This window comes from Carcharhinus amblyrhynchos, chromosome 29 (assembly GCF_965287045.1).
Source record: "Carcharhinus amblyrhynchos chromosome 29, sCarAmb.v2.hapA, whole genome shotgun sequence".
NCBI classification, from domain to species: domain Eukaryota; kingdom Metazoa; phylum Chordata; class Chondrichthyes; order Carcharhiniformes; family Carcharhinidae; genus Carcharhinus; species Carcharhinus amblyrhynchos.
In genome coordinates, this window is record NC_137352.1 from 5,750,425 (window position 1) to 5,892,071 (window position 141,647).

General features: G+C 44.8%; 3 protein-coding genes across 4 annotated transcripts; 2 read left to right on the top strand and 1 right to left on the bottom strand.

Moving 5' to 3' along the window:
• Positions 1-1,448: 1,448 nt before the first annotated feature.
• Positions 1,449-58,008, bottom strand: LOC145359930 (transmembrane protease serine 13-like). The gene is made up of 13 exons (XM_080214800.1): positions 57,780-58,008; positions 29,328-29,556; positions 23,018-23,125; positions 21,151-21,261; positions 20,903-21,032; positions 18,105-18,203; positions 16,989-17,032; positions 13,991-14,156; positions 13,320-13,498; positions 10,065-10,163; positions 8,031-8,173; positions 6,412-6,564; positions 1,449-2,890 (listed from the first exon to the last, which is right to left on the bottom strand). Exons 1-13 carry the CDS (start codon positions 57,792-57,794, stop codon positions 2,876-2,878), a joined length of 1,491 nt encoding a protein of 496 aa, XP_080070926.1. The 5' UTR covers positions 57,795-58,008; the 3' UTR covers positions 1,449-2,875.
• Positions 58,009-87,681: 29,673 nt separating this feature from the next.
• LOC145359878 (uncharacterized) lies at positions 87,682-95,650 on the top strand. The gene has a single exon (XM_080214703.1). The coding sequence runs from the start codon at positions 87,682-87,684 to the stop codon at positions 92,467-92,469; it is 4,788 nt and encodes a 1,595-aa protein (XP_080070829.1). The 3' UTR covers positions 92,470-95,650.
• Positions 95,651-102,399: 6,749 nt separating this feature from the next.
• Positions 102,400-136,225, top strand: LOC145359859 (marginal zone B- and B1-cell-specific protein-like). 2 transcript variants are annotated; one of them, XM_080214681.1, is made up of 6 exons: positions 102,400-102,590; positions 102,922-103,041; positions 124,420-124,800; positions 127,988-128,109; positions 130,238-130,342; positions 134,423-136,225. In XM_080214681.1, the coding sequence occupies exons 3-6, from the start codon at positions 124,576-124,578 to the stop codon at positions 134,586-134,588; spliced, it is 618 nt and encodes a 205-aa protein (XP_080070807.1). In that variant the 5' UTR covers positions 102,400-102,590; positions 102,922-103,041; positions 124,420-124,575; the 3' UTR covers positions 134,589-136,225. The 2 variants fall into 2 exon arrangements, with proteins under 2 accessions (XP_080070807.1, XP_080070808.1); XM_080214682.1 differs by lacking the exon at positions 102,400-102,590 and having other exon boundaries at positions 102,759-103,041.
• Positions 136,226-141,647: the final 5,422 nt, after the last annotated feature.

Genomic DNA, 141,647 nt, shown 5'->3' on the forward strand with positions numbered 1-141,647 from the left:
GTCACTGTCTGTGTGGACTGTGCACATTCTCCCCATGTCTGCATGGGTTTCCTCCAGATACTCCAGTTTCCTCCCACAGTCTGAAAGACATGCTGGTTAGGTGCATCGACCATGCTAAGTTCTCCCTAAGCGTACCCAAACAGACACTGGAGGATGGCGACTAAGGGATTTTCACAGTAACTTCGTTGCAGTGTGAATGTTAGCCTACTTGTGACACTAATAAATAAACTTTTTACTTTATTTTAGCTCTAAGCACTACCGACATTCTTATAATGTTCGGCTGACTTTGGGAGCATGGATTGAAATCAGAACCAACCATCCTTCACACAAAGGGTGGCAGAAGTATAGATTCACAATTCAGTTGATCATTTTGAAGATGGAATTAATGGATTTTCACTGTTCCGAAGGGTTGTGTAGTCAAGATGGGTAAATGGGGTTAGGATGCAGATCAGATAGAATCTCACTGAATGGCAGAATGGTTTTGAGGGGTAGAATGGCCTTCTTCTGTTCCTCTGATTCCATCCTCGCCCAGTGTAGCCTCTTCACACACAGGGTGGTGAAAATCTGGAATTTCTTTCCTTAAGCTACTGGCGGGGTGGGAGGAGGGGAGAGTGGGTGTTGCTGGAGTGTGGAGTGAGGGGTAGGGCAGTGTGGTGGGGGGTGTGGGGGGGGGGCAGTGTGGTGGGGAGGGTGTGGGGGGGGCAGTGTGGCGGGGAGGGTGTGGGGGGGGCAGTGTGGTGGGGAGGGTGTGTGGGGGGGGCAGTGTGGCGGGGAGGGTGTGGGGGGGGGCAGTGTGGTGGGGAGGGTGTGGGGGGGGGCAGTGTGGCGGGGAGGGTGTTGGGGGGGAGCAGTGTGGCGGGGAGGGTGTTGGGGGGGAGCAGTGTGGTGGGGAGGGTGTGGGGGGGGGCAGTGTGGCGGGGAGGGTGTTGGGGGGGAGCAGTGTGGTGGGGAGGGTGTGGGGGGGGGGCAGTGTGGTGGGGAGGGTGTGGGGGGGGGCAGTGTGGCGGGGAGGGTGTTGGGGGGGAGCAGTGTGGTGGGGAGGGTGTGGGGGGGGCAGTGTGGTGGGGAGGGTGTGGGGGGGGGGCAGTGTGGTGGGGAGGATGGGGACAGTGGGATGTGGTGTGAAATTGTTAAAACCGAGATTGATAGATTTCTATTTATTTCAGTAAGGAATCTGGAGTTAATGCTGGCAGGGTAACTCACCCAGAGTATTGTCGAATTCAAAATACAGACTGAGTTTCCATGGGATTAACTAACACTACACCGCGAGCAACCAGTTTCCAGCCTCCCCAAGATCAGAAAATCCCGTCCAAGGTCAACGGACCTTTGTATGGCCCAGCCCCCTCTCCCTCCCCTACCACCGCCCCTGCCAACCCCTCCCACACCCCCTCCCCACCCCCTCCCGCTATGATTCCCATAGCGGACGAAACGCGAAAGCTCCGCCCCAGAAGCCTGCCCCACCCACAAAGTTAGATCGAATTAGTCACCATGGGTGACCACAGTGGCTCAGTGGTTAGCACTGCTGCCTCACAGCTACAAGGACCCGGGTTCAATTCCGGCCTCGGGTGACTGTTTGTCTGTGCGGAGTTTGCACATTCTCCCCGTGTCCGTGTGGGTTTTGTCCGGGTGCTCCGGTTTCCTCCCACAGCCCAAAGGTGTGCGGGTTATGGGGATTGGCCATACTAGATTGCCCCCTAGTGTCAGGGGGATTAGCAGGGTAAATACGGGAATAGGGCCTGGATGGGATCATTGTTGGTGCAGGGGCTCGATGGGCCAAACAGCCTCCTTTTGCACTGTAGGGATGAATCTTTGTTAATTTTATCTGTGAGCTTTCGAAGTGGTTGTAAAAATTAAACTGTTTCTTATGGAGCACAAGTTTCAATAAGAGCATATTTTAAAGGCTTTAAAAAAGTTTTCTTAAAAAGTAAAGTTAAAAAGAAAGTTAAAAAGCTGATTCCTGTACCCCAAAGTATCTAACAAATAATTCTGTACATTTAAAAAAAGTCATATTTGGTCATTAAAACCCCCATCAGCCCCTCTGCAACTGATGAATAAATACTGATTAGAAATGTTTTGTGATAAACATATTCTTAATTGAACTCATCAAATTGCACCACCTAATCAAATTGCACCAAGTTACCACACTTAAATATAGCCAGGAATATTTTTAAAGCCAACATTTTTTAAAAATTTACATTTTAAATAGGTGCCCACTTGGGGTGGTTTCTCACAGGTTTTGTGTTTGGCAAAGTGCCTGTGGGTGTGAGAGGAAACGCAAGAGAATAAACATTCTTCAAATGAGGTGCAGTTTCGGGGTGCAGGTTCTCCCCCGTGATTTGCACTCAAATAACGGTGTGGGATTTTCTAGTCGTGCCTGCCCTGAGACCAGAAATTCCCGTCCCAGGTCAACAGACCTTTAAACAGTCCGTCAAACTTTCTGTCCTGCCCGTGATGATTCCTGAGCTGGGCAAGACCCAATAATTTACTCCAAATCTCTATTGGAGTTTCTGAAAGGGATACATTACTGATGTGCACACGACGTGAAAGACAGCTCCACTCCCGTGAACCACAAAGATCTGAGGCAATTCCTACAATAAAGTAACTTAGAATGAGGGAAACTGAGAGAGGAAAGATTTGACTTAAGACCAAGTTGAGGTTCACCCGTTGATAAATGAATACGTTTTCCCAAGTTGATGGAGCACATTTACACTTTTATGCAGTCACCGTCCCTCTTTTTGAACAAAGATTTCCAGTGCTTTGATGAGAATTGGGAGAAACCCAGCCTCCCTGATCTGGTCTTTGTAGAAAAGCAGTATAGACCATAGCTAACAACCTGGGTCGTGACAGTCTAAGTGGTCAGCATCCATCATTTTCGTTAGTTGCTGTTAGCCTGTAAAAATCAAATACAAAATATTAGGTCTGGGGAGAATACCATTCAGTAGTTTATACTTTAAAACTCGGTGTGGAGTCTGCATGTTCTCCCCATGTCTGTGTGGGTTTCATCCCGGTTTCCTCCCACACTCCAAAGATGTGTGGGTTAGGTTGATTGGCCATGTTAAATTGCCCCTGAGTGTCAGGGGTCTAGCAGGGTAAATACAGGGTGATTACAGGAAGAGGGCCTGGGTGGGATTGTTTTCGGTGCAGGCCCGATGGGCCAAATGGCCTCCTCCTGCATTGTAGGGATTTTATTCTATGGGTTTCCCTCTTGCTTATAACATGGTCCCACCTCAGAGATTAGCAATGAGAGAACCACCCAGCGGGAACTCACTGTGGACCAGACAATGCTTCTTTGAATCTTTTTTTTTTACTGAGGAACCTTCCCCATCACATTCCCCAGATACTGAGTGGTTTTCTGGCCCTCCCTGTCACTGCCGACAGTGACCCCTTACCCACCCTGGCAACACTCCAGCAGCACAGGGTACAAACAATGAGAAACCCCATCAACAGCTGCAGGACTGGAGAATCCCTCCACTGGCCAGTGGAGGGCTGTCTCTGCAAACATACCTGGATAGTGGGCAGAATTTGACCCAACTGATACCATCCCAGGTTCCAAGCTGTGGAAGTCCCTCCCTAATTCTTTCTACTCCTTCTGCAAGATCTTCCATTGAACCAATGAACATAAGAATATAAGAAATAGGAGCAGGAGTAGGCCATCTAGCCCTTCGAGCCTGCCCCACCATTCAATAAGATCATGGCTGTTCTGAAGTGGATCAGTTCCACTTTCCTGCTTTCTCCCCATAACTCTTAATCCCCTTGTCTATCAAAAACCTATCTACCCGTGACTTAAATATATTTAGCGAGGCAGCCTCCACCACTTCAATGGGCAGAGAATTCCAGAGATTTACCACCCTTTGAGTGAAGAAGTTCCTCCTCAACTCTGATGTTTTGGTCACCGAGCCTATCAACACATTATGTGGCTTGGTGTTAAATGTTGTTTGATAATATCCTTGTCAAGTGCCTTGGGATATTTCGCTATGTTAAGGTGCTATGTAAATGCAGACTATTGTTGTAAGTCGATGGATGGGAAAATAGCACAATCTGACTGCCTAGATTCACCTCACAAACTATCAGAGTGGCCTCCTGTTTGAAATCTAAAGCTTCTGACTATTCATTTACCCCATCAACCCAAGACTTTACCCTCTTTCATCACCCATGATCATCATGTCACCTTCATCTATTTGCCAGATTAATGATACAGTTAACAGGCTTGTTTCTTTGATGTGTTAACAAAGGTCTTCCTTTCATTGTGATTTTTGGTCACACATTTATGTGAAGCTTTAATGTTAAAACATAAACATTGAGAATAAAATCTTGTTTTGGTTAGGTAAGGGATCAGCCACGATTTAGCTGACTGGTGCAGACCAGGCTTGAGGGACAGAATGGCCACCTCCTATCCCTATGCACACCACTAAAGTAAAGCATGACAGACTCTTGCTGACACTGGAGGATGAGTTTATGAAGTCTCCAGACCGCATCATAAAATAAAGTTATATCCTTATACTGCAGTCACTACACACTGGCAACTTACCACAATCAGCATTGTTTCAGTTGTATTTATTAGTGTCACAAGAAGACTTACATTAACACTGAAATGAAGTTAGTGTGAAAATCCCATAGTTGCCACACTCTGGTGCCTGTTCGGGTACATTGAGGGGGAATTTAGCGCGGCCAATGCATCCTAACCAGCATGTCTTTCAGACTGTGGGAGGAAACCTGAGCACCCAGAGGAAACCCATGCAGATATGGGGAGAATGTGCAAACGCCACATAGACAGTGGCCCAAGCTGGGAATCAAACCCGGGTCCCTGGTGGACTGTGAGGCAGTGTTGCTAACCGCTGTGCCACCTTTGTATAGCCTTTGAAAGTGAGATAATAAATATTACTATTTATGGAGTGTCTGATAAGTCTTTGAAATATTTCAAAAGTACATTCATTTGTACTTAGAATCATAGAATCCCTGCAGGGAGGCCATTTGACCCATTAGGTCTGCCTTACTCTCTGGCAGAGTAATTCCCCCAGGCCATATCCATGTAATCCCACATATTTATCCCACTAATCCCCCTGACCTTGGGACACTAAGGGACAATTTAGCAAACCACCCAACCTGCGCATCTTCGGACTGTGGGAGGGAACCGGAGCGCCTGGAGGAAACCCACAGAGACACGGGGAGAACATGCAGACTCCGCACAGCCACCCGAGGTCAAAATTGAACCCGGGTCCCTGGTGTTGTGAGGCAGCAGTGCTAACCACTGTACCATTGTGCTGCCCTAATAAGTAAACAATGTAAGTAAATAAATAAACATAAGTAATTATGGTAACCATTGTGAGATGAAGACCATTTTGTATTGCAATTTAACTATGAGAAATGTTGACTAGGCCACCAGGAAAACCTCCTCTAATTGAAGTAGAGACACGGAACCGCCAACAGAGGCTGGGACAGTTTAATATCTCACCAGATGTTACTGGCAGCACAACACTGTTACCTCTGGGTTCTAATGTTGTCAGTTCAAACCCCACTCTAGATTGGAGCCTACAATCTAGGCTGACATTCTCAGTGCCGTTTTGAGGGTGTGCTGCACTGTTAGAGGAGCCCCTCTCATGACAAGTAATTAAACTGAAGCCCCCTCTGGTGTCTCAGGAGACGATACAAAAAATCCCTTGCCACATCTCAAAGGAGGCCAGGGTATCTCTCCCTCTAGATGTAGAAACAATAAAACAGATTTTCTGGTCAATTTCATGTTAGTGTTTGTGGGAGCTTGCTGTGTATAAATTGGCTGCTTTTTTTTCCTACAGCAATTATACTTCAATAAATACTTCAATGATTCTAAAGCGCTTGGGATCATAAAAGACACAATAAAATGGTAAGTCTTCCTTATGACAGCTCTACAGTGCTGTCCCTGAGTGCTGAAGTCCTTTACCTACACAATGTAATATAGTCACAAGTGATAGTGGAGCAAGAGGTTTGTTATAGATATAAGCTTATCCAGATCCCCACTGCTATGAATTCAGGTCCCGTTCTCTTCCACTCTGCTCACTGACCTACATCCATTTCCAGTTTGGCAACACTTCGATTTTCAATTTCCTGCCTTGTTTTCAAAATTTGTCTTGGTTTCTCCCCTCTCCCAACTTTCTCCATCCCTCTGAGATGTCTGTGCCCCATTCCTTTCTATAGCAGGATTAGGCTATTGAGTTGGATGATCAGCCATGATCGTAATGAATGGTGGAGTAGGCTTGAAGGACCAAATGACGTCCTCCTGCTCCTATTTTCTGTGTTTCTATCTCATTCCGTGGATAGCCTTGGGACATTTGCCTACATTAAAGTTGGGACCAGGATGCCATTCATTGCTGTTATAAGTTGCTCTTGTTATAAAATATTCTCCCCATTCATTACAAAGATAAGAATCCTCGTTACCTCCATTTGTGTGAAGATCCAGTTGGTGAGCTGGGTCACTCGGGCGTAGACACCTGGCTTGTTTATCCGACCACAGCCAATCCCCCAACTTGTAACTCCTGTCAGGTACCAGATACCGGATACTTCACATACAAGAGGCCCACCACTGTCACCCTAGGGTTTAAAGAGAAGAGTTTTGGAGTGAGAGGCAAATGCAGATCACAGACCCTGCGCAAAGTCCTGGTGTTTACTTCCAATGTAGCGGGCATTTAATTTCAATGGAGACAGAATGTTAGAGTGGGATAAATCTTGTGAGAATTTGCTCACACATGGTGATTTGGTCCAGGGCCTCATGCGTGTAACTCACAATTACCCCAATTTGCCAGGTTGTTAAAATGAGTCATTGGAAAATCCAGGATTTCCATAAATTGGGTACAACTCTTTATGTGTCTGATTGGACAATCCAGGTTGACACTGAGTGAGACTGAGGGGTAAGACTGGAGTCTCAATTGATCTTACTCCAGGAAGCATCAGCCATGATTTGGTGGGTACCTTTGAGTTTGAACCATCTGCCTTTCCCAGTCCAGAAACTTGAACACAATATCCCTCTGCAGTATTGCTGAGTGAACACTGAACTGTCAGAGGTGCCGCCTTTCAGCCTCTCAAGCCGTCCCTCCCATTTCTCAATGTTAAGTGAGTTGGCATTTTTCTGCATGCCCATCTCTGCGGATGTCACCACCCCCTTGCTGCCAGTTATGCAAACGCCCATCGCAGTTACGGTTGAGGTACACCTCAGATTCAGTTCATTTGGAACCCATGTGTCTAAGACAATCGATTCCACACTGGGACGCCAATGTGAGTGGAACGAGATAGAAAATCTGGTGAACTCTGGGGCAGCAACAATAATCTCTCCCTCAATGTCAACAAAACAGATCGTCATTGACTTCAGGAAGGGCAAAGGAGAACATACTCCCGTCTACATCACTGGGGACGAAGTAGAAAGGATCGAAAGCTTCAAGTTTTTAGGTGTCCAAATCACCAACAACCTGTCCTGGTCCCCCATGCCGACACTATAGTTAAGAAAGCTCACCAACGCCTCTACTTTCTCAGAAAACTAAGGAAAATTGGCTCCGACTCTCACCAATTTTTACAGATGCATCCTAGAATGCATTCTTTCTGGTTGTATCACAGCTTGCTATGGGCTCCTGCTCTGCCCAAGACCACAAAAGGTCATGAATGTAACCCAATCCATTACGCAAACCAGCCTCCCATGCATTGACTCTGTCTAAACTTCCCCCTGCCTCGGCAAAGCAGCCAGCACAATTGAAGACCCCACACATTCTCTCTCCCATCTTCTACCTTGGGGGGAAAAAGATGCAAAAGTCTGAGGTCACGTACTGACCGACTCAAGAACAGCTTCTTCCCTGCTGCTGTCAGACTTTTGAATGGACCAACCTTGCATTAAGTTGATCCTTCTCTACACCCTAGCTATGACTGTAACATTACATTTTGCACTCTGTCATCTCCTTCTCTATGAACGGTATGCTTTGTCTGGACAGCTTGCAAGAAACAATACTTTTCACGGTATTTGACAAAAATAAATCAAATCAAATCAAACCTGGTTTCTGACGGTCACGCACCTGACAAGAATCAATTCCACCAGTGATTTTTCCAGCACAGATCATCCGCTGTGTTATTGCTCCACTGTAAATACTTCTCTGGTTACAGGTATTACTGCTGATTATGTTGACAGAAGCTTGTAGGAGGATGCTTGAAATTGAAGCTGAAATGCATTTCACAAAGGGTTAAGGTTAGGATGTCACAATGTCATTCACTAACTCTGGAGGCAGGAGGCACAGAGTGACCTATCAAAAGGCTTCTGAAGTGGGGCGGTGCAGTGGCACAGTGGTTAGCACTGCTACCTCACAGTGCCAGGGACCCAGGTTCAATTCCAGTCTTGGGTCACTGTCTGTGTGGAGTTTGCACATTCTCCCTGATTCTGCGTGGGTTTCCTGTAGGTGCTCCAGTTTCCTCCCACACCCCAAAGAAGCGTGGGTTAGGTTCATTCGCTAAGCTAAATTTCCAATTAGTGGCAGGAAAATTAGCAAGGTAAATACCTGGGGTTACAGGGATAGGGCAGACTGAATGGGCCAAATGGCCTCCTTCTGCACTGTTAGGCTACTATTTTTTTAAGATCATTTATTCGTGTCACAAGTAGGCTTACATTCACACTGCAATGAAGTGACTGTGAAAAAAACCCCTAGTTGCCACATTCCGGTGCCTGTTTGGGTACACTGAGGGAGAATTTAGCATGGCCAATGCACCCTGACCAGCACGTCTCTCAGGCTGAGAGAGGAAACCAGAGCACGTGGAGAAAACCCACACAGACATGGGGAGAACATGCAAACTCCACACAGACTGCTGTGAGACAGCAGTGCTAATCACTGTGCTGCCCCATACTATGAATACTATACATTGGAACCCTATCCAAGTGAACATACACTTATCAACTGCAGTAATGTGTATTTCTATTGTGTCTTTAGCACAGTAAAGCATCCCATTCTACTCCACAAGACAGCGTTCTACATCAAAATTCAACATCAAGCCATAGCGAGAGATATTTGGTCAGGTGACAAAAAGCTTGGTCAAAGTGTTAATCTAAGGAATAGCTTAAGAAAAGAACAGTAAAAATTCTCACAACATCAGGTTAAAGTCCAACAGATTTATTTGGTAGCACGAGCTTTCGGAGCACTGCTGCTTCATCAGGTGAGTGCAGGATTTGGTTCACAAACAGGACATATGTAGACACAGATTCAATTACAAGATAATGGTTGGAATGCAAGTCTTAATTTACAGGTGCAGACAATGTGAGCGGAGAGAGGGTTAATCACAGGTTAAAGAGATGTGTATTGTCTCCAGCCAGAACAGTTAGTGAGATTTTGCAAGCCCAGGCAAGTTGTGGGGGTTGCAGGTAATGTGACATGAGCCCAAAATCCCAGTTGAGGCCGTCCTCACGTTTGCGGAACTTGGCTATCTGTCTCTGCTCGACGATTCTGTGTTGTCGTGTGTCTTGAAGGCCGCCTTGGAGAACACTTACCTGCTTTGACAACGGACTAATGGATACCCCTCGACAATCAAAGGTTTTCGGCCTCTGATCTTCAGGTAAGATCGCCACAAGGGACTACAAAAGGTCATGAATGTAACCCAATCCATCACGCGAACCAGCCTCCCATCCATTGACGCTGTCTACACTTCCCCCTGCCTTGGCAAAGCAGCCAGCATAATTAAAGACCCCACACACCCCAGACAGCAGTGAGACAGCAGTGCTAACTGCCGCGCCGCCCTCAAAGTTCCAAATTTTTGGGGAAAAGCAGGATACTGCAGATGCTGGAAATCTGGAATAAAAACAGAAACAGAACCTGGGAATGGCAGCTTTCTCTGTGGCCAATGCAGGGAGCTATTCAAATCCGGGTTGACTTTGACATTGCCGAAAAGCCCCACCCAGAGTTTTCCAGCATGTTCTGTTTTAACTTTGAGCACAATGTGCGTATCTTTGAATTAAAGTTCCTGTGAACAGGTGGAATAGATCGATTCTGTGCAAGCTCCAGCGATAGGGAAATGGTAACCCAAGCTCCAGAAACTTCTGACTAATCAACAAACACATTATTACTCACATCCACCTTCCTGCGTGTGACCAAACCCTGAGATCCAACAGTTCATCCCAGCAGGAAATTGTTGATCAAAAGTTGGCAAACAGGCGGGTTTGACATAATCTGGAAATGTTTAAAAAGCATAAAAATTAATGTTAAGTAAATCTGATTGATTTCATACATAGAACTTGAATACACATGCACACACCTGCCCTGGACAGTGTAGAGGGAGTTTTACTTTGTATCTAACCCTGTGCTGTACCTGTCCTGGGAGTGTTTGATGGGGACAGTGTAGAAGGAGCTTTACTCTGTATCTAATAACATAAGAACATAAGAAATAGGAGCAGGAGTAGACCATCTAGCCCTTCGAGCCTGCCCCGATATTCAATAAGATCATGGCTGATCTGAAGTGGATCAGTTCTACTTTCCCGCTTTCTCCCCATAACCCTTAATTCCCTTGTCTGTCAAAAACCTATCTACCCGTGACTTAAATATATTTAGCGAGGCAGCCTCCACCACTTCAATGGGCAGTGAATTCCAGAGATTCACCACCCTTTGAGTGAAGAAGTTCCTCCTCAACTCCGTTCTAAACTGCACCCCCCACTTTATCTTGAGGCTGTGCCCTCTAGTCCTGCTATCCTTTCTGAGCGGGGAGAATCTCTCTATCTCTACCCTATCCATCCTTTTCATTATCTTATACGTCTCTATAAGATCCCCCCTCATCCTTCTAAACTCCAACGAGTACAGACCCAGTCTATTCAGTCTCTCTTCATTGTCTAACCCCCTCATCTCCAGTATCAGCCTAGTGAACCTCCTCTGCACTCCCTCCAAGGCCAAAATATCCTTGCGCAAGTGTGGCGACCAAAACTGCACACAGTACTCCAGCTGCGGCCTCACCAGTGCCCTGTACAGTTGCAGCAAGACCTCCCTGCTTTTATATTCTATCCCCCTCGCTATAAAGGCCAGCATCCCATTCGCCTTCTTGATTACCTGCTGCACCTGCAGACTGGGTTTTTGCGACTCATGCACAAGGACCCCCAGGTCCCTCTGCACCGTAGCATGCTGCAGCTTTTCGCCCTTTAAATAGTAATCCCTCCTACTATTATTCCTGCCAAAGTGGATAATCTCACACTTGCTAACATTGTACTCCATCTGCCAGGTCCTCGCCCACTCGCTCAGCCTATCCAGATCCCTCTGCAGACTTTCCACACCCTCCACACAATTTGCTTTTCCATTCATCTTTGTGTCATCAGCAAATTTCATTACCCTACACCCAGCCCCCTCCTCCAGATCATCTATAAAAATGGTAAATAGCTGAGGCCCCAGCACCGATCCCTGCGGCACTCCACTAGTCACCAACCGCCAATCAGTTGGCACCCATTGATATTAACTCTCTGCCTCCTATTTGACAACCAATCCTCTATCCACGCTAACACCTTACCCCCAACTCCATGCCCCCTAACCTTCTGAAGCAACCTTTTGTGCGGCACCTTATCAAACGCCTTTTGAAAATCGAGAAACACCACATCCACTGGTTCCTCTCTGTCTACCGCGCTAGTCACATCCTCATAGAAATCCAATAAATTCTTCAAACACGACTTCCCCTTAACGAATCCGTGCTGCGTCTGCTCTATCAAACCATTCTTTTCCAGGTGCCTCGCTATTTCTTCTTTGATGACAGATACAAGCATTTTTCCAACTACAGACGTTAAACTAACCGGCCTATAATTCCCTGCCTTCTAACCCCATGCTGTACCTGTCCTGGGAGTGTTTGATGGGGACAGTGTAGAGGGATCTTTACTCTGTATCTAACCCCATGCTGCACCTATCTTGGGAGTGTTTGATGGGGGGACAGTGTAGAGGGAGCTTTACTCTGTATCTAACCCCGTGCTGTACCTGTCCTGGGAGTGTTTGATGGGGGGACAGTGTAGAGGGAGCTTTACTCTGTATCTAACCCCGTGCTGTACCTGTCCTGGGAGTGTTTGATGGGGGACAGTGTAGAGGGAGCTTTACTCTGTATCTAACCCCGTGCTGTACCTGTTCTGTGAGTGTTTGATGGGGGACAGTGTAGAGGGAGCTTTACTCTGTATCTAACCCTGTGCTGTACCTGTCCTGGGAGTGTTTGATGGGGGACAGTGTAGAGGGAGCTTTACTCTGTATCTAACCCTGTGCTGTACCTGTCCTGGGAGTGTTTGATGGGGGACAGTGTAGAGGGATCTTTACTCTGTATCTAACCCCGCGCTGTACCTGTCCTGGGAGTGTTTGATGGGGACAGTGTAGAGGGATCTTTACTCTGTATCTAACCCCGTGCTGTACCTGTCCTGGGAGTGTTTGATGGGGACAGTGTAAAGGGAGCTTTACTCAATTCTAATCTTCTGCTGTACCTGTCCTGGGAGCATTTTATGGGGGCAATATAGAGGGAGCTTTATTCTGGATCTAACCCCGTGCTGTAGTTGTCCTGTGAGTGTTAGATGGGGGATAGTTCAGAGGGGGCTTTACTCTGTATCTAACTCAGTGCTGTACCTGTCCTGGGAGTATTTGATGGGAAGAGCATAGAGGGAGCTGTAATCTGCAATTAACCCCATGCTGTCCCTGTCCTGTGAGTATTTGATGGGGGACAGTGTAGAGGAAGCTTTATTCTGTACCTCAGTTGATGCAAAGGATGACCACAGCAGACAATTTAGGAAAAGTTTATTCAGTGGCACTAACACAAGATATGAAAGTTATTTACGTACATGAATTTTGTTCCAGTCATCCAACTGATTCAGAGGATTGGACATATTATAACCAGACTTCAGAGGTTTATGTAGAGATTTTGATAGCTGCGGATGTGTCCTCCTGTCCAGGTATATCATTAGTCTAAAGTTTAGCAATAATGGTGGGCAGCAATGTGACACAGTGCCTCACAGCACCAGGGACCCAGGTTCAGTTCTGGCCTTGGGTAACTGTGTGCAGTTTGCACAATCTCCCCGGTTCTGTGTGGGTTTTCTCCGGGTGCTCTGGTTTCCCCACACAGTCCAAAGACGCGCAGGTTAGATGGATTGGCCACGCTAAATTGACCCTTAGTGTCAGGGGAATTTGCAGGGGCAATTGCTCCTTAATACCCAAAGATGGGTTAAGTGGATTGGCCATGCTAAATCAGCAGGCTTACAAGGAAGGATGAGGGAGAGGATCTGGGTAAGATACTCTGCCAGAGAGTCAGTACAGACTCAATGGGCTGAATGGCCTCCTGCTGCACTGTAGGGATTCTGTGATAATACATCTTCAACATGACATTACCTGTAAATTGCAGTGGCTGAGTAAGTTTCATCAAAGCTATGTCATAATCATTGGTCTCTGAACTGTAGCCGCTGTGAGTGATAATTTTCGAAACGTAACTTCGAGTGGCTCTGTATAGCTGATATTGAGAAATGAAACCACTGTACAGCTTCCAGTTAGACGGCTTATAGCTATCTTCCCTGGAATCAAAGGAAGATCAGTTACAGGTGCAAAAGGGCAAAGCTTTTCACTATATCTCCTCATGCAGCTCCTCGCCCTCTCTCCTTTCTTGTCCTCATGAGGCTGACCTTTAATTATAGTAGTGAGGATACACCCTCTGAACTCGCAGAATGGCCTCCAATCACATCACCAGGGTCTAATTTATATCATTTTAACTCAACGTCTAAATGGAGGTGAGGTAGTGATGATGCCATCCTCCCCAGGCTAGACCATCTGCAAACTGAACCAAAGGTCGGGAGACATTCCGAAGGATAAGTTTTAAAAGTTTTATTTACATTTACCCTGCAGCAGAGATTCAGGGAGCCCCCTTTCCTTTAGCCCAGGGCTTTCTCCAACAATTCCTCCTCTTTCACCTTAACCATCCCCTTTTGGATAACTAGTCCATTCAGTGTTGGGGCTGAAGGTCGACATCACCAAATCCCCCTTCAAAAGGAGTCCAGGCTGATACTCACTCGAAGAAGCAATGGCTGGCAGTGATGACCCAGTCCTGCGAGATGATGGTTGCACCACACACGTGCCGTGATTTGTAATGCAGACTAACTTGCCAAGGCCAGTTGCCCAATTGAGCCGGTGAACCACCCACAATTCTTGTTGAGGTCTTGATCCTCTTGCCACAGTCTAAATACACACACAACACAGATATTATTCAAAGCGACATTCATAAAAAAGAGGTTGTTTCTATTTGTTGTTTCAGGAGACTTTCCCATTGGGTGGCACGGTGGTTAGCACTGCTATCTCATAGTGCCAGAGACTCATGTTCAATTCTGGCCTTGAGTCACTGTGTGGAGTTTGCACATTTTCCATGTGTCTATGTGAGTTTCCTCGGGTGCTCTGGTTTCCTCCCACACTCCAAAGATGTGTGGGTTAGGTTGACTGGCCATGCTAAATTGACCCTTAGTGCTGGGGGGATTAGCAGGGTAAATACGTGGGGGTTATAGGGGTAGGGCCTGGATGGGATGGTTGTTGGTGCAGGCTCGATGGGCCAAATGGCCTCCTTCTGCATTATAGGGATTCTATGATTCTATTGCATAAACAACCAATACTTTCATATAGATTGTTCCAAATTGAAGGAATATTCCAAGATATTGTACTAATACAACCTGGGACACATCTTCCTCCACTCTGGCATTCCATAGACTTCCTGTTCCTGGATAATAAGCCTCCAGTCATCGGTTATCTAGCTCAGAATCATAAGGTGGAATTCACTCACTTGGTAAAGAGGAGATATTTGATCAGGTGGGAATTTGGCCACTGGGGTCCATTCCAAAGTCTCACCTACTAGAAGCAGGAGTAGGCCATTCAGCCCCTCGAGCTTGCTCTACCACGGCTGATCATCAAATTCAATATCCCGATCCCACCTTCCCCCTCAATTCCCTTGATCCCTTTAGCCCCAAGAGCAATAGCTAATTTCTTCTTGAAGTCACTAAAAAGTGAAACTAAAAGTCTTCTTTTTTGTACTCTATGCATCCATTTACAAAGTTCTGAATTCTATATGGTTTATTCATCACTTCTTCAATCTGAGCTATCATTTTCAATAATCTGCGTGCATTTACCACCAGATCAGCTCTGCAGCATGCAGATTATTGAAAGTGATAGCTCAGATTGAAGAAGTGATGAATAAGCCACATAGGATTCAGTACCTTAATAATTGTATCCGTTAGTTTCTATTCTCCCAGCTCATTCTTCCTGCCAAACTATATCACTTTACACGTCTGCAAATATCTCATCTGCCACGTGTCTGCCCATTCCATTAGCTTATCTACTTCCTCCTGAAGTCTATCACTCTCCTCCTCACAGTTCTTTCACGTTTTGTGTTGCCTACAAATTTTGAAATTGTGCCCAGAACACACCAGGCCCAGTTCATTAACATAGATCAAGCTTTGGAGCATTGCCGGTGTGATTATTGCTTTTGGCTCAATAATACTAATCAGTGGTTTTGTCTGTGTAATAATATGCAAAGTATTATTCGTACAATCAATCCTATGGCATTAGCTGTACAGCTGCTCTGTCAGACTAATAATGTGATTGACCACATGTTTAATTACAACTATGGGTCCAGCAATAAACGTGCTGTGGAGATGCCGGCATTGGACCGGGGTAAACACAGTATGAAGTCTCACAACACCACGTTAAAGTCCAAACAATTTATTTGCTAGTAAGTTTACTATCAAATAATGTGGTTGGACTTGGTGTTGTGAGACTTCTTACTCCAGCAATAAACAGCATTATTGACCTCCCTACACTAGTTTCAGAGGAGATTAGAGGGAGCTTTACTGTGTATCAAACCTTGTGCTGTACCTGTCCTGGGAGTGTTTGATAGAGACAGTGTAAAGGGAGCTTTACTGTGTATCAAACCTTGTGCTGTACCTGTCCTGGGACTCTTTGCTGAGACAATGTGAAGAGAACTTTATTTTGTATTTAATCCTGTGCTGTACCTGTCCTGGGAGTATCTGATGGGGGATAGCGTATAGAGAAATTTACTCTGTCTCTAACTCCGTGCTATTCTTGTCCTTGGAGTGTTTGATGGGGCAGTGTAGATGGAGTTTAACTCTGTAGCGAACTTCACACTGTATCTGTCCTGGGGGTGTTGTTAGGGACAGTGTAGAGAGAGCTTTACTCTCTATCTAATGCTGTGCTGCACCTGTCCTGGGAATGTTTGATGGGGACAGTGTAGAGGGAGCTTTACTCTGTATCTAACCCCATGCTGTACCTGTCCTGGGAGTGTTTGATGGGGACAGTGTAGAGGGAGCTTTACTCTGTATCTAACCCCATGCTGTACCTGTCCTGGGAATGTTTGATGGGGACAGTGTAGAGGGAGCTTTACTCTGTATCTAACCCCATGCTGTACCTGTCCTGGGAGTGTTTGATGGGGACAGTGTAGAGGGAGCTTTACTCTGTATCTAACCCCATGCTGTACCTGTCCTGGGAATGTTTGATGGGGACAGTGTAGAGGGAGCTTTACTCTGTATCTAACCCCATGCTGTACCTGTCCTGGGAGTGTTTGATGGGGACAGTGTAGAGGGAGCTTTACTCTGTATCTAACCCTGTGCTGTACCTGTCCTGGGTGTGTTTGATGGGGACAGTGTAGAGGGAGCTTTACTCTGTATCTAACCCTGTGCTGTACCTGTCCTGGGAGTGTTTGATGGGGACAGTGTAGAGGGAGCTTTACTCTGTATCTAACCCCGTGCTGTACCTGTCCTGGGAGTGTTTGATGGGGACAGTGTAGGGGGAGTTTTACTCTGTATCTAACCCCGTGCTGTACCTGTCCTGGGAGTGTTTGATGGGGGACAGTGTAGAGAGAGCTTTACTCTGTATCTAACCCTGTGCTGGGAGTATTTGATGCTGTTACTGGTTTCAAATCTTAAAAGGATCTAATTTTCCAGCACTGATAATCTGAAATAAACACTATTCTAGCTAAAATGAATTTGGTTTGAAGAGAATGAATCTTACCAATGCATTTGAGAGAGACGGTATCTTTTGTGGGACATGAGTAGCTGAAACACAAGGATCACTCATTACATCAGCAAAACAAATCAAAACACAGAGACAACTCATAGCAAATCAACCTCATGTAGTCTTGGATTCTTTTAATCAGAATTAAATTTAAGTAAATACCCTTTAATTTTTTTTCACCATGCTAAAGATAACACCAAATTCATGGGCAAGCACTAGCTTATTGATATTTTCACTGGACTATCAATCCAGAAACTTAGCTAATGTTCTGGGGGCCCAGGTTCAAATTTGAAATCAATAAAAGAAATATCTGGAATTAAGAATCTACTGATGACCATGAAACCATTGTTGATTGTTGGAAAAACCCATCTGGTTCACTAATGTCCTTTAGGGAAGGAAATCTGCCATCCTTACCTGATCTGGCCTACATGAGATTCCAGAGCCACAGCAATGTGGTTGATTCTCAACTGTCCTCGGGCAACTAGGAATGGGCAATAAATTTCTGACCAGCCAGCAACGCCCATGTCCCATGAATGACTGAAAGAAGGTTCTGTGTTCTATCATTATAAAGAATTCTACAGAGAACTTTCTCTGCCTTTCCTCTCCTGAAGGAAGTGATTCTCCTGGATTCCAGCTCTGCGGTCTGCAGTTTTCTGCCTCAGTCTCATATTTAATCTTTACGTGCAAATGTAGAAAGCGAGGAGGGCGGACATGGAGTATCGCCCAGCCAGTATCTGTCTTCTTAATCTGGGCTCATGCACACAAAGCTGGAAGTAGATGTGTCTGGGATCACTCAGAGAGTACTGCGCCTGCGACCCTCACCTCCTGCAGAAACAACAGGAATTGGATATGAGACTGGCCTTTCTCGGGCTCAGTCTCATGCCAGCCCAGTGAACTCCTGGTCTCAGTGGAGCTTAAGTCCTACTGTCCTGATCTGCCAGACTTCTCCTGGAGATAATTTAACCCTGTGTGATTACTGATCTGAATTGTTACATCTCCCACCTCACCCAGTAATACTCCATTCTTGATAAAAGGAAAAACAGCTTTTCCTGAACTTTGATAGCTCTGCCCATCACCCCCAATCTGCCTTCTCATTAACATCTACTGACTTACCTGTTGCTCAGGAGACTTTGGATTTTGGTCCCTTGATTGGTTGAGTTGACCACAAGACTTGAAGACTCCACTTCGCTCATTTTCTCAGTCAGGTAGAAGCTGTGAATTACATGAGGTGAATATTGTTGCCTTAAGTGACAAGGTGTTTCCATGCCCCCTTTCCATTAAACAATACTTCCACAATGGCACATTGTGGGTTAGCACTGCTGCCTCACAGCACCGGGGACCTGGGTTCAATTCCCAGCTTGGGTCACTGTCTGTGTGGAGTTTGCACTCTCTCCCCGTGTCTGTGTGGGTTTCCTTTGGGTGCTCCAGTTTCCCCCTACAGTCTGAAAGATGTGCTGGTTAGGTGCATTGGCCCGAATAGGTGGCACCTAGGGGAATTTCACAGTAACTTCCTTGCAGCATTAATGTAAGCCTTACTCTGGCTAATAAATAAACTTTTACTTTTTGTTATCTCTCTTATTCAGAACAAAAACATCAACTGCCATTTATAGGATGCCTTTGACACAATAAAGCCTACAATGATATAAAATATACAGCACAGGAATCTTGGCCAATCAGTCTCTGCCAATGTTCATGCTCCACTCGAGTCTCCTCCTATACTTCCACATCTAAATCTATCAACATAACTTTGTACTCTCTTCACCCACATATTCTTATCTAGCCTCCCCTTTAATGCACCTATACTATTTGTGTCAAATGCTCTCCATGGTAGCAAGTCCCACAATTTCCCATTCTCAGGTAAAAATGTTTTTGCCTGAATTTCATTTGGTTTCTACCCCACATCGATGGCCTCAAGTTCTGTTCTTTCTCACAGGTGGAAACATTTCCAAAGCGAGGTATAGAAAATGTTAATAAGCAAAATTTGACCAACTCAAATGAGGAATATGGGTGAACCATGACTGTTTTAAGACTGTCTTAAAGATGGTGCAAGAAGCAACTGGAAGGCAGAGATTATTTACAGGGGAGTTTGCAAAGCTAGGGCCCCGCTCAAATTAAGGCGCATTTGCCAGATATTGGGGATGTCCAGGAGTTGAAAATTGGAGGAGAGCAGAGATCTCAGAGGGCTGTGAGGTTGGAGGAGATTGCAGAAATAGAGAGGGGTGGGTAAAAAACATAGAACCATAGAATCCCTACAGTGCAGAATGAGACCACTTGGCCCATCGAGTCTGTACTGACTTTCCAAAAGAGCATCCAACCCAGATACCCCCCTCTGCCTTATCCCTGTAAACTCATGCATTTCCACTGACCAATCCCCCTAATCTATACATCTTGGGACCCTAAGGGGCAATTTACCATGGCCAATCCACCTAACCTGTTCATCTTTGGACTCAGAATTTTTAAACTGAGGTGTTGCCAGACTGGGAATGTGTGACAGGTCACAGATCTTGGACAATAAGAAAACCAGCAGTATAAAAGACGTAAATAATACATCCTAGCGTCAGTATGTGACTCAGCATTGCCTGCCCGAGGGATATGAAAGGACGTACAAGTCCCAAATTAAATTTTAACCACATTTTGCATCATAACTCCCAACCCTTTCCTTCTCCAACGAACCCTGTTCTGTATTTATAATCAGCTAGTTCAAAGTACTTTACTGTAACTGATTCCCCAAATCCATCCTCTTCTGGGCAACACTCCCTCATAATCCAACCTTCCTCATTTTAATCTACTGCCTAGAATCTGGTAGCACAGGGAGAGAGGTATCGGTTAATGGGACTTTAAAACCAGCTGAGTGTAAAGGGGAAGAAGCTTTGCGATGATTTGAAATTCTAGTTAGACCACAATTCTGGGCACCACACCTCAGGAAAGATGTGTTAGAGTTGGAGGGAATTCAGCACTGATTCACCAGGAAGTTATTAAGAGTCCAAAGTTTCGATTACATGGGGAGGGGGAGGGGGAGGGCGATTCTCCCAAAAACGCTGACTGGTGGGAACTCTGGTCTAGATCACGATTGCTTTTTTCAGGGCGGTTTCAGACCTGAATCTCTGCACTCTGTACGCTACAAAGGTCACAATCCTGAATATCATTAAAAACCCTGGGGACGGGGCCTACTCGTGCCAAAGTCCGACAGCTCCGGAACCCTGTGCGTGCGCAGTGGTCCCGATCTGTAGGCCTCCCCGTTTGCTGGACAGTTTGATTGCCGGCCAGCCCGAAATCCCCGCAGTGCTGCCCCTCCAGCAGCCCCCCCCCCCCGCAACACTCCGATCGCGACCCCCACAACAATTCCTGGTCCAACCCTGCCCTCCCCTCCCACCCCGGAGCACCTCAGTGTCCAGCTGAATCCCCAGCAGTGGCGACCTTCCCATCCGTCTCACCCCAGCACAGACCCCCCCACTGAGGTCAGACCCCCCCCGCCGAGTCAGGCACCCCTTCCCCCACCCTCTGGAGGCAGCCCCCCTCCCTCCATGCCACCAGACAGTGGGAGATCTGCCCCCCTAAGTTTGTATTCCTTGGGACAGGAGGTTAAGGAGTGATTTGATTGAGTTTGTGGGATTTAGAAAGGAATCGATGGTGTATACATAGTGAAAGAGAACAGATCAACAAACCCAAACTTAAACCAGAGCTCGGCCATTCAAGAGAGAATTAGGATTTTGATGTATAAGATTTATAATAAGATTTGATGTATAAGTAAATCGATCCTTTTCTGCCCCAAGGAATACAAACTTATAGATTTCCAATGCACACGCCACCCACACCCCACTACCAACCCATTCACACCCCCTGCACCCCGTCAATAGACCCTCAATGTTCATATCTCCAGAGTCACAGTTCAAAATTAATGATCCCCATACCTCCTGTATCCCAGCTGTCGACAAGCCTTGTTTGCCAAATTGTTGTTCCAGCCTGCGTAGCAAACGGGTAACCATTGCCTGGATTGCCAGCTGTAGACCTCTAGCTGTGATCTGGTCCCACTGAATCGCACTGTCGGGGCAGAGGGGTAGAGGCGAGAGAGAGAAGAAAATTCAGCTAGAGATTAATTTATCTGATTTCATTCAAACGGAACACAATTGTTGAGCTGCTGATGGTTGAGAGATCTTACCGCAGTCCAGTTCATCACTCTTGTCTGTACACTCATTGACTCCATCACACCTGGTCACCACGGAGGGGCAGTGATGGTTCACGCTGCCTGCTGGTTCCTTCATAAATGTATCTAGGAGGATGAATAAAAAACAAAGAAAATCCTGTTCAAATGGAATCAATAGACTTGGAGATGTATTTGCGCCAGGGGATTATACTGAGAATACAGCTAAAAGGTCAAGTCACAAAGACAGGTAGGAAAAGGTAGGCTCCCTAGACCAGAGGATGAAGGGGTTGTCTAATTGAGGGGTTAAACAGTCGCGGAAGGTGAGCATGCAGGTGCAGCAAATGGTATGTTGTCTTTCATTGCGAGAGGTTTCAAGTTCAGGAGCAGGGATGTGTTGTTGCAATTATACAGGGCCTTGTGAGGCCACACTTAGAATACTGTACGCAATTTTGGCCTCCTTTACAGAGGACGGGCGTTCTTGCTCTCGAGGGAGTGCAGTGAAGATTTACCAGGCTGATTCCGGGATGGGGGATTGAGATATGAGGAGAGGTTGATAGGTTAGGATAGTTTCTGCTGGAGTTCAGACAAATGAGGGAGGGATCTCATAGAGACTTATAAATTCTAACAGGACTAGACAGGGTAAATGCAGGGAGGATGTTCTCAATACTCGGAGTGTCACAGTCTGAGGATTCAAGTAGACCATTTAGGACAGAGATGAGGAGACATTTCTTCACCCAAAATGTGGTGAGCCCGTGTAATTCATTACCACAGGAAGTAGTTGGTGCCAAAACATTGAATGTATTCAAGGGGCAGCTGGATATAGCACTTGGGGCAAATGGGGTCAAAAGTTATGGGGAGAAAACAGGATTAGGCTATTGAGTTGGACGATCAGCCTTGAACGTGATGAATGGCGGAGCAGGCTTGAAAGACCGAATGGCCTTCTCCTGCTCCTAACTCCCATGTTCCCGTGTTTCTAACACGCTTAAGGGATTCAACAGGGTCAAGTGAAACTATTCCCTCTATGGGAGAGTCCAGAACACGGGTGGCACATCTTCAATGTTAGAGACATGGTGACCAGGGGTGATGTCAGGAAATACTTCTTCATATAGAGGGGAGTGGACATCTGGAACTCTTCCCCCACCCCCACCCACTCTCGTCCCACCATCCCCCCATCCTGCAACCCCCATAAAAACCTGCTGAGGTTGGAGTTCAACTTAAAATTTTAAAACTGAGATTGACGGATCTTAAGGAACTAATTGTAGATACGATGCAAATCGGCCATGATGGAATTGAATAGTGGGATAGACTCGAGGGGCTGAATGGCCTCCTCTTCTCTGTAAACCTACTTGCAGATTATCTGCCATGTTGTTGTTGCAGGGTATGGATTATAATTAGCGCATTGAGAAGAGATTTGGAAGTCTCCCAAATCCATAACATACAAAAACACGTCATATCCCTTAACTACCTGTAGATAATAGACTGGAAGTTTACTCCCCATAATTAGCACTGCTTAGTCACTGAAAGATAAATAAAAATAATTTCTTCTATTTATATCGCGCCCATAAATCATCAAAATATGCTACACAGTGCAATTACACATTAACAAATAAGGTAAGTAGCCCTTGTGAGCCAATCAGATGAGTGCTCTTGTGTATTGTATTTTGATCAGACATGATCTATTTTAACAGCAGTACAGACTTGCAGGCTGAATGGCCTTCCTAACTCACCCTCTCTTTGCCATTATTTGTGGGAGTGTTTCCCTGGAGATTAAACATTGTATATTACATCCATCACCTCCTCCCCCCGACCCTGAGTGAGCTTTACCATCCACTGGGTGAGCTTTGCTTCTCACCCAGTGGCCCCAGTTGCTATGGTTACTTACAAATGACCCAAGCTCCAGCGCCCAACAAACACAGGATGAAGAGGAGGGCACTGACACAGGAGTAAATCTTCTTTGGAGGACAGGATCTAGTAGGCTTTCTGCGCGGAACTGCAAGAAGGAGTGGAGAATAATGAGAGAGGTGCACCGAGAAGCAATACTCATAGAAATCATAGATCCCTACAGTGCAGAAAGAGGCCCTTTGGCCCATCGAGTCTGCACCGAACACAATCCCACCCAGGCCCTACTCCTACATATTATATCAACTAATCCCTCTAACCTACACATCTCAGGACACGAAGGGGCAATTTCTTAGCATGGCCAATCAACCTAACCTGCACATCTTTGGACTGTGGGAGGAAACCAGAGTACCCGGAGGAAACCCATGCAGACACGAGGAGAACATGCAAACTCCACACAGACAGTGACCTGAGCCGGGAATCGAACCCAGGACCCTGGAGCTGTGAAGCAGCCGTGCTAACCACTGTGCTACCGTGCTGCCCTTTGACACACGTAAATATTGGACACACGGGTGACTCAATCTCTTTGGCCGTTTCCCAATTCTCTGATAATATATTCGATAAAAGCCACATGAAAATCCTGGAGACATCTTGTAAGTTACAGCAGATAGATCCCCAATGGAAGCTCGCCCTTCAGCCCATAAAGGGCAAGTACACCCTTACAACATTACTCGGAACTTACAACATTGAAACAGGCCATTTGGCCCAATCGCTTCATCCTCCCACCTTACCTCAAAATGGAATTCTTGTGACAGTGTCCCTACCTCTGGGCCAGATGCTCAGGGTCCAGATACCATGGCAGGAATTGTTGACTAAGAAAGGAGTGTTTCTGATATGGTGCAGTGGGCTGTTAATCAGCCTGTGAATCCTTTCTCAAAGAGGAAGACAGTGTGTGTGAAGATACGCTTTAAAAATAAATTCATCTAACCTTGCCAATGTTGCCTTCTCCCTAATGCTTTAGTCTAACTTTCCATTAAAGACATCCATTTGTCTCAAACACTCCTTCTAGCAGCAAGCTCCACACTGTAACAATTCTCTGAGTAAAGAAATTTCTCCTGAATTCCTGATTGGATATAATTAGTGGCTATCTTACATTTATGATGCCTAGTTTTTGACTTCCCCCTACAACAAGTGAAACATTGGGTGGGATCTCCCCCACCAGCTGCAGCCAACTAGGCAGAGGCAGTAGATTATTGGCTGCTGCTGGGACCTTCCAGATCCATCAACAGGGTTTCCTGTCGCTTGTACCTCTGCCTCCGGGAAACCCGGAGCAGGGCGAGGGCATGGAGGAAGGTTCCGCCAGTGGGAACAGCCAGAAAATCCAACCCATTCTCCGCATTTACTCGCTCGAACCTTCTTGCAATTTTCAGGATCTTTATCCAATGAGCCCACAATCTTCTACCTTCTAGAGAAAAGAATCCAGTTTGTTCAATCTTTCCCAACATTCATAACTTGTGATGTGTCGTGGCAACCGAGTGCAATGGGGGGGGAGTGGTTGTCAATGGTTGTGTAAATTATCGTGGTGCTTAACTCAATGTGAATAGTGAAGTTAGTTGTGAGGTATTGTACTTCACCACTCTCTGAAATTTCAGGGTTTTCCTCTCACAATACCAGCAAAAGGATGCCTCATTCGTGAAACAGCCGCTACTTGAAATATCCTTTAACTCCCACACACTGAAGCCTGAGACAAAATCACAGCCTGCGGCAGACAAAGGGGTGCTACAGTCGGAAACGGTTTAGTAGGAGCCACCCAGGCTCTGACGGGGTTCAGAGGTATCACATTTGTAGAAAAATATTCACAACCAAAGCGACGAGCTTTCACCTCATGGAGCTCGGCACACACTCACATATCAATCACACACATACAGATGTGGTGCTATGTTTGATCAGGGAGTCTCTTTCTGAGGCAGCATAGTAAGGAGTCTCACACACCAGGTTAAAATCCAATAGGTTGGACTTTAACCTAGTGTTGTGAGAACGTCTTACTGTGCTCACCCCAGGCCAACGCCGGCATCTCCACATCTGAGGCAGCATCCAGCTTTACAGACGTCTTGCAGTTTAGAGTTATAGTTAGTAATGTTTGAAGTTCCAACTTTCTTTCCATCACACGGCCAAGCAGGAATCTCTCCCACTCTTACCACCTGCGAGTGTTGGAAAGGTGTACAGGCTGGGCGGCACGGTGGCACAGTGGTTAGCACTGCTGCCCCTCAAAGCCAGGGACCCAGGTTCTATTCCAGCCTTGGGTGAGTGGAGTTTGCACATTCTCCCCATGCCTGTGTGGGTTCCTCCAGGTGCTCCACTTTCCTCCCACATGGATTGGCCATGCTAAATTGCCCCTTTGTGTCAGGGTGATCAGCAAGGCAAATACGTGGTGTTTACAGGGATAGGGCCTGGGTGGGATTATGGTCGGCGCAAGCTCGATGGGCCAAGTTGGTTGTTTCTGCACTGTAGGGATTCTATGGTAACCAATCGGGTCAGCACATTCTGAACTCATCTTCCTTTGCCTGGGGTGGGTCTTGAATCTGGAGTCACTGTCCCAGAGGCCAGGGTGTTACCCACTGCAGCATAAGGCCCCCGCTCACACACACATACACCCACGCAGACTAGTGCACATCCATATATACCCTCACCCACAGAAACCTTCATCACAATCATAGAACTGTTACAGTGCAGAAAGAGGACATTTACCCAATGTGTCTACAGCAGCTCTCTCAAAGAGCAATTAACTTATATCGTTCTCACACATGCTCCTTATAAACCTCTACATTCTTCCTCTCCAAATAATAATCCAATTCCCCCTTGGAAAGCCTCCACTGTACTCCTAGGAAGGACATTCCAGAACTGAACCACTGCTGCATGGAAAGAGGTTTCTCTCCTGTCAATTTTACCAATCACTTTAAATCTTTGCCCTCTCCTTTTCCATCTTCCTATCCATTCCGTCCAGACCCCTCATGATTGAACACCTCCATCAAAATCTCCTCTCAGCCCCCTTCCTTCTAAGGAAAACATTCCCAACTTCTCCGATCTATCTTCATTCCTGATGTTCTTCATCCCAGGGACCATGATGAATCTTTTCTGCTCTCTCTGTCTCTCTCCACTGCCTTCACAACCTTCCTAAAGTGGTTGCACCTAGAATTGGATACAATGCTGCAGCTTAGGTCACACTAATGTCTTATATATAACCTCTTTTCCCTTTCAAACTCTGCCCCTATTGTTAAAGGCTAGGATACATTATGTGTTATTAATCATGCTCTGAACCTGTCCTGCCTGTTTTGATATACGGGTTCCTCTGCTTTTGCACCCAGTTTGGAATTTTACCCTCTAATTTATATGGTCTCTCCATGTTCTTCCCACCAAAATGAATCACTTCACGATTCTATACATTAAACTCCATCTGCCATCTGTCCACCCACTCCACCAATTTGGCTATGTGCTTCTGATGTTGAACACTATCCTTCCCAAAGTTTACAATGTTTCCAGGTTTCAGATTATTCACAAATTTTGAAATCTGGGTCATTAATATACATCAAAAAAAGCAAGGATCCCAACACTGATCCGCTGGGGAAGGGGCATAGCGCCAGGGAACCAGGTTCGATTCCCAGCTTGGGTCACTATCTGTGTGTGGAGCTTGTTCATTCTCCCCATATCTGCATGGGTTTCCTCCAGGTGCTCCGCTTCCCTCCTACAGTCCGAAAGACGTGCTGGTTAGGTACATTGGCCATGCTAAATTATCCCTCAATGTACATTGGTGAGGCCACAGCTGGAGTACTGTGTGCAGTTTTGGGCGCCGTACTTACACAAGGATATTTTGGCCTTGGAGGGAGTGCAGAGGAGGTTTACTAGGCTGATGCCGGAGTTGAGGGGGTTGAGCTATGAGGAGAGGCTGAATAAACTAGGCTTGTATTCGTTAGAGTTTAGAAGAATGAGGGGAGATCTCATTGAGACATATAAGATGATGAATGGGATGGATAGGATAGAGGTAGAGAGACTCTTCCTACTCAGAGAGGACAGTAGGACTAGAGGGCACAGCCTCAAGATAAAGGGGGGGGGTGCGGTTTAGAACGGAGTTGAGGAAGAACTTCACTCAAAGGGTGGTGAATCTCTGGAATTCTCTGCCCGTTGAAGTGGTGGAGGCTGCCTCGCTAAATATTTTTAAGATGCAGGTTGATGGGTTTTTGATAAGAGAGGGGATTAAGGGTTATGGGGAGAGGGCGGGAATGTGGAACTGAGCCACGGCAGATCAGCCATGATCTTATTGAATGGCGGGGCAGGCTCAAAGGGCCAGATGGCCTACTCCTGCTCCTATTTCTTATGTTCTTATTTACCTGAACAGGCGCTGGAATGTGGTGACTAGGGATTTTCATAGAGACTTCGTTGTGGAGTTAATGTAAGCCTACTTGTGACATTAATAAATAAACTGCACTGGAAACCTTCCTTCAGCCCATAAGACCATAAAACATAGGAGCAGAATTAGGCCACTCAGCCCATCGAGTCTGCTCTGCCATTCAATCATGGCTGATATTTTTCTCATCCCCGCTCTCCTGCCTTTTCCCCATAACCCCTGAACCATTTATTAATCAAGAACCTATCTATCTTTGATTTAAAGACATTCAATGACCTGGCCTCCACAGCCTTCTGCGGCAAAGTCCGAAAAGTATCCATTAGCAACTATTCACTGCTTTCTGTCACTCAGCTAATCTGTGCTCATGTTGCTCTTTTCCATGTTATTCCATGAGCTCTGACATTTCTCCCAGGTTTGTTGATCTGTGGTGCAGCACCGTATCGAATACCTACTGAAAGTCCATGTACACCACATCAACAGCATTACCCTCATCAACCCTCTCTTCAAAACACTTAATCAAGTTAGTTAAACACAATTCTTCCTCAAAACCCATGCTGACTTTTCTTAATTAACCCCTATCTGTCCATGTGACTGTTAATTTTGTCCCAAGTTACTGTTTCTGGAAGCCTCCCCCCCGCAGCCCCCACTGAAGTTAAACTGACTGGCCTATATTTGCTGCCTTATATTTACACCCTTCATTGAACAAGGTGTAATGTCTGTAATGCAATCCTCCGGCATAAGGCAGACTGAAAGATTATAGTCAGTATTTCCAGAATTTCCATTCTCTCTTCCCTCAGTATCCTTGGATGCATTTCGTCCAGTCCTTTTGCTTTATCATCTTTAAGTACAGATAGATAGTATATCCAATCTCTTACCAATTTTAAACCTTTTAGTGACTGAAATACCTCCTCTGTCACCATAGCCTGAGTAGCATTTTCTTTCTCGATAAAGACAGATGCGAAGTATCTATTTAATACCTTGGCCACGACCCCTGCCACCATGAATAAACCTCCTTTTTGGTCCCTTTTTGGCTTATTCCTCCTTTTATTACTCTCTCACTATTTATGTGTCTGTAGAAGACTTTGATTTCCTTTTTATGTTAGCTGCCAGTCTCTTTTCATACTTCCTCTTTGCTTTTCATATTCGCTTTTTCACCTCCCCCTTGAATCTTTTATTTTCAGTCCCTTTCGCACATGTACTTTTTACCTGACATTTGTCACCCGTGCATTATTTCTTTTTAACTTCTATCTCTTTTGTAATCCAGGGAGCTCTGGATTTCTTTGCCCTATCTTCCCCTTTTGAGAAAATATATCCTGACTGTACCTGGACTGTATCTTCTTTGAAGGTAGCCTGACTGTTTAGCAACTCTTTCTCCTGACAATGTTTGACTCTAATTTATTTGCTCCCAATCTGTCCTTAGTTTCGTTAAATTTATTTATTAGTCACAAGTAGGCTTACATTGACACTGTAATGGAGTTAGTGTGAAAATCCCCGAGTCGTCACACTGTTTGGGTACACTGAGGGAGAATTTAGCATGGGCAATGCACCTAACCAGCATAATCTTTGGACAGTGGGAAGAAATTGGAGTACCCGGAGGAAACCCATGCAGACACGGGGAGAACGTGCACATTCCACGCAGACAGTGACCTAAGCAGAGAATCGAACCCGGGTCCCGAGTGCTCTGAGGCAGCTGTGCTAAGCACTGTGCCACCCATGTACAAATATACTCACACTGACTAATGGTCTTAAATACATAGATTAATGTGAAGAATTACACACACTCAGGCTAACAAAAACAGACACAGACTGGTGTATTTATATACACAGGCTAACGCAGACTTTTATGTCCACAGCCACAGGTGTTAACACACGTAAACACAGAGATTAACATAGACACAAGTATGCACAAATAGACTAATGTGCATCCACACACGCACATTAGATAACTTACCATTACCCTGAATGACTTGAGTCGGAGAGCGTACAGGGCCGGCAGCAGGAATGTAATATGGTTGGTATGTTCCTGTCTCTGTGCTGGGGTAACTTTGAGCTGGATACTGTCCAGTGCCTGGGTAAGGGGGGACCTGGTAGCCTCCTGTGTTGGGATACGGTGGATACTGTTGTGCGTTGGGGTTTACAGGTGGTTGAACGTGCTCTGGCAAATAATTCTCATAAATACTCTGCAATGAAAAAACGAAATACAAGGTTAAAAATAAATCTTTGTCACTTCCTTCATAGCAGACCCCACTCTGCAGGAGAGAAGGATGGAATGCCTAGGCTGCTCATCACTCTTAGAATCCTACAGTGCAGAAGGAGGCCATTCGGCCCATCGAGTCTGCACCGACCACAATCCCACCCAGGCCCTATCCCCATAACCCCATGCATTCACCATTGCTGGTCCCCCTGACACTAAGGGGCAATTTAACATGGACAATCAATCTAACCTGCACATCTTTGGACAGTGGAAACCGGAGCACCTGGAGGAAACACAGGCAGGCATGGGGAGAAAGTACAAACTCCACACAGACAGTGACCCAAGCTGGGAATCGAACCCAGGTTCCTGGCACTGTGAAGCAGCAGTGCTAACCATTGTGCCACTGTGCTGCCCACATTGGTATCTCATACAAATTTTACTTAAATGTAATCTTTCATGGGATATCGTTGGCAAGGCCGGCATTTGTTGCCCATCCCTAATTGCCCTTGCACTGTGTTTCAGAGGGCAGTTAAAAGTCAACCATGTTGCAGTGGCTCTGGAGTCACATGTAGGCCAGACCAGGTAAGGACGGAAGATTTCCTTCCTTAAAGGACGTTGGTGAACCAGGTGGGTTTTTATAAAAGTTGATGATGGTTTCATGGTCACTATTGCTGAGATGAGATTACAGTCGCAACCTTCATCAATTGGATCCAATTGCTCATTACTGCTGAGTGTAAGCTGTTGATGCCAAAACACAGCCAGGAGGAATTGGGAAGAAAACTCCAGTGTTTTAACCAGCCTGAAGAAGAGGTGACCAACATCCTCAAGTAGAAGAATTTGAGGATAGGATTCAAGGCCTAGCCCTGACCGAGAGGCCAATCATTTAGCAAACCCCCAGAGCCTCAGTGTCTGATGCCTGTGAACAGGACTTTGAAATCCTTGCACTGCTCAAAAAAAATCCCTCTTCAAAACCTCACTCAGTTTTAGCACAGGGAACATAAAAATATACACTGTTCTGCCAAATGTTTTCATCAATGGAAATAGAAACTCCAACAAAAAGGAAGTGAGTAGTCAATATCCTTTTTAGTTATTCATGGGACACAGGGATTGCATTTATTGCCCATCCCTAGTTGCCCTTGGAGGGCAGTTGAGAGTCAACCTCATTGCTGTGGCTCCAGAGTCACATGTAGGCCAGCAGATTTCCTTCCCTAAGGACATTTGAGAACCAGATGGTTTTCTCAATAATCGACAATGGTTTCATGGTCATCAGTAGATTCTTAATTTCTCATATTTGAATTCAAATTCCACCATCTGCTGTGGCAGATTGCAAATCCGGGTCCCCAGAATATTAGCTGATTCTCTGGATTAATAACCTGGCGATAATATAATTCAAATGTTAGAAACCTTTCTGCCAATATCCTTGGGGTAACATTGGGTTCTCTGCCAGATTCGAATCCAGAGTTTGCCAAACTTCTTTCATTATCTGGTGCAGGAAACTCCTGGACATAGATTCAGGCCTGGTTTGAATAAAGTAAAAGTCTCACCAAACCTGACGCTGAAACCCTTCCTTCAGATCCATGTGAGAAAATTGAGATGAGAAGGTACTTACCCTGCCTATCCTTGTACCTCCTGTTCTCCTCAAATCTGAGCTCATCCAAAACTCTCCTGCCCATACATCTAACTCACGTCAAGTCCTGTTCGCCATCACCCCTGTGCTCGCTGATCTCAGCACTCTTCTGTATCCCTGGTTCCCATCACTCCACCCATTGTCCCTTCAGCTCCCTGAACCATAGATAATTGAGTGGCACAGTTTGCACATTCTCCCCATGTCTGTGTGGGTTTCCTCCAGGTGCTCCAGTTTCCTCCCACAGTCTGAAAGACATGCTGGCTGAATCATAGAATACCTACAGTACAGAAGGCGGCCATTTGGCCCATCAAGTATGTATCGACGACAATCCTACCCAGGCCCTATTCCTGTAACCCCATGCATTTATTCTGTTAATTCCCCTGAAAGTAGGGTCAATATAGCACGACCAGTCAACCTAACCCGCACATCTTTGGAGTGTGGGAAGTAACCGGAGCACCCGGAGGAAACCCACACAGACACAGGGAGAATGTGCAAACTCCACACAGACAACCCCAGACCAGAATTGAATCTAGGACCCTGCCGTTGTGAGGCACCAATGCTAATGACAGGGTCACCCAGCTGCCCAGTGAGTGCTTGGCCTTACTGTTGGTTAAGTGCATTGGCCGTGCTAAATTCTCCCTCAGTGTACCTGAACAGGTGCTGGAGTGTGGCGACATGGGGATTTTCACAGTAACTTCATTGCAGTGTGAATGTAAGCCTACCTGTGACAATAATAAATAAACTTTGAGCTTTAAAACTTTAGAAAACTTTATAAAAATTCATTGGAATTCCCTTGATAAAGCTCCCTGCCTCTCTATCCTCCTTAAAACTTCAGGTTGTGTGAGAGGTTGCTTGGACACACTCTCGCGAAGCACTTTGGGAGGTTTGACTACATCTGAGGCGCTATATAAATTATGTGCTGTTGTTGTAATGTAGCTCACTGGGGGCCCCAATGGCAGGAGCTAGGTACTGCAGCTTGCTGTTCCAAAGCAAACAGACTGTGGGTGATGTCTGTTCTGTCGCCAGTGTGTGGATGAAAAGGTTACTTGATGCAGTCAGCACTGTGGCTATTGTTTCAGAGATGTGGGTGTCACTGGCGTGGCCAGAATTTGTCGCCCATCCCTAATTGCCTCTGAGACAGTGGCTTACTTGGTTCTTTCAGAGGGCGGTTAAAGTCAACCACAGTGCTGTGGTTCTGGAGTCACATGTAGGCCAGACCGGGGTAAGGATGGCAGATTTCCTTCCCTGAAGAACATTAGTGAACCAGATGAGTTTTTACGACAATCGATGATAGTTTCATGGTGATCATTACTGAGACTAACTTTATATTCCAGGTCATGGATGGAATTTAAATTTCACCAGCTGGGATTTGAACCCGTCTTTCCAGAATATTAACCTGGGCCCTGGTTACTCACCCTATTGCTACATATTTATTAGGACTGAAATACCCCATAGTAAACTCTGTAAGGTGATTGTGAATATTTTTGTTTGGCAGGGTGAGCGATGCTGAGGTTTTCTCCGACCTCCCCACCCCGTGGCTTGCTTGTGGCAGAGAAGGTGGCCGGCCCTCGGTCAGTGGTGGGATCTCCACCGTCAATAGGTTTTACTGTTCCGTCCACACTCACTGCCACTGGGGAACCTGCAGCAGGGAATTGCCACTGGCAGCACCAGAAGATCCTGCCGGGAGGAACAGCCGGAAAATCCTGCCCTAAGAGTGAAAAGTGAAACGTTATTCTATTATGGGCAGCGAACAGTGAGTCAAGCGCTCACTGGTCGGGTACGGTATGGGTTAGATAGAGATGACCAGAGCCTCTAAATTACAGGCTTTGCAGTTTTGAGTCCCACACAACGACTTCAGTGCAGTGCTGAAGGAGTGTTGCACTGCCAGAGGTGCGTCATTTGGAAGCACATTAAACCCAAGGGTTCAGCCAACCTTTGACGTGGATGGAGAAAGATCCCAAGACTTGATTTCAGCGACCTGTAAGATGGTATGGTGGCACAGTGGTTAGCACTACTGCCTCAGAGGGCCAGGGACCTGGGTTCAATTCCTGGCTTGGGTCACTGTTTGTGTGGAATTTGCACATTCTCTCTGTCTCTGGGTGCTGTGGTTTCCTCCCAGAGTCTGAAAGACATGCTAGTTAGGTGCATTGACCCAAACAGGTGCTGGAGTGTGGTGACTAGTGGAATTTCATTGCAGTGTAATGTATGCCTTATTTGTGTCTAATAAATGAACTTTAAGTTCTCTGCCTTGATGTCTCGGTTAATATTTATGCCCCGATCAATATCACCAAAATAGATTATTTGGTTATCATAGTTTGTGGGATTTTTGCTGCGCATAAATTAACTGTTGCATTTCCTACATTACGACACTTTAGTTGAGTATACACTTTGAGTATTTAGTTGGTTGCGAAACACTCTAATATCTTGGAGGTACTTCTATAAATATATTTTTTTCTCTGCTTCAGGTGTCTGGCATCTTTCTGTGGCCCATTCCTGAGTGAGCCTGATAACGTTTTGGTGAATTGGAGCAGCTGTGAGATTGTCAGGAGAGAGAGGGATGGAACTTTCTCCTGCCTCCCTGGTCAGCTCCTGAATTCAGCTCCTGGGGTTTTGGATCAGTCTGGAGCACACTGCACCTTACATTGGAATTTTGGAAGAAAGAAGATGCTTTTGTGTGTACAATACTGACCAATCACAGAAGTTAGCTGTAAATCTCTGGTTGACGTGATCACAGGGAAATGGAGATTGGATGTAGAAAATTACAGAGTTTAAGATCTGCAAGTCCAAGGTTAAAGAGAAAAAAAAAGCAGATAGGAAGATAAATTAACTTTTATTGTTCAACAGGAAGTCAATATAATAGTCAACATTGATTAACCTGCACACTGGCAGGTCCCCAACTGACACAATCGCACTGGCAGGTCCCCAACTGACACAATCGCACTGGCAGGTCCTCAACTGACACAATCGCACTGGCAGGTCCCCAACTGACACAATCGCACTGGCAGGTCCCCAACTGACACAATCGCACTGGCAGGTCCCCAACTGACACAATCGCACTGGCAGGTCCCCAACTGACACAATCGCACTGGCAGGTCCCCAACTGACACAATCGCACTGGCAGGTCCCCAACTGACACAATCGCACTGGCAGGTCCCCAACTGACACAATCGCACTGGCAGGTCCCCAACTGACACAATCGCACTGGCAGGTCCCCAACTGACACAATCGCACTGGCAGGTCCCCAACTGACACAATCGCACTGGCAGGTCCCCAACTGACACAATCGCACTGGCAGGTCCCCAACTGACACAATCGCACTGGCAGGTCCCCAACTGACACAATCGCACTGGCAGGTCCCCAACTGACACAATCGCACTGGCAGGTCCCCAACTGACACAATCGCACTGGCAGGTCCCCAACTGACACAATCGCACTGGCAGGTCCCCAACTGACACAATCGCACTGGCAGGTCCCCAACTGACACAATCGCACTGGCAGGTCCCCAACTGACACAATCGCACTGGCAGGTCCCCAACTGACACAATCGCACTGGCAGGTCCCCAACTGACACAATCGCACTGGCAGGTCCCCAACTGACACAATCGCACTGGCAGGTCCCCAACTGACACAATCGCACTGGCAGGTCCCCAACTGACACAATCGCACTGGCAGGTCCCCAACTGACACAATTGCACTGGCAGGTCCCCAACTGACACAATCGCACTGGCAGGTCCTCAACTGACACAATCGCACTGGCAGGCCCCCAACTGACACAATCGCACTGGCAGGCCCCCAACTGACACAATCGCACTGGCAGGTCCCCAACTGACACAATCGCACTGGCAGGTCCCCAACTGACACAATCGCACTGGCAGGTCCCCAACTGACACAATCGCACTGGCAGGTCCCCAACTGACACAATCGCACTGGCAGGTCCCCAACTGACACAATCGCACTGGCAGGTCCCCAACTGACACAATCGCACTGGCAGGTCCTCAACTGACACAATCGCACTGGCAGGTCCCCAACTGACACAATCGCACTGGCAGGTCCCCAACTGACACAATCGCACTGGCAGGTCCCAAACTGACACAATCGCACTGGCAGGTCCTCAACTGACACAATCGCACTGGCAGGTCCTCAACTGACACAATCGCACTGGCAGGTCCCCAACTGACACAATCGCACTGGCAGGTCCTCAACTGACACAATCGCACTGGCAGGTCCTCAACTGACACAATCGCACTGGCAGGTCCCCAACTGACACAATCGCACTGGCAGGTCCCCAACTGACACAATCGCACTGGCAGGTCCCCAACTGACACAATCGCACTGGCAGGTCCTCAACTGACACAATCGCACTGGCAGGTCCCCAACTGACACAATCGCACTGGCAGGTCCTCAACTGACACAATCGCACTGGCAGCTCCTCAACTGACAGGGACTTTTTTCTCTGGAGTGTAGAAGGCTGACAGGTGATCTTATAGAGGTCTATAAAATAATGAAGGGCATAGATCAGCTCGATGGTCAATATCTTTTCCCAAAGGTAATGGAGTCTAAAACTAGAGGGCATAGGATTAAGGTGAGAGGGAGAGATACAAAAGGGTCCAGAGGGGCAATTCTTTCACAGAGAGTTGAGAGTGTCTGGAACAAGCTGCCCGAGGTAGTAGTAGAGGCAGGTACAATTTTGTCTTTTAAAAAGCATTTGGACAGTTACATGGGTAAGATGTGTATAGAGGATATGGGCCAAATGTGGGCAATTGGGATTAGTTTAGGGGTTTAGAAAAAAGGCAGCTTAGACAAGTTGGGCCGAAGGGCCTGTTTCCGTGCTGTAAACCTCTATGGCTCTATGACACAGTGGCACTGGCTGGTCCCCAACTGACACAAAAACAAAATACTGTGGATGCTGGAATCTGAAACAAAAACAGAAAATGCTGGAAAATCTCAGCTAATCTGAGAGCACCTGTGGGGAGAGAATAGTGCCAGCGTTTCGAGTCTAGATGACCTTTCGTCCGAGCTCTGGTCATCATGGTCAGCTCCGACAGAGGGTCATCTAGACTGGAAACGATGCCTCTATTCTCTCGCCACAGATGTTGTCAGGCCTGCTGAGATTTTCCGGCATTTTCTGTTTTTGCCCCACCTGAGACAATCACACTGGCAAGTCCTCGACTAAAACAATTGCACTGTGGATGCTCGATAGTCCATGAATCACATAGAGATGTTAGGGCACAGGATCCTCTGAAGGCTGTACCATAGTCTGGCCTCAATGGATTACACAAAGTTCCAGAACCAGAGTCATCACGATGACTAAGCAACAGTATGCAAAGATTAGGAAGAAGCAGTGTCACTGGGGAGGCACTGACGTGAAGGTAAAGAACCTTAAGTATGTTCCTACGTTTAGCCGCCATGGAAACCAGCAACCTAGAGTAACTAATGACAGTTAATACACACATCTAATTAAATACTAGCAATCAGAGGGGTTCAGTTGATGTTTTCAGAGTTTAATCTGAGGCTATGGTATGTGAATTGTTGTGCAGTGATTGAGGGAGATTAGTCACAAACTGTTTCAACTATAATATCAATCACACAAGCTCAAGGGCCACACATTCCTCAGCCATTCTGGGTAACTGGGAACATTGCTTTGCCCTTGTACCTGCCATGGCTCTCTCTCTCTCCTCTGAGTCAGCGAGGTGTTGGTTTCATCCCCACTGCAGCGGCGGGAGTGGAGAATCCAGGCTGACTTTCCAATGGCACGCTGAGGGAGAGCTGCACTGTCAGTGGTTGATGTTTTTCAGACGTGACGTTAAAACCAAGGCCCCTCAGGTGGATGCAAAAGATCTCCTGGCACCATTTCAAAGAAAGGATGGGAAGTTTTCCCTGGTGTCCTAGTTAATAACCAGTGGCACATTGGTTAGCACTGCTGCCTCACAGCGCTTAGGGACATGGGTTCGATTCCTGGCATGGGTCACTGTCCGTGTGGAGTCTGCTTATTCTCCCCGTGTCTGCATGGGTTTCCTCCCACAGTCTGAAAGACGTGCTGGTTAGGTGAAGTGGCCATGCTAAATTCCCCCTTAGTGTACCCGAACAGGTGCCAAAGTGTGGCAACCGGGGGATTTTCACAGTAACTTCATTGCAGTGTTAATGTAAGCCTATAAATCACTGATAAATAAACTTTAATAGTGAGTGAGCCAGCACATTTCCTGAGGCCTTTTTTATCAAAACTTGACGTGGGCAGAACTTCGATAATGCCACAAATGATGGCAGAAAAATATTCAGGCAAGCGTGCTGTTTTTTCACATCTTGTTAGCTTTTTTTTCCCCCCCACACATCAGTGGAATATGCTTCAATCACACTTGGAGCAAACACATAGGAAACATTTCATGGGCTACAGACAGTCCGCTCATGCAGATGCTGTTTTGGCTTTGAAACTGAACTTTGTTGAGGTAGTGGAACGCTTATCAGGCAGAACCACATCAAACTTGGGAGAAACCACATGTGAAAACTGAAGCAAACTCCTGAGTGGAGAATTTTGAAAAGTACAATATTGCAGTTTTTACTGCTCTGTGGAACTGTTTACTTCAAAAAGAATCAATGCTGTCAGCAAATTGCTGTAAAATGTCGATACAACTTTATTGAATGTTACATAATTGTGAGCCACAGTTAGAGGTTTTGTCATGGAAGTTGAAAATGACTATATCTTAGTGGAAGCAGAAGCATTAATATTCAAACAGGTCCCTCTGACGATAGGAAGTGTGCAAGAAGCAGGGGAGTTTTTTTTTGATGGAACTAGAAACAATGAAATCACTTTGAAAGAGAAAGAGATCATCACTGAGACTGTCAATGTTACCCAATAATGATGCAATTGTGGAGTAGAAGTGAATCAACAAGAAAACTGTTGATTTATTCTGCGTGCTTTTTGACAAACCCTTGAGTGAGAACGCTAAAAGCCACTGCAGTAAGAAGTTAACTGAATTCTGTCTGGAGGACAAAGACACAAAATCTATTTGAAGATGAAGAACAATTAGTTCATTTCATTGACAAATGAGGAGTTTTGTGCTTCACCAGCTGATTTGTACAAAATTGCAATTACGGAGACATGGTCAACGGAGGGACAGGACTGGCAACTTAACATTCTGGGATATCGCTGTTTTAGATGGGACAGAAGGGGAAATAGGAGGGGCAGCTGCAATGCTGATCTCAGCTGTGTTGAGGGAGGACACATTGACAGTCTCAGTGATGATCCCTTTCCCTTTCAAAGTGATTTCATTCTCTCTAGTTCCATCAAAAAAAAACTTCCTGCTTCTTGTACGGTGAGGCATTATGGGTGGTGCTCAGGAATAGGCCGGGTGAAATCGCAATGTTGGGAGCGTCCTATAGACCTTCCAACAGCCTGCGGGAGACAGAGGAGCTGGTGTGTAGTCAGATACTGGAAAATGTGAAAAAGCAGGTAGTTTGTGGTGGGTGACTTTAACTTTCCCGCTATTGACTGGGACTCCCTTAGAGCTAGGGGGTCGGATGGAGAGCAATTTGTTGGATGTGTCCAGGAGGAGTTTTTGATACAGTATATTGAATGTCCAACAAGGGAGGGGGTCATACTAGACTTGGTATTGGGGAATGAACTGGGCCAGGTGTTTGATATTTCAGTGGGGGAGCATTTTGGGCTTAGCTACCATAATTCCATAAAATTTATTTTTTAAAATTCATTTGTGGGGCATATATAGACTGGCTGGCCAGCATTCATTGCCCATCCCTTTGACAGTCAGTCATGTTGCTGTGGGTCTGGAGTCACATGTAGACCAGACCAAGTAAGGATGGCAGATTTCCTTCCCCAAAAGACTTTAGTGAACCAGATGGGTTTTTTCAGCAACCAACAATGGTTTCATGGTCATCGGTAGATTCTGAATTCCAGATATGTTTTATTGAATTCAATTCCATCATCTGCCGTGGCGGGATTCAAATCTGGGTCCCCAGAACATTAGCTGAGTTTCTGGATTAATAGTCTAGTGATAGTAGCACATGGCCATTGCCATGTGGTAATGTAAGCATGGATAAAGACAAGAGCGCCCTTGGATGAGGGGGCTTAATTGGGTGACGGCCAAATACATTCAAATTAGACATGAACTGGGGAATTTGGATTGGGAGCGGCTATTTGAGAGCAAATCCACGTCTGCCATGTGGGAGGCTTTTAAAGACCAGTTGACTGAAGTGCAGGACAGGCATGTCCCTGCAAAAATGAAGGATAGAAATGGCAGGATTTGGGAACCATGAATGACAAGGGAAATTGTAATCTTAGTCAAAGATAGGACTGGGTAACTAAAAACTGATGAAGCTATTGAGGAGTATAGTGAAAGTAGGAGGGAACTTAAACATGGAATTAGGGGAGCTAAAAGGTGCCTTTAGCAAACAGGGTCAAGGAGAATCCCAAGGTTTTTATGCAAATATTAGAGCAAGAGAGTAGCAAGAGAATGAGTAGGTCCACTCAAGGGCAATGGAGGGAAGTTATGGGTGGAGCTACAGGGAGTGGGTGAGATCCTTAATGAGTACTTTATATCATATTCACCAAGGAGAAGGACATGACAGATGTTGAGGTTGGGGATAGGTGTATGAACGCTCCAGAGAATGTCAATATATTGAAGGAGGAAGTATTGGGTATCCTAAATTGCATTAAGGTAAACAAGTCCTCGGGGCTGGATGGGATCTATCCCAGATTACTGCGGAAGCAAGGGGTGGGGAGAGGGGTGAATAGCTGGGGCTTTAACAGATGTCTTTAAATCCTCTTTGACCTCAGGCAAGTTCCAGGGGACTGGAGAATAGCCAATGTTATTCCTTGTTTCAGAAAAGTAACAGGGATAATTCAGAAAATTATAGACTGGTGAGCCTGACATCTGTGGTGGGGAAGTTTTTGAAGAAGATACTGAGGGACAGGATATGTACACATTTGGAAGAAAATGGACCAGTTAGTGACAGGCAGCATGGTTATGTATAGGAAAGGTCATGTCTCACCAACTTGATTGAGTTTTTTGAGGAGATAACAAAGATAATTGATGAGGGAAGGCTGTGGAAATATCTTTTATGGAATTCAGTAAGCAGTTTGACACAGTCCTGCATAACAGATTGGTGCTAAAACCAAAATCACAGGGGGTTCGGGATGGGCTTGGTTATAGGAGACAGAGAGTAGCGGTGGAAGGATGTTTTTCAGAATGGAGATCTGTAGCTAGTGGTACTCCACAGGAATCAGTGCTGGGACCTCTGTTGTTTATAGTATATATAAATGATCTAGAGGGAAATGTGGGTGGTTTGATTATCACGTTTGCAGGTGACATGAAGATTGGCGGAGTTGCTGATAGTGCCGGGGATTGTCAGAAGATACAACAGGATATTGATAGATTGAAGACTTGGGCACAGAAATGGCGGATGGATTTTAATCTGGGCAAATGCAAGGTGACATATTTTGGAGGATCAAATTTGGATGGGAATTATACTGTAAATGGCAGAACCCTTCAGAACATTAACATCTACCAGAGATTTGAGTACAAGAGTTGGGAAATCATGTTGCAGCTGCATAAAACATTGGTTAGGTCGCATTTGGAGTATTGCATGCAGTTCTGGTCACCATAGAACATAACAGCACAGTACAGGCCCTTCGGCCCTCGATGTTGCGCTGTGAAACCAATCTGAAGCCCATCTAACCTACACTATTCCAATATCATCCATATGTTTACCCAATGACCATTTAAATGGCCTTAATGCTGGTGAGTCCACTGCTGTTGTAGGCGGGGCATTCCACGCCCTTACTACCCTCTGAGTAAAGAGCCTACCTCTGACATCTGTTCTAAACCTACTACCCCTCAATTTAAAGCTATGTCCCCTTGTGCTAGCTATCGCCATCTGAGGAAAAAGGCTGTCACTGTCCACCCTATGTAATCCTCTGATCATCTTACATGCGTCTATTAAGTCACCTCTTAACCTTCTTCTCTCTAACGAAAACAGCCTCAAGTCCCTCAGCCTTTCCTCATAAGACCTTCCCACCATACCAGGCAACATCTTGGTAAATCTCCTCTGCACCCTTTCCAATCCAGACTACCAGAAGTATGTGGAAGCTTTGGAGAGAGTGCAAAGAAGGTTCCCCAGGATGTTACTTAGTCTCAAGGGTGTTGACTGTGAGGAGAGTTTGAATAAAGTAGGGTTGTTTTCACTGGAAAGACAGAGTCTGAGGGGAGACCAGGTAGAGGTCTACAGAATTATGAGAGGCATAGACAGGGTGGATAGTCAGGCTTTTCCCAGGGTGGAAGTGCCAATTACACAGGGGCACAGGTTCAAGGTGAGAGGGGAAAATTTAAGGGAGTGGTGGGTGCATGGAATGCACTGCCAGAGGAGGTGATGGAAGCAGCAACATTTAAGATGGATACATGAATAGGGAGAGAATAAAGAGATATGGGCCACGTAAGGGAAGAAGGTTTCTTTTTAGTTTAGTTCAGGCATCACAAAAGGCATGGGCTTGGAGAGCTGAAAGGTCTGTTCCTGTGCTGAATATTTTCTTGTTCTTTGTGATGGCTTGCAGGCAACATTTCCGATGCAAATGTTATTTGCAAATTACAATGAGTCAGGAACATTTGACAAGTTCAGTAATACTGATGATAGAAAATGTGCTGTTACAAGACTTTACCTATGATGATGTTATTGGTGATTTTATGAAGAAAATTTCTCTAAATTGCCATGAACTGCAAACAGCTGATGAAGCAAGGAAATCTTTTTAAAAATAAATCGCCCTCTTCCATATTCTCTTGTCCAAATACTGTTTTTGAAATGGGAGCACCACTTGCTGGTCTAATATTATGGCTGTCACCATTCCCTATTGCTCTTGGCCTTCAGGAAGAACAGTATCCTGCTGAACAGTTGCCAGCGAAGGCCATTGATATTGGACATGGGCTCACTGGACTCCACTTGATTGGAGTAATTGCTCCTGACTGGACTTTTCCTGGCTCATTCTGTCCTGCACTGACCTGGGCTGCGCTGCAGTCATATCATTGGCTGACTCCTCCATCTTGTTGCTCATTGGCCAGTTCCATGTTGCCTGCCTCAAGGCACATATGTTGCAACATTGACCATCTTTACCAAAGATGGCCCAAAAATGTACAGTTTATGTTGATTAGAACATAGAACATAGAACATAGATTGGCCATGCAAAATTGCTTCTTAGTGTCCAAAGATGTGTAGGCTGGATGGAATAGTGCAGGAGAGAGGGCCGGGGTAAGACACTCTGTTAGAGAGTCAGTGCAGGCTTGATGGGCCAAATGGCCTCTTCTGCGCTTTAGAGATTCTATGATTCTGTGACACCATCATGCTGACAACAGGAAGGCTTGGATTTCAATTCACTAATTACAGGCACATTTTCATAAGTTGAAAAGCACTCTAACAGTTAAGTAGTAACTTCTCATTTATGTATTTTTTTTGTATTTTTGCGGCATGCATTATGGATTTGAATTCATCGATTACAGGCTTGTTTTCATAAGTTACAAAGCGCTGAAGCAGTGATTTGTGTACATGTACGTTTTTGGGTTCATATGGCTTGCGTTATGGATTTGAATTTGTCAATTACAGGCTTGTCTTCATAAGCTAAAAAGCACTGAAGGAATGATATACGATTATATGTTTTTCTGTGGCTTGGAAGGTGTGAGCCAATGGTGGGCGGGGTCAGGAGGGCACTGATGTCATTTGGGGTGGGACTTTATGTCACCAGAGATGGAGCCCTGGGGGAACGGGGCGCGATGCCATCAGGTGCCACGGCATAGAAGTTCCCCAGAAGTATAAGTCCATCTTTGCTGACATTAGTCACAGACTTTACCTGATCATTATGAGAACTTGCTGTGTGAAAACTGACTGCAATATTTCCTGCATCACACCAGTATAAAGTAAAGTTTATTTATTATTCACACTGCAATGAAGTTACTGTGAAAATTCCCTAGTCGCCACACTCTGGTGCCTGTTCGGATACACTGAGGGAGAATTTAGCATGGCCAATTCATTTAACTCACACATCTTTGGACTACAAAGAACAACACAGCGTGGGAAACAGGCCCTTCGGCCCAACAAGCCCGCGCCACCATTTTAACATTATGAGTCCCCTCTCCACCCATGATCCTTGCCTACGCTTATGGCACTCCACATTGGAAACCAGATCGAGGGGAGACTAATTTAGGGACAATTTGTTCCACCTATCAGCCTAAGAGCACATCTTTGGGGTATGGGGAGAAACCAGAGTACCCGGAGGAAACCCATGCGGATTCAGGGAAAATGTGCAAACTCCACACAGATAGTGTATTCGATTCCCAAGCCGGGAATCGAACCCAGGTCCCTGGCGCTGTGAGGTAGCAGTGCTAACCACTGGGCCACCATGCCTCCCTGGTCAGGTTCTTCACTGGCGGTGAAGCATTTTAGGCCTAATATAAATGCGAATCTTTTGCTTTGAAAATAAGCCACACAAGCTGTGATATTGTAATGAAGAAATGTCTCTCTCAATTTTTGAGCCAAGGAGTGATCTTACAGTGTCAAAAAATAGTTTAATGAAACGTGACATAATTTGGATATTAATCAGAAATTCACTCAACTAACTGCGTGTATTGATTCACTAAGTGACATGTTTCGGAAGCCAGCTGTAGTATGTTAATTCATTCTAAATTCTGTCTATAAAAGGGTAATGTAGGATTCCAGTACACTAATTGCCACATAGCTAATTGAAATTTCGAGTGATAAATCGGAGAATGAAGATTAAAACACAATTGGTGACCAAGCAATCTTGATTCTCATATTCACAAGATGTATGCACGTGAAGTACATAGAGGTGAAAATAGTTATCTAGATTGTGCAAGAGGAATTTTATACAAAAATGAGCTGGCTAAAACAGTGTTGCCATGGCAACATTCATTTGTATTGGATGATTCTGATCTGGGTAAGAATGAGGAGGTGGGAACTAGTTAGTACAAGTTGGGATTTGATGGTTGTTGGAACTATCAACTGTCCTGCATTCGACCTGATGACACATTGGGTTAGTTAAGCTGCTCAAATGTTTGTTTTATATTTCATTGCTCAGGTACCTGTCATCAACCATTTTGAATACGACTCCTGATAGTGTTGGGAACTTACACAGTTATTAATCAACCAAGGTGCAGTCTGTGGCAATTCTGCCTCTGAATCCAAAGGTCGTGGGATCAAATATCAGCCCAAAAATCTAGGCTGACGAATTAGTGCAAAGTCCAGTTTATTGAATGAGATATCAAATCATGAAGGAACTCATGGCGCTGTTCTGAGGAAGACCTAATGACTTCTACCTGATATCCCGGCTAATATTGATCCCTCAACCACCTTAACTGAACATCGATCTCCTCACTGTTGGTAGTGGTTTGTGCGAATTGGCTGCCATGTTTCACTGCATTGTGAGTTTCAGGGGCATTGTCACAGGCTGCAAAACACCTCTGCACGTCACAGACACAATCTAACTGCGAGTTCTTTCTTTCTATTCCTCCTGCAGCTGAACTTCTGACACAATGGCCAGAATTTTCCAGCACCTGTCAAGCCATTGAAATTTGCAGCGGGACTGGAAGATCCTGCCGGCATAAAGAGTTGGAAAATTCCAGCTAATGTTTTCTCCATCATAAAATTACACGCACTCCCTCCTCCCTATCATCTCCCATCTTCAGCCCTACATCAGTCTTATCAGTTGTGGAAACATTCAACCTGTGCCATTTACCATCTCAAGCGACGATTCTTCAATTATTTGGATAAGGGATAAGAGGCAGAATGGATGGAGATGAATGGATGTTTTCTAGAGAAGTGTGTTCAAAGTTGAGATGGACAAATTTTTAGTTGGTAAGGGAATGAAGGGTTATGGGATAAGGCGGGAAAGTGGAGTTGAGGATTATCACATCAGATCAGTCATGATCTCATTGAATGGCAGGGCAGATTGGATTGCCCAAATGACCAACTTCCGCTCCTACATCTTATGGTTTTATGATCCGATGGACACCACTGACCCTCCCCCTCTGCAAGCTTGACATCCCACACTATGCAAAAACAAAACAAGAATTTGAAATTATACAGAACCTTTCACAATTTCAAGCTACCCCAGAGCACTTTCCAGTTAATTAAATAGTGTTGTCATGTATGAAACACAGCACGATGGCATAGTGGTTAGCACAGCTGCCTCATAATGCCAGGGACCCGGGTTCAATTCTGGCCTCAGGTCACTGTCTGCGTGGAGTTCTACATTCTCCATGTGTCTGTGTGGGTTTCCTCCAGGTGCTCTGGTTTCCTTCTATCGTCCAAAGATGTGTGGGTCAGGTTGATTGGCTGTGCTATAATTAACCCTAGTGTCAGGGGGATGAGTAGGGTAAATATGAGGGATTATGGGAATAGGGCCTGGTGGGATTGTGGTCAGTGCAACCATGCAAAGGTCCATTGACCAGAGAATTCCACCCCTGGTTTCTCGCAAACTCTAACTTCTGCCCTTTTATTATTATTTTGGTTCTACTTTGGCTCTTAAAACCTGTCCAATATTCTGACCTACGCCAACCTTCACAGATTTGCAGTGTTTCCTTCAGTTTGATGCTATCCTTAATAATCCGAATCAGCTATGGATGATGCATCTTCTCCTTAAGTCTTTCCCACTGGGATAAATATTTGCTGAGAGTTATTAAATATCTCCATAAAAGTCTCCCCTTACATGTCTACTATCCTCCTGTTTAACCTAGTTGCCCAATTCACTTTAGCCAGCTCTGCTTTCATATCCTTATAATGACCAATATTAGGTTTGTAACATTAGCCTTAGACCCATACTTCTCACCCTCAGACTGAACCTGAAATTCTATCATGTTTCGATCATTGTCACATACAGGCTCATTTACCATGAAGTTATTGATTAAGCCCGACTTGGAATATAATATTCAATTCCGATCATCAACCTACCAGAAGGATGTGGAGGCTTTGGAGAGGGTACAGAAAAGATTTACCAGGGTGTTGCCTGGTATGGAGGCATTGGCTGTGAGGAGAGGTTGGAGAAACTTGGTTTGTTCTCATTAGAACGACAAAGGTTGAGGGGCGACTTGATAGAAGTCTACAAGATTATGAGGGGCATGGACAGAGTGAATAGTCAGATGCTATCCCCAGGGTGGAAGAGTCAATTACTAGGGGGCATAGGTTTAAGATGAGAGGTACAAGGTTTAAAGGAGACGTACGAGGCAAGTTTTTTTTACACAGAGGGTGGTGGCTGCCGGGAACATAGTGGAAGCAGATACGACAGTGACTTTTAAGGGGCGGCTGGACAAATACATGAATAGGATGGGAGTAGCGGGATATGGTCCCCAGAAGGATAAGAGGTTTTAGTTCAGTCGGGCAGCATGGTGGGTGCAGGCTTGGAGGACCTCAAGGCCCATTCCTGTGCTGTAATTTTCTTTGTTATTTGTTCTGATCCATTGCTCATTATCAGATCTAGAATAGCCTGCTGCCTGGTTGGTGTTTTAGGAAATTGCCCTCAGTACACTCTGCGAACTTACCAGGCCCCTTTTGTCAATCTGATTTGCGAAATCTACGTATAGATTAAAGTCACCCATAATTATTACCAGAGTTCACAACTAAACCTACAACAATAGTTGGAAGAGCTTAGCCTTTCTTAGGTGTTTATAGATTCAGTTCCAAAATAGAAACCCTACAGAGCAAAAGGAGGCCATTTGGCCCATTGAGAATGCGCCAAAAACAATCCCACCTCAGGCCCTATCCCTACACATTTAAGCCACTAATCCTTCCAACCACCCAGGACACTATGTGGCAATTTACCACAGCCAATCTGCCTAACCCACAAATATTTGAACTGAGGGAGGAAACTGAAGCTCCCGGAGGAAATCCATGCAGATATGGAAAGAACATGCAAACCCCACACAGGCAGTGATCCCAGGCTGGGAATCGAACCTGGTGTCCCTGGAGCTGGGAGGCAGCAGTGCTAACCACTGTGCCACGTATAGCAGCTGATGAGAAAAGTCCCAATGAAATATGTGCAGCTGACTGAGGTCACGGGGGGGGCAGCAGTCACTTTTCAGTTCACGAGTTTTGTTAGCTCAAGTATAAAGTTTCCAGAAATATTAAGGTACATAGAAACTCACATTCGCTGATGCTTGACTGGGGAATTCAAACTCCCTTGGGAGACTTAACTTGGCAACAGCAATGTTAAACACAGCACAACAGTGACAAACAATTTATCACGCAACACATATTGCTGACCTTTCCGTCCAAACTGTGGAAATTTATAATGAACTCTCATGGCGCCTAAAACCATTGTCTCAAATTTGCCAATTCAAAGGGACACACCCTACCGCGTCTATCAGAGTTGATGCACACATTCTTTAGTAATATACATGGTCATCTCACAGCTTACCATTATATAAATGCACACTTGCTATATGGACTCTCCCAGATAGGCCTGGAATCTCCAAAGAATTAAAGATAAATCTCTAGGCATTGCTGTGACTAAAGACCTTTCGGGAGTGGAGTTGGGAGGGACGGGGGGGAGGCGGAGGGGGCTGGTGGTTTAAACAATAATTGAGATTGGGATAATGAAAGAACATAGAATAGAATCCATAGAATCCCTACGGTGCAAAAGGAGGCCATTTGGCCCATCGAGTCTGCACAGACCACAATCCCATAAAGGCACAACATTCTGGATTGACAGTTAATATTCATCCGATGAAGTATATTTGGTTTCTATTTGGGTTAGAAAATGAGATGCTGTGAGGGTTGATGAGCTTGGTGATCAATGGTGGCAGGAGGGTTGGGGGGGGATTTCATGGAATAGAACCCTCCTGAAATAACCTCATACCCAGAGCGTGCTTTACTAGTTAATAGACAGATTGACCATTCTCCTTGTGCTAAATTTTACAAGCCCCCCCGCAATGTAAAACAGGATGTGCCCCTATCTCCCACCTGCCCTCCACCCCTGAGCTCTCCCCATAAGATGGGGGGGAGCTGGTGGTCTGCTGATTGACACTCATCTGCCATATTCAAATGCACAATGAAGGGTCAACTAGGCTTACTGACCCTCACAACATGCTGCCCACGCTCTAGAATATTTGGTGTGGGTATCAGGCGGGAACTGAAGATGTGATTTTTTTAAATGTGAGGTATTTAAAGGGCAGGAAGGAGAGTGGGGAGGGGTCATTCTTCAGGGGCTGCTCATTGCTGAATGTGGAGTGCCCCTCCTCCCCTTTTCTTCTATCTGCTGCCCCCCTTAAAGCCACCCACTCCATCCCACATTGTCCCTCTTCCTAAACGGTCCAAACCCTCCCAGAACAAGACCCCGGGATCTGCCGTGGGGGGCCAAGGTCGTGGGCCCCTCCTCGCTCCTGCAGTTCCAGCAGCTGCCAGACTCCTTCCTGGACTGACGGAGCTCCTGGCCAATTGGATTGGTCAACAGCTCCGAGGGGTGGCGATCCCACTCCAACCCCATTGGTCTGCTCCGCAGTGCTTCATGGCTGCACATCGACTCCAGGCTGACGAGGCTTCAGGGAAGGGTGTGCTTTCTGCCTTGTCCTCCATCCCCCCAACTTTACACCCCCCTCCCCCCCATTCCCATATTAATCCACCTCTCATGTTTGAATGGGGTGGCACGGTGGCACAGTAGTTAGCACTGCTGCCTCACAGCGCCAGGGACCCGGGTTTGATTCCAGCCTTGGGCGACTGTCCGTGTGGAGTTAGCACGTTATCCCTGTGTCTGCATGGGTTTCTTCCAGGTACTCTGGTTTCTTCCCATAGTCCAAAGGTTAGGTTGACTGGCTGTGTGAAATTACCCCTTAGTATCCAAGGATGTGTAGGTTAGTGGGGTAAATACTTGGGATTATGAGGATAGGCTCTGAGTAGGATACTCTATCAGAGAATCGGTGCTGACTCGTTGGGTCGAATAGCCTGCTTCTGCTCTGTAGGATTCTAAAAGACGGCATTCAGGCAACAATCTGCTTTTACAGTACATAGTGCCTCTCATACAGTAAAACCTCCAACAGCTCTTCACAAATAAAAACTCACACGAACCACATATGGAGATATCAGAACAGGTGACCAAAAGCTTGGTCAAAGAGTTTGTTTTTAAGGAACATCTTAAAATAGCAGAGGTGGAGAGGATCAAGGAGGGAATTCTGGATCTTAGACCTGAGGCAGGTGAAGGCACGGCCACCAGTGTTGGAGCGTAGGAAATCAGGAATATAAGTTGGTCAGAATTGGATGAACACCAAGTTGTAGGGTTGGAGTTATAGGCATCAGGAGATGCAAGGAGACATGAATCTGTTGCCTCAAGTCCCTCCTTAAATCTGCATGCTTTAATTCTGTCTCCTACTTGAAGATGATACCAAGTGCCTGCCCCTTTGACTAAACCTTGAAATACCTGTGTTAGTATCTGGTGATGTGGCTGAGTGTTAAATTTTGTTTGATAACAATCCCGTGACGTGCCATGTGATGTTTTACTATTTCAAGGTGTTATGTAAGTGTTGCTCATTGTCTCCTCATGAGCACAAAGCAGGTTCTAACAGCTTTTACAAATTTCCTCTGGGGTTGGTGGATATTTGGGATCTTGGGTTCTTGTGGATATCATTAAAAACATTGGCACGGTGGCACAGTGGTTAGCACTGCTCCCTCACAGTGCCAGGGGCCTGGGTTTGATTCCAGCCTTGGCTCACTGTCTGTGTGAAGTTTGCACATTCTCCTCATATCTGCATGGGTTTCCTCTGGGTGCTCCAGTTTCTTCCCACAATCCAAAGATGTGTAAGTGGATTAACTGTGCTAAATTGCCCCTTCATTTCCAAAGATGTGTAGTTTAGGGGGATTTGTTGAGTAAATACATGGGGTTATGGGGAGAGGGCCTGGGTTGGTTGCCACGTCGGAGTCAGTGTAGACTCGATGGGCTGAATGGACTCCTTCTGCACTGTAGGGATTCTATGATCTTTTGCATAGATACATCACTAATGATCCAATCTGTAGAAAACATGGACTGATGTGGTTTGGAGTGGACTATATGGTACTTATGACACACAAAGAGCTCCAAAGGTTCATACCAGTATTTATGTTCCATTCCTCTTCATCTCATCCAACAACATTCCCTTCTTTTCCTTGATCAGGCCTCCCTTTAAATACAAAGATGCGCCTTGTCTCAACCACTCCTTTTGACAGTGAGTTCCACATTTTTAACACTCCTGAGTAAAGAGGTTCCTCCTGAATTTCCCATTGGATTTATCAGTAACAATCGCCCACAAGTGTGAACATTCACTCCCAGTCTACCCTCTCAAACCTTTTCATAATCTTAAAGACTTGTGTCTGAGATTACAGGGATAGGGCAGGGAAGAGGGCCTGGGTAACATAATCTGTCAGAGAGAGAGAGACGGTGCTTACTTGATGGGCTGAATGGCCTCCTTCTACACTGGAGGGATTCTATAATTTTTGTGGATAAAATACAATTGTTCAGCAATTTCTCTGCGCAAGAAGTAAGGTAAAGTCACAGGTGACCATAGGCTGTTTTCCCCTTTGAGGAGGAGAGTTGATTAGTGATAATTTAACTTGAGCATTACCACACCTCAGGCAAGGGGCAAGGTTGAGAAGGTGGGGCCTTCATAAATAACTGTATCCAAATCCCATGTGCCCATCTGGTTCCCATAACCCTTTGCTTTCCTTTACCTTTAACCATCTATCCAACCTGTTGTTAAATGACAACATGGTTTCTGCTTCAGCCGCTGACAGCTTGTGAAAACCCTCTCAGATGTTGTCACCACAGTCCCTGGACAGCGAGACCTGGACTATCTATCAACAATACACAACAGCGTTGGAGAAATTCCACAGCAATGCCCCTACCCCATCCTCTGGATTCAGTGGGAGGCGTGATGTGGAGCTGCTGGCTTTGGACTGGGGTAAACACAGTAAGGAGTCTCACAACACCAGGTTAAAGTCCAACAGGTTTATTTGGTAGCAGACGCCACTAGCTTTCGGAGTGCTTGCTGCCCCTTCGTCAGGTGAGTGGGAGTTCTGACCACAAGCAGACTCTGTGATCAGAACTTCCACTCACCTGACGAAGGGGCAGCGCTCCAAAAGCTAGTGGCGTTTGCTACCAAATAAACCTGTTGGACTTTAACCTGGTGTTGTGAGACTTTTTTTGATGGGAGAACCATTGAACAAACACTAGAAATAAATAGTGGGGAAAGTGGAGACCAATTGGATAGTTCTTTCAAAAAACCAACATAGGCATAAAGGACTGAATGGCCTTTCCTGAAAAACGTCATTTGACAATTCTATAAAGCTGAGTTTTGTACACCCGTCAATCAAAGGATAATTATTTCTGTTTTTTAAAATGAAACTGTATCATTCACATTTGCTGACATTGAATTTCCTCTGCCACGTCTTTGTACATTCTAACTAATCAATAACCCTTTTGTTTCTCAGAATTATTTACTCAGTCTCCCGTTTTGGTTTTGTTTACTAATTGGGAGACTACTCCCTTTGGCTCAGTGTCCAGATCCTTGATGTCAGCAGTGAACAGAGGTGGTTTCAGACTGAACTGTATGGGATCCAGCTTGCAACCACCCTGAGATGCTTCGCATAACTCTAATTTTCTAACAAAGGATTGCACTGATTTGAAACGTTAGCTCTATTCTCTCTCCACAGATACTGTCAGACCTACTGAGATTTTCTGGCATTTTCCATTTATGTTTCAGATCCCAGCATCTGCAGTATTTTGCTTTCAATCCAGTTTTCTTTCTCCCCTTCGAACCAGCTTTCAATCCAAATTTTTACCCTCCCGTAATTCAAAATCCCTGAATGGAACCACAATTACACTCGTTGGGCGGCTGTTCATTTTGGGGAGTCAGTAGGAAGCTATTCAAACCAAGGGAATGCTGCAATGCCTGTAACCTCTCCCAAATACTGTGGTGTTCACGTTGTCATGAATTCTACATGCTCAGTTTGAGCACTGGAAGGGAGTTAATAGACCAGTAACAAGAAAAGATCCCAGAGGCAACAGAGCTGTGTTACCCCAACCCTCCCAACACACACTTAGATTTCCCTCCATGCAAAATACTCAAGAATCCATAGAATCCTACACGCAGAAGGAGACCATTCAGCCCATCGTATCAGCACCGGCCATGATCCCACCCAGAGCCCTATCTACCACACAAACCAGCCTCCCATCTATTGACTCTGTCTACACTTCCCGCTGCCTCGGCAAAGCAGCCAGGACCCCACGCATCCCGGACATTCTCTCTTCCACCTTCTTCTGCCAGGAAAAAGATACAAAAGTCTGAGGTCACGTCCCAGCCGACTCAAGAACAGCTTCCTCCCTGCTGCTGTTAGACTTTTGAATGGACCTACCTCCCATTAGGTTGATCTTTCTCTACACCCTAGCTATGGTTGTAACAATACATTCTGCATTCTCTCATCTTTTTCTCTATGAACGGTATGCTTTGTCTTTATCATGCGCAAGACACAATATTTTCACTGTGTGTTAATACATGTGACAGCAATAAATCAAATGAAAGTTACGCAGACAATGTGCAAACTCCACTCAGAGACCCAAACCAGGAATTGAACCCAGGTCCCTGGCACTGTGAAGTAGCAGTGCTAACCATTGTGTCACTGTACCACCCAATGATCTGTGTTATTATATCACCTTGAACTATCTCAGGATCTTGCAAAGCACTTTATGGCCAACTAAGTACTTCTAAAATGGATTCAGTCTTCCAATGTTAAGGAACATTGCAAACAAGTTATGCACAGCAAGCTGCCACAAATAGCAAGATGGTCCTGAACAAATCATTAGCTTTTCAGTGAAGTTGGTGAATGTCCTGGAGGTGGAGCAGGGCTCCTTAACTTTTTTTAACAAAAAAATATTTTTGTATCCATGTGAGGGCAGACAGAGCCTCAGTTAAAGAAAGACTACACCTCTGACACTGCAGCACTCCATTGGAAGTACCAGTCTCTCAGCTCAGCATTGGAGTATCAGCCTAAATTATACACACAGACTCAGGGGCAGGAATTGAACCCATTACCTTTAAGCCCAGTGGTAAGCATGCTGCTACTGGGCCACAGCTGAGGTCTTGGGGAAGTGTAGAAATGTTCCTGTTTAGGTATGAACAAAGCTAAGGGTTCCTGTTGGAAACCACACACCTATTAAATAAGGAGTGAACTGCCAGAAAACCTAAAATTTCCATACCACATCAAACACCAATTGTCTTAGACAACACAGGGAGGGAAAGTGGTAGCATAGTGGTATTGTCACTGGGCTGATGACCTAGGGTAGTGTTCTAGGGATGTAGGTTCAAATCCCAACACAGCTGATGCTGAAATTTGAATCCAATAAAAATCTAGAATTAAAAGTCTAACGATGGCCATGAAACATTGTCAATTGTTCTTTTATAAACTTCTATCAGGTCACCCCTCAGCCTCCTTCTTTCCAGGAGAACAATCCCAGTTTATTCAATCTCTCCTCCTAGCCAATACCCTCCATACCAGGCAACATCCTGGTAAATCTTGTCAGTACACCCTCCAAAGCCCCCATATCATTCTGGTAGTGTGGCAACCAGAATTAGACATGGGATTCCAAATATGGCCTAACCAATGTCTTATGTAAGTGTAACATAATTTACTAACTTTTATACTCAGTGCCCCGGCTGATGAAGGCAAGCATGTCACATGCCATCCCCCACCCTAACCCCATAACCCTGCATATTTACCATCACTAATCCACCTAACCCGCACATCTTTGGACTGTGGGAGGAAACCGGGGCACCCGGAGGAAACCCACACAGACACGGGGAGAACAGCGAGTGATCCGGAATTGAACCTGGGTCCCTGGCGCTGTGAGGCAGCAGCGTGAGGCAACAGTGCTAACCACTGTGCCACTTTGTCTGGCCTACACGTGACTCCAGATTTGACTCTTAAATGCCATTCAGTTAAAGGGCAATTAGGGATGGGTAATAAATGCTGGCCCACATTCCATGAATGAATTTTTTGAGTCACCAGCAGATTGGCACATCCCACAGGCTGCCATTCCAGCCAACACCTGCTCATTTACCACAAATGCAGCGACCTTGGAAAATTCTGTCCTTTTCTCCTCCCCCGCCACCCTTCCACCCCAGCACAATATTGTAACATCAAAATTAGAATCTCTAGTTTTGAGACAATTTCTTCTTTCACTGCTCTCACTTCTCAATCTAGTTTTGTCCATTTGAAGGGTTGTGGATAGTAACTTCACTTTACACTGTCTCAGGACTTGGCAGTTCAGAAGGTAGCATTCCATTCCAGGTAATGTGAGAAACACATGAGGAATGTGGTGTACAAGACAAGCCACTATCCTGAGATATACGAGTCCTCCCAATCCACGTAACCCTCTCCATACCTACAACCCACAGAGACCTCAGTGCGCATGCAATAGGGTGCCATTGAAAATCCAGAGCTTGAGGGTCAGGCAGTCAATGGTGGAATGACTGCGCTTAGTCTGATGTTGAGGGGGGGGCGCGGGGAGGTCTTCATATCTAGTCACATGAACTTTTATGATCTTATTGAGTGGCTGAACTGATTCAATGGGCTGAATGGTCTCTTGCTCCTGTGTGCTAAATCCGTTTGAACAGAAATGTCATTCTTGCGGGGTGCAGTCCCACATCAAGAATTGAACACAAAACTCACAGAGGACAACACTGCTGGAATACTGTAATGCTAGATTTTGGTTTGATTTGATTTATTATTGTCGCATGCATTAGCATACAGTGAAAAGTATTGTTACTTGCACACTATACAGACAAAGCATACCATTCATAGAGAAGGCAACAAGAGAGTGCAGAATGTAGTGTTATAGTCATAGCTAGGGTGTAGAGAAAGATCAACTTAATATGAGGTAGGCCCATTCAAAAGTCTGATGGCAGCAGGGAAGAAGCTGTTCTTGAGTTAATTGGTATGTGATCCCAGACTTTTGTATCTTTTTCCAACGGAAGAAGGTGGAAGAGAGAATGTCTGGCGTGCATGGGGGTCCTTAATTATGCTGGGCTGCTTTCCTGAGGCAGCGGGAAGTGTAGACAGAATCAATGGCTGGGAGGCTGGTTTGTGCGATGGATTGGGCTACATTCACAAGCTTTTGTAGCTTCTTGTGGTCTTGGGCAGAGCAGGAGCCCATACCAAGCTGTGATACAACTTGGGAGGTTCCAACTTTAGGATCGGATGTTAATGTGAGGATCCATCGACCCTCTAATTTGGACGTAAAAGAATCCTTGTCATTGATTGAAAGAAGAGCAGGAGAGTCAATGTTTTGGCCAATATTTATCTCTCAGTTAGTCTGTGTTTCATTACAACAGTGACTATACTTCAAATATAGTGCTTAAGCTGTACAGCACTTTGAGATGTGCTCTGGTTGTCAAAGGCGTAAAGACTTGCTTTTCTTCCTTCTTAATCAAAGTTTTCCAGGCTGTGAAGGAAAGTTCAGTGAGTGGCACATTGGTTAGCACTGTTGTGTCACAGTGCCAGGGACCTGGGTTCAATTCCAGCCTCGGGTCGCTGTGTGGAGTTTATCCATTCTTCCTGTATCTGCATGGGTTTCCTCCCAGACTCCAAAGATGTGCTGGTTAGGTGGATTGGCCGTGCTAAATTGCCCCTTAGTGTCTCAAGATGTGGAGGTTAGATGGACTAGCCATGGTAAATGTGTGGGGTTATGGGGATAGGGCCTGGTTAAGACGCTTTCTCAGAGTGTCAGTGCAGATATGATGGGCCGAATGGTCTCTTCTGCACTGTAGGGATTCTTTGATTCTAAGTTAAAGTGTATTTATCACTCACAAGCGAGGCTTATGTTAACACTGCAATGAAGTTACTATGAAATTCCTCTCGTCGCCATGCCCCGACACCTGTTTGGGTCAATGCACCTAACCAGCATGTCTCTTAGACTGTGGGAGGAAACCGGAGCACACAGAGGAAACCCACGTAGACACAGAGAGATCGTGCAAACTCCACACAGACAGTGACCCAAACCGGGAAGCGAACCCGGGCCCTAGCGCTGTGAGGCAGCAGCGCTAACCACTGTGCTACCATGCCGCCCTCTGACAAGACTGACAGCTGGTTTACAGATCTGACTCATATTGAGAGACAGCTGTTCCACCACATTTAAAAAGTTTGAGGTTTACAAGTTGTGATGTTCCCCAGGGTCAGGCAATCAATGCTCAGCAATGACTTGTATTTTGTAAATCCAAGGCCTGTGGGTGATCAACTTTGATTTTTGCCAAAATATCACAAATTCCCCTGAAGTCTTCGGACGTTTTGGGGTAAATTTCGACCTCTCACATGTCGGCTTGTTTTATTCTTTGTTTTATCCCCAGGGATTGGGTGTCAGGAAACAGACTGTCTCGTGATATTAATTTCTAACTCCTGTCCCCCCCACCCCAAAAGCGAAGCAGAAAGATCCAGGGAGGGATTTAAATAGAACAGGGCAACTGGACACACCTTCATCAACATGGACTCCATTTTAATTTGTAGTCAGCATGGACGCAGGCCTCAAGCCAACGGGTTCCTCATTAAATGTAAAGTCATCGGGAAGCCGTTGGGGAGGCGATGGCCTGGTGTTATTATCACTAGGCTATTAATGTAGAAACACAGCTAATGTTCTGGGGACCCTGGTTTGAATTCCACCACGGCAGATGGTGGAATTTGAATTCAATAAAAAATAACTGGAATTAAGGATCTACTGATGACCACGAAACCATTGTCAGATTGTCGGAAAAGCCCATCTGGTTTACTAATGTCCCTTTAGAGAAGGAAATCTGCCATCCTTACCTGGTCTGGCCTACTTATGACTCCAGAGCCACAGCAATGTGGTCGACTCTCAATTGCCCTCGGTCAACTAGGGATGGGCAATAAAGTCTGTAGTCACATACCAACCGACTCAAGAACAGCTTCTTCCCTGCTGCCATCAGACTGTTGAATGGATCTACCTTGCACTAAGTTGATCTTTCTCTATACCCTGGCTATGACTGTAACATTACATTCTCTCCTTCTCTATGAACGACATGCATTAGTATAGCAAGCAAGAAACAATACTTTTCACTGTACACTAATACATGTAACAATAATAAATCAAATCAAAATGCTGGCCAGCCAGCAACACCCATGTCCCCCTGAATGAATTAAAAGAAATTCCACTATTTTAAATTAAGGTCTGAACAAGGTGGGGGAGGGGGGAGGGGGGAGGGGGAGGTGTACTTCCTCGTGTACAATCTCTCCCACCCTCACAGACCTTCTTGCAAGTATGATCTTTCTGCTGTACACAGAGCCTGTCCCATGTAAAATGCTGTCCTGTGTGAGTGCTACATTTAGGTACCACAAGCTTGCTATAATGAGCAATGGAAGATTGACTGACTGCTGGTAAGGGACAACCTGTCAACGAACTCCCATATTCAGAAATTGTAAACGTCAAAACCTCACTCAGTTTTTGCAGCACAGAGCATCACTTAATCGTCTCTTTAAAATCAGCACAGGTGCGATCCCAAGTTTTCTGTGGATTAGACACCAAAAATCAACAAAAAGACACTTACTGAGGGTGAACTCATTGCTGAAGCCCTGAGATTGAGCTGCCTTGTAAATGTGAAGGAAAGGTTTCAGAGCAAGTCCCGACACCTGGAATATCTCACTGCCCTCGGAATGCTTCACTTGAAACTCAGGAATTGCAGTGAACACTCTGCTGAACAGGGGACTGTCCACACACTGTGCGTAAGAAACTGTCCTGGGTTTCAGCTGGGAATCAAAGTTGATGAACTAGTTTGACGTGTAAAGTTTTGCCTTTGTGTGCTGTGCATCCTGCCACGCCTGTTAGATATCTACCTGTGAGTGGCTACACCGATGAGGAAATAATTAACCTGTACATTGAAGTTTTAACAGATTCTTAAAGTAATAACACTAGCTTGTATTTATATAGCACCTTCAGTGGAGTAATGTCCCGAGGCACTTCACAGGAGCATTATCTGACAGAATCTGACAATGAAGCTCATTAAGACAGATGATGAGAGAGGTTTTAAAAGGACATCTCAAATGAGGCGTGAGGAGCAGCGAGGTGGAGAGTTTTAGGGAGAGAATTCAAGGGATTAAGACCTAGGCATCTGAAGGTATGGCCACCCAATGGGCTGTGGTGAAGAGTTTAAGTTTAAAGTTTATTTATTAGTGTGACAAGTAGGCTTACATTAACACTGCAATGAAGTTACCATGAAAATTCCCTAGTCACCGCACTCTGGCGCCTGTTTGGGTACACTGAGGGAGAATTTAGCATGACCAATGTACTTAACCAGCACATCTTTCGGACTGTGGAAGGAAACCCACGCAGACACAGGGGGAATGTGCAGACTCAGCACAGTGTCCCAAGCCAGGAATCGAACACAGGCGCCTGGAGCTGTGGAGCAGCAGTGTTAACAACTGTGCCATCGTGCTGCCTCTGCAGACAGCCCAGTAACAATAACATCAGTTAAGGCTGTGAGCTACAGAGAACATGATGTGAGAAAACTCTAAAAGGTACACTAACGTCACACCCCCAACGCAAATAGTATTTCTATAAATGTAGAGATCAGAAATTCACACAATATTCCAGACGTAGTCTCACCAAAACTCTGTCCAGTTGTAGCAGGATTTCTTTATTCCTGTTCTCCAGACATCTTGCAATAAAGTCTAATAAATTGCATAGCTCATTAATGTGAATAGGAACACTTGTTCCTCTTAGTCAACACTGATCTACCGGGTGGGGTGATGTGGACGACGATTAGGAGAGGGGGACAAAAAATGACATTGAAATGATAGTTCAAAAAAGTCAAAGATATTTTTCTAAATCACAAATCATTAGCGGCAGAAATTTTTTTTTTTTAATTCATTCATGGGACATGGACATCACTGGCTGGCCAGAATTTATTACCCATCGCTAGCTATGGTTCAGGAGTCACATGTAGGCCAGCGATTTCCTTCCCGAAAGGACCTTAATGATCCAGGTGGGTTTCTCCTGACAATTGACAATGGTTTCATGGTCATCAGTAGATCCTTAATTCCAGGTATTTTTTATTGAATTCGAATTCCACCATCTGCCATGGCAGGATTCAAACCCAGGTCCCCAGAACATTAGCTGAGTTTCTGGATTAATAGTCTAGCGATGGTACCACTAGGCCACTGCCTCCCCTCGGACATCCAGTGACCCACGGCAACGCTTTGGCGACTTGAATTCTAAATCACCATGACAGATGGTGAAATCTGATTTTGATAAAATTCTGCTATTAAAAGTCTAATGGTGATTGCAAAAAAAAATTGTCAATTGTCATAAAAACCCAACTGGTTCACTAATGTCCTTTAGGGGAGGAAATTTGCTGTCTTTACCCAGTCTGGCCCACAAGTGATTCCAGACCCAAAGCAATGTGGTTGACTCTTAAAATACCCTCGGAAATGGTTGAGCGAGACATTCAGTTCAAGGGCAGTTAAGAGCAGGAAACAAATGCCCAAATTGCCAGTTCCATTAACGAAGCATATAAAAATAATGGCCTCCTTCTGTGCTGGAAATGTTTGATTTTTTTTTTGATGGACAACCAAACATTTTTCACTTCTAGCATGTGGAACCGCTGAGTGAGACTGAAGGCAAGAGTAGGCTGCAGAGGCCATATGCATGGTATAGAGTGGGCAGCAAACATGGAGAGGAGCACAGAGAGACCCAGAACAATGGCTAGAAAGATCCACAAGTCCAAAGCTAGTGATGGACACCAGGTGAGTTAGGTAGACTCTCAAATAAACCAAATGAATGCACCAGGTAAAGAAGTTAACTTAATTTCAAAACATTATTTAATAAAAGCAGATGCTGGAATCTAAAACCAAAAGAGAAAATGCTAGAAAATCTCAGCAGGTCTGGCAGGAGAGAAAAGAGCTGACGTTTCGAGTCCAGTTGACCCTTTATCAAAGCTTTGGCACAGTGTTTAGCACTGTTACCTCTCAGTGAAGTCTACTTGTGACGTTAATGAATAAACTTTTTAAACTTCCTCCATTACTGAATCTGAGTTTAATATTCTGACTATTACTGATGCTGTGTTCAGTACATTTCCAGTGACCATTGTTCAACATATTATCACTGAATCTGCGATCAATACTCAATTAATGAACATTGTTCAAAATGATGACTTTTGCTGACCCTGTAACTAAATATAGTTTAATGGATTTAATTGTTTTATTAACTATTGAAACGTGAGGCAATGGAGCAGTGAGTCATTCTATTTACCAGCAGGTCTTGCGGTGTAATGGGTAGTGTCCCTGTCTCTGCACCAGAAACTGTGGGTTCAAGTCCAACCCCAGGACGTAACGAGTAAGGAACGTGTGTTCGTAATGTGACCAAACAGGATGAGAATCAACCTGCAAATCCCTCAACACGCATCAATGGCAGGAGATAAGAGGGCAAAGATTCCTGATCAGTTATGTGATGGAAAGAATATTAGAGTCTCTGCCATCACCATAGCTCCAGAATACAACAAGCATGTATAAGTGTATGTTTCCACAGCAGCACATGATTCCTGAGTGAATTGTAACACACTGTCCTCTGTTAACTGTCAGTCACATCCTCCATTTACCTATAGATGCTAATTGACTTTGTCTCCAGTGGAATTTTAGACCTTTAAAAGCAGGTTGGTGGCACAGCGGTTAGCACTGCTGCCTCACAATGCCAGGGACCCAGGTTCGATTCCTGGCTTGGGTCACTGTCCATGTGGAATTTATACATTCTCTCAATATCTGCGTGGGTTTCCTCTGGGTGCTCTGGTTTTCTCCCACAGTCCAAAAATGTGCTGGTTAGGTGCATTGGCCATGTTAAATTCTCCCTCAGCCTGAACAGGTGCCAGAGTGTGGCGACTAGGGGGTTTTCACAGTAACTTCATTGCAGTGTGAATGTAAGTCTACTTCTGACTCGTAAATAAACTTTAAACTTTTAATGTTTATAAAGAAAAGGCGCCAAAATGCAAATTCACTTGGGACACATTGCAGCAACTGTCCAAAAGATAACTAAAACCCTCCTGATGATCTGAGAGACTGCTGGCATTTACAAATTGGCTTTGCTACATTTTTCAGTCTTTCCCATAATTCTCAGAGAATTGTTTAGGTTTCAGAATCCTGCTAACGTAGAGACTGGAGTCAGGAAAATATCAGCGTGCCATTGGCGTCAGCTAGTGTGTGTGTAATATAGTACACACCTAATAGTCAACCTGAACAAATATGAAACCACTTCCCCTTCAGTGTAGATGAGATGTGGAGATGCCGGCGTTGGACTGGGGTAAACGCAGTAAGAAGTCTCACAACACCAGGTTAAAATCCAACAGGTTTATTTGGTAGCAAATGCCACTAGCTTTTGGGGCTTTGCTCCTTTGTCAGCTGAACTTCCCACTCACCTGACGAAGGGGCAAAGCCCCAAAAGCTAGTGGCGTCTGCTACCAAATAAACCTGTTGGACTTTAACCTGGTGTTGTGAGACTTATATCCTGTCATGGTATATCAGGCAAGAGCTACTGGGGATATTATCACTGGTGGTTACTGGCTGGCTTCACCCCCTGCACCTTATCCGACTGCTCCTCATCACAGAGTCTAAGCAGAAACCTGGGAAGGCTTGTTGAAAGTCTGACAACACCAGGTTTTAATCCAACCTGTTGGATTGTCATTGTTGTCAACCACTTCAGGTCTTGAACAGCAGGTTAGGTGTAAGGATTTGCATTCTAATCAGTAATCTCTAAACAGTCTGTGCTTTATATGCTCTGTCTGAGGCCAGAACTCTCCATTCACCTGACGAAGGGACTAACCCCGAAAGCTTGTGCGTTTACTGTCAAATAAATCGGTTGGATTAAAACCTGGTGTTGTCAGACTTTTTACTGTGTTTACGCCAGTCCAACGCCGGCATACCCACATCAAGGCTTGTTGACCAGGGGAACCATCACAGCAGCACCTAATTTCAATGTCCGCACATACATGCAGTGGACTGGGATGGGGAGGTGGTCAGGGGGGCCTGGGTTCAGGCAGGGTGGGCATCAGGATGTACTGCCCACATAAGAACATAAGAAATAGGAGCAGGAGTAGGCCATCTAGCCCTTCGAGCCTGCCCCGCCATTCAATAAGATCATGGCTGATCTGTTGTGGCTCAGTTCCACATTCCCGCCCTCTCCCCATAACCCTTAATCCCCTCGCTTATCAAAAACCCATCAACCCGCGTCTTAAAAATATTTAGCGAGGCAGCCTCCACCACTTCAACGGGCAGAGAATTTCAGAGATTCACCACCCTTTGAGTGAAGAAGTTCCTCCTCAACTCCGTTCTAAACCGCCCCCCCTTTATCTTGAGGCTGTGCCCCCTAGTCCTACTGTCCTTTCTGAGCGGGAAGAGCCTCTCCACCTCTATCCTATCCATCCCATTCATCATCTTATACGTCTCAATGAGATCTCCCCTCATTCTTCTAAACTCTAACGAGTACAAGTCTAGTTTATTCAGCCTCTCCTCATAGCTCAACCCCCTCAACTCCGGTATCAGCCTAGTAAACCTCCTCTGCACTCCCTCCAAGGCCAAAATATCCTTGCGTAAGTGCGGCGACCAAAACTGCACACAGTACTCCAGCTGCGGCCTCACCAATGCCCTATACAGCTGCAGCAAGACCTCCCTACTTTTATATTCAATCCCCCTCGCTATGAAGGCCAGCATCCCATTAGCCTTCCTGACCACTTGCTGCACCTGCAAGCTGGGTTTTTGCGACTCATGCACAAGGACCCCGAGGTCCCTCTGCACCGTCGCCTGCTGCAGTTTTTCCCCACGTAAGTAATAGTCCTTCCTACCATTATTCCTACCAAAGTGGACCACCTCGCACTTGCCAACATTAAATTCCATTTGCCATTTCCTGGCCCATTCGCCCAGCCTATCTAGATCCTTCTGCAGACTCTCCACACCCTCTGCGCAATTTGCCGTTCCACCAATCTTGGTGTCATCAGCAAATTTCGACACCATACACTCGGTTCCCTCCTCCAGATCATCTATATAAATGGTAAATAGCTGAGGCCCCAGCACCGACCCCATCATCCAAGGAGTTACAGCTCTGTTCTCGTGATCTCAGGACTGAGACCAGTTGGGTTCAGTAAGAAGTCTCACAACACCAGGTTATCTGATAGTAATCTCACAAGCTTTCACAAATGGTGTGCCTTTGTCAAGCGTGTGGCCATCTCTACATCATGACTGGATGAGTTAGACAGACTAACTTCAGTACGTAGGTTCACAACACCAGCTTAAAGTCGAACAGGTTTATTTGGTAGCCACAAGCTTTCAGAGCACTGCTCTTTCTTCAGGTGAGAACAGATGGCTACCACAGACCCGAACTCTGAGTAGCCAACAACTCCAAACAGTCACAGATTCACAGAGCGTTGCCTGGAAGGTGGAGATCCTGGGCTGAGAAAAGATTGACTCAGCTTGATGTTCGAATTGTACATCAATTCGGGCAAGTCCTACACTGAGTATGACGGGAGCAATGTCTCAATATTATCATCCTTCTCACTGAGAGCTGGGATCCTCCCAACTCAAAGGTATAAGTGCACCCCACCTGTACAAGTCTGAACAGATCTAGCACCTGTACAGGTGCGTGCACACCTTTCACCTGCACAGTTTAAAAGTTTGTTTATTCGTGTCACAAGTAGGCTTACATTAACACTGCAATGAAGTTACTGTGAAAATCCCCCAGTCACCACACTCCAGTGCCAGTTCAGGTGCACTGAGGGAGAATTTAGCACGGCCAATCAACCTAACCAGCACGTCCTTCAGACTGTGGGAGGAAACCGGAGCACCTGAAGGAAACCCACGGGGAGAACGCGCAAACTCCATACTGTGGCGCAAGCTGGGAATCAAACCTAGGTCCCTGGCGCTGCAAGGCAGCAGTGCTAACCACCGTGCCACCCATATGAGGGCACATTCCACCTGTACAGGAATGTGCAGATCTATCATCTGTAACGTATGATCACAGCTTCCACCTGTGAAGGTATGAAAGCACTTTCCACCTGAACAGGTAAGAGCACACCCCACTTGTAGAGGAATGTTGAGACTTCCTACTCAGAGTTGCATTACCCGGATACTGTGAACTTCTGTGTTTTGTACTGGGTCACACCACTAAGGATACAAACTGAACACGCTCTCTGTGTTATATGATCCATTAGTTTGTGTTGATGGTCACAGAGCTCGCAGGGTTAAAATCAGTTTTAAGAGCCAAATTGATCATTTTAAGGGAGATACATGACAGTCTTGACAATGGAAACAGTCTGTATCAGTCCAACACACTTTGCTCAGGTACAGAGAGAGGCATTAAAATGTTCACACAAAAGCAGCATGGATTCTCATTCCTGAATCGGTCGATTGTGCCTGGCCTGATTAAACCTCACTTTATATTTCTGGCATCTGTAAGTAACGGTAACCATTCCCTGAGTGGGCAGCATGGTGGCACAATGGTTAGCACTGCTGCCGCACAGCACAGGGACCTGGGTTCAATTCCCCGCTTGGGTCACCGTGTGTGGAGTTTGCACATTCTCCCTGTGTCTGTGTGGGTTTCAAAGAACAGCACAGCACTGGAACAGGCCCTTCGGCCCTCCGAGCCTGCGCCGCTCATGCGCGCCCTACTAGACCATTCGTTTGTATCCCTCCATTCCCAGGCTGTTCATGTGGCTATCCAGATCAGTCTTAAACAATCCCAGTGTGTCCGCAAACGTCTACAAAGATGTGTGTGTGAGGTTGATTGGCCATGTTAAATTGCCCCTTAGTGGCAGGGGGATTAGCAGTGTAAATATGTTTGTTACAGGGATAGGGTGGGACTGTTGTTGGTGCAGGCTTGAAGGGCCAAATGGCCTCCTTCTGTGCTGTAGGGATTCTATGACTGCAAAACATAGGATTAAAATTAAACCTTAATTAAAGATAATTTTAACCCGCAGAGCTCTTTGATGTTAATCTTCTGCTGGACTTTTCACAATCTTCTGAAAGTTCTGCTGTGTTTTTTAATCTCTGGAGGGCTGCGATTGTTTCTTTTGTAGATCTCTTGTTGTTTGTGGGTTTTCTTTGGTTTATTTCAAAAAGATGCTTTGGTAATTTCTGTTGGTCTTCAACTCCACCAGCAGGTGGCACACCTCACCAAGGGGACTGCATGGAATCTGCAAAGTGCTTACAGCACAGAATGGGGCCATTCGATCCATAGTGTCAATGCTGGCTCTCTACAAGAGCAATCCCACGAGACCCCGTACCTGTCCTGTTGCCAGAGACCTTTCGCCGCAGGTAATTACTCAACTCTCCTTTGAGATCCCTAACTGAATCCATCTCCACCGCAATCTCAGGCAGCTCATTCCAGATCCATAGAAGCTTCGAACCCCACAGCGCAGGACTTATGTAAACACAAGTGTGGGGAGACATTGACTTAGTGGTATTATCACTAGACTATTAATCCAGAAACTTGGCTAATGTTCGGGGGACCTGAGTTCAAATCCTGCCACGGCAGATACCTGGAATTAAGAATCTACTGATGACCATGAAACCATTGTTGATTGTCTGAAAAACCCATCTGGTTCACCAATATCATTTAGGGAAGGAAATCTGCTGTCCTTACCTGGTCTGGCCTACATGTGACTCCAGAGTCACGGCAATGTGTGTATGTGGGAGGGAAGGGGGTCACTGCCAAATGAAGGTCATGTGGTGAAACCTCACATACTTCCGTCCATTGCTGATGGTCCTTGGAGTGAGCTGTGGGTAAGACAAGTGGTGATGGCGGAAACTGAACAATTTAAATCCACCACGGCAAGAGTGCCGGATATTGAGGAGAAACTGGGGGCAGAATAATGTTTATAACCGGACTGGCAAAGTTGGCCTTAACTGGGGGCATAGGCAGGATTGGTGACCCTAGTGTTGGGGAGTGGGTAGGGTAAATTGCCATGGCTTCTTGCTCCTGATCACCACGCGGTAAATCTGGTCAGAAAGTGAAAGGAGGGGGGGCAACAAGTGAGGACACAATTATGATGCCTCTCATGGTTACACTCAATGGGTGGAATTCTGTGGCCTTTCCCGCTGGTGGGATCTGCCAGTCCCGGAGAAGGAGACTCCCTGCGGAAGGTTTTCCAGTGGCAGGGAGGGCAAAGCATACAAAACGGCATAGACCTGACGGTAGAGGAAGATCCCACAGGCAGCCAATCGTGAGCCATCTCCATCACTGGCCAATATCTAACAAGACTGAAGTGCAGCTGTTATAGTGAGATATCGGATAATCAAAAATCAAACAAGATTGCATTTCGATAACACCTATCACCACCTCAGGATGTCACAAGTGTTTTGTAGTCAATCAAGTAATTCTTAAAGAGGTTTTAATTTCAGAAAGGTGCCAGCCAATTTATGCACAGCAAGCTCCCACAAGAATTGTATAGATGTGACTGTGTGTTCAGAGAATGACTTGCAACTCAGCACCGGCCATACGAGGTTAACTTTGCTAAATGCTTTCTGGTAGGAGGCCAAATGTACAAAGAATTCCCACCCACTACACCCTCATTTCACTCTTACTGGAATGATTGTGGGAGGCATTCCTAATTCATATTTTAAGCAAATTACCACAACCAGTATTGAAGGTGATTGGCAAGTCATGTTGCAGCATCCAGGAGGGCTTCTTGAAAAAGAACTAGGGAAGCGACCATACTGAGGAATGAGCCCAGCCAGGTGGGCGATGTTTCAGGAGGGGAGCAGTTCAGGAACAGTGACCACAATTCAGTGAGCTTTAAGGTACTGATGGATAAAGGTAAGTGCAGTCCTCAAGTTAAGATGCTAAATTGGGGGAAGGATAACTACAACAATATTAGGCAAGAACTGAAAAATGTAGATTGGGGAAAGATGTTTGAGGGCAAATCAACATCAGGCACGTGGGAGGTTTTCAAGTGTAAATTGATAGAGATTGAGGATCGGCACATTCCTGTAAGGATGAAGGTAAATATGGCAAGTTTTGGGAACCTTAGATAATGAGAGATATTGTGAGCCTAGCCAAAGAGAAAAGGGAAGCATTTATCAAAGTTAGGAGTCGGGGAACACACGAAGCAAGTGTGGAATATAAGGAAAGCAGAAAGAAACTTAAGCAAGGAATAAGGAGGGCTAAAAGGGGTCACAAAGAAACATTGGCCACAGGATTAAGGAAAATCCCAAGGCTTTTTATATATATGTAAAGAGCAAGATGGTAGCCAGGATGAGGGTTGGCCCACTCAAGGACAAGGGAGGAAATCTATGCATGGAGCCAAAGGAAATGGGCAAGGTATTAAATGAGTTCTTTGCATCAGTATTCACCAGAGAAGGACTTAATGGATGATGACTCTGGGAAAGGATGAGTAGATAGTTTGAACCATGTTGAGATTGAAAAAGAGGTGGTATTGGGGTTCTTGAGAAACATTAAGGTAGACAAGTCCCCAGGGCCCGATGGAATATACCCCAGAATACCAAGAGGGACAAGGGAGGAAATTCTAGGGCCTTGAGAGAAATCTTTGTATCCTCACTAGCTACAGGGGAGGTCCTAGAGGATTGGAGAATAGTCAGTGTTGTTCCTTTGTTTAAGGGTAGCAAGAATAATCCAGGTAATTACAGGCCAGCGAGCCTTACATCAGTGGTAGGGAGATTATTGGAAAGGATTCCTCGAGACAGGATTTATTCCTACTTGGAAATAAGTGGACATATTAGCGAGAGGCAACATGGTTTCATGAAAGGGAGGTTGTATTTCATGAACTTGATCAAGTTTCTCGAGGAAGTGAGGAAGATGATTGATGAGGGTAGGACAGTGGATGTTGTCTATATGGACTTCAGTAAGGCCTTTGACAAGGTCCCCCATGGCAGACTGATGCAAAAAGGTGAAGTCGCATGGGATCAGAGATGAGCTGGCAAGGTGGATACAAAACTGGCTCAGTTAAAGACAGAGTATAGAGGTGGAAGGGTGTGTTTCCGAATGGAGAGCTGTGACAGGTGGTGTTCCTCAGGTATCAGTGCTGGGACCTTTGCTGATTGTAATATATATAAATGATTTGGAGAAAATGTAACTGGTTTGATTAGTAAGTTTGCACTCCACACAACAGTTGGTGGATTTGTGGATAGCGATGAGGACCACCAGAAGATACAGATCAATTGGAAACTTGGGCAGAGAGATGGCAGATGGAGTTTAATCTGGACAAATGTGAGATAATGCATTTTGGAAGGTCTAATACAGATAGGAAATATACAGTAAATGGCAGAATCCTTAAGAGTATTGCTAGGCAGAGGGATCTGGGTGTACAGGTACACAGGTCACTGAAAGCGGCAATGCAAGTGGAAAAAGTAGTCAAGAAGGCATATGGCATGCTTACCTTCATTGGCCGGGGCGTTGAGTTTAAAAATTGGCAAGTCATGTTGTAGCTTTATAGAATCTTAGTTAGGCTGCACTTGGAATATAGTGTTCAATTCTGGTTGCCACATTACGAAAAGGATGTGTGGGCTTTGGAGGGGGTACAGAAAAGATTTACCAGGATGTTGCCTGGTATGGAGGGCATTAGCTATGAGGAGAGGTTGGAGAAACTTGGTTTGTTCTCACTAGAACGACAGAAGTTGAGGAGTGACCTGATAGAAGTCCACAAGATTATGAGGGGCATGGACAGAGTGGATAGTCAGAAGCTTTTTCCCAGGGTGGAAGAGTCAATTACTAGGGGGAAATAGGTTTAAGGTGCGAGGGGAAAGATTTAAAGGAGACGTACGAGGCAAGTTTTTTTTTATGCAGAGGGTAGTGGGTATCTGGGGATAGTAGTGGAAGCAGATACGATAGTGAGTTTTAAGAGGCATCCTTGACAAATACATGAATAGATTGGGAATAGAGGGATACGTTCCCCGGAAGGGTAGGGGGTTTTAGTTCAATCGGGCAGCATGTTTGAGAGGGGGAATTTCTGAGGTCAGGGCCTAGTGAGTTGAAACTACAGCACTCCAGCTGGAGCCTGACCAATGTGTGCATTCATAGTGTGTTCAGCATCAGGAGGTAGTGATGCTGTCACTGCAGGATCCTAAGAATTCTACTGTTACTCAGAGAAAGTCAGTTTGATTCCTAAGAAAATGAAAAAATGCTCTACTTGCTTGGGATTTCCCTCTCAAGGCAAGGGGAAGTCCGTCCCAATCGAGAACATACACTGCTCAAGTGTTTCTCTGCGAGGTCTCATCAAATAAAATTGTGGGAAATAGAATTGTCAATCCTCCTGGAATCTTCCATAAATAACTGTTAATCTCCAAGGTGGGTAAGGCCCAAGGGAAAGCCATTTGCACAATAATAGGTTCTGTTTACTTTAAACAGTTTTTAAATACACAGTTTTATTACTGATAACCAATCCAACATGCAGAAGATCCCAGAATCAACAGGGGAGAATTGAAGAGAGTGGGGGTCAATGGGTGCTATTCGGATTGGCGGTTGGTGACTAGTGGGGTGCCCCAGGGGTCGGTGCTGGGGCCTCAGCTATTTACCATTTATATAGATGATCTGGAGGAGGGAACCGAGTGTAGGGTGTCGAAATTTGCTGATGACACCAAGATTGGGGGAAAGGCAAATTGTGCGGAGGGTGTGGAGAGTCTGCAGAAGGATCTAGATAGGCTGGGCGAATGGGCCAGGAAATGGCAAATGGAATTTAATGTTGGCAAGTGTGAGGTGGTCCACTTTGGTAGGAAGAATGGTAGGAAGGACTATTACTTACGTGGCGAAAAACTGCAGCAGGCGACGGTGCAGAGGGACCTCGGGGTCCTTGTGCATGAGTCGCAAAAACCCAGCCTGCAAGTGCAGCAGGTGGTCAGGAAGGCGAATGGGATGCTGGCCTTCATAGCGAGGGGGATTGAATATAAAAGTAGGGAGGTCTTGCTGCAGCTGTATAGGGCATTGGTGAGGCCGCAGCTGGAGTACTGTGTGCAGTTTTGGGCGCCGCACCTGCGCAAGGATATTTTGGCCCTGGAGGGAGTGCAGAGGAGGTTTACTAGGCTGATACCGGAGTTGAGGGGGTTGAGCTATGAGGAGAGGCTGAATAAACTAGGCTTGTACTCGTTAGAGTTTAGAAGAATGAGGGGAGATCTCATTGAGACGTATAAGATGATGAATGGGATGGATAGGATAGAGGTGGAAAGACTCTTCCCGCTCAAAAAAGACAGTAGGACTAGGGGGCACAGCCTCAAGATAAAGGGGGGGCGGTTCAGAACGGAGTTGAGGAGGAACTTCTTCACTCAAAGGGTGGTGAATCTCTGGAATTCTCTGCCCGTTGAAGTGGTGGAGGCTGCCTCGCTAAATATTTTTAAGAAGCGGGTTGATGGGTTTTTGATAAGAGAGGGGATTAAGGGTTATGGGGAGAGGGCGGGAAAGTGGAACTGAGCCACGACAGATCAGCCATGATCTTATTGAATGGCGGGGCAGGCTCGAAGGGCCAGATGGCCTACTCCTGCTCCTATTTCTTATGTTCTTATGTTCTTATGTTCTTATGAATGTTTCTTATGTCCTCATGAATGCACAAACCTCGTCACTGTCATTCCTGGACTACACGCAAACAGGGAACTGACATCTGGCTGTAAGTACCAAAGTTACAACTGCAAAACAGAGGCTGTGCATTGTCTCCCCAAAGCCTATTCACTATCCAGTGGTTAGCACTGCTGCCTCATGGCGCCAGGAACCTGAATTCAATTCCCAGCCTCGGGTCACTGTCTGTATGGAGTCTGCACATTCTCCCCATGTCTGCGTGGGTTTCCTCCGGGCGCTCCGGTTTCCTCCCACAGTCCAGAAGAAGGGTGCACAGGCCGTGCTAAATTCTCCCTCAGTGTTCCCAGAGCAGGCACCGGATTGTGGCGACCAGGGGATTTTCACAGTAACTTCATTGCAGTGTTAAGGTAAGCCTACTTCTGACACTAATAACAGATAAATAATAAATTTTATAAACAAGTTACAAGTCAGGAGTATAATGGAATACTCTCCACTTGCCTGAATGGGTGCGGCTCCAACAACACAAGAAGCTTGACACCATCTGGCACAAAGCAGCCCCGCTTGATTGTTTGTGTACCCTGTGATGGGCAGTCATTCTGTCCTGTGTATACCCTGGCCCAGTGTCTGTCAGGGTAGAATCCAACTCCCCGTGACCCTGAATTGGAGGAAGCATTGAAGTGTTAATGGAATGAGTTTTAATGGTAAGACTGGAAGTGTAGCCTCCAATCCAGCTGGTGAAGGGATTCCAGAACACAAGTATTCCCCCTAAAAGGGAAGCAATTGGAATGGCTCAAAGAGGAAAGAGATCCCCACACTGAGGTTCTCCTGGATATTGAGGTAGGAATTCATTCAAATCAACTCCCCTCACATTTGAAGTGTTTGAATTTTTTTCCATTGGACAAAGACCATAAAAATGATTTATATTTATTTACCACCCTTAGACTGGTAAAGTCATAGAATTCCTACATTGCAGAAGGAGGCCATTCAGCCCATTGAGTCTGCACCAACAATACTCAAACCCAGTAATCCCATAAATTTACCTTGCTAGTACCCCTGACATTGACAGACAATTTAGCTTGGCCACCTAACCCACATATTTTTGGAGCGTGGGAGGAAACTGGAGCACCCGGAGGTAACCCACGCAGACATGGGGACAATGTGCAGGTTCCACACAGACAGTAATGAGAGGCCGGAATTGGGTCAGGTCCCTGGCACTATGAGCAGCGGTGCTAACCACTCTGCTGCCCCAGATATCCCCAGGTCCTTCACGGGTGTGTTATCAACCAATTTGACTCATCCATTTATGGAGATATTTGGACAGGTGAGCAAAAGATAAAGGTTTTAAGGAGATTGTCAAAGGAGGGGAGAGGATTGAAAGGCTCAGGGAGATAATTCAGCTGTTTAGGGCCTTGATACCTACAGGCAGGGCCAAAAATGGTGGAGTAATTAAAGACAGGGATGTATCAGAATTGGAGGAGCGCAGAGATAATGGAGAGTTGTCGGGCTGGCGACGGTGACAGAGATAGAGGAGCGAGGAGAGGCCAGGGAGGAATTTGAAAACAGGAATGAGAACTTTAAAATGAAGGAGTTGCTGGACCGGGTGTAAATGTGGGTCAGCGAGCACAGAGCTGGTAGGGGAATGAGACTATCTGCAAGTTAATATAGGAGCAGCAGGGTTCTGGATGAGTTTGAGTTTACACAGGGTAGGAGTCTGGGCAGGACAGTGTTGGAACAAGAGGTCAGTCCATCGGGGAGCCGTTTTGGGGAGAGGAGGGTGTCAGGCCACTCACAGTCCCGGTCATGTTGATATGTTTCTTCAGCCAGCTCTGTGCGGGTTAGAAAGCTTTGTCTCCAGGGCAACAATGAATTCAAACAACATTTGCTGACACTTCTCAATCCAGCTGTGGGTAATTTTAGTTGCCATGTGACCATGTCTGATAGCGGGCTTCGAATTCTGGGCTGGGTTTAAGTTGGACACCTGCTGCTTACTGTAACTTTAGAGCACACACATTTAAAAAGATTTCTGTTGCTCCTTACCTCCCGATTGCATTCCCTCTGCATCACCCGTTCGAAATAACTGTTACTCTGATTGTGCGCAAAACCAAAAAAAAACCCTGCATTTTTCACCACATTAATACAATGTCTACAAGGGCAGGTCAGAGGCTAGGAATACTGCAGAATAACTCACCTCCTGATGCCCCAGAGCCTGTCCACCATCTACAAAGCACAAGTCAGGAGTGTGATGGAATAATCCCCCCTTGGCTGGTTGGGTGCAGCTCCAACTAACACAAGCAGCTCAACACCATCCAGAACAAAGCAGCCAGCTTGATTGGCACCATATCTACAAACATTCAATCCCTCCACCACCGGCGCTCAGTAGCAGCAGTGTGTACGATCTACAAGATGCACTACAGCAATTCAAAGAGCCTTAGACCTTCCAAACCCACGACCACTTCCGTCTAAATGGACATTGGCAGCAGATACATGGGAACACCTCCGGCAACTTCCCCTCCAAACCACCCACCATCCTGACTTGGAAATATATCGGCCATTCCTTCGCAGTCGCTGGGTCAAAATTCTGGAATTCCCTCCCTAAAGGCTTCTGGGTCAACCCGCAGCACGTGGACTGCAGAGGTTTAAGGCGGCAGCTTCTCAAGGGCAATTAGGGATGGGCAATAAATGCTGGCCAGCCAGCGACACCCACGTCCCATGAATGAATAAAAAATCATCCATGACTACTGAGCATCTTAAAGCAGCTTTCTACAAATAAAATACTTTAGAAATGTGATTGCTGTTGTATTGTAGAAAATTCTCCAATTTGCAAGATTCCATGAACAGGAAGAAGATAATGACCAGATAATTTGTTTATTAGTGGTGTTAGTTGAGGGAATAATATTTCCAGACACCGGGATGAGCAATGTTGCTCTTCTTTAAGATGTGGTGTAGTGGTTAATGTTCACCTGCGATGTGGAAACTCACTTCACTTTTAATAGTTTGCTAGAAAGTCAGCACTTCTGACATGGCAGCATTGTGGAGTCAGTCTGGATGATGTGCTTATGTCCACGAAATGACTCCAAGGCAAGAGTCTTATCAACTGAGTCATGCCTGATACAAAACCATTTATGCACAGGTAGCAAAGTTAACATTGCCTGCTTTACAAAAGTCCCTTACCTCTGTCATATCTATAGAGGTTCTGTAATATGTAAGGCTTGAGGGCAAGAGTAGACCATTCAACCCAACAAGCCTGTTTCACCCATCACTTAGAACATGACTAATCCGTATCACAAACCCTCGAGACTGATTTGTGCCGACTCTCAATTTTGTTTCGTTGAACGGAGTGAAAAATCAGGCGAGTCCAACAAAAGGCATCCCCCATCCACTGCGTCACCATCCATCGAGTAGAATATTCTCCTGCGCCTACGAACGGGTTAACGCTGCGGCTGATTTTTGACTTCAAGGTCGGGTTAGGTAGGTAAGGGAGGGAGGCAGGAAAGTGGAGTTCAAACCACATTCAGATCAGTATGATTTGATTGATTGGCAAAGCAAGCTTAGTGGACCAAATGGCCTACTCCTGCTTCCATTTCTTATGAATGTCAGAACACCACTCCCTAATCCTCATATCCCTTGTTGGGGACAAGTTTTCATCTTGATTGGGGTTAAAATATCTGAGCAAAATCAAACCCCTCCAAATTCCTGAGCCACCCTGCACTGCATCCTTTGATAATCAGTTAAATATTTAAAGAAAAAGAATGCCTCAGTTACTGGGATTAACAACCTGACAAATTCAGCCACTGAGCTGTCCGGATCTCTTCCACTTTTGCTGATTTTCAATTCATTCCTGGGACGCATCAATGAAAGGTCAACGTTTATTGCCCAACATAATGGTTACACAGGAGGTAGAGAAAGTTCACCTTCTTCATAAACACCACAATCCACGTGTTATTCCTCTTGGTGGCTTCAGAAAACTGAGTGCCTTGCTAGGCCAGAGAAGGGAGTTAAGAGTCACATTGGCAAGGGGAACATAGAACACTACAGCACAAACAGGCCCTTCGGCCCACAAGTTGCACTGATCATATCCATACCTACCAGGCCATAGAACTATCTATAACTCCCAATCCCATTAAATCCCATGTACTCATCTAGACGTCTTTTAAAGGACCCCAGCGAGTTCGCCTCTACCACCGACGGCAGCCGATTCCACTCACTCACCACCCTCAGTGAACAACTTACCCCTCACATATGTCAATCCATCAGCAATTGCATCCTTTGCCAATTACATTGTTAAGACAATTACATGATAACTTCAATCAGACCATTGAGGTTGGCCTATTCATAGAATCATAGACTCCCTACAGTGTAGGAAGTGGCCATTTGGCCCATCGAGCCTGAACCAACAACAATCCACCTAGGCCCCCACATATTTACCCCACTAATCCCTCTAAGACTACACATCCCGGGACACTAAGGGGCAATTTGACATGGCCAATGCACCTAACCTGCACATCTTTGGACTGTAGAGCGCCCGAAGGAAACTCAGGCAGACGCAGGGAGAGCGTGCAAACTCCACACAGACAGTGAACCAAGCCAGGAATTGAACACAGGTCCCTGGAGCTGTGAGGCTGAGGTGCTAACCACTGTACCACCATGCTGTCCCATGGAGTATAAACTCCCTGATTAAGGATCTACAGTTAGTTTGCTGTGTTGTACTAATGTTTGTAGATTGTGTATTTAGAGGGCAATGCTCTGGAAAGCTATAACTGACAATGAACTCTTCCTAAATAGAAGTAATTATAGGTTATTGATAAATGGATGGCATTAGCCATTGGTAATGTATCTTGCATATTCGTATTTTAAATATTTATAACTGTTTTTATAATAATGTATTTGTAATAAACAAAAGAAATCCCTGACTAAGGATCCAATTAATGGGCCAATCAGAAAGTCTTAGCCTTGTACTTAACAGAGTGCTGACTGCTGGAACTCTGTGTACTGCTGTTAGAATTTGTAAAGAAAGGGATTTTGGTGAAGGGTCTTCAGTCTTCGAGGACATATTACAATTATTAAAGTAGGTGATGATCATTGTAAATGAATGCAGCTGGAACAGTTGGGTGTGGGAAAGTGATAAGTTGTTACTATGGCTGAATAAACTTGCTGAAGGTAAAAGACAAGTATACACTAATTTTGGAATTTTATTCCCCATCCCTAAATTGCTCTTGAATTTAATGCCCTGATAGGCCATTTCTGGGGCATTTAAGAGTCAACCGCATTGCTGTGGATCTGAAGTCACCTGTAGACCAGACCAGTTAAGGATGGCAGATCTCCTTCCCTATTTATTTATTCATTCATCACAGGTAGGCTAATATTAACACCGCGATGAAGTTACTGTGAAAATCCCCTGGTCACCACACTCTCGGGTACACTGAGGGAGAATTTAGCATGAACAATTCACCTAACCAGCACGTCTTTGGACTGCGGGAGGAAACCAGACCACCCAGAGGATTCCCACGCAGACACAGGGACCCTTTTATTCCAATGACTGGGAAAGTGGGTGTCTTTCGGATCAAACCAAATAAACAAACTTACATTACATTCGGACAAAGAAAAAGGGGGCGGCTCCCCAAAAGGAGGGGGGAACGGCCCAAACAGAAACAAAAGGTACAAAGGAAACTTAAGACACGTCAAATCAAAATGTGATTATTGGGGTCTATAAGGCACCTCAGCCCCTGCGGTGCTCAATGGGCACAGACTTTTTTTTTGATTTTGAATATGCAAACTTCACAGTGACCCAAGCCAGGAATTGAACCCAGGTCCCTGGCGGGGGTGAGGTAGCAGCACTAACCACTGTGCCACCATGCCACCCCAAAAGACATTAATGAACCAAAGGAAGTTTTATGACAATTGACAGTAGCCTCATGGTCATTTTAATTCCACAATTTTTTATTGAATTAAAATTTTACCACCTGCCCTAGATCCCCAGAGCATTACCCTAGGTCTTTGATACAGTGACAATATCACAACGCTAGCACTTCCCCTTAAGTTAATGACATCTAGGCCAAGACTGGTCTAGGACAACAGGATTCCTTCCCCTAGGGGACATTCATGAAGCAGTTGGAACTTTATTACCAACAGCTTCATGGTCACTTAGTGAGGCGGACTTTTTACATTCAGGTTTTATTAAAACTGGATTCAAATCCTTCAATTATCACAATGGGTATTTAAACCCATGTCCTCTGGACTAACTGTTCAGATCCTTTGATTATTAATACAGTAAATAGCCACTACACCATCAAACCAGATATGTGCAGCATCTTAATGACCCAACACGGTGGCACAGTGGTTAGCAGTGCTGCCTCACCACGCCATGGATCTGGGTTTGATTCCCAGCTTGGGTTACTCTCTGTGCAGAGTCTGCACACTCTCCCCGTGTCTGCGTGGGTTTCCTCTGGGGGCTCTGGTTTCCTCCCACAGTCTGAAAGACGTGCTGGTTAGGTGCATTGGCCATGCTAAATTCTCCCTCAGTGTACCCAAACAGGTGCCAGAGTGTGGCGTCTAGGAGATTTTTTTTTACAGTAACTTCATTGCAGTGTTAATGTAAACGACTAATAAATTCTGACTAAAAGCAACTAATAACTTCTGACACTAATAAATAAACTTCATATAACTCCACTGGCAGTGTTCTGATTCTGTTGGTGTTGAGATTAGTAATTCCTCCTATAAAAGTGGGACCTTGCCTCAACTGTTGCACTTTGAGATTTTGGAACTTTCAGATCAAAGTGAAAGATTACGTGGAACTCAGTGCCTGGCCTGCTCGGGTAAGTTCCTCTTAACAAAATAAAAGGAAATTTCTGGTTCTCTCTCTCGGTAATAAGGTAACAGAATTACAGAAACGTCTAGATATGAAATTTGATCTTGGAGAATGCAATTTAGCAGCAGGCAATTAACTGGGGGGGAGCAGGGAAGATGGGTGGTTGGCAGGGGGAATGAGCATCCCCCTGCTTTGTTTCATTACCAAATGGAAAGTAACCTCTGAAAAAACCCCAGAGATTTTGAATCATCTCCTACATTCTTGTAAAAAGCCTGCTTTCCAGAAGCAAAGTGAACTTGCTTCTTGAGTGGGTATAGATTTTCAAAGCCCTTCACAACCGTGTAGGTGAAGATCGCAGACCAGCTGGTCACAGAGGGGTTAGATCAATGTGTGGGGACCAGGAAATGGAGAAAAGAGCAACAGAAACACTTTTTTTTTGAAAACCAACTGTTTAATTTCACATTTATTGAAAAAGGATAAAACAAAATACTGCAGATACTGGAATCTGACAACAAAACCAAAAAAAAATCGCTGGAAAATCTCAGCAGGTCTGACAGCATCTGGGGTGAGATAGAGCCAACGTTGCGAGCCTGGATGATCCTTCGTCAGAGCTGACAGAGCTCTGGGCTGCGACGAAGGGTCATCCAGACTCGAAACGTTGGCTCCGTTCTCTCTCCACGGAATTCTCAGCGTTTTCTGGTTTTGTAACAGAGGGGACAATTTTTTCCTCCTGTAACATCCAACACTTTTCACCAAAAGAGAAAATGCTGGAAAATCTCAGCAGGTCTGGCAGCATCTGTAGAGAGAAAAGAGAACACGTTTCGAGTCCAGACAACCCTTTGTCACAGATGCTGCCAGACCTGGTGAGATTTTCCAGCGTTTTCTCTTTTGGTTTCAGATTCCAGTGTCCGCAGTAATTTGCTTTTATCCTCTCTTCAGAGAGGACGAACCCCTCTGGGATACAGGTCACTGCATACCTTCCACTATCATTTCCAATGAGGCCGGTCTCCATAGATAGTGAGCAAGAGAACGCTGCTGGACTATGGGGTTAATGAATGAATATTTGTGGATCTTGCTTGTGCCCTGTGGTGACATGCATGCACCACACGCTAGAGAGACAATGCTTGATTCACACAGCTCAACGCTGACACACCTCTAAAACACCTGAAGCAGTTTTAGCTTTTAATTTGCAAAGTATTCTTGTCAAGAAACAGGAACGATTTGAAAAATTTTATTCCCTTGGTGTGATGAAAGCCTCAGGAACAAGGTCACAAAAATGACAAATTGTTAATGATACGTACTGTAGCTGTCAGGCTGAGCCAAGCCTTGCGCAATTTCTACCTGAGCTTCTTCCAAACTTACTGGCACGAAACAGGATAGGTTTGCAAGTGGCACAATCTGAATTCTGTTATTTGGCAATGCCCGCACTCGGAGACAGGATTAGAGAGCGTCACCCTGGGCTTGAAGTGAAAGAGTTTCAGTTTGCGATGAGCGTGTTTTGAGGGGGATCCCCGAGATCACGGGTAGTTGTGTTTTATACATGGGGTGGTACAGCAACAGTGATTAGCACTGCTGCCCATAGCACCAGGGACCGGGATTCGATTCCCAGCTTGGGTTACTGTCTGTGTGGAGTTTGTACGTTCTCCCTGTGTCTGCGTGGGCTTCCTCTGGGTGCTCCGGTTTCCTCCCACAGTTGAAAGATGTGCAAGTTAAGTGGATTGGCTATGCTAAATTGCCCTTTGTGTCCAAAGGTGTGGGTTAGGTGGATTAGACATGTGAAATTCCCAGGGTTACAGAGATGGGGTGGGGGGGATGGAGTAAGATGCTGTTTTGGAGAGTTAGTGCAGACTCTTAAAGAAAACTTTTTAAAAAATCACATTTTTTTTTACATCTTCTAGGGCTTGACCCCCAGTGTTTGGAGGTTGATCCAGAATTCCTGGAGATTCTTGGATAATCCTGGAGGGTTGGCAACCCAACTGAGAAGGTGTTAGTAAGTGTCCTATTGAAACCAATAGACTTTGTGTTGACAGTTTTCCTGTGATGGTGCTCATTGTCTCTGATAAAAAACACCAGCTTGCATTTATATAGCACCTTTAACATAGCAAAATGTTCCAAGGTGCTTGGCAGGAGTGTTCGCAAACAGCAGTGATCATGGAGCCACAAGAGGAGATGCATGTACAGACAACAAAATCAGAGCCTAGAAGGAGGGAAGAAAGATCGAGACGGCAGTTCAAGGCTGGCATCCTCCAGTCCCATCTCAACTCAACAGACCTTTGGCTGGTCCATCAAATTTTCTGTCACAGTCCTGACAATTCCAGCTGTGAGAAGGACTGGAACCTCTCAGCCCAGTCCTTAGGGGTTGATGCAGCTGAAGACATGGCTACCAATAGTGTAGTAAAGGAAATGGGGGATGCACAAGAGGCCAGAATTGGAGGAGTGGTGAGATCTTGGAGGGTTGTATGGCTGATTTGATTTGATTTATTATTGTCACATGTATTAGATACAGTGAAAAATATCATTTCTTGAGTGCTAAACAGACAAAGCATACCATTCATAGAGAACACAGGAGAGGGGAAAAAAGAGGATGCAGGATATAGTGTTACAGTTAGAGAATGAAGAGAAAGATCAGCTTCATACATGATAGGAGCATTCAAAAATCTGATGGCAGCAGGAAAGAAGCTGTTTTTGAGTTGGTTGGTATGTGACCTCAGACTTTAGTATCTATTTCCCTGTGGAAGGAGTTGGAAGACAGTATGCCCAGGGTGCGTGGGGTCCTTGAATATACTGGCTGCTTTTCCAAGGCAGCAGGAAGACAGAATCAATGGATGGGAGGCTAGTTTGCGTGGTGGACTGGGCTACGTTCAGAACCCTTCGTAGTTTTTGGAGCCATATCAAGCTGTGACACATCCATAAATGATGGATTACAAAATGGGTAAGAATCATAGTGGACATGCCAAATTTCCTTAGCCTCCTGAGAAAATAGAAGCGCTGGTGGGTTTTCTTAACTATAGCATCAGCGTAGAGGGACCAGGACAGATTGTTGGTGATCTGAGCATCTAGAAACTGGAAGCTCTGGACCATTTCCACTTCACCACCTTTGATGTAGGCAGGGGAATGTACACCACTTCATTTCCTGAAGTGGATGACTAACTCCTTTGTTGTACTGACATTAAGGGAAAGATAATTTTTAATCAGCCATTTCACCAGGTTCTCTAATCTCTTTCCTGTACTCCATGTCATCATCATTTGCGATCAGACCAACTAAAGGTGATGTCATCAGCAAACCTGAAAATGGAGTTAGAGTGGAATTTGGCCACACAGTCATAGATATCTAAGGAGTATAATAAAGGGCTGAGGACACAGTCTTGTAGGGCACTGATGTTGAGGATAATCATGGGGAAGGTGTCATTGTCTATCCTGATTGTGGTATGTGGGTTAGGAAGTCTAGGATCTACTCACAAAGGGAGGAGTCAAGCCCTCAACCAAAACAGAAAATGTTGGAAAACCTCAGCAGGTCTGTAAGGAAAGAGCTGATGTTTCAAGTCCACTCAACCTTTTATCAAAGCTTTTATCCAGAGTTTGGATATGAGTTTAGTTGGGATACTGGTGTTGAAGGTTGAACTGTAGTCAGTAAGTAGGAGTCTGACGTAAGTGTGAGGGAGAGGGTTACATAGATAGGGAGAGAAAGGGCCACAAAGTAGTTTCAAAACAAGGATGAAAATTTTAAAACAGAGGTTTTGCTGGTGGAGATGCCAGTGTCAATCAGCACATACAGGGCTACTAGGTGAGTATGACATGGGGTGAGTTAGAATGGTAGAAATTGGGATGCACTCACATTTACAGAGGGTGCAGGGTGATTGTTGATCCATCAGAAGGTGCTCTTCAGTTGTAGGCAATAAAACAAAACAAAACTTACTCCAACTACTAAAGCAAAGAAAGATGTTTACTAATGCAACATCATCACTCCAATACCGAAAACCTCACCCTGAACCATTCCAAGCTCCCATAGGCCCCAGCAGCTTCTTATCTATACTGAGTCAGCTGGTCAGCTGACCACCACATCACTTCCTCATTGGTTGCATAGTTTACTGGGTCAGCTGACACAGCATGTTACCATTGGTCACACTACAACAGATCCAATGTTATCATTGGTTACATCCTAACATGGGTGATCAGCCAAAAGCCATAAGAAAAATCGGGTCTAAAGATAATTGGGTTTCAGCAACAGATGGAATGGATTTTAGAATCCCTCTTTTAATTTTTAGTCTGCATTTTTTGAGTGGCATTATCTTAATTCCATCTAACTGAAAATCTTGTCCTTGTGATCAATTGCTTTCTGGTCCAAAAACCGTTGAGCATCTGTCATTGAAATCTGAGGCGACTCTGTTTGCGTTCACCCTGAGTTTGAGGTGCAGGGTCACAGCAGGTCACAACCGTATTAAAGGAGTAGAAATAAGATCCAGCAGAGGAACAGGAAGAGGAAGAGGAATTGGAGCTTTGTGGAGGTGGAATTAATCTAGTACAGTACACAGCAAGCTTGATTCCTTATTAGGGCCTGACTTAAATGGGACTGCCTGGGAGAAGGGACTGATACCTGGAGACTTCTTAACTACACAGTTCAAAGAGGCAGCTTTTGAAACTGGGAAAATAATATTTTTAATAATAATCCTTGATTAAAATTGAGTTAGATCGGCAACTCCTTCAACACTAAGCTGCAAAGTAAATGTTTGAGGAACTATTCCCTTCTTAAAACTCCCTTGGGGAATTCAGGCTCAATGTTGCCAGAGGGAGTGGGAAGGTGTGTGGGTGAATTTGGAAATTGCGTTCCCAAAGAGCGGCATCCGATCCCACTGCTTCCGAGACAGTTTTAAATTTTCATAGGGCCAACATGGGGGAAGGGAACGGCAAACCTACTCATCGTCAATTAACCCTTTAAGCTTCTTAAGGGGCCTACCTGGAACAATCTTCTCTGGATTAACACAAACAGTTTGGCACACAATATTGCACAGCTGTTGGGATCACCATGGGACACAAGATGTTTGGTTTCCATCTTTGTTTATTTGTAAAATTTGACAGGGCAATTAGTGCTGGAATGCGTTTGGTACCTCGAGTTGACATCCTTAGCTACTTTGCATCATCTTTATTCTCCAGGTCCTTTCACAAGCTGCCTTCTTGCCTCAACAAGGCAGTGGTAATCTCCAACGTGGTCACCACCTGCCTTTGCTGTTGGTCGCAGGCCGTTCGTACTTCCTGCTGGCGTGAGGCACTTCCAATTGGGTATTTACATTTCAAACCAAAACTGTGGGAGCAATACAGTCTGGACACAGGCTCAGGACTTGAAATTCACCTGGGTGTCAGGTTCCTGACCCTATCTTGAAAATCCGAGCCCTCATATCTCAGAAAAAAAACCAAACAGAACCTGCCTTGGATCCGTGACTCCGTCAACCGCTCCTCCATACTGAAAAACAGAAGAATGAATAAAGTTTCTCAGAAAAATAAAAGGAAGGAAATGATTAAGGAGCACAGTGGTTAGCGCTGCTACCTCACAGCGCCAGGGGCCTGGGTTTGATTCCTGACTTGGGTCACTGTCTGTGTGGAGTTTGCATGTTCTCCCTGTGTCTGCATGGGTTTCCTCCGGATGCTCCAGTTTCCTTCCACATTCTGAAAGATGTGTTGGTTAGTTGCATTAACCCGGAGTGTGGCATCTAGGGGAATTTCACAGTAACTTCATTGCAGTGTTAATGTAAGCCTTACTATTAAATAAACTTTAGCACTGTGGTGAAACCTTAACTTTGAGCAAATGGTGAAATATGAACATGACAGGCTGAGGCAGAAAGAAGTAAATCTGAATCCTGACAATTCAACAGCCAGCTCCAGGTTTGCTCATTTTCCGCAGGTTCCTCTAAATCGGAGATAGAACCTTTCATCAAACTTTCCCCTTTCACTTGGTTAGAGATGTTGAGGTTACCCCTTATCCTTATATGGAAACGTTGGCCAACAGTAACTGCTGACTGACCACTTATGCTGCCAAAGTGGCCCCACTTCCGCCACGTGCACTAATTTCAGTGGAACGTGACTTGCACGCAATCCAGGTAAATGTCAGCACAATTACTGAAAAAACATTTATCATCATTCAGTAACTGAGGAAGTAAAACACTCAAAAAATCCCAAATACTTGGCTTCTCATCAGACCATTTTACCAGCAAATCCACTGTGCAGCTCAGAGTATTGAGATCACTGGAGATGTAATCACTGTGTCTGTTATTCATTTGTAATTTACTAACTATGATTAGTAATAACAAGAATCCTATTAGCCCAATCCATCAGACAGATCAGCCTCCCATCCATTGACTCTGTCTACACTTCCTGCTGCATTGGCAAAGCAGCCAGCATCATTAAGGACCCCACACACCCCAGACATTCTCTCTTCCATCTTCTTCCATCGGGAAAAAGATTCAAAAGTCTGAGGTCACATACCAACCGACACAAGAACAGTTTCTTCCCTGCTGCCATCAGATTTTTGAATGGACCTACCTTGCATTAAGCAGATCTTTCTCTACACCCTAGTTATGACTGTAACACTACATTCTGCACTCTCTCCTTCCCTTCTCTATGAATGGTATGCTTTGTTTGTACAGCGCACAAGAAACAATACTTTTCACTGTATACTAATGCATGTAATGATCATAAATCAAATCAAATCAAATCAAACATGGATTATTAGGCTTGCTTCCTTCAATATCTCCAATTTTCTCCTCTCCTCTCCTGAAAGGATTCACTTGTCCTGGGGCTGCTACACCCTCCCGTCTCTTGGCTCCAAAAGCCAGTCTTCCAGAATGGAAATTCTGGCTGGCTATTTGGCCATAGAGAGCATCACAATCCACCCTGATCCTGGAGTCTGTGTGTATGGTCTTTCCGGGAGGATTCTCTGGACAGGGATCAGCACTGGGAATTCGGGAAATGTCCCAAGGAAGAATTTTCCCTCCCTAGTCCCGTGTCAGGAAGCCAGTTTTAGAATCCTGCTCAACACATGCCAGGGATTAAGCCTCGGATTACCCTGCTTTGCGTGACTCAGTATCACAATGAGAGATGGTATCAGTTGAGGCTTAACATCAATTTAAATTTAAATAGCTCCCTTTAATGCAATAAACAAAAGCAAGGCTTTCTAAAACAGATATATGATATTGAACTGTATAAGAACTGCTAAAAGCTTGATCATATGCTTTAAGGAGTGTCAGTAGGCAAAATGCTTATCTCTGGTTCACACGATTGTGGGTTTGACCTCCACTTGAGAGAATTGAGCCCATAATTCAGCCTGCAATACTGAGAGAGAGCTGCTCTGTCTTGGGTGCCATCTTGCATTGGGTGGCACGTTGGCTCAGTGGTTAGCACTGCTGCCTCACAACGCCAGCAACCCAGGTTCAATACCGGCCTTGGGTGACTGTCTGTATGGAGTTTGCATGTTCTCCCCATGTCTACGTGGGTTTCTTCCAGCTGCTCCAGTTTACTCCCACAGTGCAAAAATGTGCGGGTTAGGTTGATTGGCTATGCTAAATTGCCACCTAGTGTCTGGGAGATTAGGAGGGTAAATATGTGGGGTTATGGGGATAGGACCTGGATGGGATTATTGTTGTTGCAGACTCGACGGGCTGAATGGCCTCCTTCTGCACTGTAGATTCTATGAAATGAGGCATTACATCAAGGAGGGCTTATGTGCCCTGTTAGATGGATGCAAAGGATTCCACGAATATTTCAGAGCGGAATTGCCTGAAAGGCTGATGAAAGCAGGTTCAGCAACAACTCGCAAAGAGATTTGGAAAAATACTTGACACGGAAACCCTTCCAGAATATCACAATTGCCCTTTCAAAGAATCAGAACAGGCATGAAGTGCTAATGGCCTTTTTCTGTGTTATCTGATCTGTAAGAGTAGATGAGTTCTCTTCAGTGTCATATCATAGAACCCCTAAACTGCAGAAGGAGACCATTCAGCCCATTGAATCCACACCAACCCTCTGACAGAGTATCTTGCCCCCAGGCCCAGCACCCTGCCCTAGCCCCTATAACCCCACATATTTACCACGGCTAATTCCATAACCTACATATTTTTAAGACACCAAGGGACAATTTAGCCTGGCCAATCCACTTAACCTGCACATTTTGGGAGTGTGGGAGGAAACTGGAGCACCCGAAGGAAACCCACGCAGACACAGGGAGAATGTGCAAACTCCACACAGACAGTGACCCAAGCTGGGAATCAAACCCGGGTCTCTGGCTCAGTGAGGCAGCAGTAACCACCATACCACCGTGCCTTGGGTGACAGTTATCCCTGAGTCTGAATCACCAAGAACAGATTATCTAGCTATTTTCATATTGCAGTCTGTGGGAGCTTGCTGTGCATAAATTGCATTTTCTCCACTCAAATTGTGACTACACTTCAAAGGTACCTGACTGTCTGTAAAGCTCTTTGTGAAGTTGTGAGGGCCTGAAAGGCGCTATGCAAATGCAATTTCTTTATTAACCATGGAGCCGCAGTACAAGGTGGGAACTGATGGCATTTCTGAAAGGGACTGATTGAAAAAAATACAAGGCTTTCATCGTTCAGACAACCTGCTCTGACACTGCAGCTCAGAGATTTCACTGACAGCCTCAGTTATAAAGGAGCCGGATTAAGCTTCACAAGAGTAGCTTTGTGCTTTTGTTGGTGGGATGGTGACTGATATCTAACCCTGAATACTTTCTGTTAAGATCCAACCTCCCATCCATGGACTCTGTCTACACTTCCTCCTGCCTCAGGAAAGCAGTTAACAAAATCAAGGACCCAATGCACTCCGGACATTCTCTCTTCCACCTTCTTCCCGACAAAAAGTCTGAGGTCACAGACCAACCAACTCAAGAACAACTTCTTCTCTGCTGCCATCAGACTTTTGAATGGATCTACCTTGCATTAAGTTAATCCATCTCTACACCCTAGCTATGACTGGAACATAATATTCTGCACACTTTTCTTCTGTATGAACCGTATGCTTTGCCTGTTTAGCGCATAAGAAACAATACTTTTCACTGTATGCTGATACATGTGACAATAATAAATCAAATCAAAAGCATAGGATCAGGTAGAATGCCTGTTCTTGTCAGCTTGGAGCTAGTATGTCTCTCTCGGAGGACCGTGAATGGAATTCCATTTGAAATTGAGTTTGGAACAAGCAAATGTTATAGAATCATCATAGAATCCTTACAGTGCAGAAAGAGGCCATTCGGCCCATTAAGTCTACACAGACAACAATCCCACCCAGGCCCTAATCCTGTAACCCCATGTATTCACCCTGCTAATCCTCCTGACACTCAAGAGGGGAATTTTTCCATCCTGCCCACCATGGGAACAGTATCGGATGGGAGGAGGGGGGACCATGCAAAGGTCTGTTGATCTCAGGTGGGATTTTCCTGTTTTGGGGCGAGTGTGGCCGGAAAAGGGGCAATTTAGCGCAGCCAATCCATCCAACCCGTCTATCTTTGGAGTGCGGGAGGAAACCAGAGCACCCAGAGGAAACCTACGCAAAGACACAGGGAGAACGTGCAAACTCCACACACAGACATTGGCCCCAGCCGGGAATCGAACCCCGGTCCCTGGCGCCGGGAGGCAGCAGTGCTGTGCCACCGTGCTGCCCAGGGAAATGGATTAGGGGCTGAGATTGGCAGGGAAATCCTCCAGTGACACTCTGCCCGCTCTGAGAAAGGAATAACTTTTAAAAATATATAAACAAGTTGCAAGAGAGCCGGATAAATAAGAAAGGCATTTGCTGATTACGATTGGACAAGTGCAAAGGCTAACTCTGAGAATGGAGGGGTAGTCAGCAAATGCATTGAATCTGATCCACCAGTGAAAGGGGTAGTGGGGGGAGGAGGAGGGTAGGTTGTTGGAGACACAGACACAGCAACAACTGCAAAGGGATGCTGACAGGTTCAGCTGTCAGTCAGTGCCCAGAATAGTGCAGGAGCTCTGGGCAGGGTGGTGGTGGGTGGGGGTGGGAAGGACCAGGAGAGTCGTGCAGTCTCTGTGCCTCTCTCACAGTAAAGGGGTGACCCAAGCAACCCCCAGCAGGAAAGCTCCGGGTTGGAGGAGGCAGGTGTGGGGGGGGGGGGGCGGGAAAGATGTTCCAGATTGAGAAGAAGGAATTTGGGGAGCATTTCGCCGGGGGCCCGCGGGTCTCCGTGGCCAACACTTGCGCCGACTACATGAGCGAGACCTCCAGCCTGGTGAGCGACTTGGACGAGACGGATTACGAGGTTGGCAGGCTGACCGCCTTAGCTTTCCGCAGCCTGGCCTGTCCACACAGCAGCTACATGGAGGTGCTGGAGGAGCCCAGGGCATCCACCGAGCTCTCCCTGTCCCTGTCCGAGGACAGCACCAACCGGTGGTCCACCTATGTGGAGTTGAGTGAAGCCAGTGGCAATGTGCAGGGGCTCCAGGCTGCCAGCCGGGAGGGGGTGCCCGGGCAGGCTCTGGGGCAAAGCCAGCTTGAGGACTGGGTGGACGTGGTGGTGGTGGAGAGCTTGAAGGAGGAGAAAGGGGAGAAGCGGACGGTGCCCAAGAGGGAGATCCAGTTCAAGAAGAGGGAGAGGAGTGAGCTGACCGTGTTCAGGGGCACAGATTGCCCGGAGGTGGGAGACCAGCAGCCCCAGGAGAGGGAGGAGGTCTCCCTCTGCAAGGAGGACACAGCTGGAGCCAGAGGCAGGCAGCTGCAGAGGACAGAGTCAGCGGAGGAATGCTCCAAGAAAGCCAAGTTCGCGTCCTGCCACATCTCCAATGTGATCTCCAAGAAGATGCAGTTCGAGCAGGAGCTGAAGATGGAGAGAGGGGCCATCCAGGACCCCCACTCCTCAGTCCCGTCCACCCCATCCTCAGCCCAGCTCCGCGAGTTCGAGTTCCCCTCGCTGGGAGCCCCCCAGGGCTCCGGGACCAGGTCAGAGAGCGAGGTGTCCCTGGAGGATTTCCCTGCCAACCTCAGCCGGAGAAGCTGCGAACTCAGCGCGGAGCTGGCGGATGGGAAGAGGGTCCTTCCTCGGCAGGACAGCGGCGGGTCGCTGAAGGGTGAGGCTCCCCTGTCCCTGGACAGTCGCTGTGAGAACAGCGGGTTCAGGAGCTGGAAGGATAGTAACCCAGAGAAGGGAGGAAAGCCCGCCAGAGCCCTGGCTCTAAGTGCAGAGAAAACCCACCCTTTAGCCAGTGACTCCAGCAACCCCCCAACTGACCCTCCACAACACACCCCTGAGGACAGATATCTAGAAAGTTTCCCACAGCTTCCTAAAGAGTTAACGCAGACTGGCTACCCAGGGGGAAGCAAGCAAACTCCTTACGAAGACAAAGGGACTTACAAGCAGTTGGGTAACACTTTAGACTCAAGAAATGCAGCAAGGAACACCCTAATGCCACAACTGGCCAAGCTGACAGCTGCTTGTCGAACCAGCCAGGAGAAGCAGGTGGACCCTTATGGAACTGTTGAACAACTGGCTCCAAACATTGGCTCCCGCAGTAAGATCATTACTCTTGACCCCAAGTACCAGACCCTACCCGCTTCCTTCAAGTTTGAGACGGATGATTGCAGGGTGACAGAGCCGCAGTTTGACAGGAGCGATTCCCTGGCACAGCAAAGGGTGAGGGGTCCCATTCATCAGGTGAGGGATGTGCGCAAACTCGTGAAGAACACCTATGGTGCGTTAAGCTTCAGTGGCACTGAGGGCAAACCTGCTGGGTTCGCGCAAATTCTTCACCCCGATGGCTCGCTGCTGTCCACAGAGTCTGGACCAGTGGACAGCACCCCAGCCATGCCCATTTACATCCAGTGTAAATCAGTAAGTTGTAAAGGTAACAGAGAAATCTCCAGCAGTTCATCAGTAGACAAGAAATATTGGACCTATGCAGGGAGTACAGACACCTCCAGGTTATATTCTTCTGATATCAAGCTATTGATTCCATCCGATTCAAAGAAAAACAGTTTAGGTGCTCCTAAAAAAGCAGAGAGTGAAAGCCAGGCTTGCAAACACACTGAGAAAGGGGAGAACATAGTGTCAAATCAGTCAACAGATTTGAAGAACATCAAAAAGAAAAACAAGGTTGACAAACCACAAATCACGTCTGCATCAAATAAGGAAGCCAGCAGTACATCTCCTATAAGTGATGATATTAAGAACACAAAAGAAAAGCAAGGTTTACGTCTGGTTAAGCAGTATTCAACAAGTGAAGATTGCAATTTATTGTCCAATAAGGTCAAAAGGGGTCACTCAGCTGGAATGCAGAATCATTACTCTCTCCCACATTCACACACAAAGGGTAATAAAGTTGAGAGCGTTGGGGAAAAAACAAAGAAAGATTCAGCAGAATCCATTCCAAAGCAAGAGAGTCAAGTGTCAAACAAAACTGTTCCCAAGAAAGAGGGGCCGGTGAAATTGCACAGCCAAGTAAAGCCGACTGGACCCGTCACCCCACTCAAAGAGGGAGCGAGTTTAAAACATGGACTAAGTGATTCTAAAAATGAAGTTCAAGACAGATCAGAAAATCTAAATAAACTCCAGAAAATTTCAGCTTCAAGGAATAACGATACCAAAACTTTGGCTGAAAAGATTGAGTCCATAACATTGGAAAACCGGAGCAACCGTGTGGGTACTTCAACCCCCAACTCAAACAGCACAAACATATCGAAAGGTAAAGAAATGTCAGAGAGAAAGGTGGACTCCAGATCGGATCATCAGAAAACACTCTCAAAGATGTCTTCATCAAGCAGTGAGACAGCCCAAGAATTAGCCAGGAGAGGGGAAATGAAGAAGGAAGGCCAAATCAGAAAGTTGGGAAATAAAAGTAACATTTTGGAAAATTCAGTTTTAAAGATCGAAGAAGTCAAAGGAAGTGATGAGCGTGCAAGAGAAAGTCAAGTCAAGGTGCAGCAGAAGGGTAAACAGTTTGGAAATTCTACTCCCAGTGGTGAAGGTATTCCATCACTGACTGGGAAGGGTGAGGATGTAGGGAAGATTCAGCGTGGATTGGAGAAGAGGAGTGTAGTGATGAGTAGCTCACTCTCGCAGTCTGTGGATATCTCAAAGTTCCCGGGGCGGGGTGATGCCAAAAATGCGACGCATGTAGGGTGGCAAAAGGAAAAAAGATTCTCATGTAATTCTATTTCAAACAGCGAAGTCATTAAATCATCAGTGGGCAAATATGAAACTGTCAAAGACATACAAGTTGGACTGGAGAATCAAATTAAGAAGATGGGCAACTCCAGTGAAGAAAAGTTAAAATCCAAGGCTGCTCATGAGAGCTTAACTGGACTGGAAAATCAACAAATGCCGCAGGATTATTCCACTGGGAGCAGTGAGAGCATGAAGATGTCCATTTGCAAAACTGAGACAAAGATAGAAAGTGTAAATGAGTCTGAGAATCAAGTTAAAAAGGGAAAGGCCGAACAAGCTTCAGACAAGACAGGAATGAAAATGTTAAAAGAATCGCAGCCAATCAAAGATAGTTACGTCTTGTCGTTGATTTTGGAAGAAGAAAGCAAGAATAATTTGGAACCTACTGATGTTAAAACAAGAAACAGACAGCCTTCGTCTGTGAAGCACCATCTTGCACAAACTTCCATTTCCTCTTCGGTCAGCACCAGAGATAAACAAACCTTATTCTCTGTCAAAGCTACAGATTACCAGCAAAATGCAACAAGCTCAGTGAAGACACCTACTCACAAACCTGAGAGTGGCAGTAACTCAAAAGGCTTCGCCATCGATATCCCTACAGCGACACCCAAAGTGACATATCAACAGACCAATTCACAAATCCATTCAAGTTCAGCAGAACTTACCGTGAAGACACTTCCTCCAGTAAATACTGTTGTCAAATTACCTGAACATATGAGCAAGCTGAACCCCTCTGCAGTTGAAATGCAGCCCACTGGTGGGACAGCCACTCAAGAACAAGCACCACTGTCCTCAGAAAGTGTGAACTACCTTACTATTCCTTTCAAGGAGCAGAAGGCACAGGTACCCAACCTGGGACAAACAGCTGCTTCTTCTCACTCTGCCACCTACAAAACAAATCCCCCTTCGTCGACAATCCCTTATTTTCAGCATCAGCGCAGTGTGGAGGCAGTGGACCCTCAAAGACAAGAGAAACAATCAATTTCTCACCAGGTTTCTCAGGAGGCACAGGCCCCTGCTACCTATGTGCAGCACCCAGGCTACACCTCTCTGAATCAAACCCAACTTCAGTTCTCTCCAGTTGCAAAGGCACCAAACTCTGTAGAGACAACGTGCGAAGTTCCCCAATCTTCTCAAGACTTGGACAATCCACATGTGCCTTGTTTTCCGTATCCCCAAACTCAGAGGAAAATGCTTGTGGATCCAGAGACTGGGAAATATTACTTTGTGGATGCACCTGTCCAACCTCCTCGCAAAATGTTGTTGGATCCGGAAACAGGGCAGTATGTGGAAGTCGTGATGCCTCAGCACCCATATGGTGGAGTGTATCAAGTGCCTTTCCATCCTTACCTTTTAAATGCGGGAGTTATGAGCCCATCTTATTTGCCCAATTTGCCATATCCTGGGTTGTTTGTAGGGCCTGCTGTGTCTTCTCAAAGACCTCTGGAAATGCCAGGCCAATTGTCCCAACCAAGTACCTCACAAGATAAAACAGATTCACAGCAACATAAACCGTTCACCCAGAGGAACGTTTCGGCTGAGTCTGCAAACATTGAGAACCTGTACTATATTCCGACAGGTATGCCAATATATCCGAATCCAGGACAGCCTGGTCTGCAGCAAGTGCCCATGCAAGCTAAATCTTGTGCTGAAGCTAATGACAGCAAAGCTGCAGGTATTTGGTCAATGCAACAATGTTATGGATTGAGCAACCTTCTGCCCCATGGAAGGCCAAGCAGTTTTATGGTGGAGTAAAAATTAAACGGGTACATTTGACGACAGGCTACGGCGGGTATGCAGAACCTGCAGCTAAGCGAATCTCAATATCGGCCGCGGACTCAACTACACGGTCACGTCAGAGACAAATGGCGTTCACTGAAGAAGTACTTTCCTCTGGACATCTTTCCAATATCACTCCAGGAACACAGGTTAATGGCAAAGTCCAAACATGGTTTATACAAGTGATGTCGAGAAGCATTTTGTGAGGCCCTAAGCTCCTTGCAGCAACATTGAACCACCAAACTGGGGCAAATTCATCAAACCCTGACTTTGCCTTCATATCCACTGGAACTCTTGAGATACTCTGAACGGGCTCAAAGACTTTGGCCTCTGCAGTTTGGCGACAAAGGAATAACATCAAAGGTTTCTTAAAGCTATGGCAAATTAATGCTTTATTGACAAAGAGTAAAAAAGAGCAAAATATGCCCTTGACTTTCATTAATACTGGGCATTAAACAGATTCCATCTCAATGTCTGCAAAAAGGACACATTGAATATGTCTGTCACTCTTAAATAATGTTTAATTCACAAACTTGTCAATAGTAAGTGCTTTTTTTTGAGGTTTCTATAATTCATTTTGTAAGTCAAGTCAACGCAAAGTTAAACATTTATATAGGCATTGCTGGGAATGTACACTTCATATGAACTAAGGATAGTGATGTTCGGGATATAATTTTCCACAAATATTGCCCCAACTGATGGAAACAGTTATGACCAATAGTAACCTCAATTTGTGTGTCAGTAATATACAGTTTTCATATAAGATCCAAACATATCCACGTTCTTCACACAGCGAAGTGCAGTGATTTGTCATGTAGGTAAATACTGTGTGAGTAGGAAAGATCAGTGATTTAAGAGGGAGTAAAATAGAGCCAAGAAAGGTTTTTTTTAGTTTTGCAAGGGACTGGGGTGGGGTGAGGGAAGTGGGAACATGTGGAACTGGTGTGTTGAGATTGTGAAACCAAAATTAAGGTTCAGAAAATAACTTGTTTTCTAATCTATGCCATACAGTTGACTTTCCTGTCACTTGTTAGGTGTTTATTTACCAACTAATCATTGTGAGGTATGTGCATGATTCCACTTCAATGCCTAGTTGCAAGCAGCGAGCAATCCTACGTTGAGAATGGCACAGCTGAAGCATAAATTAAAACCCGTTCTTCTCTGAGCAACGATCTGTCCCCAAGCTTCGAGACTCCCTTCTGCGTGACCTTTCCAACAAAGACACTGTGCCAACCTTGTGAATGGAATGGTCAATTCCTGACATGCTCTAGATACTTTACTGCTGTGAGCTTGTGTTTGCTGTGAACCTTCCAAGATTCAGTTTGCACAGTTGCCTCTGTAGCCAGGACAGAGAGAGAGAGGAAGAGAGAGTGAGAGAGAGAGAGTGAGAGAGAGTGAGAGAGAGTGAGAGACTTTCCTGTTAAAGAGTTTGGATTGGGATTGAAAGCTGGACTCAGGGATGTCAGGAAACTACCACCACTGCTTAATAGAAATGCTCCAAGTCCTGTCACCTGTCCTAATGGACATGGAATCGGACAACTGTACCACTCATAGGAACACCATAACATGTGTTGCATTCACCATTCTCCTTGGCTATTTGGTTAGCCCAATCCCAGTGATCACTACCATAGTTCCCTGTTGGACTCTGAGCAAAGTTGCAAACCCGATGGCAAGCAGTAAAGGAATATATCTGAAGAGGAAATTCACTGGCTAACAAATGGCACAGATTATGATACGTCACTGAAAGAGGCCATCCGGCCCATCATGTCTGTGCTGGCTCTTTGGTAGAGCTGTTCCACTCCCGTGTCCTTTCCCTCTAGCCCTGCAAATCTTTCCCCTTCTAATATTTGTCCTTTTATCTTTTGGAAGTTGCTGTTGAATCCATTTCCTCCACCCTTTCACATGGTGTTTTCCCCATAGTTACAACTCGCTGTGGAAACCTTTTTCCCTCATGGTCATCTCTGGTTCTTTCACTAGTTGCCCAAAATCTGTGTATAACAGAGAATTAATTCCTGTGGATGGATTCAAGACACAAAAGCTAATCTCCTAATGCTGAGTTGACTCACTGAGTTGCACTTTGTTCTGACTTATCCATGACCTTGTCTGCAACACTGTGGTACAGTGGCTGAATCTGCTCATTACAGGTGTTCCAAGGGCTAGTACAGGCATAATAGGCCAAATGGCCTCTTCCTTCTATGATTCCCACTTCTGCCGGGTGAGAACAGGATAAGATTGAGCTGCAATGCTTGCCATTGTCAAATAGCTTGAGCATATTCGCACTCTGGGCCTGGCACTGACTGAAGCGGAGGCCAGCTGCCAGAATCCTAGTGACAGGCAGATAGTTGACAGACAGCAATAAATATCTTGGCACAAATTGAATCTCGGGTTATGTGTATAAGATTTTAAAATGCGGCTTGCTATTTGTACCTTAATGCACTCTGTGCCTCGGTAATGTCACTCTTGTCTGTCTGTTAGAGCATGGTTCAAGCTCCAACTCAGACACTTGAATGCAAAATCTAAACTGATGCTTCAGTGTAGGGCTGAGGGAGTGCTGCATTGGCAGAGGTGCTGCTCTTTTGAACAGATGTTAAACTAAGGCCCTATCTGCTCTCTCAGGTGAATATAAAAGATCCGATAGCACTATTTCAAAGAAAAGTGTAAGAGAATGCCTAGTCTCTGAGCCAGTATTTACCCTTCAGGCATCAGCTAAAACAGATAGTCTGGTCATTTATTTTTATTTTTCTGGGAGCTTGCTGTGTACAAATTGCGGCAATTTTTCCTACATTACAACAGTGGCGATGCTTCAGAAGGCCTCGGTTGGCCGTTCAGTGCTTTGGGGACGTCCTGAGATGGTGATAGGTGCTATTTAAATGTAAGTGTTTCCTATTTCTTTAGACTGTGACAGGTGCGGTGTGTTCAGTAGTGACTTTAGTACAAGTATATGAATTGTGGAATCGTGTATATTTAAATGGAATCCTGTTACCCATTGAAATTGTGCTTTGGGAAGTGCTAACACTATTTGTAGCCTTGCTTTCATTTTGTGCTAAATAGTGGCACTTTTTTTTGTATCTGATACTGTATCAATATTATATTCCACAGGTTTGTATAAAACTTGTTGCATTTTATGTTGAACAACAAATAAACACCTCCTGAGAGACTTTTATTTCAAATATATGTAACCAGCACCTGCATGCTTTGTAAAGGGTTTGCTAGGTGAATGTGTTTGTGTTCTTTGTCACCTCTCTGTTCTAATTCATGGAGGAATCTCTGCCTTACTTGCGAAATGCACTTCCAATTCATGGTCATAAACTCTCAGGCGCTATCAACCTGGGTGAAATGACACAACAGTCACAACCCTGGTACTAAATGTGAGTATTTGATTTGATTTTGATTTGATTTATTCTTGTCACATGTATTAGTGTACAGTGAAAAGTATTGTTTCTTGCACACTGTACAGACAAAGCATGTAATTTGTAGAGAAGGAAAGGAGAGGATGTAGAATGTAGTGTTGCAATCACAGCTACAGGTGTAGAGAAAGATCAGCTTAGTATAAGGTAGGTCCATTCAGAAGTCTGTTGGCAGCAGGGAAGAAGCTGTTCTTGAGTCAGTTGGCACAGGATCTCAGACTTTTTCCAGATGGAAGAAGGTGGAAGAGTGTACATCTAGGATGCATGGGGGCCTTGACAATGCTGGCTGCTTTTCCAAGGCAACGAAAGTTTAGACAGAGTCAATGGATGGGAGGCTGGTTTGCGCGATGGACTGGGCTTTTTATAGTTACTTATGGTCTTGGTCAGAGCAGGAACCATACCAAGCTGTGATGCATCCAGGAAAGGAGCTTTCTATGGTGCATCTGTAAAACTTGATGAGAGTTGCAGTGGATATGCCAAATTTCCTGAGCCTCCTGAGGAAGTAGAGGCGTTGGTGGGCTTTCTTAACTGTAGCGTTGGCATGAGGGAACCAGGATAGGTTGTTGGTGATGTGGACACCTAGAAACTTGAAGCACTCGATCAGTTCCACTTCACCCCTGTTGATGTAGACAGAGATATGTCCTCCCTACGCTTCCTGAAGTCTCCTGACATTTAGATCAACAAGGCACATTACCCAGTCTTTTATCTTGCTGGAAAATCTCAGCAGATCTGACAGCATCTGTAGAGAGAGAATAGAGCCAAAGTTTTGAATCTGGATCCAGGCTCAAAGCATCGGTTCTCTTCTCTGTCCACAGATGCTGTCAGACTAGCTGAGAATTTCCAGTCTTTTCTGTTTTTGCTTCAAACTCCAGTAACTGCAGTATTTTGCTTTTATTATTCACTGTTTTATCTTGTTGATATCGCACCTTTGACAGGTTCAGGGTGAGAACAACATTGTTATTCATACTGAATGCAGAAGTGCTTGCCTAAACCATAAATAGAAGATAGTCACTAAAAATAGGGAATTTGAGAGACAAATTTCTACCCAGAGAACAGCTCACTACTGCATAGCATATTTGACTGAATAACTTGGATGCATTTAAAGGGAAATTAGATTAGTACATGAAGGAGAAGGGAATTGAAGGAAATGTACATTGAGTGTGAGTAGGTAGGGTAGGGGGAGGCCTGCGTGGAACATAAACACTGGATTGGGCCGAATGGCCAGTCTTTATGCTGTAAATTCTATGTGTTCAATGTAAGCAGTGGGGTAAACATTGGCTCCCAGAAAAATTATAACAGAGAAATTAGGACAGGTTGAAGATTTCAAAAATGTGCAGTTTAAATAGATTGGCCATGATGAATGTGTGGTGTTACAGGGTTAGGCCGGGACATTGGGCCTAGATGGGGTATTCTCTTGGAGGGTTGGTACAACCTCAATGGGCCGAATGGCCTCTTCTGCACTGTAGGGATTCTATGATACCATGTCTTAATTCCTTATATTTTTAATTTGATTTATTATTATCACATGTATTGTTATACAATGAAAACTATTGTTTCTTGTGCGCCATACAGACAAAGCATACCGTTCATAGAGAAGGAAAGGAGAGGGTGCAAAATGTAGTGTTACAGTCATAGCTAGGATGTGGAGAAAGATCAAATTAATGTGAGGTTGTTCCATTCAAAAGTCTGACAGCAGCAGGGAAGAAGCTGTTCTTGAGTTGGCTGATACGTGACTTCAGACGTATATGATTCATTTCTGGTCTCTGTCTGACCACCAATGGGGCTTGTGTGAGATTGTGGTAGGTGCAGACTCGATGGGCTGAATGGCCTTCTTCACTGTAAGGATTCTTTGTTCCTTTAACTATAGCTTCAAATTACGTTGAATTTACAGCTTAGACAATTCAACCAAACTGGTCTAATGGCAGCAGGTATGTTTTACTTCAGCTCCTCTCACTCAATGTCACTTCACTATATAAACAGATCCTTTATTCCTTACACCCACACAGTATTTGACTAGACTCCCCACAAACATATATATATCATTCACCTTTGTAGTAGACTGTTCCACATTCTCATCACTTTGTGGGTAAAGAAATTCGAAGTTTTTTTATTGGATTTATTATGGACAATCTGATATAAATATAAACTTCCTCAAGTTTGGAAAGGTTTTCTCTATGTCTACCTTATCAATCCCTTAAAACACCTTTATCAGTTTACCCAGAGCCTGATCCTTTTCAGAAAACAGGGATCCGCTCTTTTTTGATTTGTTTTTTTCCTCTGTACTTTATGAGATACGGGTGTGCTGACGAGGCCAGCATTAATTGCTTACCTCTGATCGCCCGAGAGGAATTGGTAATCAGCACCTTCCTGACTCACTGCAATATAAGTGGGGTTGGGAGTGAAGTCTATGTTGGCTTGATGAAACTGAGTGACTTACTAGCTCATTTTAGCGTCAACTACATTACTGTGGGTCTGAAGTTACATATAGACAAGATTAAAGAAGTTACTTATGGACCAGACTGGCTAAGGTGTTACATATAGATCAAACTTGGTAAAGAGTTACATAAAGACCAGAAATTACATATGGACAAAACTGGGTAAGGACTTACATATAGACCAAATTGGGGAAGCAATTTGATATAGGCCAGACTGGATAAGAAATTACATATAGACCAGACTAAACTGTAGGCTTTCTTCTCCAGGACTTCAGCAAACAGAGCTCCAGATGTTTCAATGACAATCCAGTAGTTTTACAGTCACTGATTAAATTATCTGCATCTACACGTATTTAATTTGGTGGATTTAAATTCCCCAGTTGTCAGGATTTGAACTCAAGCGATAGAGTCCCTACAGTACAGAAGGAGGCCATTTGGCCTGCCAAGTCTGCACCAACCACAATCCCACCCAGGCCCTATCTCTTAACCCTCATTTACCCTGCTAATCCCCATGACACTAGGGGGCAATTTACCTTGACCAATCAACATCTCTTGACTGTGGGAGGAAACCAGAGCACCCGGACAAAACCCACGCAGACACGGCGCAATGTGCAAACTCCACACAGGCAGTGAGCCGAGACCAGAATTGAACACGTGATCCTCGCTCTGTGAGGCAGCAGTGCTAACCACTGCTCCACCGTTCCACCCCAAGTCTCTTGAGCATTTAGATCTGGCCTCATAACCAATGTAACCACAGTGCTGCACTGCACCCTGATAGTTCTAATCCCTGGCAACTCCTTCATATATCACCGCATAGCTGATTTGATTGCTTGTTTTCTGCCTTGTTTTCTAGTTGTTTCGGACAGCTGCCACCAAGGGGCTTTGAAATCCAGTTCGCACAGGAAGGGGTTACAGTGTCGTTCAAAGATGCGACAATGAAGTGGAGAGTGCCAAGCAACAGTTGGACAGGACCCATGGCAGGGAAACATAAGCTATAAATAGCAAAGGTCACTCAATAAAGCTGTGCACAGTCTGATTGAAGTTAATGTTTATTCTAGCTGCAAGTGCATATTTGAATGTGTACCAGAGCACCTCAAATATGAGAAATCTGTGTTCTGGTTAATTGATTAACACTAACACTGCAGCTGTTTTGCCCTTAAGTTGAATCATTCGCTTTGCACCTCAACAGAATCTCTTGCAGATTCCGTGCACAGTTTTATATTCAACAGCTTTGGCTCAGATCCAAGTTTCATGTTTGCATCTCAGGATTTATTGCTAGGGTAAATTTAAAAGAATGATTTACACAGAGTTACGTTACAGACCATTTTGCAGGAGAGAAACAGAACACTCAATGTCAGCGATGATACTCCTCCCACCTCACTGTCAGCTGTGGCTCACTTCAGGGCCTTCAATACAAAATCCTGACTGAGTGCAGCACTCAGGGACTGCAGCACTGTTGGAGGTGCCATCTTTTAGATCAGATATTTGAGCAAGTTCCTGTCTGTCTTCTTGGATACGTGCAAAAGATCCCAGGCACTATTTTAAAGATAAGCTCTCCCTACAATGTCCTACAAGCCAGAACAAACGATCCACTCAATATCTCATTGCTGTCCATGAGAATATGCTGTCAGCAAATTGGCTCCGACTGATAAATCTTCAAAACCAATTAATTGTTAACGGTTTTGGACTGTCCTGGAGTCATGAATCCGGTGGCATAGTGGTTAGCACCGCTGCCTCACAGTGCTAGGGACCAGGGTTTGATTCTGGCTTCGGGTGATTGTCTGTATTAAGTTCTCTCCATATCTGCGTGGGTTTCTTATGGTTTCCTCCCACAGTCCAAATATTTGGAAGTTAGGTTGAATGGTCATGCTAAATTGCCCCTTAAGGGGCAAGCAGGATAAATGTGTGGGGATGGGTCCTGGGTGGGATGATTGTCGGTGCGGGTTTGATGGGCCAAATGGCCTCCTACTGCACTATAAAGATTACAGTCACCATTACTGATAATATTATTTTCTTCTAGACGTATTTAGTTTGTTGGATTTAAATTCCCCAGTTGTCAGGATTTGAACTCAAGCCGAAGATTCCCTACAGTACAGAAGGAGGCCATTTGGCCTACCAAGTCTGCACCAACCACAATCCCACCCGGGCCACCCAGATTCTAAGAAAAGTGCTATATCATGGAATCATTCTGTTGCAGAAGCAGGCCATTTGGCCCATTGCGTCTGCACCAGCTCTCCAAATGAGCATTGTGACTCAGTGCCATTGTCCTGCCTTTTCCCCCTGCACACCTAGCACCCCTTTGACTGCCTTGATCGAACCTGCCTCCACCAAACTTCCAGGCAGTGCACCCCGACTGTTCGCCTTCTTTTGCCAAGTACTTCAGAAGTGTGCGTTCTTGTTTTTGATCGTGTAAATGATATAAGTGCAAGTCTTTATTTTACCTTCATAATTTTCTTGCACTTGTCTGTAGCAATGGTCACAGAATGCAAACAAGGATTAAGACGCTGGGTTTACTGAATACAATAATTTGTCAGAGGGGAGAACTGAATCTATATAATATTCAAGTTAAGAAGCAAATCATGGAACAAAGGTGACAGGTTTATAATTCCAACTGACTGTCCACATGTGCAAGTTGGGAAGATCTTGTCAATGATAGAAACTGTTCCATTGGCATTTACACTTTGACTTCACAAATGCTGTAATCTCGGCTATTTATATAATGCATAATTGATCCCAGTCAGATGTTTGACACGCATGAAAATCCACCCCGTAGTCATACCGAGTCAGAGACAATCACTGACTTCCCCTTTCTAAAGTATTGCAGCGTGAAACTAGCAGAATAGAAACAGACTTGCTGCAAACCTCTGACTCCATCCGCATCCTCCATCCTCCGGTGTTGCTACAGTGCGTGAGGTTTTGGCTGAGTGCCAAATTCTCTGTTCTGGCGACGGGGCAAGGACAAACGAGATTGGAGAATCCCGCCCATTCTCTTTCTGTGCTGACGAAGGCTTCCTTACAATGAGTGTCAGCAATGGTGTGGTGGGTAGAACTCTCACCTCTGGGTCACAAAGTTCTAGATTCACATCGCATGTCTTGAGCACAAAGGCCGAGGCTAGCATTCCCAGTGTGGTACCAGGCGAGTGCTGCACTCTCACAGTGCTGCGCTGTTTGGAGGGGGCATCTTCCAGTTGACACACACGACCTCCTCGAGTGGATTCGTAAGATCCCATGGCAATATTTCAAAGAGCAGCAGGGGAGTTCTCCCAGGTGTCCCGGCCAATAATTGCCCCCCCAACCAACATCGCAAAAAACAAATTATTATATTATTAAAGCTTATTAAGTGTAAATTATCTTCTGAGATTCCTGCATTACAACAGTGAGTACATCTGAAACAAAAACGTACTTGAGATGGTTGGTTGTGAAAAGTGTTACAGAAATGCAAGCCTTTATTGAAAATATGAAAGGACTGGTAAAAATCACATGTCTAACCTCACAGAATGAGTTCCTGATGTTATCGTTCTTAATGTGAGTTTCTTCTCCACATGAGCACTCTTAACTAAAGTGTGTATGTTACACCAGTATGATCTTCACCAGGGTGTATGTTCTCTTCATCGCGGTGTGTGTACTTTTTATCTGGGTGTGTACCTTCTATTAGGATGGGTGTATCCCTCATTGGCATATAGAATCATAGAATCCCTCCAGTGCAGAAAGCAGCCCTTTGGCCCATCAGGTAGCACAAGCTTTCAGGGCCAATTCTCTGCACCAATTCTCTGACAGAGAACATCCCACCCGGGTCCTATCCCCGTAATCCCATATAATTAGCTTGCTAATGGCCCTGAGCCACACATTTTGGACACTAGGACGCAATCTAGCATGGCTGATCGACCTGACCTGCACATCTTTGGACTGTGGGACGAAACCGGAGCTCCCGGGAGAAACCCATGCAGATTTGGGGAGAACCTGCACACTTCATGCAGACAGTCATCCAAGGCCGGAATGAGACCCAGGTCCCTGGCACTGTGAGGCAGCAGTGCTAACTACTGTGCCACCTTGCCACTCGCTGCTGCCATCTGTATAACTATCATATCTGTCTTTTCACGAATGCCGGGGGGCCTACTCTGTGGTAATCGAGTGTTTTCTGCCTTTATTTTGGATTGTCGCAGTAAGAAGTCTCACCACACCAAGTTAAAGTCCAAGAGGTTTATTTGGTAGCAAAAGCCACGAGCTTTCGGAGCGCTTGCTGTCCCTTTGTCAGGTGAGTCATTTTAGATTGCCAGCATTTGCAAGTTTTCCATTTTATACAATTGATTTTTATTCCTTGTTTTGGCAGTCATTAATTAATGACTATATGCAGGGTGAATGTTAAACTGGATTGTCATCAAAGCTTTAGGTTATTGGTTAAAATCAGTGTCAGGCCTGTTTGACTTGGTTGAACACATTGTAAAATTCGACTTGTACACAGAAAGTCGAATCAGCTTTGTACATAAAGCCATGAAACTGAGTTCAACCCGATTGAAAGTGGAAAAACAGATTGTATATGCCAGTGCTTTAATGATTTGTCATTAAATTTCTCTTTCCTGAGTCAGATCCTGAGAGATTAAAGGGGAATTAAAGACAAGGTATTCTGTTACATCTTCAAGTTCAACAAGCAACAAGATCATTGAATCGCAGAGCACCGAACAAGGCCATTCAGCCCACCGTTGGAAGTTAGTCCCACTCTACCTGCTCTTTTCCCCATGGTCCAGCTAATATTTCCTTTTTGAGTATAGATCCCATTGAAAGTTAGACTTAAATCTGCTTCAACCCTCCTTTCACACAATGTGTTGTAGATCAGATCAACTAGTGAGTGATGTAACAAAACTCTCATCCACCCCGTTTCTTTCACCAATTATTTCAAATCTATGTACAGATGTTATCAACCTGCCAAACAATTTTCCCTCAACCACTCTCTCAAAACCCTTTAGAATTTTGAACATCTGTATGAAATCTCCCCTTCACACTCTCTGCTGTGATGAGAACTTCTCCAGTCTCCCCACGTTGACTGAAGCCCGTCATCCTTGGTTACTATTCTTGTAAATCTCCTTTCTATTTCCCAAGGCCTTGACATCCCTGCCAAACCGTAGGGCCCAGAATTGGACACATTTGTTCAGTTCAGGCCGAACCATTTAAATATCAAATAGGGAAGAAAAGCGAACGAAAATGTTTACTTTTTTACAGCCACTTTTACAAGCTTGGGACATCCCGAATGGCCTTACAGCCAATGGAATGCCTTTGAAGTGTAGTCGTTTTTACCTCGCAGGAAAGGTAACTGCAAGCGGGGAGCAGCAAACTCCCACATCCAACATCAACCTGTATGCACTTTTCATCAAAATTGAGGTTCGTTCTGTCTCATTTCCCCAACAGATTCCTCCTCTCTTTTCCTGGTGTTGTTACAGATTGCTGACCTGCCAATCACCCTCCAATACCTCTTCCAATTCATCAGTTATCATGTGTGCATTTGAACAGCTTGGCACCAGATTCTCATGGTGAAATCAAATGGAATGCTAATCAGGCAGGATCGATAGAAGGCAGCCAATCCACTCTTATCTGAATGAAGGAGAAAACATGCCTGAATGGGCGGCACAGTGGCTAGCATCGCTGCCTCACAGCGCCAGGGACCCAGGTTCGATTCTGGCCTCGGGTGAACGTCCGTGTGGAGTTTCACATTCTCTCTGTCTCTGCGTGGGTTTCCTCCAGGTGCTCAAGTTTCCTCCCACAGTCCAAAGATGTGTGAGTTAGGTGGATTGGCCATGCTAAGTTGCTCATTAATATTAGGGAGATTAGCAGGGGTTACAGGGATAGGGTGGGATTGTTTACGGTGCAGGTCTGATGGACTGATCAGCCCCCTTCTGCACTGTAGGGATTCTAGATGCAACCTGATAAAAGTTTCTTCAGGTTATTTGACCAGGTGGGGCATCATGTTTGAATTTATTTCTGCCCTGACATCGCCCCTGTACATCTTTCAGTAAGGTTCCCTGGCAGTGACAAGAAGCAGGATTTTTATCCCAGGGTCCGTATGTTCAAAAATAATTACAAAAAAGCCATGTTCTTAGTTAGCGGATGGTGTGAATGTGAGAGAGAAAGAGAAAAGGAAGATAGATCACGGTCTTTCAGCGGCAGCACCTGAAAGTTGAATCCTCCATTTTCATCAGCTGAGAGATCAGTACAAAAAAATGGATGAGCAAACTGGCAAAGATTTCAAAGATCACTCTCAAAAATGCTTAAATTCCAAAGAGTGCTTAAGGGAGAAAAGAACTTGTATTTACGTAGCACCTCATCATATCCTCAGGACATCCCAAAGCACTTCACAGCCAATGAAATACTTTCAATCTGCGAGGAAGCTTGTGCACAGCAAGATAGGTGGCACGGCGGCATGGTGGCACAGTGGTTAGCACTGCTGCCTCACAGCGCCAGGGACCCAGGTTCGATTCTTGGCTTGGGTCACTGTTTGTGTGGAGATTGCATGTTCTCCCTGTGCCTGTGTGCGTTTCCTCCGGGTGCTCCGGATTCTTCCCACCGTCCAAAGGTGTGCGGGTTAGGTGGATGGGCCATGCTAAATTGCCCCTTAGTGTGAGGGAGACTAGCTAGGGTAAATGTATGGTATTATGGGGATAGGGCCTGGATGGAATTGTGGTCGGTGCAGACTCGACGGGCTGAATGGTCTCCTACTGCAACGTAGGGATTCTAAGATTCCACAAACTGCAAAAGAAAAAAATTGCAGTTACATGACATCTTTTGCAACCTCGGGAGGTTCCAATGTGCAATACAGCCAATAAGATGCTTTTGAGGTTTAGTCATAAAATTGTAATATTGCAAATGCGACAATTTGTGAACAGCAAGATCCCATGGGTTAACTAATGGGATAAATGACCAGATCATTTGCCTTCCTTCTTCATGATGTTGACTGAAGAATAAGGACGGGGGGAGAACTCCCCTGCTCTCCTTCAAAATAGTATCGGGGATTCTTTTACAATCACCAGACAGGGCAAAGGAGGCCTCTGTTTAATGATCAGAGCCCCTGGCAATGCAGCTCTCCCTCACTACTGCATTGAGATATCAGCCTCCATTACATGCCCAAGTGTCTGGACATATGACCTTTTGACTCAGACACAAATGCCACCCACGGTCATCACAGATTCTTGGAATGAATAATCTGTTTACCTGCCCTTCAAATTTCCCTTCTCTTCCTCGAATAGTCAACTTGAGTGGGCAGCCCGGGGCTTGAGGTTTGGCATTTGACTCAAAATCTAGCAAGAGCTGACCCACAAAAGTGGAATCTTCAAGAAATAATTTATTTGTTTAAAATTTAACAAAATCACGCAACAGAAAGGTTTCAGTTTCAATCCTGGTCTCTGCTGATTTTAGCCAGATAAAGAGTTGCTTCTGTTCTCAGGATGAGTAATGGAGATTTCAGAGAAAGCTTCCAGCCCTGATTACTGTCTGTTGAACTGTGCCAGAAAGGTGGAAAGTTTGGCATTCTTATAACAAGCTGAGCACCAATTGGCCTTGAGAAATCTCAAAGGTGCACCATGCACCTAATGATGTACCTCTGAGTGCAGTCACTGTTGTGATATATACACGGCAGCCAATTTACAGAGCTTGATCCCATAAACAGCAATGTAATAATGACCAGGTCAATAAGATAAACGGCAAATACTGCGGATGCTGAAAATCTGAAATAAAAACAAAAAATGCTGGAGAAACATGTTCGTGTGCACGTGTCTGTATGTGTGGATGTGTGTTTGTCTGTATGTGTGTGTGTCAGTCTGTGTGTGTGTCTGTGTGTGTGTGTGTGAGTCTGTGTGTGTGTGTGTGTGGGTGTGAGTCTGTGTGTGTGTGTGTGTGTGTGAGTCTGTGTGTGTGTGTGTGTGTGTGTGTGTGTGTGTGTTTTTGGGTGGACTTTTCCCATCCTACGTGCCACAGGAAGCGTAGCAGACAGGACGGGACTATACAAAGGTCTATTGACATCAGGCAGGATTTTCTGGTCTTGATACAAAGGCAGCCGGAAAATCCCATCTTTTGTGTCTGCATGTCTGTGCATATGTTTGTGGATTTGTGTTTTGTGTTAGTGTGTTTATATATGTGTGTGTGTGTTTGTATTTGTGTGTCAGTTTTCATGTCTGTACATATGATCGTATTGAATGGCGGGGCAGGCTCAAAGGGCTAGATGGCCTACTCCTGCTCCTATTTCTTATGTTCTTATGTTATGTTTTGTATGTTTTGTGTTTGTATGTTTCTATATGTGTATGTTTGTGTATATATGTGTGTGTACAAATGTCTTGGAGAAGATATGTGTGTGTAAGGTCATTTTGGGATCAACCTATGGTCAGGTAGTTTGTTGATATGTACTCTATAGACTCTCACTTATAAATGAACGCTGAAATGATATAGGAGATCGGGTAAAGTGTTGAAACAGAAATCAGCTTATCGAAGAATTCAAAAGAGGAATTGGAAGGACTTTTGATAAGTAATATTGAAAGAAAAGCCCCAACACCCACACACACAAAGCTTTGAATTCTTCCTCAATATCCAGTTGATGGAAGATTACTGAAGCGTTTGATTAAATTATTTGGTCAACCCACCCCAACAAGAAATATCTGTATTCTAAGGAAGTGACTAGGCAAGTGAGAGTGACTTCTCCTCGAATGCTGCATAACCAATTCCCTTTAGAGAAAAACAAATCCCTCTTTGGGCTCGGTTCTGAATTCTAATCTATTAAAATTACAAAGGAGCAAAGTTTCAGAGTGGAAAGAGAATTTGGATATTGTAATATGCTCCCATGGGCAGCACACTGGCACAGTGGTTAGCACTGCTGCCTCACAGGACCAGGGACCCAGGTTCAATTCCTGGCTCGGGTCGCTGTCTGTGTGGAGTTTGCACATTCTCCCTATGTCTGCGTGGGTTTCCTCCGGGTGCTTCAGTTTCCTCCCACACTCCAAAGATGTGCGGGTTAGGTGGATTGGTCATGCTAAATTGCCCCTTAGCGTCAGGGGGATTAGCAGGGTAAATACAAGGGGTTACAGGGATAAGGCCTGGGTGGGATTATGGCCAGTGCAGACGTTATGGGCTGAATGACCTCCTTCTGCATTGTAGGGATTCTATGATTCTACATGGATCAGAGAAAGAAGAGAAGGGTTGAGCTGGATGCAGTTGTGCTGTCAAAAAGAAAATAAATGATATTGTTTAATATCCCATATAATGATAGTTAGGAACCAGATCAGAAACTCTAAGGTATATTATGAAATTAGCCTAGACCTCGATTGTTTTGATTTGGACATCAGGGTGAGCATAAGGTGTTTCGCTCCAGGTGTGATTCTATTGACCCAGTAAAAAGCTTTTATAAAAACAAACCTTAATAAACAACAGTTAAAAAAAACAAAAAGAATTCACAAAACTTTAACCAACTGAAATACTTAAACATGACAAGATGTTATTCTTAAATATTTTTATTAGTTCCAATTTAAGCAGTATCCTCATAGATGTAAACTTCTCTGTAGAATTAAGTAGTAAGATGCACAGGCTTACATGAATTCCCAGTCCTCTATCCTTTAAACCCCTCTGGCCAGAGATACAGAGCGGCACCCACCTTCTGACTCTCAGACATCAGCCTCCAAAGAACAGCCTGTTTTCACACAGCAGAACTCCAGTGATGGAGAGGGGGAGAAAACATTTCTTGCCTTTTTCAGACCTCTGGAGAGAGATACCTATTTTCAAGCAGGTCCCCTGACTTCAATTTCCAGGAAGAGAGAGAGAGTCGGGGGTGGGGGGGAATGCTACTGCTCATTTTCAAATTCAAATAGCAATTGCTTGTTTTCTTTCCTCTCTGTAAGCCTAGCTCCACTCACATGGAGGATTTTCTTGTCAATCAACCTAATGAATCTCTACGCTGAAACCCAGGGATCAACCCTAAGAGTAACAATAATGCATTAGCTCAGATTAAAATAAACACTCCAATAATTAGGAGCAATTAACCTTCTGCATACTCAGCATGTGAGCTGCTGGCTGTAGACAACTGGCACCGTAATCAGAATTGAAGTATGAGCACAACCTTCACCAGAAACATTACATAAAATACATTTCTTAAAGGCATAGTGCTGTCACATGATGCCAATGACAGATGAACCCAGCCCAATCTTCTAGACACACACAGACACCTGCATCACCTGAGCCTAAAAGAAGTACCATACAATTTAAGTTTCAACTCTTATTTCCAGTTTTCATAGAATCATAGAATCCTACAACACAGAAACAGGCCATTCAGCCCATCAAGTCTGCACTGACCACAATCCCATCCAGGCCCTATCCCTGTAGCCCCTCATATTTATCCTAGCTTGTCTCCCAACACTAAGAGTCAATTTAACATGGCCAGTCTGACCTAACCCACTCATCTTTGGGCTGTGGGAGGAAACTGGAGCACCTGGAGGAAACTCACGCAGACATAGAGAAAACATGCAAACTCCACGCAGACAGTGACCAAAGATGGGAATCAAACACGGGTCGCTGGCGCTGTTGTTAATTACTAGTTGTGAAAAAAACGTGAAGTTGCCACAGTACCAGATGACCATAGGCTGTTCTCTCCTTTGAGTGGGGGAGCTGGCCAGTGCTGATTTAACCTGAGGGTCACCACACCTCAGGTGAAAGGTAAGGTTGAGAAGGTGTAGCCCTCATGAATAACCTCAGCCAGTACAGGAATTGAAACCACCACTGTTAGCATTGCTAACCAGCCATCTAGCCAACTGAGCTAATCCGACACCCAATGTTAATAGTAAAGAATGATAATAATATCCAAATTCTCTGACCCAGAAAGAAAACCATTCACACTCCAGAGTCTCATTCCTGATTTGATTTATTATTGTCACATGTACTAACACGCAGTGAAAAGTATTGTTTCTTGCGTGCTATACAGACAAAGCATACCATTCATAGAGAAAGAAAGGAGGGAGTGCAGAGTGTAGTGTTACAGTCATGGCTAAACCAGAGCACCCAGAGGAAACCCATGCAGACACAGGGAGAATGTGCAACCTCCACACAGACAGTCACCCAAGGCCAGAATTGAACCAGAGACCCTGGTGTTGTGAGGCAGCAGTGCTAAGCAATGTGCCACCATGCCATCCTCCTCATAGCTTCATCTGTGGACTTCTAACTATTCTTTAAATACTGATGATGTGTAAAAAAAGTAAGATGCAATCCTTGTAAATAAAACATAGGTTGTATTTTTCTCGATACAACTTGATCAACTAGAACTTGATCAAAATCGTTCCTGTTGGTTGAAGCTGGAACTGCTTGTCACACACAGTTTTACAAACTGCTATCTTTAAAACTACTCAAGTGACAACAAGCCATAACTGCAATGCCATACTTAGAAACGCTGCCAATTGTCACACACGTGAACTTCCTGTCGTTCAAAATGGCCAAATTTCACCCGAGGGAAGGTAACACTTCTCTCACGTGAAATCTGGGGAGGCCATGGCCTAGTGGCATTATCACTCCACCATTAATCCAGAAACTCAGCTCATGTTCTAGGGACCCAGGTTCGAATCCTACCATAGCAGATGGTGAAATTTAAATTCACTAAGATATATCTGAAATTGAGGATTTGTTGATGACCATGAAACCATTGCCAGAAAAGCCCAGTTTGTTCACTAATGTCCTTTAGGGAAGGAAATATACTGTCCTTGCCTGGTCTGACCTTTAGTCCAGTTGTAATGTGAACTCACTCATTGTGAAAAAAGAATCACAATTACAGTAGATTTGTAAATAAATTGCAGCTTTTCTTCTGGAAAAGTTAAGGAAAATACATAAATGTTGATGCTTTTATCTGATAAGGTGTGCCTCCTTTTTCCCTGCTTGTGTGTCTTTTTATTGCTGCAGTGTTAAAATGTTGAAATGAAGAATCTGCAATATAAGCAGCTTCCAAGTGGCCATATTCAGGTCAAGATCAGAACTAACAAACAAACGTTAATGGACTAATGATCTCTATTGAGAGGCATGGTATGTTCCAGGCCCTGGGCCAGTAAATCAGAACACTGCACAATGTAAATGACTAATAAAAAAGGTATCAGAAGTGATGATAGTGAGATAAAAAACTGTGCCAAGAACACTGATACTATTGTAGACTCACTTCAGAGAGTTTCACAGTTTGCAAAATGACTCCATGGATTAATATGTTATATATTAATTAAAAATGACCAGAACATATTGACAAATTGTTGTCACATTTACGTGATGTTGATTAGAATATAAAATGTACAGCACATAAGCGTTCTTTGGTACTTGACCTGGTCTGGTTTCAACCAGTTTAGAGCTACTTGCCAGTGAATCTTTCTGAACACGTCCTCTTGTGAGTAATTGTCTCTCCTGGTAATCTTGTATAATTGGCGTTTGACTTGAAGACGGTGTTGTTCCCATGCCTCTGCTGCCCAAGTACTTCTTAGTGGCAGAGGCCGTGGATTTGGATTGTGCTTTTGAAAAAACCTTGATGAGTAGCTGTAGTGCATCTTGTAGGTGGATCATGTTGCTGCCACTTTGCATAGGTGGTTGGTGGAGTGAATGTTGAATGTTGGATGGAGTTCCAATCAAACAGACTGCATTATCCTAGATGTTGGTGAACTTCTTGAGTGTTGTTGGAGCTGCACTCATCCAGGCAAGTGGGGAATATTCCATCATAGTCTTGACTTATGCGTTGTAGATGGTGGACAAGCTTTGGGGAGTCAGGAGATGAAATACTCACCGCAGAATTCCCAGCCTCTGACCTGCTCTGGTAGCCACAGTATTTAGATGGCCGGTTCAGCTCAGTTTCTGGTCAATGGTAACTCCTGGGATGTGGATAGTAGGCCATTCAGTGAAGGCATTGTCATTGAATGTCAAGGGATGGTAGTTAGATTCTCTCTTGTTGGAGATATTCGTTGCCTGGCACTTGTTTGGTGTGAATGCAACTCGCCATTTGTCAGCCTAAGCCTGGGTATTGTCCAAATCTTTCCGGACATGGACATGGGCTGCTTCTTGCTGAAGATAATGCCTTGTGGGTTCACGTCAATCACTTTGATTAGTGACATTTTAGCCCTTAAAAACAGTTTCTCTTAATTTATTCTGTCCAAACTCTTCATGATTAAAAAAGAATGATCAAATCTCCTGTTAGCCTTCTCTAAGGGAAACAACCCCAAATTCTCTAATCTCTGCAAGTAACTAATCTCTCATCCCTGGAACCAATGCTCCCTCTATATTGATGTGGAGATGCTGGCGTTGGACTGGGGTAAACACAGTAAGAAGTCTCACAACACCAGGTTAAAGTCCAACAGGTTTATTTGTAGCAAATGCCACTAGCTTTCAGAACTGGCTGTTCCTTCGTCAGGTGGCACTATACTATACTATTGAGCTTGTATCTATATATGGCCTGTTTGTGAACAGAACTCCCACCCACCTGATGAAGAGGCAGTGCTCCAAAAGTTTGTGGTTTGTGCTGCCAAATAAACATGTTGGACTTTAACCTGGTGTTGTGAGACTTCTTACCCTCTAAATTGCACAGTGGCACAGCAATCTCAAAATCCCTGAGGGACCACATTGGCTACCTTGAATTACCACACTTGTAAAAAACTGTACAGGGGTCATAACACTAAAGCAAATTGCATGTGCATTCTGAGAAGAAAATAAGAGGGGACATTGTCCAGAACCACTCTCAAAAATCTCTTCTGCACCCTCTCCAAAATCTTCCTGAAGTGTAGTGCCCAGAATTCAGCCAGGGCTGAACAATTGTTTTATATAGCTCTGGCATCATTTGCCCTTTGCACTCTGTCTTCCAAAGGGACTCCGAAATTCACATTGAGGTTATCATGGAACAATATCTGCTATTCCGTCACGAGTTCACGGGGTCTCAGAAGTAAAACACTGCAGATGCTTGAAGCCTGTAATATAAACAGAAAATACTGGAAATACTCGGCAGGTCAGCAGGCAGCTAGGGAGAGAGAAACAGAATTAACATTTCAGCTATGTGATTTGTCTTTGGAGCAGACGCAGATAAATCTCAGTGGAATATATCAGTTTGTACCTGATTGCTTCCAATTATGGAATCTTCCTGGGGCTCAAGATGGCTATGATGTGGAGCTGCTGGCATTGGACTGGGGTGGGCACAGTAAGTAGTCTCACAACACCAGGTTAAAGTCCAACAGGTTTATTTGGGAGCACGAGCTTTCGGAGTGTTGCCCCTTTATCAGGTGAGTGAAGAGTTCGATTCACAAAACAGGGCATATGTAGACACAAGCTCAATTACAAGATAATGGTTGGAATGCGAGTCTTAACAAGTAGTCAAGTCTTTACAGGCTGTCAACACCTCAGGACTGACTTGGAACTTTCAGAAATTAAGATAAAGTGATTAAGATTCTGTTGCAAGCCAACCTTAAAGGCCTTAAAAATTAATTAGTTGCTTGAACAATTGAGTTTATTACAGTTACTATAAAAATATTGGAGAAAGGGAAATGGCTGTTTGACTGGGTGCAGCAGTTGGATGCGGCAGTCAACTCTCCTGGAACTTAAGATTCATCTCCAGGTATGGGTTGGAAACAAAAGCCAGGAGAAAGATTGTAGGGTTACTGGTGACATTTTGTCATTGTTCTTTGTACACTTCATTATGTCTAAAAATATAGGTGGAGGAAAATGTCAAGGAAATGAAAATTTACTTAATTTCTTTCACAACCTCAGTGCAGCCCAAAGCACTTTACAACCATTGAGTCCTAGGGGGTGATACTTATTAGGCTAGCAGGCTATGTTCACTTGTAGGGGGAGAGATCAGGCCACCGATCCCGATCCATGTTTGGGAAACGGGCAGTAGATGCTTGCAGGCATGGACGGGAGAGTGGGGGGGGAGAAATACGGGACCTCGGTATTTGCGGCGGGGGAGGGAGGAGGAGTGGGGAGGGGGTATCTTCAATTTCACTTTGAGATGGTGGGGTGCCGGGTGAGAATTATCTCTGTGAATCCAGGCTTGCCAGTATGCTTGGGCTCCCCGTCCCCTTCCAAACTGATGCCCTGGTCCCAAATAAATGACAGTGCAGAAAGATTGCGAATGGGTTCATGCTGGCATGTCCTGCACGGATCACACCAGTTGCCTTGCCCAAAAAGACACATATGGCCGGAATGTTACAGTAGCCGTTCATGCCAGCAAGATTTTCCCATCCCGCTGCATTGAATGCAGATTTGACTGGGTGCCACGTTCTCCAACTTCGCTGCAGTAGGAGCATGGCGTGAACGGCTGGTAAGATGGCACCCTTTGTCATTTTTTTGGGAAAATTCTGGAATTTTACAACATAAAAATAGGTCCTTTGGCCCTTCGTGTCGCTGCCAGCCAACAAACACTTTTCTTTTCTAATTGCATTTTCCAGCACTTGGTCCATAAACTTGAATACTACGATGTTTGAAGTTACCATCTAAATGCTTCTTCAATGTTGTGAGAATCGCCGCTTCTACCACCATTTCGGGCAGCGATTCCCACCAACCTTTGGGTGAAAATGTTTTCTTAAAACCCTTCTAAGATCCTTGCCCCTTACCTTAAATCTATGCCTCCTGGCTAGTGATCACTCTCCTAAGAGGAAAAGTTCCTTCTTATCTATCCTATCAACGTCCCTCATAATTTTGTGCACATCAATCAGACCACCCCTCAGTCTTCTCAATTTGCTAATCGAGTGGTCTTGAGGTGTAGAATTATCTATTTGGGTAATGAGAAGAGCTGCTTGCATGAGGTGAAAAAGTGTGATGTCTTAAAGGTTGGTGTTGGGTGGTCAGTTGTGGAAGGGTGGATACAGGGCAGTTGGGATATCAAGTGATAAAATTTTCAGGTGATACCTCGTACCAGAATTGAAAAATATATGATGAAACCTTAACAATATGCTCAAACACCATTGGTAACCATTGTGCATCAGATGGCTCTGGAATGTGTGAATTTTTTGTTTTATTCATTCGTGGGGCATGGGTGGCACAGCGTTTATTGCCCATCCCCGGTTGCCCAAAGGCAGTTGAGAGTCAACCACATTGCTGTGGCTCTGGAGTCACATGTAGGCCTGAAGGGTAAAGACGGCAGATTTCCTTCCCTAAATGACATTAGTGCACCAGATGGTCAATTGACAATGGCTTCATGGTCATCAGTAGGTTCTTAATTCCAGATATATTTTTATTGAATTCAAATTCCACCATCTGCCGTGGCGGGATTCAAACCCAGGTCCCCGGAACATTAGCTTTAATTATTTCAGGGTATTGTTATTTATCCTCACTCCATAAAAACCCTACAGTATAGAAAGAGGCCATTTGGCCCATCCAGTCTGCACCCACAACCATCCTACCCAGGCCCTATCCCCGTATCCCTACATATTTTACCCACTAATCCCTCTAACCCATGCATCCCGGGACACAAAGGAGCAATTTAGCTTGGCCAATCCACCTACGTCTTTGGACTGTGGGAAGAAACCGGAACACCCGGAGAAAACCCACGCAGAAACGGGGAGAATGAGCAAACTCCACACAGACAGTGACCCAAGCCAAGAAGCAAACCCAGGTCCCTGGAGCTGTGAAGCAGCAGCGCTAACCACCATGTCACCATGCTGTCCCACTCTATTGGACTCAGTTGACTCTGTCAAGCCCATTGACCAGTTCTCCCTGCATTCTGACCTTTGAACTGAGCCCATGCCCGGCCCGCGTGCACTGCCGCTGCCGCTCCACCTGGCTCCTGATTGGGTGGTATCAACGTCAATCCACCCCAGAACCTTGGTGATTGGTCAAAAGTCACGTCAATCTCAGCTCTAGGCCAATCAGAGTGCCGGGTGAGAGTAATGTGATGAAGGATTGGCTGATGCTGGCGGGAGGAGGGGCGGGCTTTCATCCTATCATCCAATAGGAAGGCGGTGTGGGTTAGGTTTTGACCAATGGTGGCCGGCGGCGCGCGGGGGGGGCGGGTCCTCGGGCTCGGGCGGGAGAGTGAGCGGAGGGGAAGGCGGTGAGAGCGGCGTTTACCTCAGGGCGGGGGGCGGTGCGGAAAGAGGGGCTGTCAACTCATAATAACCCCTAAATCCTCCCTCCTGCAGCAGATAGAGCGTCAATCCACAGTCTGTATCGAAAAATCTCCACCAGGGATCTGTTTAAAACCGACCCTGCCAGCTTTCGGGGGATTTTTATTTTTCAGGCAATTTTCGAATGCTGTGTCCCCCATTTGATTTTGATTTGATTTATTATTGCCACATATGCTGGGATACAGTTAAAATCTTTTTTTTATTGGGTGCTGTACAGACAAAGCATACCTTTCATAGAGTAGGTAGAGCAGGAAGGAAAGCTGGCGCAGTGGTTAGCACTGCTGTCCCACAGCGCCAGGGACCCGGGTTCGATTCCCCGCTCCGGTCTCTGTGCGGAGTTTGCACCTTCTCCCCATGTCTGCGTGGGTTTCCTCCGGGTGCTCCGGCTTCCCTCCAACAATCCGAAAGATGTGCAGATTAAGTTGGTTGGCCGTGCTAAATTGACTTTAGATTCTGGGGGATTGGCAGGGTAAATATGTGGGGTTATGGGGATAGGGTCTGGGTGGGATTGTGGTCAGTGCAGGCTTGATGGCCTGTACTGTAGGGATTCTACGATAAGAGGGTGCAGAATGTAGTGATACAGTCATACCTAGGGTGTAGAGAATGATCAACTCAATATTTGATTTATTATTGTCACATGTATTGGTATGCAGTGAAAAGTATTGTTTATTGCGCACTATACAGACAAAATGTATCATCCACAGAGAAGGAAAGGAGAGGGTGCAGAATGTCGTGTTACAGTCATAGCTGGAGTGCAGAGACAGATCAGCTTAATATAAGGTGGTCCATTCAAAAGTCTGATGGCAGCAGGGAAGAAGGCTGTCTGGATTATAGTCTGATTCTGCCCTCAGTTAGGACTGGTTTGTTCCTGTTACCATCTTGTCCTTCATGGCTGCCATGCGCGTCCATCTCATAGTGACCAGTCTCCTTGCCCACTCTCTAATTTGTGTTGAGACTTTTGCCACTGCTTGTCCATAGTCTTGCCCTCTCCCTCAACATCTCCTCCAGCCCTATGACCATCTTCAGGGATGGAATTTTCCCATCCTGACCACCATGGGAATCATAGTGCCGTGTCCCCCATTTGATTTTGATTTGATTTATTATTGCCGCATATGTTGGGATACAGTTAAAATCATTTTTTATTGGGTGCTGTACAGACAAAGCATACCTTTCGTAGAGTAGATAGAGCAGGAAGGAATTTGTGGACCGTACTGTAAGGTCCAAAGGTGGACATGGACTGTACAAAGGTGTGTTGACTTCGGGCGGGATATTCTGGCTTTGGGCGAGTGCGGTTTGAAAATCCTGCCCAAGGTCTCTGCACTCCTCCAATTGTGCCCTTCTTTATCACTGCTCCACCATTGGTTGGCCATGTCTTTGGCTGCCTGGGCTTTAACCTCTGTAAATTTAGCTCCATCTGTCTCACTCTACCACTCCTCACCTCCTTTCAGTCACTCCATGAAACCTATATCTTTGACCAAGATTTTGATCAGCTGTCCCACTATTGCTAGCTCGATGTGCCTTGGTGTCTCAATTTGTTTGACAATTGCACCTGTGAAGAGCTTTGAGACGTTTTGTGTTGCTTGGGAGGGTGGTATAGGCAGGTTGCCTCACACCCTTTAAAAAACATTTGGATGAGCACTTGGCATGTCATCACATTCAAAGCTATGGGCCAAGTGCTGGTAAATAGGATTAGGTGAGAGGTCAGATGTTTCTCGCTTTTCAGTGCAGACTTGATGGGCCAAAGGGCCTCTGATTCTATTTTCCCAGGTTTTGAAAAAAAATGTGTGGTCTCCTCAGTGTCTTGATCAACGTTATTCTCAGCCAGTGTGTTTAAAAACAGCTTACCAGGTCATAATTGCTGTAGGAGTTTGTTGTGTGTGAATTGGATAATGCATTTCTTCCATTCTAACAGTCAATACACTTCAAAAAGTATTTCATTGATTGTAAGGTGTTTAGAAGGTCCTGAGGTTCTTTGTTAATGCAGGACTTTCTTTCTAGGACTTCCCTACCCACTGAGTGATTGGATGGTAACCTAGAGGGACCCCCAACTGTTTGAAGGTGTTTGACTATGTTTAAATTCCTCCACTCATGCTGCTTCTTGCTGTGGTGATCAATGGATGTTTATCACCCTCTTGTTCCTCAAGGGGCCAACTTCAGCGTTGAGGCCAGGTCAACTAAATTGACATCTCAGCCTACTCGTACTCTCTTCATGGCATTCATAGAAGCTCTTTTATAGCAGGAGGCATAGGATAGGAATCCATGGTGTGAAGCTTGGCTGACTTGTTTTTTCTTGTTGTTCCCCTTGAGGTGAATGATAATGCCCTTGCCACCACCAGCGTGGGTCAGCACACTCAGCATTGGCGATTGAATCTAAAACCCTATTTTGCTTGGATCACTTCCATTGCGAGGCACATTTGTTTATCAATTTATATCAAATATGAAAGCGATGAAAACTTTTTCTGACTGTTCCCTCCCAAAATTAAAATATTACTATTTTAAGCCGGCACAGTGGTTAGCACTACTGCCTCACTGCGCCAGAGACCCAAGACCAATTCCAGCCTTGGGTGTCTGTGTGGAGCTTGCACATTCTCCCCATGTTTGTGTAGGTTTCCTCCTGGTGCTATGATTTCTTTCCAAAGATGTCTGGGTTAGATTGATTGGCCATGCTAAATTGCCCCTTAGTGTCAGGGGTACTAACGTGGTAAATATGTAGGGTTATAAGAATAGGGCCTGAGCAGGATTGTTATTGGTGCAGGCTGAACGGGCCGAATGCTCCTTCTGTAATGTAGGGATTCTATGATTCTCTGATCCACCTCAGATAACTGCAGGCTCTTAGCTCTTGTATGTTTCCCACCTCTGTTAATGCTTTATGACTCCTGTCAGCTTTGCTAGAACTCTAGCTCTTTTAAAGACATGTTAGGCTATTATTGCACTTTTTTGACTGCAATATATAGGCTATTATTTGGCTCAAGGACTGACTTGATAATCTTCAAAACACATTATAGAAGCTGTCATGTGTATGGTCGGCACAGTGGTTAGCACTGTTGCCTCACAGAGCCAGGGATCTGGGTTCAATTCTGGCCTTGGGTGACTGTGTGGAGTTTGCAAGTTCTCCCCATATCTGTGTGGGTTTCCTCTGGGTGCTCCAGTTTCTTCCCACACTCCAAAGATGTGCAAGTTAGGTGAATTGGCCATGATAACTTGTCCCTTAGTGCTAGTGGGATTGGCAGGGTAAATATGTAGAGTGATGAGAATAGGGATTGTTGTCAGTGTGGGCTTGTTGGGCTGAATGGCCTTCCTCTGCACTGTAGGGTTTTTATGATTCTGTAGGCATGATTGTCCAAATAACCTGCTTCTATTCTATGCTGTTTTTACTATTCAACATTTCTAAGATCATGCTTTACGTCCTAGACTATAATAAAAAAAAATTCTCATGTAGGTAAGGTATGCGCAGAATATTTTTCAATTAAGGCAGAGTGGTAGAAATCAAAAAGCATAAATTTAAATGAATTAGAAATACATTTGAATGAGTGATCTTACAGTGTGACAAATGTTAGGAACAATCTACTCGGACACAGTCAAACCACAGAGGTATTCATAACGTAGTTGGATGTTTGACTACTGGGCTAGTAGTACAAGAGGTATTAGATCAAATTGACTCACCATTTTTGTCTTTAATTCTTTATATGACAGATTAATTTTAAAGTTTTAAAATTTTAAATATAAGCTATTATGTATATTACAAAAGAATGTATGTAAAAGATTATGAAGCACATCTGTTCATTACCAAGAGTGGGTGCAATCATTGCTCATAGTTGAAAATTTCAAGTGAATCCATTATCAATGTAGCTGTAATCATCTGCTGTCTAAATAGGGAATGGTGCACAGAGCTATCTCTCCCCTTGCAGTCCCTGTATCAAAACACATGCAGAAATTAGAGAAACAAACTAAAGATAGAATTGATACTGAAAATAACTCCCATCTGAAGCTGACTACAAGCAGAGCCAAATAGGAAGTTGAATACTAATCAACCCTTACACATGCACAGAATTTCAAAAAGGCAGCAAAACTCAGGCCTCATGTCAGAGAAAGTCTGACGAAGTTTAGAGTCTCAGCTGTAAAGTTGGTAAATTTTGGGGATTTTGACATAATCCAAGGCCAGAAAACCAGATGAAAATAGGGCTGAAACTCTAAAACTCAAAGTATCTTCTTAAATTACATGGTCGGTTTAAAACAGAACGCTGAGCGATCGTCAATCAGATGACAACTCTATTTAAATGCAGCAGGCATAGTGGAAATGTATAACTGGTTCTTCAAATTGGGCTTAAAACAGGACTAGTTTTAAACTGGATATACTTCAGAAAGCTTGGAAACTTAAAAGATTACTGTTGCACAGCTGTGGAACAGAATGCTGATAAAAGCATTGGATGCTGTGTCGGTTATTGCTTCAGAAATTAGCTGGACAAATTTATGGTTTAGAAAATGGTTGGGTGTAATTTAAATTTTGATTACCAACATGAGGCAGGTGATTCCTGCACCAGTGGGCTGGGTGCAGGGGGTTGGAGATGAATAATGGAGATATATCACTGGAATTTTACTGCCCCGCCTGCCACGGGAATCGGAGCGGGTGAGGGACGGATAATGGGAAGGCCCATTGACCTTGGGTGGGTTTTCACAGTTTCGGGACGAGCGAGGTCGTAAAATCCTATCCATGGAGATAGATGAATGCTCTGGAATTTCACAAAATTATTTCAGATAGGGAAATCTGCAAGTCACTGTCCACATGCGTCCCGCAAAACGGTTTAAATTTGCCCACAAAGGCCAGATGACTCAGCTGCTATTTGTGCTTATATTTCTTACTGGTTTTTCCTGTTTTAAATTATATGGGGCTGGAAAGAGCTACTTAGTATCTGCTGCTTGAGACCAACAGAACATAAGAACATAAGAAATAGGAGCAGGAGTAGGCCATCTAGCCCTTCGAGCCTGCCCCGCCATTCAATAAGATCATGGCTGATCTGTCGTGGCTCAGTTCCACTTTCCCGCCCTCTCCCCATAACCCTTAATCCCCTCTCTTATCAAGAACCCATCAACCTGCTTCTTAAAAATATTTAGCGAGGCAGCCTCCACCACTTCAACGGGCAGAGAATTCCAGAGATTCACCACCCTTTGAGTGAAGAAGTTCCTCCTCAACTCCGTTCTAAACCGCCTCCCCTTTATCTTGAGGCTGTGCCCCCTAGTCCTACTGTCTTTTTTGAGCGGGAAGAGTCTCTCCACCTCTATCCTATCCATCCCATTCATCATCTTATACGTCTCAATGAGATCTCCCCTCATTCTTCTAAACTCTAACGAGTACAAGCCTAGTTTATTCAGCCTCTCCTCATAGCTCAATCCCCTCAACTCCGGTATCAGCCTAGTAAACCTCCTCTGCACTCCCTCCAGGGCCAAAATATCCTTGCGCAGGTGCGGCGCCCAAAACTGCACACAGTACTCCAGCTGCGGCCTCACCAATGCCCTATACAGCTGCAGCAAGACCTCCCTACTTTTATATTCAATCCCCCTCGCTATGAAGGCCAGCATCCCATTCGCCTTCCTGACCACCTGCTGCACCTGCAAGCTGGGTTTTTGCGACTCATGCACAAGGACCCCGAGGTCCCTCTGCACCGTCGCCTGCTGCAGTTTTTCGCCACGTAAGTAATAGTCCTTCCTACCATTCTTCCTACCAAAGTGGACCACCTCACACTTGCCAACATTAAATTCCATTTGCCATTTCCTGGCCCATTCGCCCAGCCTATCTAGATCCTTCTGCAGACTCTCCACACCCTCCGCACAATTTGCCTTTCCCCCAATCTTGGTGTCATCAGCAAATTTCGACACCCTGCACTCGGTTCCCTCCTCCAGATCGTCTATATAAATGGTAAATAGCTGAGGCCCCAGCACCGACCCCTGGGGCACCCCACTAGTCACCAACCGCCAATCCGAATAGCACCCATTGACCCCCACTCTCTGCCTCCTATTTGACAACCAATCCTCTATCCACGCTAACACCCTACCCCCAACTCCATGTCCCCTGACCTTCTGCAATAACCTCTTGTGAGGTACCTTGTCAAACGCCTTCTGAAAATCCAGAAAGACCACATCCACCGGCTCTCCTCTATCCACTGCCCTAGACACATCCTCATAGAACTCCAGTAAATTTGTCAGACACGACTTCCCTTTAATGAAACCGTGTTGCGTCTGCCCTATCAAGCAATTCCCTTCAAGATGCCTCGCAATTTCCTCCTTAATGACGGATTCCAACATTTTACCTACCACAGACGTTAAACTAACCGGCCTATAATTCCCCGCCTTTTGCCTGGCACCCTTCTTAAACAACGGCGTAACATTAGCCGTTTTCCAATCTTCCGGCACTTCCCCGGAATCCAGCGACGTCTGGAAAATAACCACCAAGGCATCCACTATAACCTCCGCCATTTCTTTCAGAACATTGATTTAAATGAGGCAGCGTACAAAGACTTTAAACTTGGAGACTCCTTCCATTGGGAACACAGCATTTATGCAGAATTTTCCTTCAAGAGACCAACTGATTGAAATTTGTCTGATAGAGAAGATCATACGTGGCGAAGGTTTCCTGATCAATATATTTTGGACAGGATTCTCTGATCTCATTCGCCCCACCCCCTCTGCCAGTGAGAGTGGAGAATTTGGCCCTCAGCCAAAACTCCATTCGCTGCAGCAGCACCAGAGAATCCCAGCGGTGGACGAGGTTGGAGGTTTCCAGTTTTTTTAAAAATTAATTCGTGTGATGTGGGCGTTGCTGGCTGGATCAGCATTTATTGTTCATTCCCAACTGCCCTTGAACTGAGTGGCATTTCAGAGGGCATTTAAGAGTCAATACACATATAGGCCAAGCCAGATAAGGATGGCAGATTTCCTTCCCCAAACAGCATTAGTGAACCTGATGTGTTTTTACAACAATTGACAATGTAAAGTAAAAAGTTTATTAATCACAAGTAAGGCCTACATTAACACTGTAATGAAGTTACTGTGAAATTCTCCTAGTCGCCATAGTCCAGGTCAATGCATGTAACTAGCACATCTTTCAGACTGTGGGAGGAAATGAGAGCACTCAGAGGAAACCCATGCAGACCTGGGGAGAATGTGGAAAATCCACACAGTGACCCAAACCAGGAATCGAGCCCAGGTCCCTGGCGCTGTGAGGCAGCAGTGCTAGCCACTATACCACCCATGACAATTGTTCACTATTAGACTTTTAATTTCAGTTTTATTTCATTTTAGACTTCCTTTGAAAGTGACCCGCTCATTGTGATTAATACACTTTATTTTAGGAGCCATTAAATCAGTTGAGCTTTGTTGGTGTTGACTAAACTAATATCAGCTTCATACCTGTACTTTCTGATCTTTATATTTGTATTCTGCAGAATAAATTTACTTTGAATAATTATCTTTCGCATCACTACTGGCTCTACATTCAGTTGAAACTGTTACAGAGTTCATAACATTTCACATACTTTGAACAGTGCATCAAAGACAAAACATAAGAACATAAGACATAGGAGCAGGAGTAGGCCATCCAGCCCTTCGAGCCTGCCCGCCATTCAATAAGATCATGGCTGATCTGTCATGTCTCAGTTCCACTTTCCCGCCCTCTCCCCATAACCCTTAATCCCCTCGCTTATCAAAAACCCATCAACCCGTGTCTTAAAAATATTTAGCGAGGCAGCCTCCACCACCTCAACGGGCAGAGAATTCCAGAGATTCACCACCCTTTGAGTGAAGAAGTTCCTCCTCAACTCTGTTCTAAACTGCCCCCCCTTTATCTTGAGGCTGTGCCCCCTAGTCCTACTGTCCTTTCTGAGCGGGAAGAGTCTCTCCACCTCTATCCTATCCATCCCATTCATCATCTTATACATCTCAATGAGATCTCCCCTCATTCTTCTAAACTCTAACGAGTACAAGCCTAGTTTATTCAGCCTCTCCTCATAGCTCAACCCCCTCAACTCCGGTATCAGCCTAGTAAACCTCCTCTGCACTCCCTCCAAGGCCAAAATATCCTTGCGTAAGTACGGCGACCAAAACTGCACACAGTACTCCAGCTGCGGCATTACCAATGCCCTATACAGCTGCAGCAAGACCTCCCTACTTTTATATTCAATCCCCCTCGCTATGAAGGCCAGCATCCCATTTGCCTTCCTGACCACCTGCTGCACCTGCAGGCTGGGTTTTTGCGACCCATGCACAAGGACCCCGAGGTCCCTCTGCACCGTCGCCTGCTGCAGTTTTTTGCCACGTAAGTAATAGTCCTTCCTACCATTATTCCTGCCAAAGTGGACCACCTTGCACTTGCCAACATTAAATTCCATTTGCCATTTCCTGGCCCATTCGCCCAGCCTATCTAGATCCTTCTGCAGACTCTCCACATCCTCCGCGCAATTTGCCGTCCCACCAATCTTGGTGTGAAACATGACACAGGAACATACTGAGATGCTGGTGTGTGCTTAGGCTATCTACAAGTTTTCCATTCCTGCCCCGTTACCAGCGAGAATGGAGAAATTGGTGTTCAGCCAAAACTCCAATCAATGTAGCGGCACCAGAAACTTCCAGCCGTGGGCGAGGTCGGAGGATTCCTGCGCAGGTGTTTCTCACCTGCAGGGAGTGTAATTGAGTGGCAGAATCATCTGTTGACTAGATCAGATTAGGATTGATAAAGGTGAGAGGCGTCATTTGCCTCCCAGGTAGGAGATAGCCCATGTGCTTAGGTGACAAGAACAATAGAAAAGTAGAAGACTGTTCTTGAGTGTGCTAAATGTCCTCTAAGACATACTAATCATCTTTAAAACTATAATTATTTAACCCGGAACCAGATGTGTTTGATTTTTGGGGGGAGTGGGGGGGAAAAGAGAAAATTTGGTTCAAGGTTGATTTAATGTATTAAAGGACCCCTCTATAAAGAGTGTTTTTCTTCTTGTCCTCCAGCACATTTTACAATCACACAGCTGCTGCTTTTCATTTCCTGATTGGTGTAGTACAAGGAGAGAGAGTAACACCACGTCAGCATTTGAAATATTTAATGCCAGTACATCCAATAACCCTTGATTGGACCCATTGCCAATAACTATCGCTGTGGCCACCATGAGTCTTCTCTTTGCAGCAGTTCTAACCGTGTATCTGTGCGATGGCATTAGTGGAGTTGGGCAGAAGTGGAGGCGGGGAGAGTATGCTTCTCAAAGTTCAGAGCAATTTCAAGAATCGGGGACAATTGAGATGAAATCACCTAATCTGAATGACGAGGAGTATCACTCCAACCACATGCCTGATTATTTGAAGTGTGACTCCTGCAGAGCAATTTCTTATCAGGTAGGTTCAGTGTTCTGGGCAATTACTGGTTTCTTTGTTGTACATCTATATTTTGGTATCCACTCACAGAGATAGTGATTTTTTTTCTACATCTCAGTTTTCTATTTATACTTAGCTATCATTTCCTTCATGTCATTTAATTTAGCCAAGTATATCAACAAGCTTTACAGTCTAGAAATATTAATTTAAAGTTGTTGCCCAAACAAAGATTGAAATTATCCAGTAACTGAAAAATGCAAAACTTTTAACTAAATAACTTATTATTATGCTTTAAAAACATGAATTATTGGGTTATTGAAAAACAGTACATTACAATGGCGGCTACACTTCAAAAGTATTTATTTGACTATGAAGGACTTTCGTGATGTGCTAAAGTCATGAAAGGCACAATGTAATTGTAAGTTATTTTTAATTGGCTTCACAAATGAAAGTAGACTACTCATATCTGTGTATTGAGCTCTGACGAAGGGTCATCCTGACTTGAAATGTTGGCTCTGTCCTCGCTACACAGATGCGGTCAGACCCGCTGAGATTTTCCTGCATTTTCTGTTTTTGTTTCAGATTCCAGTATTTTGCTTTCACTCCTATCTAGCTGCATGGGTAAAGTAGAGCAGGAAAGAGTATTCCTTTGTGTGCAAAGGAAAACTTGGATCTATAAAATGCTGAATTTTATTTTCAGTAATAGTAGTTTCACTAAATTTTAAATAGTTTTAGAAATGAAACTGGTACATTTATTTTGAGTGCTTCACCATTCACAGGAAGAGCATTGTGGATGATTCAGTGGCAAAGATAAGGCGGGACTGTCCCACAACAGAACCTACAGGCAGATTTGAATTTGTTAAAAAAAATCATGAGTGATGTTTCTCTTGATCCTATAAATATTTTATGAGTGATGTTAGAAGCTAAGTGCAATCATTTAACAAGTATTCTAATTGTTATGGATGGCATCTTTCTGTGTAATAAGTATTTATAGTCATTTGGCAGTACGGAATTTGAGTTTGCAAACAGAAAGAGCATATGCATGCATTGCACCTTTTTCAGCTAAACAGAGGTTTGGACTGTGACTCTCTGGTTTATTCCGCAGAGCATTACCTTGACCAATCAGATTTAGCCTCCTTGATTTGAAATTAAAGAAAAGCTTGGCAGTTAACTGTTCTGTACATTCTCAGTGGCCTCCATTAATCAGGCACTTACCAACCAATCAGCACTGACTTCTCATTCAGTATAAAGTGAATAGGGTGGCACAGTGGTTAGCACTGCTGCCTCACAGCACCAGGGACCCGGATTCGATTCCCAGCCTGAGTCACTGTCTGTTCTCCCTGTATCTGTGTGGGTTTTCTTTGGGTGCTCCAGTTTCCTCCGAAAGATGTGCTGGTTAGGTGCTTTGGCCATACTAAATTCTCCCTCAGTGTACCTGAACAGGCGTCGGACTAGGGGATTTTCACAGTAACTTCATTGCAGTGTTAATGTAAGCCTACTTGTGACAAATAAATAAACTTATAAAAAAAACTGTTGTTCCCTTTAGATTTGATATTCTTGCCAATCTGTTCTGATGAGTACCAGACGAAAAGCTTCGTTAGCATGTCTCTTTTTTCAGCAAGAATAAGTATTTGTTTTAAGTTATTCTTTTCTCAGAGTTACAAAGCCAATACGCAGAGTGGATGGGGTAAGCACCTAATCCATCTCCTTGCTTGCTCCAAAAACCACTTCAATCTAGTTCATAGTTCCCAGACAGGAGATATACTAGTTCAATAAGTATATGTTAAAATGTATTTAAGAACATAAGAACATAAGAAATAGGAGCAGGAGTAGGCCATCTAGCCCTTCAAGCCTGCCCCGCCATTCAATAAGATCATGGCTGATCTGTCATGGCTCAGTTCCACATTCCCGCCCTCTCCCCATAACCCTTAATCCCCTCTCTTATCAAAAACCCATCAACCCGAATCTTAAAAATATTTAGCGAGGTAGCCTCCACCACTTCAACGGGCAGAGAATTCCAGAGATTCACCACCCTTTGAGTGAAGAAGTTCCTCCTCAACTCCGTTCTAAACCGCCCCCCCCCTTTATCTTGAGGCTGTGCCCCCTAATCCTACTATCCTTTCTGAGCGGGAAGAGTCTCTCCACCTCTATCCTATCCATCCCATTCATCATCTTATACGTCTCAATGAGATCTCCCCTCATTCTTCTAAACTCTAACGAGTACAAACCCAATCTATTCAGCCTCTCCTCATAGCTCAACCCCCTCAACTCTGGCATCAGCCTAGTAAACCTCCTCTGCACTCCCTCCAAGGCCAAAATATCCTTGCGTAAGTGCGGCGCCCAAAACTGCACACAGTACTCCAGCTGCGGCCTTACCAATGCCCTATACAGCCGCAGCAAGACCTCCCTACTTTTATATTCAATCCCCCTCGCTATTTCTGCTGGAAAAATTTTTAAATGTGTCCTGTGAAGCAGCACCTTCTAGTCGTATTAGACAATACCTGTCCTTTCTCAGATAATTTTATTTTCATTGGACAGAACATTAGAATAAAATATAATAACGGGTGGCACGGTGACACAGTGGTTAGCACTGCTGCCTCAGAGCACCAGGGACCCAGGTTCGATTCCTGGCTTGGGTCACTGTCTGCACGGAGTCTGCATGTTCTCCCGGTGTTTGCGTGGGTTTCCTCTGGGTGCTCCGGTTTCCTCCCACAATCCAACAATGTGTGGGTTAGGTGGATTGACCATGATAAATTGCTTCTCAGTGTCAGAGGGACTAGCTAGGGTAAATGCATGGGGGTTATGGGGATAGGGCCTGGATGGGATTGTGGTTGGTGCAGATTCGATGGGCCGAATGGCCTCCTTCTGCATTATAGGATTTTATGATTCTATCCTCTTTTACCCTGCTGGGAATAGAAAACTCTCTGACATCAGTGAGGGCAGTTGCTTTTATCCATAAGCTTGTTGAAAGTTGAGGGTAATATGATAGGTGTGATAGGACTTTAAAACCACAGGAGACATATACTCTTAATGAAGAAGCTTGGGGTGAGAAATGAGGGATCGCTGTTCCAATATGATAAGGAATGCAGGCGGAAAACTATTGTTAACTTTTGGAAGAACTGGCTGGCTTAACTTAACTTTTCTTTTAAAAACATTGACCTTTTATTAAATTAATTTTTCATTTATTGTTTGCCCCTGTCTTGTGAAGATGCAGGAATATCTTTCAAAGTGGGAATCAAAAAACTCTGCAGTGAAAGAGGGAAAAGCCATTCTGACTGAATCCGATTACACCGAAGCTTTGGAGAAATGCTGCTCCCAGAGTTGGGAAAAGTGAGTTTCTGTCAGTTCAACTTTTATGCAAAATGAAACATGCCTTTGCTCTGCTTGTCCTAAATAGTTACAATTTGGAGATGCTGGCATTGGACTGGGGTGGGCACAGTAAGAAGTCTCACAACACCAGGTTAAAGTCCAACAGGTTTATTTGGTAGCACAAACCACAAGCTTTCTGAGCACTGCCCCTTCATCAGGTGAGTGGGAGTTCTGTTCACAAACAGGCCATATATACATACAAACTATACTATACTATTGAGTTTGTATCTATACATGCCGTGTTTGTGAACAGAACTCCCACTAACCTGATGACGAGGCAATGCTCGGAAAGCTTGTGGTTTGTGTTACCAAATAAACCTGTTGGACTTTAACTTGGTGTTGTGAGACTTCTTACTGACCTAGACAATGATATAGATGGCATAAGATAGTAAGTAATAGAAATATTAAAAAGACCTTTGAGCTGTGATTGGATGTCACAATACAGCAATTGTGACTAATTGTGTTACAGAATTATTTTTATTCTTTGTTGTATACAATCTCTTGTATATTTATATAAATTATTGTAGTTACCTGGGATTGAGAAAGGGGCGGATATCTAAGTGACTAAACAGAGAATGGCAAGTAGCTCAACAACAGCTTGTATTTATTTAGCACCCTTAACACAATAAAATGTCCCAATGTACTGCACAGGTGCATTATAAGGCAAAATCTGATACTGAGCCACACACTGGTGCAGATTTGGTCAAAGAGGCAAGTTTTAAGGAGCATCTTAAAGGAGGAAAGGGAGGCAGAGAGGTTTAGGAAGGGAATTCCAGAGCTTTGACCTCAGGCAGCTTGAGGCATGGCCATTAGTGGTGAAGTGATTGAAATCAAAGATGCTCAAAATGAAGGGATTGCAAGGGTTAAGTTTAAAGTTACTGTGAAAATCCCCTAGTCGCCACATTCCAGCGCCTGTTTGGGTATACTGAGGGAGAATTTAGCATGGCCGATGCATCTAATTAGCATATCTTTCAGGGAAACTGGAGCACCTGGTGGAAACCCACACAGACTCAGGGAGAATGTGCAAACTCCGAACAAGCCAGGAATTGAACCTGGATCTCTGGTGCTGTGAGGTAGCAGTGCTATCCATTGTGGGAGGCGGTTACCTGTAATGTGAAACAGGACCTGACTGAAAATTTCATAAACCAAAAACGGAATTGTGGTGCAGATCACATGAGACATATATAATACGATCTGATCAATCAAAATAAGATATTAACCTATAACTACGTCACTCATTATTTTTCTTTTACTTGTCTTCAAGAGATCTGAATTATCTTCATTCAGGTTTTGAAATTTTATAAAGAAATAAAAAAAGTTAATTTCCAGCACAATTTTCTTTTAAATTCTATTAAGATTATGTGCCCCATACCTGAAGAGCATTTCTCGAGTTATCTAGAGCCTGGCATGACTGCAGTTATTTTCCACACTGAGACACACTGTAATTATTAAACATTTAACAGTAACAGGGTGCAAGTAGTAGTATGGATTTGGTTTCTCAGTGCCCCAGGCACACTGTGATAATAAGCAAGGATAGTTTGATGCCAAGTATTTGAGGGCTTCATAGTGCAAATGTTAAAGGCATTGAGAACAAGTAACATGTTCTACTGGCTCTCAGATCGCAGACCAGAGACATATATGGTCAGAACAAGACCAAGAAAGTATTCCCAGTTTGTGAATTGTGAACCCCATGGTCCTGGTAAAGTAGGTGAACCCCCTGTTATTCGTCATCCTTCCCCAGCCCACACCCCCAGCCCAATGCTCATTCATCCCCTGATCAAGAAGCCTGTCACAATATCTCATGGCCCAATATCTCCCTGACATGTGAAAATTGACCATTTGACATACTAAATCTTTCCATATTTCTTGAAGTATTGCTTCCTATGATAACCCTTGTCTTCTATGTGCTGTCTGGATTATTAAACCAGGCACAAAGGCCTGGTATGTTAATCAAGATTTCAATGAAGATTTTTACAGTATAGTTGGATATTTTGGGTACTACATCTATATATAAGAATACATCTGTCTGTTATTTGACCATGGAGCATCTGTGTATCAATGATATTTTTGTTCTATGTTCACTTTGCAGGCATGGAGTAATAGAGTTGAATGGTATTAAACGTCTGTCAGGCCCAGGACTGGAGACAGAAGACTTTATGGGTGTAATGATGACCAGTGGACCGTGGCCAGGAAGGTAAGAATATCATAAAAGCTGTAATTTAAATGCCTAAAATGCAGTAGCCATTGCATTCCATTGTATGGGGAACAATACTAGTGTTTTTTACTTAAGAACTGTTGAGGTATAACATCCTTACAGCTTAACAGTTCTGATGAATAAGTATTACAAGGAAATGTTTTCTGGGCTGTTTAAATAATTGTTTCTGTTAAATACCCCCACAACAAATTGTCAAAGTTAGTGAAAGCCAAACTCAAGTGTGGCTTTTGTGGAATGAGTCACTTTGTTAAAGAAGTCGCCTATTTTGATGCATGTCACTCAATGCAGTTGCAGATTCGTATACTTAAAGGGCTTCCGGTCTTCTTAATGATCACCATCAAAAAGGTCATCCTTAAAATGTCTAATGATACCACCTGTGTGTGGAGGAAAACACCTTCCACACCCTTCAGAAATGTTTCAAAGTTCTTCATATAATCTACTGAATCTTATGTCAAGCAGAAGTCATTTTGTGCACAGATAAAAAAGAGAAGGTTTGCATTTATGTGCACCTTTCAAGACCACCACTTGTTCCAAGGCATTTACAGCCAACAAAATCCAGTAACGTAAGTAGGAAATGCAGCTGTTTATATACAGCAAGCTCCCACAAACAGCCATATAATGGGCCATAACTTCTGAGCTCTGATCGGATTTGAAGGTAAGAACATAAGAAATAGGAGCAGGAGTAGGCCATCTAGCCCTTCAAGCCTGCCCCGCCATTCAATAAGATCATGGCTGACCTGAAGTGGATCAGTTCCACTTTCCCGCTTTCTCCCCTTAACCCTTAATTCCCTTGTCTATCAAAAACCTATCTACCCGTGACTTAAATATATTTAGCGAGGTAGCCTCCACCACTTCAATGGGCAGAGAATTCCAAAGATTCACCTCCCTTTGAGTGAAGAAGTTCCTCCTCAACTCCGATCTAAACTGCCCCCTCCACCCCCCCCCCTTATCTTGAGGCTGTGCCCTCTAGTCCTGCTATCCTTTCTAAGCGGGAAGAATCTCTCTACCTCTATCCTATCCAGCCCCTTCATTATCTTATACGTCTAAGATCCCCCCTCATCCTTCTAAACTCCAACGAGTACAGACCCAGTCCATTTAGTCTCTCTCCATAGTCCAACCCCCTCATCTCCAGTATCAGCCTAGTGAACCTCCTCTGCACTCCCTCCAAGGCCAATATATCCTTCTGCAAGTGCGGCGACCAAAACTGCACGCAGTACTCCAGCTGCGGCATCACCAGTACCCTGTACAGTTGCAGCAAGACCTCCCTATTTTTATATTCTATCCCCCTCGCTATAAAGGCCAACATTCCATTCGCCTTCTTGATCACCTGCTGCACCTGCAGACTGGGTTTTTGCGACTCATGCACAAGGACCCCCCGGTCCCTCTGCACCGTAGCATGCTGCAGCTTTTCGCCTTTTAAATAATAATCCCTCCTAGTATTATTTCTGCTAAAGTGGATAACCTCACACTTGCTAACGTTATACTCCATCTGCCAGGTCCTCGCCCACTCGCTCAGCCTATCCAGATCCCTCTGCAGACTTTCCACACCCTCAACGCAATTTGCTTTTCCACTCATCTTCGTGTCATCAGCAAATTTTGTCACCCTACACTCAGCCCCCGTCTCCAGATCATCTACATAAATGGTACATAGTTGAGGCCCCAGCACTGATCCCTGCAGCACTCCACTAGTCACCAACCGCCAACTAGAGTAGCACCCATTGATACCAACTCTCTGCATCCTATTAGACAGCCAATCCTCTATCCACGCTAACACCTTACCCCCAACTCTGTGCACCCTAACCTTCTGTAGCAATCTTTTATGAGGCACCTTATCAAACGCCTTTTGGAAATCTAAAAACACCACATCCACTGGTTCGCCTCTGTCTACCGCACTAGTCACATCCTCATAGAAATCCAATAAATTCGTCAAACATGACTTCCCCTTAACGAATCCGTGCTGCATCTGCTCGATCAAACCATTCTTTTCTAGGTGCCTCGCTATTTCTTCTTTGACGATGGATTCTAGCATTTTTCCAACAACAGACGTTAAACTAACCAGCCTATAATTCCCTGCCTTTTGTCTACATCTTGGAAGCTGCAGATGAGGGGTTATATGGAAATTTACCAGAAGCGTGAACTTCTGGGCAATCGCCCTGCACTGGAAACCAAGCAAATATCTGGTTTAAATCGCACACTTCTGCCAGGGTTATGCCAATAGCTACTCTGAAAAAGTTAGAATATGGGTAACTATTGTAAACAGCCAGACTGACCCCTACGAGACTCCAAGTCAGCCTTGATTTTTGTGCTCGGCTCATGGGAGTGGGAGTTGAACCCACAATTTTCTGACTAAAGAGGCGAGACTGTCACAACTGACAGAATCTCACACACAGCAATTATTAGAGTGGAGTGCCACAAACTGAGCTAAGCTGTTGAGGGAGGGAGGAAAGACTGAACGTTGCATCATCCTAGACCTCTTTCTGGCCGAAGGCAATTGGCAAGATTGTGAGTGAGTTGTCTAAATGCAGATTGGAGAAAAACTCTAGCCTCGAGATAATTAAAGAAATGGTTAGAAAAGATACTACTGTTAAAAAAAAGCTAAATAGCAACAAATGCATATTTCCCTATATAAGTAGAATTGAAACAGCAAGATGCAGATTAGAATCCCAAAGTTTCTTCTGATCACAAAAATAAATTGAAAACGTGCAGCAGCCTATGAGCATTTGAAAATAGAAAACACAGATAATATTTAGCATTCTCTCTTTCAGATGTTTATTTCTGTTGTCCACTTTGGCAGGAATAATGGTAGGAAGGACTATTACTTACGTGGCGAAAAACTGCAGCAGGCGACGGTGCAGAGGGACCTCAGGGTCCTTGTGCATGAGTCGCAAAAACCCAGCCTGCAGGTGCAGCAGGTGGTCAGGAAGGCGAATGGGATGCTGGCCTTCATAGCGAGGGGGATTGAATATAAAAGTAGGGAGGTCTTGCTGCAACTGTACAGGGCACTGGTGAGGCCGCAGTTGGAGTACTGTGTGCAGTTTTGGTCGCCGCACTTACGCAAGGATATTTTGGCCTTGGAGGGAGTGCAGAGGAGGTTTACTAGGCTGATACCGGAGTTGAGGGGGTTGAATTATGAGGAGAGGCTGAATAAACTGGGCTTGTACTCGTTCGAGTTTAGAAGAATGAGGGGAGATCTCATTGAGACATATAAGATGATGAATGGGATGGATAGGATAGAGGTGGAGAGGCTCTTACTGCTCAGAAAGGACAGTAGGACTAGGGGGCACAGCCTCAAGATAAGGGGGGGGGTGCAGTTTAGAACGGAGTTGAGGAGGAACTTCTTCACTCAAAGGGTGGTGAATCTCTGGAATTCTCTGCCCGTTGAAGTGGTGGAGGCTGCCTCGCTAAATATTTTTAAGACGCGGGTTGATGGGTTTTTGATAAGAGAGGGGATTAAGGGTTATGGGGAGAGGGCGGGAAAGTGGAACTGAGCCACGACAAATCAGCCATGATCTTATTGAATGGCGGGGCAGGCCTGAAGGGCTAGATGGCCTATTCCTGCTCCTATTTCTTATGTTCTTTCTAGTACTATCTGTTCGTTTTTCAGCTATCCTCCATTTACTTTATTTAGGGGGAGGCGGTGGCCTAGTAGTATTATTGTTAGCCTATTAATCCAGAAACTGAGCTAATGTTCTGGGGACCCTGGTTCGAATCCTGCCACAGCAGGTGATGGAATTTGAATTCAATTAAAAAATATCTGGAATTAAGAATCTACTGATGATCTTGAAACCATTGCTGATTGTCGGCAAAATCCAACTTGTTCACTAATGCCCTTTAGAGAAGGAAATCTGCCGTCCCTTCCTGTCTGGCCTACATGTGATTCCAGAGCCACAGCAATGTGGTTGACCCTTAGCTGCCCTCAGGCTACTAGGAATGGGCAGTAAATGCTGACCAGTCAGCGACGCCCATGTCCCACGAATGAATAAAACTTATTGATTTATTTTCTCGTTTTTTCAAATTTTACTTGTTCAGGTTGTTAATGTTTCTGTGTAACTTCTACAGGTTGTTTAAAATGTGCCAGGCCTACCTGGGAGAGTTCACGGAAGAGGAAATATATAACGAGTACAGGAACAATCGGAATTATTTAGAAGATTTTCTCTGCTTTGGTAAACACGGAGCTTGCAAAAAACAGAAAACCTTCCAAACAGCATTTAAAGATGAAATATAAATGTCTTGCAATGGCTGCTCAGATGATATGTGCACATTGGGAATTTTGGTTAGGGTGTGGGACGATGCTTGTGGGCGAAGGAAGAGTCAGCACGTGATGTTTTTACTTATTCAAACTCGTTAAAATGAGGAATCAGGCGCTCCCCGAACCCAAATTCCCAATTTTCACATTTGACATTGAATCCTATATAATCATATGTTATTTAAAATGCTGGTAAGTAGTCATGCTTTTGTAACCTCATAATTTGTGATGCTGAAGTTTCATGACATTCTTCCATGTAATTACTTGTATCCAGAAATCGATTGTGCCTATTAGTGCACAGTTCCCATCACTTCGAAGACCTGCTTTTAAAACAAGCGATCACTTATATTGACCAAAAAGCAAAAAAAAAGTAACCATTTAGATTAATGTTGAATTTCAGTGTTGCTGTGTCATTACTGATTCACAGCCAGAAACTGCTGGGGGCCAGTATTTTGTTTGGAAAGTGAACCAATGTTAATGTGTGTTTTTGGATTCTGAATGCTCCAAACCTCCTGTGACAAACTGCTGTGTGTTTTCTAAAGACTTTATTTACCAGCTTTATGTATTGAAGCCGAAACTATCTTTGTGGAAGTGTAACTGACAATTTCTACAGCGTTTTAGAATTTAGAGGAAAAGGCTACAATCTGTCACACTGAACTGTAATGTTTTGGTCATTTACACCACTGATTAGAATGCTAGGCATCTACATCCACACAACAGCATTTATACAGATATTGTGGGAAGATTGTGCTCACATATGCTACAAGCGAGAGGAACTAAATCTAAATTTTATGTAAGCAAATAAGTGGTCTCTGGAGATCTGGAGAACAATCAGAATCTGGTAATCATCTATAGGTTGTGATATTTCTAAATTGATTTTAATCTTACTGAAAACAGTTCTCTTTACTTTTCCTTTATTCCTGAATGATTGACCCAATCATTCAATCCTGTACCCATGTTGCCATTCTTAAGGGCCAAGATAATTTGATCCTAGCATAGTGGGGTGGGTGGTTACGGAGGGAGGTGGGGGCATGTAGTAGGGAAACATTACAACTGTGCACGCATGTATCCTTATCCTTACCTGCGAGTCGTAGGTGCATTCTTAAGCAAAGGCACAAATGAGGAAACCCAGCTGATTTCCTTCCTTTAGCCTTGACCTCTTTCCTTAGCCTCCTCTACCATCACCTCGGTTACAATCCGTGCAAAGCCGGCACTAATCATCAAGACCTGGGATTTTTTGGTCACATTGCTCAGTTGCACCTCGTTTTCACCAGCTGACCCACTGAGGGGATGTTTTGTAATCTCGCTTTTTTTTATGTGCAGCACCAAAGTCAGGTCAGGATACAGATGTTAATTATTCTAAGTTACATTTAAAGCTACATTTGAGACCCAATTTTCACAATTATCTAAACGCTCCTTCACACTAGCTGTCACTATTCAGTGATCACAAGTCATACATGCATGTCTCTGAAATTTATAATTTAGATTGAAATACCTGTGAAATGAATAGAAGGGATCACCCACAAGAGGTACTGCAAGCATGTTTCAGGAATTTATCTTGTTAAGTCTAATGTTTAGTAATTCGGTTAAGAAAAATAAAGAGTTTGCATTTTTAAGGCATGTGTTGATTTTTTAAAAGTTCTGTCAGATTTGTCGTTAATATATTTAATATCAATATTGCATGATTAACAAAAGGTTAATTATCAGATTTGTGGAGCACCAGTTTAGGAGGTAATAAATCATGGTGGTCATTTTAATGAGAAATTTCTGCCTTTGACATTCAGTACCAACATCGAACTCAGCCCCTTTCAGGGCTCAGGTTAAACAGAGGGTTAGGCCAGAATTTTACCAGCACATACGCCCTGAAATTGGGGTGGGCGAGGCTTGTGGAATGGCATTCTCTATTGACCTTGGGCAGGCTTTTACGAGCCTGGGTGGGCAAAGTGGTAAAATTCCAGTATTCATCTCCCTCTACCCTATCCCTGTTGTAACTTGAAACTACAGATAAGATAGTTAAATGTGTTGTTTAAAGAATAATCTTCTTTGTACAAATAAATAAGAAAGTCTAACAATAACAGTAACTCAGAAGAACAGTAATAACTATGAAAACAGGAACACCAGTAAAAGTAGATCTTGCTTGCAAAACACACTCTTGCAGACTGGAAAGCCCTCCAAAACTTGCACATGCTCAGAACGCTTAACAGATGCCAGTAAAACAATTACAAAAGGGGACAGATTATAAGAATACTCTGGACTCAAAATGGCATTCTGTAATAACTACAAAAGCAAAATACTCCTAATGCTGGAAATATAAAGTTTATTTATTAGTGTCACAAGCAGGCTTACATTAACACTGCAATGAAGTCACTCTGAAATTCCCCTAGTTGCCATACTCCCTGTTCAGATACTTTAAGGAAGAATTTAGCATGGCCAATGCATCTTTAGACTGGGAGGAAACCAGAGAATCTGAGGAAACCCACGCAGACACTGGGAGAATATGCAAACTCTGCACAGTGACCCAAATCAGGGATTGAACCTGGGTCCCTGATGCTGTGAGGCAGCAGTGCTTGCCACTGTGCCACCCTAACAAAAAATACTAAAGCTCAACAGATCAGGCAGTATCCAATCTGGGGAGAACCTCTTTTCTGTGCTGCTGCTGATCAGATGGAAAAAATGGCAGACTGAGTTTGCAGTGCAGCAAAGCAATACAAATGGTTCCACCAGCTAGATGTCACGCAATTCTCACCTCTTCACATTAAATTTTTCAAGGGACGTGTAGTTCGTCATCTGGGCTCCCAGGGTGGTAAAATGTTCCAAGCACTGAGGCTTGAAAGGAAGGTGTGTTCTTTGTCCAGAAGACAAATATGCTCTGATTGGTCACCCTGGCTTACGAAGTGCAGGTGGCCTTTATAGAGTTTTTTTTGAATTTGGTCCTTGTAGCCCATAGGATGTCATTAGTATCTCTTTTACCTATGAGGTAAAAGCACAGTTTTGTTCCCCTTATTTGAGGGAAGATGTAGTGGCATTGGAGGTTGTTCAGAGAAGATTCACTAAATTGATTCCAGAGATGAGGGGTTTGTCGTATGAAGCGAGATTGAACAGTTTAGGCCGATACTCTCTGGAATTTAGAATGAGGGGAGATCAGATTGATGTATACAAGATGATAAAAGGTATGGATAAAGTAGATGTGAATCAGATGCTTCCTCTTGTGGGACATTCTAGGACGAGAGGTCATATTCTTAGGATAAGGGGTAGCAAATTTAAAAGAGTTGAGGAAAAATTACTTCTCTCAAAGGGTTGTGAGTCTAGAATTCACTACCCCAAAGTGTGGTGGATGCTGGGACAGTGAGTAAATTTAAGGAAGAGTTAGACAGATTTTTAATTGGTAATGGGTTGAAGGGTTATGGGGAGAAGGCGGAAAAATGGGGATAAGGAGCATATCAGCCATGATTGAATGGTGGAGCGGACTTGATGGGCCAAATGGCCTAATTGTGCTCCTATAACTTATGAACTTATGCAACATTGCGATGGAAGCTCTTTTCATTCAAGGATCATTGACAGACATAGCTTCAAATATTTTAAAAGGTCTTTTTCCATTTTTTTAAATTTTGGAAGAGAAAATTATGAAAAATCTCAGCAGGTCTGGCAGCATGCTGCTCTACAATCTTACAGATGCTGCCAAGACCTGCTAAGATTTTCCAGCATTTTCTCTTTGGTTTCAGATTCCAGCATCCATAGTAATTTGCTTTTCTGAGGTTATCCATATTTATTTTATAAAAATATTCAGGAGAAGGCCTCAGAATCCTTACAAACTGGAAAATTCAATCATAAAGCAGAGGAAAAAGCACTACACCTTAATAAAACTTGTGAGTTTGTTATTTTTCTCAACATTAGTCTTCTCACCTCCTCTTGTTTCTATTTCTTTGAAATTGTATTTGCAAAATTCCTGCTCATCATTTTCTTAAAAATCTCCCTTCCCCAAAAAATACCGTGCGGGCTTGAATTTCCCCTGTTTCACTGTGCTTGTGTTTGTTCCTGTTTCTATTGTTTTAGGGCATTTTTCACACATGCTCAAAAGGAAAGGTTGAACTTGTACAGTGACTCTGGCATCTGTTCGGGTACACTGAGGGAGAATTTAGCATGGCCAATGCACTTAACCAGCACGACTCGGACTGTGGGAGGAAACCGGAGCACCTGGAGGAAACCCATGCTCTTTTGCTCATTAAATATATGACTTCTCCAAGTAAACCACACAGATCAAATCAACTTGGAATGTCCCTTTCTGCTGTTTTTATTCAATCATGGTTTTTTACATGGCTAAACGGCACTATCAGTACATTCTGCATGACAATGGACAAGAAAAGGCTTCCATGTGTTAGCAATTATTTTCAGAATTGTAGGATCATATTTTAACTGACATCATTCAACCCATTAGTTTTAGGAATATCATAAACTTGCTTGGAATTTCTACGTTAATATTGCAAATAAGAAGAAGCTGTTTTGAAAACCCATATCAGTCATATCAAGGCTGTCTCAGCAAGCTGAAATGGGAAAAATTATGACAAAGGGCTAACTGTTCGAGATCAGTAGATCAGTCTACTCTCAATCATCAGTAAAGTGATGGAAAGATTCATCAGCTCTGTGGTCAAGTGGCACTTGCTCATTAACAACCTGCTCACTGAAGCTCCGTTTAGGTCCTGCCAGAATTACTCATTTCCTGACCTCATTATTTCCTTGGTTCTAATGTGGGCCGAAGGACTGAACTCAACTGGTGAGGCGAGAGGGTGACTGCCCTTGACATCAAGGTAGCATTTGACCCAATATGATGTCAAGGAGTGCTAGCAAAATTGGAATCGGGGAAAACACTCCGCTGGTTGCAGTGATATACAGCACAGAGAAGGTCATCAGTTCCTCAGGGTCCAAGGCCCAAACATCTTCAGCTGCTTCAATGACTTTCTTTCCATCATGAGGTTAGGAGTGGGGATATTTGCTGATGATTGCACAATGTTTAGTATCATTGTGGCTGCTCAGATATTTGAAGTAGTCAATGTCCAAATGCAGCAAGACTTGAGCAATATCCAGACTCACAGAAGTGCTTGGCAATGACCATCTCCAACAAGAGAGACTCTAACCATTGCCCTTTGACATTCAATGGCATTAACATTGCTGAATCCCTTAATATGAATAACTTGTGGGGTCACCATTGACCAGAAAGCTGAACTGGAACTAGTCACATAAATATTTTGGCTACAAGGGCAGGTCAGAGGCTAGAAATCCCGTGAAGAATAACTTACCTCCTGACTTCCCAAAGACTGTCCACCATCTAAAAGCCACAAGTCAGGAATGTGATGGAATACCCATGACATCGGTAGGAAAAGGGACAGGGATATAAAACAGAAATTCAGGGAGTTAGAGTGGAAGCGTAGGGCTAAAACAAACAGAGTGGTTATCTCTGGTTTGTTACCTGTGCCGCGGGATAGCATGGAGAAGAATAGAGAGAGAGAACATTTGAAATAGTGGCTAAAGGGATGGTGCAGGAGGGAAGGGTTCAGATACTTGGACAATTGGGGCTCATTCTGGGGTAGGTGGGACATCTACAAGAGGGATGGTTTGCACCTGAACCAGAGGGGTACTAATATCTTGGGGGGGAAGTTTGCCAATGCTATTCGGGGGGGTTTAAACTGATTCTGAGGGGGGATGGGAACCTGAATTGTAGCTCCAATGTACAGGAGGATGAGAATAGGGAGGTCATGGATAAGGTTTCTAGGTCACAGCAGTGTATTAGCAGGCGGGAGGGTGGTTTGAAGTGTGTATAACACGAGGAGCATACGCAATAAGGTGGATGAACTTGCAGCCTGGATTGGTGCCTGGGATTTCAATGTTGTGGCCATTACAGAGACATGGATAGAGCAGGGACAGGAATGGTTGTTGCAGGTTCCGGGGTTCAGATGTTTCAGTCAGAGCAGAGAAGGTGGTAGAAGAGGGGGAGGCGTGGTATTGTTAGTCAAGGACAGTATTACGGTGGCAGAAAGGACGTTTGATGTGAACCTGTCTATTGAGGTAGTATGGGCAGAGATTAGAAACAGGAAAGGAGAGGTCACTGTTGGGAGATTTTTATAGGCCTCCAAAAAGTTCCAGAGACGTAGAGGAAAGGATTGCAAAGATGATCCTGGATAGGTGCGAAAGTAACAGGGTAGTTGTTATGGGGGAACTTTAACTTTACAAATATTGATTGGAAAAGCTATAGTTCAAGCACATTAGAGGGGTCAGTTTTTGTCCAATGTGTGCAGGAAGGTTTCATGACACAGTATGTAGATACGCCAACAATAGGTGAGGCTACATTGGATTTGGTACTGGGTAATGAACCAGACCAGGTGTTAGACTTGGAGGTAGGTGAGCACTTTGGTGATAGTGACCACAATTCGGTTACGTTTACCTTAGTGATGGAAAGGGATAGGTATATACCGAAGGGCAGAAGTTATAGCTGGGGGAAAGGTAATTATGAGGCTATTGGGTGAGATTTAGGATACATAGGGTGGAATAGGAAATTGCAGGGGCTGGGAACATCTGAAATGTGAAGCTTATTCAAGGAGCAGCTACTGTGAGTCCTTGATAAATATGTACCTGTTAGGCAGGGAGGAAGTGGTTGAGCGAGGGAACCGTGGTGTACTAAGGAAGTTGAATTTCTTGTGAAGAGGAAGAAGGAGGCTTATATAAAGATAAGACGTGAAGGCTCAGTTAGGGCACTGGAGAGTTAGAAATTAGCCAGGAAGGAGCTAAAGAGAGAGTTATGAAGAGCTAGAAGAGGACATGAGAAGACTTTGGTGGATAGGATCAAGGAAAATCCTAAAGCTTTCTACAGGTATGTCAAGAATAAAAGATTGGTTAGGGCAAGATTAGGGCCAGTCAGAGACAGCAGTGGAAGTTGTGCGTGGACCCTGAAGAGATAGGAGAGGCACTGAATGAATATTTTTCGTCAGTATTCACACAGGAAAAAGCCAGTGTAGTTGAGGAGAATACTGCGATACCCAGTAGTAG

Excerpts from the sequence above, each read along its gene's own strand:
- LOC145359930 (XM_080214800.1), bottom strand. Across the intron at positions 8,174-10,064 it reads TCACACGCAGGAAGGTGGAT|CTTCAATTTCAAGCATCCTC; the intron begins GTGAGTAATAAT and ends AATGCATTTCAG. Across the intron at positions 6,565-8,030 it reads GTGGAATTGATTCTTGTCAG|GGTGACAGTGGTGGGCCTCT; the intron begins GTGCGTGACCGT and ends TTTAAACCCTAG.
- LOC145359878 (XM_080214703.1), top strand. The coding sequence starts at position 87,682 with ATGTTCCAGATTGAGAAGAAGGAATTTGGGGAGCATTTCGCCGGGGGC.
- LOC145359859 (XM_080214681.1), top strand. The coding sequence starts at position 124,576 with ATGAGTCTTCTCTTTGCAGCAGTTCTAACCGTGTATCTGTGCGATGGC. Across the intron at positions 124,801-127,987 it reads GCAGAGCAATTTCTTATCAG|ATGCAGGAATATCTTTCAAA; the intron begins GTAGGTTCAGTG and ends TGTCTTGTGAAG. Across the intron at positions 128,110-130,237 it reads TGCTCCCAGAGTTGGGAAAA|GCATGGAGTAATAGAGTTGA; the intron begins GTGAGTTTCTGT and ends TTCACTTTGCAG.